This window comes from Melospiza georgiana, chromosome Z (genome assembly GCF_028018845.1).
Source record: "Melospiza georgiana isolate bMelGeo1 chromosome Z, bMelGeo1.pri, whole genome shotgun sequence".
Lineage (NCBI taxonomy): Eukaryota > Metazoa > Chordata > Aves > Passeriformes > Passerellidae > Melospiza > Melospiza georgiana.
The window spans coordinates 73,080,186-73,196,610 of record NC_080465.1 but is presented as its reverse complement, the minus strand read 5'-3'; the positions used below and the strand labels follow the sequence as shown (position 1 = coordinate 73,196,610).

Below are 116,425 nucleotides of genomic sequence, written 5' to 3'. Positions count from 1 at the left end.
GAAGCCGCAGTCTCTTAGTGTCCAGGTTCTTGGCAGACTTCTTCCTGGGGCTTTCACAGCCTGGGCTTGCCACATGCTCTGATGAGGCCCTCCTGCTCCAGGAGGGATCCTCCTGCTTCAGCACATGGGTCATCATCATCAGGTAGCAGTAGCTGCAGACATACCATGGTGTGTTCCTGGAGATGGGACCTCTGACGCACACCTGGACCCCCCACCTTCACCAGTTTGTGCACAGCCTCCGTGGGGATGGGGCAGGGTGCTGTCTGCCTTCAGAATCTCTGCCACATCCAGGAAGAGGAAGTGTACATCATGATGTAGACATCATGAAAATGGTGTGCCATGCCAGATGCCACGTGCTGGAGGGCTGGCAGGTGGCCTGCGACTTCTCCCAGAAGATGAGGAGACCGTGCAGAGGCCAGTCCATGCCAGATCAAGCCCAGGCAGGAAGGTGAGCAAGCAGTCCATATTGAAGCAGCTGTTATTCCAATTTGAGGATGTATGGATGATGGATTGGCTCATCACTGCCTGGATGCCATTGCACGACTTTCAGGGTGAGGTTGCAGTACGTCCCTGTAACTTCCCGGCTAGGTGTCCCTGAACTCCTGCCCTTTCCACCCCACACCCTGGCCCACTGCCTGCCCCACCATCTTCCAGGAGCCTGCCAGGGCACCCCACATCCTCCAGGTGCGCACAGCAGCTGGCTGGAGCACCCCACATATGGCCAAGCTGTGGAGAGGCACCAGGGGCACAGTCACAGGGCCCGACAGCAAAGTGGCAGGGGGACAGCAGGTGTCACAGCAGCAGTGAGCAACAACATCACAGCCCAGACATCATCTAGCAGAGGAGAAACATGGGCAGGTAGTGCTGGAAAGGCCTGTGGCGCCACGGCACTGTCCCTCATCCCATCCCAGCTGTGCACCCTGGGTGGGAGAGAAAGGCATGCCACAGAGGCACAGAGGCCTCGTGATGCAGTGGGCGAGAGCTGGGGGCTGTGGGGCTGCTGGCAGCAGGGTCAGCCCTGGTGGGCATGGTGCTCCCACCACTGCATACAAAACATCCTCTGTGCTCCCAAGCAGGAGCAGAAACCACCTGGCTGCTGGCCAGGAGCTCTGGCCCCAGGCCTCGCAGTGATGGGGCCTGCAAATGTCTCTGCCCCGGATTTCTCTTCCTGGGACCTATCAGGGCGGGCAAAGAGGAGAGGAAGGTGGGATCTCCCTTCCTGAGCCCTGCTGCTTGCACTGGGGAAGCTCCGATGGCTGGTCTGTGGTTGTCCATGCTCCACACTGACCTTGCTGTGCTCCACATCATTCCACTGGTTGTCCTGTCGTGTTCCCAGTCAGCCTGCTGGGATCCCCGTGATCCCACCACACTCCCCAACACCCTGGCTTGCTCCCTGCCATTCTGCCATGCTCCTCACTTGGGTCTACACCCACTCCTTCCAGCCCTGAGGCACTACAGCACCAATCCTTCAGCTCTGGGGTGCTGGGGCAGTGGGGTGGGCTGTTCCCCTGCGTTCAGGAGGTGAAGGGGATGAGGGGTGCTCTGAGATGGGACTGCAGGAGGGGGCTGGCAGCTGAGGAGGGTGGTGTTGGGGGATGTGTGGTGTCCTGGGAGCTGCAGGTCTGTGCGCAGGGAATAGCAGCAGAGGTACGAGTGGGACACAGCGATGTGGGACACTGGGAACCGGGATTTCCCCGGAGTGGTGGGGTGCAGTGAGAGGTGCAGGGGGCACAATGAGCGGTGCAGCGAGGGGTGCATTGAAGGAGGCTGTGGGAGGAACAGTGGGGTGCAGGGGATGACAACGAACAGTGCAGGGGTGCAGTGAGAGGCGCAGGGGGTTGCAGTGAGCGGTGCTGGAGGGTGCAGGGGTGCAGTGAAAGGCCAGGCTGGGGCGCCCCACGGCTCCCTGTGCTCCAGCCTCCGCCTGCACACATCCCGTGGCCCCCGCTTCCCGCGGCCCTGCTCCCCTCCGGCTGGGGCTCGGGGCGGTGCCGGGGCAGCGGGGCAGGGCTGCGCCCCAGTCTCTCCCCAGCGAGCCCCGAGTGCTGGGGCGCAGTGCAGGCTCCAGCAGGCGTATGGGGCTGGTGGGGGGATGCTGGTGTGAGAGGTCTGGGATAGACGAAGCCCTCGCCTTTCCTGGGGGTCTCCATCACAAGCCCTGCCTGGTGAGACCCCCTCTCCAGGCACATGCAATGTGTCTGCACTTGAGGGCTGGAGTGACAGCCAAGAGAGCACAGGGAAAAGGGTGGGCTTCTTCTGGGGCATGCATGATCTTCTCCAGGCTAGAAACACAAGTGAAAGCACCAGTGTGCCTCAACAGGATTTCAGTGTTGCTGTTTAGTGGCCATGGGGCCTGGAAGATACTGCGCTGGGCAGCCTGGGCATACAACTCCTTCTGCCTCTGTCGCACACAGCAGCTTGGACAGGGCAGCTGAAACAAAACAGCCAGGGCAGCTAGAATGGATCCCTGGGGTAGTGGAGACTTGGGGGGAGGATTTTCCCTTGTTTTTAATGGAGGATTTTTCCTTGTTTTTAACCCATTCTGGAGCAAGTCAAAGCTGTACCACCCTCCTGATCCTCTCCCTCCTGCATGGCCTGCCCCATGTCCAGAGTCTATGTTCATGTCTAGAAGAATTGAATTAATAAAGCTGTTACCTGCCAGTGACAGCAAGCTCTTTGCCCCTGTGCCTCGCTCCAGCCAGCACACAGTAACCTGGAGGTGATGAACTGTGCCCTCTTGAGCCCAGCCCCATCTCACAAACCTGGAGCACAGCCAATGTGACCCAAATGGCTGCCCTGAGAGCAGCTTTGGGCTGTGTCTGTAGTTGCCTGCCAATAGCTGAATGCTCAGTCCTGTGTCTTCCCCACTGCATCAGCCACTTCTCTTTTCTTTCCTGTCCCAAAGAGTGCCCCAAGGCCTGGGGTGACCTGATGAGGGGTACGCAGAACTCCTGGCCACAGCTCACCTGCGGCCCAGCTCCAATGGCCACCCTGATAAAGCCCTGGCCACAGCAAAAGCACGAGGTGTTGGCATTAGGAACTGGACAAGGCTCTTGAGCCTTATGAAATCCTGTTGAAAGCAAAGGGAGATGACCCATCTTGTTGTTGATCAGCATTGACTCCGATTTATTGATGAAATCAGTCACCCTTTATAATAGTGTTAATTAACTTCATGCACATTGCAAAATCCGAGCTCACAATAGGTTACAGAGAAAACTCCAAGCCCTCCTTTTGTTTACAATACCCGTGGTTGTTTATTGAAACCAAAATTAGTGTTCTCACTGTGATATGAAAAGTTCTCAAAAACTTCATATCTGTTCTCAAAACCTTCATATCTGTTCCCAGAGCAGCCAAGGACTGTTATGAGAAGACTGTCTGAGAATCCTGCTGTTTATAGAAAAGGTGCCTGAGAACCTAGTTATTTACAAAATCAAGCCTGCAAACTGCTGCTTTACAGCTGCCTTTTACTTTCCCATCAGCTGTATACCTTCATGGCCTCTTTCTTTAAGCCATGCTTGAACCAGGCTCTCCACAGGGTGTGACTCCCCCAGCACCCTGTGCACACACCACCCCTGCATCCTCACCTCAGTCCTCTCTCCCAGGCTGTTGGGTGCCCAAGGATGGGCCTGCATCCATTCAAGGTGGGTGTCCAAAGGGATGGATGTCTCTGGGTTCTCAGGCAACCCAGCTGGCCTTTGGCCCCTTCCCTACAGCACTTTCTTTTAAAAATATGATGTTTTTCAATGGAAATGGAATCACTTTCACCAGCAGCTCTTAGTTCTTCGTGTGTGGAACAGAAGGCAATGACAGAGTGTTTAGGTTCATGGACATGACCTGAAGGTCTCACACACCACAAAACAGCACCCAGAATCTCCCCCACCAAACAGCCATCCAGATGAGATGCAGCACAGCATGGATTAGGCAGAGGTATAATTCCAAAATCCATAACTTAAGTGAAGCAGGAGAGGGTGTCTGAGGACAAGGAGAGGAAGCTGCTTTGATGTGTATCAGGATGTTTATCTTGATATCAAAAGCTCTAGTTCTCTTTTTTAATGAAGTGGCTCCTCCCTTTGAAGTGGATCCTCCTGTGCTGCGCATGGTTGCAGCTCGGGGAGATCCTGCACAGACTTCACCCTCCTCAAATGTTAATTTTTCTCTTGTGATTTGCCTGAAAACTGTGAGACCAAAGTGAAAACTCAGGGCTGAGAGCAGCCGAGCTGCTTTTGGACCTGCAAGACAGAGGAAGGGGTCAGATGGATTTTTGAAGGCAGGTTGAAGGCAGGGTGAGACGGAAGACAGAGTCAGATTTTTGAAGGCAGGTTGAGGGCAGGGTGCAGGGAGATGCTGTGCCTGGGAGCACCTCCCTGCAGCACCTACAGCCCCGGGGTGTACAAACATTTATGAGGTCCCTTGGGAGGAGGTGGGTGTTGCTCCAGGTCCTCCCCCACCATGGGGAGGAAGCCTCCAGCTAAGATTATCCATCTTCCCAACAGGAGACGGCTTCATTAGTTAATTAGAACAACAATCCTCATGGGCTCATCTGGGATTTGTAGTTGTGCTGGCAGGAGATTTGCTGACTGCAGGCAAGCCCTGGGGCAAAGCTGCTCAGGAGGACTTGGCACACGGGGCCCTCAGGGACTTACCTCCCTCCCTCCTGCTGAGCCAGGAGCCTCTGGATTGCACTTATTCCAAGCCCATTTAATTTTAGCCAAAAACATTCCTCTTCAAAATGCAGAGCCTTGTGTTTTAGCTGTGGAGGTGATGAAGCATATTTATGTAAAGTAAGAATAATCTGTAATATTCCTCCGATTGTAGACACCTCTCTCAGCCAACAGGAAGCTTCAATATGATTTCTCTAATGCAAGCTCCATTGAGAGCTCTGTTCACACATAACAACATATTGCCTAGCGCTTGGGGCTCAAGGGAAATTTTAGTGGTAGTGTTTGAGTGGGGGGAAATGATTTTTAAGGGAAAACTTTAATCTGCAAGCCATAAAGGGAACAGTGGCTTTTTGTCTATGGACAGTGTTCTCAGCCTCTGCTAACTTGATTTTATCTTCCTCTGCAGGCTTTCTTCTTAAGATAAATTTATCCAGGATTGCATTTGGTGTAACAGCTTGATTTCTGTTGGTGCAAGGCTGATTTCTCACAAGAGCGACTGCCCTAATTTCCTACCAGTTGACAGCAAGTGCAGCTGCATTTTGTACTCGCAGACTTTGTCCTTGCAGTCCCAGCCCTTCCTTTGCTCACCAGCCAGGATGTGCCAAGGCTGCTCCTTCAGCATCACCCCTCTGTGGGCCATAGATGTCTACTTCAGGGATAGAAACACTTGGCTTCCTTGTCCTAACAGAAAGAGCTGTCAGGACTCACAGATCCTACCCCAAGATTCATCCAAAGGGGTAAATCTAAGCTGCAGCACTCTGATGCACCCCGGACATCCCCAAACTCTCATTGCTATGGCAACAATTTAGCAAATTTAGCACTGCAAAATTATTTGCAATTTTAAACTGTTGCCAAGATCTTCCTCAAAGGCTCTCTGCGGGTTGTTTTGCTCTTGTTTTTCATGTAACCTTCCCTCCCTTTCATGTGCTCTTCATTTTGGCACAACTCCCTTCCTTGAGGGATGACCTTTCCCACCCATTTACTCACTCTGCTCCTTGGCCGTGCTGGCCTTGCAAATCTTGTTAAAGGACGTGTTCATTTACTGAAAGTCTCCAGCATGCGGATCTGAGCGGTTCTCATGCTGTCTGCAGGCAGCCTGCCCCCCTGGCTGCTCTATTAATTTCTCTTAGCAAGCTCCCTGATTTCTATGCAGTTCCCTTGATGAAGTTAAGCACGACTCAAGTGGTTTTTCCGCTCGACAGAGCAGGTCTTCAACAGCCCTCTTCTAAATTGCCAGGGATAAAGTCCTGAGTCCAGCCCCCCCGCAGGTTTCCCCACCAACCTCTCCAAGAAACTCAATTAGCAGCAGCTGAAAATCTTGATGCTTTGCATCACCAGCACATTTTTCCTGATTTCCCATGTCTCAGTGTCCCCCTTTCCTGCCTGCTGCTCCCTTCCAGCCATGTGACCATGGCAGCTGCTGTTTGTCCCTTGACACACTCCCCCTGCAATGCTCTGGTCCCTGTGGGTACAGCCAAGCCTTTGTCCCTCATGCCCATGGCCCCTGCACCCCTACCTGATGCCAAACTGGGTGTGCCCTGCCACTTTTGTGTTTCCCCGCTCCTCCAGGTGTTGTGACATGATGTGCTGCTGGGACAATGCTGACTCTCAGTGCCCTGAGCTCCCCAACACCCCCTTGTCAGCTCTGGGCTGACTTTGCCACGCTCGGCTCTGTCTCGGTTCTGTGGCACAGGTACCCAGGGTGTTTCCCAGGAACAGGGCCCTGGAGAGCTGCCCCACGGCACTGGAGCTGGGCTTTCTCCCAGTGTATCTCCCGCTAGTGAGTGCCTGGCCGCCAGCTGCTCCTCACCCAGCGTGCAGCAGACCGGGGTGAAGCTCTGAGGGGTCCCTGATCCCCTCTCCGGAGGGTGGGGATGGCAGCAGGGAGGATGAGACCTGGAGCTGGGGCACGGGGCAGGAGGAGGGGTGAGCAAGCAGGCTGTGCATGGGCTCCCCCAGAGAAAACAGGGTCCCTTTGCATGCACAGAGCTGCGCCCCCAGGCTGGCCATGGCGCAGACACTGCCTGCAGGGCTCAGGGACAGCCAGGGACCGAGCAGGGCAGGGCCAGTGCCTGTGAGCTGCACGGTGGTGCCAGCCGAGGGTGATGGATGGGGCTGTGTGGGGAGGGCAGTCAAGCCTTGCTACTCTGATGAGAAAATCATCGAGTGGCTGCAGGGTGCTTCAGGCAAACTGCAAAAATAAGAGAGCAGCCAGGGCATTCTCTGAGCCCTTCATCATCCCCGGAGCAGCACAGTGACAGCCGTGTCCGGCCAGGGAGCAAGCTCTGTCTGTATCCACCGCGGGATTTACATCGACTGGGGCGGAAAGGCTTTGCCTCCCTGGGTCTGGCAGCACAGTGAGCAGGAGGGCTGAGCACTCCCAGCGCAGCTCCAGGGGATGATCTGTGCCTCTTGACCCGGGGTTTCATGAGGACACAGGGAGAAAATGCTGAGGCAAGGACAGCAGGGTTACACGTCCCTCCCCACACACCTGCCTGGGGACTCACCAACCCCCAGGTGACCGATCTGGTGACAGCCTCAGCCACCCTTCCACCCACACCTCCCAGCCACGGCGCTTAGCAAGGGCCACAGCACCCCTGTGCACCCAGACAGACCCCAAACCCTTGGACCTCCCACCAGCCCCCTCCCGCTGCTGCCTGGCCAGGCACACGGGGGCAGGGAGAGGAGGAGGAGGAGGAGGAGGGCTGCCGGGTGCTGCCTGCGTGCGCGCAGTCTGCTGCAGGGCTCAATAATTCAGGCCTGACACATTAAAGTTGCATGGCATGCAATTGCCATCTGCAACGACAGACTGCGTCAGGGCTGCTGGGAGATGAGCGCGGACAGGAGGCGCCGGGCGGGCAGCGTGGGAGGGTCCGGCGGCCCCCGAGGAGGGCAAGGTGAGGGCAGCAGGCGGAGCAGCTCTTTAGCGGGGACTGGCGTGGGAGGAGGATGTGGCAGGAAGCACAACGCCACTGTTTGGGATGGACGTTTCCAAGAAACTTGAGTTGGAGCAGGGAGCGCTGGCCCGATGGCACTGACAGCGCAGGCAGGATGGAGCAGGGATGCAGCAATCAGGGGGATACTGCTCCCGGGGCTGCCGCCTTCTGGTGCATCCCATGTGCCCACTGCATCCCACCTGTCAGGACGGAGGCTGTAGAGACTTATGCTGGTCCACACTCGAGTCAAAAACTCTACCCAGCTGTGTCTGTCCCCAGGTCCCTGCCACCACCTGACCTGGAATGGCTCGAATCCCCCCCCATCCCTCTCCAGCACTGAGGAAGCAAAGCTCCTCATCGGCTGTTCCGGGAGTTGGTTGCCATGGGGATGTCAGATGTACCTGGCTGTTATAGGGATACTGTTGCCATGGTTATGTGGTTGCTGTGCCTGGCAGAGGCAGGGATGGAACATCGGGAAAGCTGTTTACACTGGGAGGGTGGGACTCACAGAGACCCCAACGCTCTGAGCAGGAGGGGAAGGTGGGAGAGTCCAGCCTTCACCCCAAGTGCATCCTCAAGGGGCAGGGGCTGGAGGCTTTGGGGAACCGTGACAGGAAAGCTCATTAGACCCAGAGGGATGGACACACCGGTGCTCCTGACCTTGCCACAAAGGGGAGGTGAGTGATGGGACCTGGAGTCCCCCGTGGTGTGTCCCAGGGAGAGGTGCGAGAGGCCCACACACCCCCTGTGCTGGGTGTCCCACAGGAGAGACCTGCTTCTCCATGCTTGGAGCAGGGAGAAAAACCCTTCCTGTCCCACAGTACTGTGTGTTCTGCACTTGCACTGAGCTGCACCCTGAGCTAGGCAGGGGAATGGGGTTCTGCCCACCCTGGGACTGGGAGATGAAGTGAGGATGGGGATTCCCAGCTCTCAGCAGGCAGCCCACGGGCCCCCAGGGACGAGCTGGGCTGGCAGAGAGTGCCTGGATTCCATCCAGTGCTGCTTGGCTGAGCTCCCTCCTGGGCAGTGCGGTCAGATGCGTGGCCTGTCCTTGAGATGAAAAATGCAGTTGCTGGTTTAATTAAAAGGAGTGGGAGTTCTGAGCTGCACCAGCTGCCCAGAAAAGCAGAGTCTAGCAGAGCTGGTGTGTGGCTCCTCCAGGCTCCCCTGGGCAGCTCTCCTGGCTAAAACCCTTGCCCACCTCTTCCAGGACCCCTCAAGGGTCCAGTCCCATATATGCCACCCCCGTGGTGTCTGCTGTGGGGCAGGCAGGGGCTGTGCAGCTTCTTGCACAGGGACAGATCATCCCACCACTGGCTCTGTTCTTGTAGAGTCTTCACAAATTTGACAAGCAGCAGGTTTGCACTTCAGCCCTGCAGCAGTGAGACAGGAGATGAGGGATGGGTAAGGGTGCTCCATGCAGCTCTGACACCTCATGAAACTGGGGTGCACTGGTGTAGGACAAGCTTGTGCCCAGTGTGCGTTCCACTCCACCTCTTGCTGATGTGAAAGCTAAAGCTGAGCTCCTCATCCTCTGGGGGCTGCTACTGCCAGTGGGGTTGCAATTGGACTTAATTAAAAAATTAATCCTTAATCTGTCACCTGGCCAGACAGGACATTCTGTATGGCAGAGAGAGGGCTGGAGGGTGAGCTCAGGGGGAAGGAAAGTGGCAGATGGAGGTTCACCAGTCCTTGTACAAAGACTGGGGTTCCTGCCCAGGCTGCCCAGCTTACTTCCACACCAGGCTGGCTCCCCATGGGCATAGCCCCCACCAAGGCCCAGAGACAGAGGCAGCAAACCCCTGAACTCACCGGCACTGCCATGGTCCTCACCAGCTCACCCCTCCTCCTGCTCTGCCAATCCCATCCCCACAGTCCCCACAAACCCCCAAGCCCACCCTGCTCTGGCCAGCTGGGGCCCAGCTCCCAAGAAGCAGTTTTAATTAGATTGCAATCCTATTACATAGCTGCCTGCCTGCCTGCAGTTGCTAATCCTGTTAAGCATCCAGTAAATCTCCCTGCGCCGGGCTCTGTCCCCAGGGGTACAGGGAGGGGGCTGCTGGCGGGTGGGCTCTGCTCAGCCAGGATGTGGCTGGGAGGATGCAAGCTTTGCCTCAGGATTCCACCGTGAAGACCCCTGCAGGGCTGAGAAATTCTCAGGAGATTGGGGAAGTCCCCAGAGGGCTGAGAAGTGTCAGTGAAACTTTCCCTGTCCTCCCTGGACCCCTCTGAGCTGCTGATGCAGAGTGGAATCCCCCTGTCTTGGGGTGCACACACAGCCCAAGAGTGTGTCACCACACCACGGTCACCACCGGCTGCAGTGGGTGCTGAGTCCGCAGGTCTGCCCGTGAGCCAGACAAGGAGCAGGGGCTGAGAAAGGGCTGTCCCAGCCAGGTCACAGGGTGCAGCCCACGCAGAGCCCTCCCACTGGAGCCCAGAGGCAGCAGAGGCAGCGCTGGGGGCAACAGCAGGGACACAGGGTCACTGGTCCGGGTGACAGTGACATGTGGGGTGCTGAGGCAGGCTGTCCCAGGCATTGGGGTGACACTAACAGGCTGTGGGCTCCTGGGGATGGGCCTTTGAAGGCAGAGGCCTCTCAGAGCTCTGCACTGCCATGGCAGGGAGCAGCAGCACCCAGTGGCACCTACCCCCCCTACAGCTATGGGCTCACCACAGTCCTGCAGGCTTGGAGAGGATCCTGGATGCCCTGGTACAGCACAGCTGCTCCCAGGTCAGGCATTACAGCCATCTGTGAGGGCACAGTGCCCCAACAACGACATCCCAGCCTTGCAACCTGTCATGGTAGGAGCCAAAACACTACAGTCTCTGCTCCCCACCTCCTGCCAGCCACTTTGCTCTGTTGGAGCTGCATCAGCTCTAGAGCAGCCACCACAAAGTGGCAGCTCTGACTGAGAGCCAGAGACTGCTGCCATTCCTCCCCTCCACACCGAACCATATCCCCTCAGTAACTCCATGGCCTGGCAAAGAGAGGAATGTGACCTAGCTCAGCCTTGAGACCCCACAGCTCTGCCCCAGACTGAGCCACAGCAACCCCTGGAGACAAGTTCAATCAGGCTGTAATTGGAAGAACAGGTTGGCACAGGTGGCTGTGTGCCTGTCCAGAGGAGTCCTGGCACCCCAGAGAGGGGGGGCCAGCAAAGAGAGTGGGTGCCGAGCCCCACAGGGCTGCTCTCCAGGACAGAGGAGTCTGAGCTGGTGCCATCAGCTGGTACAAATACTGTTGATGGAGGCCACAGCGGGGTCGACGAGGCCCAGCTCCTCCTGCTCGTTGATGCAGAGCTGGTACCCACAGCCCTTGCGCCGGGGCAGGGGCCCCAGGCGCCGGCTGGGCTTGGCACGGGGCGGCAGCAGGAAGCCGACGCTGCCGGCGATGAGCAGGTGCCAGATGCTGTGGATGTAGAAGTAGTTCTCCTCTGTCTCCACGAAGGCGTAGAGCAGCACAGCCGCCGCCGCGATCAGTGCGCCCGGGCACAGGTAGAAAGCCCAGCGCTTCCAGGTGGGAGGGTAGCAGTGGCGGCGACGGATGGTGCGAGCCGTCTGTGGTGGGGAGAGGACAGGCTGGAACAGGACACACAGCAGGGACAGGCACGGCCTCTGTGCCATGGTGACACACCCCTCAGGAGCCAGGGTTCTTGGGGAAGGGTGACAGCAGCAGAGGGGAGATGCTGAGTGCAGCCAGGATGGGAACGTAAGGGACATCATCTTACCCAGGCGACGGCCATTATCCCCAAAGCGAAAAGGCTGGGCCCCAGAAGGTTCCAGAGCCCGTGACGGTCCATCTGCAGAGCCATGGACAGGAGCATGGCCCCCAGCAGGTACAGCACCTGTGGGGCAGTGGGGCACCCATCAGGATAAATCTCTCCCATCCCTGCCCTGCATGCTCCCTCCCCACACTTGCCTGCTTGACTATGGGCTGGAGCCGGGCCATGGCGATGACAGTGACCCAGACAGACATGAGAGAGCCCAAGAAGTCACAAAACTGCAGCACATCATACTCCATGATGCAGAACACCACAATGCCCGGCTGGTCGCAGGCATGGTAAAACTGGGGTAGCAGGGAAAGGCTGTGAGAGCTGCCCTGCACAGCCCCAGCCCCTCAGCTGCCCCACACACACTCACAGTGGAGAAGAACATGGTGAAGATGTAGACAGCAGCTTCTAGGAGGTAGTGGCTGCGGACAGCAATGGCCACGGGAGGCACAAACATGACATTGCTGAGGCACAGCAGCAGCGTGGAGAGGAGCTGGAAGCCGTAGGAGAAAGCCTCAGCATTGTCCGTGCAGCCCCAGCCGTTCCAGCCTGTGACCAGGGAGAGAGAGCTGCCATCACCACTGCAGCCCTCGCAGGGTCGAGGGGGTGAGCAGGGAACCCCCTTTCCAGCACCCTGCAGACAGCTGGCACGAATGGACTACTGGGACACAGGTGGCATCCCAGGGGAAGGGAAGGGAAGGGAAGGGAAGGGAAGGGAAGGGAAGGGAAGGGAAGGGAAGGGAAGGGAAGGGAAGGGAAGGGAAGGGAAGGGAAGGGAAGGGAAGGGAAGGGAAGGGAAGGGAAGGGAAGGGAAGGGAAGGGAAGGGAAGGGAAGGGAAGGGAAGGGAAGGGAAGGGAAGGGAAGGGAAGGGAAGGGAAGGGAAGGACACAGGGTCTGTGGGTGCCGGGCTCAGCTCTCACCAGCCTTGCACTCGCAGGCAGCGTACAGGTAGTTGTTGGTGCGCAGCAGCTTGCACTGGCCGTAGATGCCACAGTCATTGATGCAGGGTGAGAGGTAGGCACGCAGGTACACCTCAGCTGTCACGTTGGTGCACGGCTCAAACCTGCGGGGTGGGAGAAAGGGGTCAGCCCTCACCCTGTGCCCTTGAAGAGCTCCTGCCTCTACCAGAGCCACCTATCTCACCCAGACTTGGCAGGTGATGGGAGATCGAGGGACTGGGCAAGCTTGAGAATGAGATTCTTTGGTGCTGCGTGGGTAGCTGAGAGCTGGTCCCGAAGGATCCTGAGTGCTTCAATTGTTTGTGCCAGCCTGAGTGAGCAGGAGGAACGTGGCCATGCTTAAAGCCCTTCTGCCTTTAGCAGCACACTCAGCTGGTTCCTATTTCATTTGGCTTTTGCTGTGCAAACACTACGCCCCACCCTGCAATGGCCATGTGTGAGCCCATCAGGGAAGGACTGACTGTGGCTGGCAACTCAGCGTGAACAAGAAACGCAGCAGAGTCAGAGCAGGCACACCAACCCCACTGCCCTGGGCTGCCCCTGCACCAGACTCTGGGCACTGCCAGCGCTCCTCAGCTCCAGCACACCCCGAGCACAGGCAGCCCCACAGGCTGACAGCATGTACCAGCTGCTGGCTGGGCACACATAGGCACCCCAACACGCACAGGTATGCACACAGTGCCAGCTGCACGTGGGTCTGCTGTCCACTGACTGCGTCCTCACACAGTCTAATCTGCACGTGTCTGTGTGCAGAACACAAACAGCCCTGAGTGCTTCAGCAAAGCCCTGACTGCTTGTGCAAACCGGAACATGCACACAGAGCAGGCTGCACATATGCACCCAAACATGCATGCAGCACCATCCGCACTCGTGCATCCTTGCTCGTACAGAAACACACACACACCAGCCTCACTCTTCCACAAGGCTGCAGGCAGACACAGAGACCAGGAACAGAGCCACAGCAGTCCCTGGAGATGCTGAGCAGACCCCCAGCCTGACCAGAGATGGCCCCTCACTGGCAGAGCAGAGCCCTGTCCTCCCAGCGACAGCCCGGTCCCCTCCCAGGCACAGGTACAGATGGGCCGTGCCGCGGACGGGGGCGGAGAGAGAGGCGCTGACAGATGCCCGGCGTTCGCGGGCTGACAGGCGCTTCCGAACCGCGAGACAGAGGGAAGAGCCGCGGGGACCCGCAGATGGCCAGGCAGACGCGAGCCGGAGCCATCCGTGCCCACGCAGCGCTCGCACGGTGACACGCGGTGACACGCGGTGACACACGGCCCGCAAAGCCACGTGCACGCAATGAGCAGAGACAGCAGCGCAGGGCACGGGCGCACCCACAGACCCACGGCACGCACGGGTCACAGTGAGGACACCCCCCTCGGGCACAGGGAGGGGATGTGCTGCTCTGGGGCTCTTACCCGTGCTCCGTGGCACAGAGCGAGCGCAGGCTCAGGTACCAGCTGCCGGTCTGTGGGTAGGGGATCCGCAGGCGGCTGAGGCTGGCTGTGGCATTAACGGAGAGCAGGAAGCCTGCCAGAGACTCTGTGGGCCAGAAGAGCTCGGGGTGAGCAGAGCAAGGTGCAGCCCCCTGCCCTGGACAGAGCTGGAGCAGGGACAGGGTACCCTGTGCCAGGCTCCAGGGCCACATGCCCCCATGGCCTCTGCAGCCTCCCCACAGCCAGCCTCGTGCCAGACACAGAGGTTGTGACCCCATGGACATGGCAGGATGGACATGCAGAGCCCAGCCTACCTGTCTCACAGGTGACCGAGGTGTTGTCACCAGATGTCAGTGGGACTCCATGGTTCAGACACCCAAACACTGTCACATTCTCACCACACAAGGAGCTCTGACGGCAGAGGAGATGGCCTTAAACCAGTGCCAGTGCTGTCCCCTGCTCTGACAGCACTTGGATCACAGCACACCAACTAGCAGCGCCCTAACCCACTGCCCTTCACCCAAGAACACCCCAAACGTGGGCCTTGGAGCACCCTAATCCATTCTCCATCCCCCAAAAACTTCACAACCACTGCCTGTGACCCCAAATATTGTTCTCTGCCCTGCTGCAGCCTTGACATCATCCATCTCCCATCCTTCCCCCCATCCCAAGCCACCCTGACCCCCCAGGGTGTATGTGGCCACCTCACCACGTTGAGCCGCAGCTCCAGGTTGAGCACCCCACCACTGTCCAGCACTGGCAGGAGGTTGATGACGAAGACAGCGGGGCGGTCGGGCGGCACTGACACGTTGGGCCCGAAGAAGATGTAGAAGTGGACAGAGAAGGTGTCCAGCTCGTTGCGCAGCGTGGGCCGGACGGGCCAGCACCGCTCCTCGGTGTGCAAGGTGACAGGGATGGGGAGCGGGTGCTTGGTGTCGTTGGGGCTGGTGGGTGGAGGGCTGTCCCCCAGCGCCAGCCCGCCCGCCGAGCCGAAGGAGTGGGGCATGTTCATGGAGGCGCTGGAGGGCAGGAAGGGCGGCCGGGCCAGGCTGGGACGGGAACAGTCTGGAGGGACAGAGCCATCAGCCTGGGCACCACACAGCCCCAGCCCACTCTCAGTTCCCACCTTTCCTTCTTGGCCACCATTCATCTCCATGTGCAATCCAGCCCCAACACCTCACAGCATTCCCATCCCAGCAGAGCTGGGTATTACCCTGTGCCCAGCTGCAACAGATCCTGAGGGCATCCTTCAGCCCCCACACCAAAGCAGAGTCAAGACCATGCCTCCACCCACACCTCCACATGCACCCTCACCTGTGAGCTGCACGGTGACCTGGAAGGAGACGGTGCCCGGCACCCCAGGGTGTTTCTCCACCAGCACGTAGTACCAGTGCTGCCAGAAGGGCAGGTCCTGTGCCAGCTGGCAGGGAGTGTGTTCCCGGCAGTCCAGGGTTGTGGAGTTGTGCAGGGGAGGAGCCTTGGCCCGCACACGCAGAGAGAGTGGGCAGCCCTCGGCCCCACGGCACCGCAGCACCTCCACGAGCACTCGCGATGTGTAGCTGGGCACAAAGACCCTGCGGGACAGCAGTGCCAGGCTGTGCCCATCACTACGGACTAACAGGGCTGGGGAGGGAAGCCAGAGGGATGGCACACCCCCATCTCCCCACCCTGAGAATGCCCCCTCCATAGGTGACCTTCTCACACTCACTTGTAGAGGCAGGAGCGGTTGTGGGGGGCCATGCTCTGCTCGGTGACATGACCGGGGTACAGCACCGCGATGTTCACCAGGCGCTGCACGATGAGCTGTGGCTGGAAGAGATACTGGCACTCCTCGTAGAGCCCCTGCAGCAGAGCAGAGTCAGCACAGGGCAGGGGGCACAGGGCACTGCCCCCACTTGGGACACCTGCCCTGGGCACTGCCAGCGCAGAGCAGTCAGACCCCAGCCCTGCCCCACCATGACCCTTCCAGGCCCTTCACCTTAACGGAGATCTTGCCCTCATCCTTGGGCAGGTGGGCAGCCAGGAACCAGTCCCCAGGCAGTGGGCTGGTGACATTGAAGACGCCTGTGGTGCGGTTGGGCAGGGTCCAGGTGAGGGTCAGTGCAAAGGAGCCAGGGACAGCCGTGTCCCTGGGGAAGTGCGTGTGCAGCGGGTTAATGACGGAGGGAGCCCCTGAGCGGAAATACCTGCAGGAGAGACGGCAGTCAGCAGGGTGTAGGCTGGCCAGTGTGTCCTACATGTGGGTGTCTTCCTGTGTGCTTAAAGACATCTGGGAAGCTGGGACCTTTCTGGAGACTGAGCCTTCCTGAGTGGGTGTTCAAGCAAAACAGTTCATCTGTGACAGGCACAGAAGAGTGGAGCCTGCATTGGTCCTGGGAAGATGAATCATGGGGAGAGAGCGTACACGTTGTCTGGGTTTTGGCTGGGATAGGGTTCATTTTCTTCTGAGTGGCTGGTACAGTGCTGTGTTTTGGATTTAGTATGAGAACAATGTTGATAACACACTGACGTTTCAGTTGTTGCTCAGCAGCTCTTACCCTAAAGCCCTTTTCAGTGTCTCATGCTCTGCCAGAGAGCGGGTGCACAAGACGTTAGAAGGGAGCATGGCCTGGAGAGCTGACCCAAACTGACCAAAGTAATGTTCCATACCATACAGAACATATTCTGGTCCATATAGAGCTCCTGCCCAGTGTATAAACTTGGGAGAGTTGGCATGGAGCCACCAACCACTGCTGGGGGGCAGGTTGGGCATCAGTCAGCATGTGGTGAGCAATTGTGTGATGAATCACTCATCTTTCTTGGGTTTTATTTCTCTCTCTCCTTTTTGTTACTGTTGTTATTATTATTATTTTTGTAGCTGTTTTATAATTAGTGATATTGGCATATTTATTTTGATTAGTTAACTGTTTTTATCTCAACCCACGAGTTTTACTTTTTTTCCATGATGTTCTCCTCCCCACTGGGGGAGCAGGGGGGGTTGAGCAAGCAGCTTCATGGTACTCAGCTGGCAACCTGCTCTAGTGGAACACGTCCCATGGTAGCACGTTGGAACGAGATGATCTTTAATGTCCTTTCTAACCCAAAGGATTCTATGGTTCTATGATTCTTTGACTCTATAGGTACACGTGCTTATGTAAGCAAAGAAGCAGGCAAGAGCAGGCAAGCTGAGGGGGCTGAGGGGCAAATCCAGGCAGGAGCAGCAGAGGCAGGCAGGAAGGATACAGGCAGGCTAGGCTGCTTACTCACACGGTGATGCTGCGGTCTGGGCATTGATCCCCAAAGGTGCCACCTTGCTCCTTGAAGGTGATGAGGTTCCAGACGGCGATGACTGTGTCCTCGGGAATGTGGAAGTGGAAGAGCTCGATGCTGGCAAAGGAGCGGAAGGGGCTGAGCTTGCGTGGTGTGCGGGTGAAGTAGTCGGTCACAAAGAGCCCGTCTGCAAAGGACACCCAAGCGGCTCTCAGTGGGGCAAAGGGTTGGGGAGGGGGTTGTGGAGCGCCCCCCCAGAGCAGGCCCACCACCCAGGCTCTGATTGTGTCACAAGCATCCAGCAGCCTGGAGGCAGGAGGGGCTGGGACAGTGCCATTTCAGTGAATGCCCAGGGCTGATGTCAGCTGTCCCCAGCTGTGTCACTCAGCCCTGGCACAGTCTGCATCATTCCTGCTTCAGCACAGCCCCAAGTCCAGTTCACTGAACTGCAGGCACTGATATGCAGTAGCCTGAGGAGCCCACGGTCCTGGCAGCTCATGCTCTGCTCCCTGCATTTTACCTGTAATAGCAAAGGGACATTCTTCATGGCTTCAGCTATGCCCTAGCAGGTCAGCTCCCACAGGAACACACCTTCCCCCTCATCTGCCTGCTGGGGAGGCTCAGCACCAAGCCCATTATAAAGTGCAGAGTTTCATCCTCGAGGCACAAGAAGGAGCAGGCAGAGCACTTCCTGCGCTGCCTCCCAGCTCTCCCATGGTTTGTGGAGGAGGAACGGTGCACATATGTGTGCACATATGCACACGTGGGTGCTGTCTGCGTGCACGGCAGAGTGGAGGCGTGCAAGCCCACGCCCAAGAGGGTGTGTGCCTCTGCACAGCCCCATGTCTGAAAGACGCTTCCTGCAAGCCCACGGCACAGGTGGGGGCCCCCTGACAATCTGCCTGACAGGTCGATTTTGAAGGATTTCCAGAAGCCCCAGCAGCAGTGAGACAGCCACTTCTTTGTCACAAGGGAGAGCAGGACTCGAGACAGGAGCCATAACTTCACCTACCATTACCACGCTACACCAGTGCCAGTCTGGGAGACCCATCCATTTTTCTCTAGAGACACAGCAAGAATGAGATACCCCTCTTCACAAGCTACTGGAAAGGGGGAGGCCAGTAGAGGGTGGGCTGGGAACAGGTCTGTGCCCAGGAGGACTTGTCCAGCATGAAGTGGGATAGCTGAGAAGAGGGTCTGCTTTGCACTACATGTTCTTGGCTGGGAGTGTGCGCATGTGCTTGTATGCACGTGTGTTTGTGCTGCGTGTGTGCAGCCCCAGCAGGCTGTACACTGACATGCATCTGCTCCCTTGTCTGGAACAAAGGCAGCTCCCCCTCCCCTTCACTCCCAGCCGGCACAAGCCAGGCATGAAACACCTGTCTCCTCAATGCAAGAGCATCCGATCCCAATTTCTCCACCAGGAACCACCTGGTCACTCCACAGCCCCACGTGGGGACAGTGACCTGGCAGGGGACCCCAGGGAGGGTCTTGAACACAACTCCAGAAGGGTAACTGGGGGAAGGACCCGGAGCTACCCAGTGCCAGCACAGCCCCCCTACACTCTCTCACCCAGGGCAAGGTGTGGGATGTGGTTGCACAGAAAGGGTCAGTCTGAGGTGGCATGGCAATGCAGCCAGAGCAGGGGAAAGGTGCTGGAGGATGGATCGGGACTACTATCCATGGAAGAGCAGTGGATGGAAGGAGAAAAGCCAAAGCCCCTCTGCTTCCGGCCGCCAGCGGCCAGAGCCGCAGGACCCCAGCCCCGCTGCTACAGCCTCGGGTCGCGGCCGGCGGTCAGCACCGCGGACAGCTCCGCGCCGGCGGTCAGCACCGCGCGCAGCTCCCGCTGCCGCCCCGCCGCGGCACCGGGCACCGGCAGCCCGGCCAGCTCCCCTCCCTCCCGGGGGATGCCCCCTCGAAGCCCCCAAGTATCCTTCCGCATCTCGGTCACTAAGCCAGCTCCCTGCCCCACAGTCTGCTCCTGGTCTCATACTGTCGCTGATGTATCCCCCGCACATCCTGACGCCCCGCTGGACACACACCCCCGCTTCTGCAGGCTGTCCATCTCCGCTGCCCCCTGCGCGCACACAGCCTCCTGCCCTGCATCTGCAACCCCCCGGGCCCACTCACTGCCCACGCACACGCCTCCGTCCCAGGGCGTTCCACTGCCTGTGCACTGCCTGCGTCCTCCTCGCACGCACAACTCTGCACCCCACTGCTCATCTCCAAGGCAAGTCTCCATGCCCCACTGCATGGGTACACTGTGCCCCACTGCAGGCACATCCACGCATCCCGTTCCACAGACATCCAGTACCCTGTGCACAGGCATCCCTGTGTCCCATTATGCAAACAGCTCCCTGCACACGCATCTCTGCCCATCGCACCCACCTCATGACCCAGTGTGGGTGTACCCTGTGTCCCATGACACCCCACACCAGCTGGGGACACCTCTGTACTCTGCAGCATATCTGCCCCAAACCCCACTGCACGCTGCCCCATCCCTTGTGCCACACTCACCACATGGCGCCCCGCACCCCACACCTGCAGCCCTTCTGCCCACCCCATCTCACCCACTCCCTGCCCCACCGCACGCACACCCCGCATCCCATTGTTCGTGTACTTCACACCCATCCCAAGCTCATCCCTCTGCCCCGTGACTCACACCTCCAGCCCTCCTGCCCACCGCGCACACCCCCGTGCTCCATTCCCACCTGGCCCCCGCCCCACATCCCATTGCCCGTCTGCATGCACACCCCACATCCCACTGCCCGTCTGCATGCATACCCCACATCCCACTGCCCGTCTGCATGCATACCCCACATCCCATTGCCCGTCTGCCTCACGCCCACTACCCGCTCATCCCGCTGCCCCACGGCGCGCTGTCCTGTGCTCCGCCGCACGGACCCTGCGCCCCGTGCCTGCATCCCCCTGCCCACCGCGCACATCCCGGCGCTCCAATCCCACCCCCGCACTGCGCGCACACCCCACATCCCACGGCTCCCGTACCTCACACCCATTCCAAGTTCATGCCCTGCGTCCCGCCGCACGCACCCCGCGCCCCACAGCTCCTGCCCAGCGCACACAGCCCCGCGTTCCGCCCGCAGCCGCCCCCCGCCCCACTGCGCGCACCCCACGCCCCACGGCTCCCGCGCCTCGCACCCATCCCGAGCTCATCCCTCGCGTCCCGCCGCACGGAGGGAGCCCCGCTCTCCGCTCCGCCGCCTCTCCCACCCGCCGCACACGCGTCCCCCGCGGTACCGCCGAGCCCCCGCCGCGCCGGCACCCTCGGCTTGCGCTCCCGCGCCCCGTCCCGTGCCCGCCCCGCCGCCCCACACCCGCGCCCCCCGCCCCGGTCTCCCGGCGGCGCTCACCGGCGGCGGGCGGCGGCAGGAGCAGGAGCGGCAGGAGCAGCAGCGGCAGCGGGAGGCGCTGCCCGCCGCCCCCGCCGCCCCGCCGGGCCATCGCCGCCGCCGCCGCCGCGGCTGCCGTGGGGCGCGCGCCTCCGGCCGCCCCGCCGCGCACCGGCGGCCCTGACGTCACCCGCCCCGCCCACCGGGACCGCCTTCCGCGCAGCCATTGGCCATCTGGCACGTCAATCATCGGTGGCCGCGCCACGCCCCGCCCGCCCCGAGAGACAATTCTCCCCTCCCCGTTCCCCCCGGGATGGACCCGGCGCTGACCGGGGCACGGGGGGACAGCGACACGGGCGGGAATGGAGATGGGAAGCTGCAGGAAAGGGACACCGGGCTGGAACCCTAGATATGGGCTGGGAACTGGGGCCCAGGGCTGGGGACAGGGACACGGCGCTGGGGACGCGGGCATGGGGCTGGAACAGAGCCGGGAACGGGGGCACAGGGAACGGAGACACCGTCTGGGGCAAGGACACGGTCTGAGGCCGGGAACAAGGCGCTGAGGGCAGGAATGTGGTGCTGGAACTGGGATACAGGCTGGTAATGGGGTCACAGGGCTGGGGGCAGGAACATGTCCCTGGAATTGAGATATGGGCCAGGAATGGAGTCACAGGGCTTGGGACAGGGACATGGTGCTGGGGACAAGGATATAGTCTGGGAACAGAGATATGGCACTAAGGGACAGGAACATGGGGCTGCAGACACGGACATAGGTTGGGGGAGAGGGACTTGGGGCTGGGACAGAAACAATGGCAGGGGACAGTGATGCGGGTCTAGGGGATAGGAACACGGGCCTGGGCACAGAAATATATAATGGAGAGGGACATGAAGCTGTTGGCATGCCATGGAATTAGGGAAAGGGATGGGAGGCAATGAGGGCTACCCATAGAGCTGGAGGTAATGGGGCTACCTACCCCACAGGGCTGTGTAAGCGGGTCAGGTGGTTTTCTACCAGTGGCTACCACCTTCTTAATGCAAATTGTAATTGTAATCGCCTGCAGGGATGAGGGCATCTTGACTGGAAGCGATCTCATCACACTTTCCCAAACTCCCCTGACATCATCCCCAGACTCCCCTGCCATCACCATCCTCCTGGGGCACAGTGGAGGCTGCAGGGAATGCTACTGCTCATGGGAATGCTCCTCTCTCATCCTGTGCTCCCCACGGGGCACCCTGGGAGCTGCAGCAGGAGCAGCCACCCCAACCTGACTGCCCAGCAAACCTCCCCAGAGCACAGCCCCCCTCCAGGCATGGCTGGGGGTTCCATCACCAGGGCAGATCACAGCTCTGGGGCCAGTGGCCTCTGGCACAGGGATGTACAAGGACCATTGAGAGAGCTGGTCATGCTCTCCTTGGGAAATGGACAAGGGAGCTTGTCCCCCTTCCAGATACTCTCCAAAGCTCCAGGGTCCCATCAGAGCCCCGTGGGACTAACCTGAACTCTGTGTGGGTTCCCATGGGGGCCCAGGGCCAGGTGGGTCCCTCATGGGAAGGCAGCAATGACCCTGTGGGAAGGAAGGAGCATAGAGCCAGGGTGAGAGTGGGTTCACTGAGGCCAGGCAGGGTTGAGGAAAGGCAGGCTGGGACTGGGGACTGGCACACCCTCAACCTTCCAGGAGCTGCAGTTCAACTCCACAAGCCCCAGATATTTGAGACTGTCCCATGGCCCCACACACCCCACTGGAGTGTGGGGTGCCCCATGGCCACACAAGTGAGGCCACGGAAAACCAGGTGTGCCCTTGGCAGGACGCACAGGGGTTTTCACTGCTTTCAAGGGGAGCAGAGGGAAGGAAACAACGCCCGTCCTCCTGCCCGTGCCCCGCCGGGGCGCTGTCCTCATAATTCTCCAGTGCCGGCCCTGGTCCGGCCCTATCCCGCTGTTCCCTGTGCCCAGTCCTCTCCCAGTTTCACCACCTCTCCTGCCGGTCCCGGCCCGTTCCCATCCCGGTCCCACCACTTCCCCCGCCTGCTCCCGTTCCCATCCCAGTTCCACCGCTTCCCTTGCCCTTCCCGTTCCTATTCCCCTTCCCGTTGCCGTTCCCGTCCTGGTCCCACCCCTTCCCTCACCCGTTCCCGTTCCCGTCCCGTTCCCATCCCGTTCCAGTTCCCATCCCGTTCCCGTTCCCGTTCCCGTTCCCGTTCCCGTTCCCGTTCCCGTTCCCGTTCCCGTTCCCCTCCCCCTGCCGGCCGTGCGCTTTTACCCTCCGGCCGACAGGGGGCGGTAGCGCCCCGCGTGGCCGTGCCGCCGGCGGCGCTCTGCCCCGCGCTGTTCCCGGGCGCTGATTGGTGGCGGCGGCAGCAGCGCGACGGTGACGCCATTGTCGGTGGCCGCTCCGTCCCCGTGGGTAGCGGGAGCGCCGGCCCGGCCGCGTGCTGCCCCGTGCCCGGTGCCGCGCCCATGGAGTTCCCGGCCGCGCTCTTCCCCTCATACTTCACCGCCGGCCCGCCGCGGGAAGAGGGCGGCCCCGCGCTGGTCGCCGGCTGGGGAGAGCACGGGCAGGTGCTGGAGGCTGGCCCCGGCCGCCGCCAGGTGAGACCCTGCTGCGGGACTGGCCGAGGGAACGGGCAGGACGCTCAGGGCCGCTCTGACTCTCCCCCTTCGCTCCCCACAGGCGCAGCCGGCGTTCGTGCCCCGCCGCGGCGTGACGGGCGAAAGGTGGGAAGCCGCCGAGGCTGCGGCCGTGCCGGTGCTGCTGCCCAGCGCGGGTGAGAGCCGCGGGAACGGGAGGAGCTCGGGGGCTGGGGGAAGCGCGCCTTCCGTCTCTATCGCTGCCGCTGCCCCGCGGTGCTGAGCGGCGTCCCTGTGCTCGTGTGATGCGGAGCGGCTCTGCCTTCTCCCCACAGGCTGCTGGATCCCCTCGCCTGCGCCTGAGGACATCCTGTACCGCAGCAGCCTGTGCAGGAAGCTCCAGGCAGGCAAGTCTGGAGCTACTCTGGACTTCGCCAAGCAGGTGGGATTTGAGGTGTTGCATCCTGGCATGGACCTGGAGGGCAGCGTGGGACCTTTGCATGCACTGACCCTTTCCCTTCCCTCCCACACAGCTGGGTCATTTCTTTGTGGATCACCCAGAAGATGCTTTTGGTTCCCTGGGGCGTCTGCTGCACAAGAACTTCTACCTGGGGAATGCCAAGCTGAAGGTCATTGTCTGTTCAGGGATTAACAGTACTGTTCCCCACCCTTCCCCTTGCCAGGGGACTGCAACTCTCAAACTCTGCCCTACTCCTGTAGAGACCAGCCCGGAACAGCACCATCCGCATGACGGCCCTGGTGGAGGACATCGACCGCCTGGAGGCCCGACGGTGAGTGTCCCTCTGTCCCCTGCCCTGCAGAGGTCTGGGGGGCTCCTGCTCTGTCCCCCAATCTGATGCCGTCCATGCCCTGCAGCGGCTGCCCCCGGCAGCACTTGGCCTCCCGCCTGCGCTGGTTCTCCCACCTCTGTCGTGACTGGCTATTCGAGGTGCCGCTGGGGCTGCTGGCAGACTGCCTGCACGAGGAGCTGGCGCAGCAGTGGTCCAGCCTGCTCTTTGATGACAGCCTCACTGGGGGGGCACTGGCCTGGTTGCCCTCTGAAGATGGGAAGACACCCGTGGGCCGCCTGGTGCACCCCGGAGGGCAGGCCATGAATCACCTCTGTATCCTTCCCCATGGGGTGTTCTTGGGGCGGGAAGTTGGGGTTGTGTTGCACTGCCCTTATTCAGCACCTCAGATTTCCAGGATGTGGTGCTGGAGGAGCTGCCCCACGCCCGGGGCTCTCCAGCGCAGTTTGAACTCAGCGGGCGCATCCGGCAAGTGGCTGCAGCCCATGTGGATGGGCAAGGTGAGCCATGCCCAGGATCCACATCTTGAGGCAGACAGGATGGCGGGAGGGGGGGCAGCAGGGGCCCCCTGGGATGCTGCTGGTCACATGCCACCTCCTTCCCTATGACAGATTTTGTTGGGGTTCGCTCAGACTATCACTGTGGTGTTTGGAGGGTGCCAGGCAAGACAGGAGCAGCTCCCGCCCCGCTGCAGGTGATCCGCACTGATGTGCCTGCCTCCTGCCTCACTGTCAGGTAGGTGCTGGAGGAAGGGTTTGTGCGAGGAGGGAGCTCTGCTGGCGCAGCCCTGCTCTGTGTGGCGGGTTCTGTCGCCCCAGGGTGATGCTGTGCTCCCTGTCCTGCAGCCCTCACCTTCCCGGGGAGCTGTCTGTCTGCACCCAGAGCGGGACCGTCTACCTCTGGAGCGTTGAGACTGGGTGAGAGAGGGCACTCAGGGCTGTCTAGGGACTCCTTCAGACAGTGGAGTCCCAGGGAGTGGGAGGCCAAGTGACTGGGGCAGCCCTCCCCCATGCCAATACTACTGTGTCCCCCCAGGCTGCAGCAGCTGCGCCATGACCCCCAGACCATGTTTTTTCGGGACCATTCACCCTGGCGCTGGAGTGACTTCACTGCCCATCCACGGGTGCTCAGCTGTGCTGACCGCACGGGCCTGCAGTGCCTGGATGCCCGGGTGAGCTTGGGAGGGTGGGCATGGGGCTTGGGGCAAGCAGGTAAGAGGGTTCCACAGCCCAAAGTGCTGACTGTGCCCTGTTCCACTGCTGCAGGCCCCCTCGAGATGCCACTTTGACTTGTTCAAGGTGGGCGAGGAAGCTGGCTGCCAGCAGGGTGAGCGTGTGGTGCTGCCCATGTACCTGGGCAGGGCTCACCCCTCACAGTACCTTGTCACCACCCAGGTGAGTCCCACCACAGCTGGGAGCTGGGGAAGACATGCCTCACAGCTGTGTCTCCCAGTGCCTACGGGGCATGAGGATCTTCCATCCGAGGGGAGCTGCTGTGGTGTGTTGAGGTGTGTCCTGTCTGAGCCAAGACTTCTGTCCTAGTTCTCCATGTATGTGCTGGACGAGCGGTTGCCACTGGTGCCTGTTCTGAAGTGGGCACACATGATGAAGGCCCCTCCACTCTTTGCTCACCTGATGCCAGGGAAACCTGGGAGGAGCCACAAGGTGCTGCTTGGTGCATCCTGCACACAGGAGCTGCTGCTTCTGCAATACTGGGGTAAGAGATCAAGCTCCAGGGGTGCTGCAGAGCCAGGGCTCCTCTGTGCCCACATCCCAGCCTCTTTGCTGCTGCTCTGGCATCTGTGCTCACCAGACAGTTTTTGGGGTGTTTCCACAGGGGGCAGCCAGTCAGCCTGTCAGCTGTCGGGGACTCCACAGAAGCTGCACAGCATCGCAGAGTGCCTGCAGCACCTGCCCACTCAGCTCCCACACCGCCACCACCTGCTCCGGCAGCGCCTCTCAGCCCCTGCAGCAGGTGGGTGTCCCACAGTGCCCCAGCCTGCAGGTCTTCATGGAGGAGAAGGTGGAATGGAGTGGAAGTGTAGCCTTTGTCATGGCCTGGCTGGAGGGTGGGTGAAAAAGCAAGAGCAAAGCCCTGAACAATGCTGTGGAAGCAACTAATGAAATAGAAAAGGATGTACATGGCAGGAGCCAGCAGTGAGGGTGACCACTGAGGGGTGGAGGCAGTCCCCAGTGCTGGCCAGGCCCCTGAAATATTCCTAGGACTGGAACCCTGGTGACAGTGCCTTTCCTGTTCCTGCAGGGCTGGTTGCTACGCTGCAGGAGGATGGACCGCGCAAGTCCATGTTGATTTTCCAGCTCTCTGAGGCTGGGGATGTCTTCTGCCAGAGGCTGATCCACAAGGCATCACAGCCCCCTGCACCCCCATCGAGGGTTGAGGCCACAACAGCCCCTGGCTCTTCCCCCCTCTTCGAGGCTCCAGCCAGCAGCCCACATGGCTTGGGCAGTGAGGGAGAAGAGGAGGAAGAGCAAACATTCTACTTGCCCAACCTGGAGGTGATTATCCACGAGGAGGAGGAGGACGTGGGCACACCAGCACCCCTGGAGGAAGCTGAACTACTGCAGGAGCCCTGTGCCAGCCTCCAGCCCTCACCAGCAGTGCCCAGCCCAGCTGCAGCCCTGCGGTATCGCCGCTGGCTGAGGGCCCTTTCCAGGGCCTGGAGGGAGCCTCCCCGGCACACCTGGCCCCCCAGCCTCAGCCAGAGGCGCCTCTTCACCTCCAGAGATCTGGAGGGGCCAGCAGGTCCCAGCAGCCTGCAGAAGCAGATGCGCCAGTGGCTGCGCCAAACCATGCAGGAAGGGGGCCGCATCCAGCGCTGGGAGCCTTTGGCCCTCCGGCCCCCTCCCCTGCCACAGACCCTGGAGCTGGCAGGGGGTCCAGACCCCCTGAGTAACCGCCTGACAGCAGCTTGGGCTGGGGACTGGGACCAGTGGTGGGAGGAGAGGACGAGCTTCAGTGTGGTGCAGAGACAGCGGGCGCTGCGGGAGCGGCGGCGGCGGCAGAAGCGAGCTCAGGGCCACCGCAGCCTTTCGGCCAGCTTCACCTCCTCCCTCACCTACCAGTCTGAGCTGTCCGAGCTGAGTGATGTGGGCCCCTCGCTGCTCTCCCCCGGCCGCCCCCCCAGTCTCTCTCAGGAGGGCTCACCACCAGCAGGCAGCCCCCCAGTTCGCAGCCACCCACCCTCACCAGCGCCCGATGAAGCCCTGCTGTCTTCACAGAGCCTGCGCTGCCGCGGCATCCCCAAGGAGCGGCGGAAAACGTTGCGGGACTACTTGTCCGTGTGGGCCGAGGGGCCCCCCGAGCCCCTAGAGCTCCCTGGCAGCCAGGCCAGCCAGCTGTGCTTCCCTTCTTCACAGAGCCAGCTGTCCTCCGCCTCACAGCCCCGCCGCAAGCGCCCACGAATGGGCTTCTGAGTGCAAATAAACCTGCTTGGCACAGCCTTCCTCCCGGGGTCCTCCATTGTTTGATCAAGGCACACACCCTTAGGGGCTGGGGAGGTCGGGGCGGGACGCCCGGGGTTGCGACTCCCCTCGGGGCGGGAGTGACCATCTTCCGCGGTCGGAGGGTCCCCGCCGGCGTGTTCCAACGCGAAGGTTGCCCGCATGCCCGGCGCGGTGGCGCTTTAAGGGGGCGGGTGCAGTGCCGGGGGGCGGGAGCGGCGGCCATGGCGGCGGTGCTGGCGCGGGGGCTGGTGCGGGGCGCACTGCGCCCGGCGCAGGTGGGCGCGGGGGGACGCGGGGATGGGGGAATCCCGGGGTAAGGGGGGCACACCGGGGTCTGCGGGGTAACAGGGGCACGGGAGCGGGTCCGCACCATGCTCACCATTGCTTACACCTTCGGGCAAAGTCCGCGGCGGGCATGAGCGCCGGTCCGTGCACGCCTAGGCCGCGGCCCGGGGCCTCGGAGCACCCGTGGGTGTCCACCCCCAGCCCAGCCTGGGCCACCTTGGGCACAGCCGCACCCCCAGGGCACAGATCTCTGTCAGGCCCGTAGACAGCCCCCTGTTAGCCTAGTGAGCACAGCCCACTGTCCAGGCTGTGGACAGTCCCCTGTCACCCCGTCAGCACAGCCCGCGACCAACCCCCTGGGCATCTGCCCCTCTTACCCCTATCACTGTTACCCCCGTGTGCACCTCCCTGTTGCCCCATGTGATAACCCCCTGCCAGAGCCAAGCATCACTCCCGTGTGCACCCCACCATCACCCCTGTATGCAGCCCCCCAGGACCCCTGTATGAATCCCACCACTTTCCACATGCATCCCCTATCACATCCACCATCACCTCATGCATTAGTCCGATCACCCCCACATGCTTCCCTTGCCATTATTCCAGCGTGCACTGCACATCAGCCTCCTGTGCATCCCCCCACATGTCCCCTGCCACCCCCACTTGCATCCCACCATTACCCCCATGTGCTCCCCTCTGTCACCCACCCCCAGGGCTGTGTCCTTGTCCTTGTCCTTGTCCCTGCGGGCACAGGCTGTAAGCTAGGTATGCCCCGCAGCCCCAGCGGTGCTTGTCGGCGCCCAGCAGGCGGGACGGGGAGGTGGGCAAGGCACAGCAGGCAGCAGCGGCTGGCGAGGAGGCAGGAGGGCAGCCCACCATCTTCAGCAAGATCATCGACCGCACCATCCCTGCCACCATTCTCTATGAGGATGACAAGGTAGCTGGGACAGCAGGAGCTGTGTCCCCACCGGGGCAGGGGGGCAGAACCCACAGGTGTGGGGCTTACCCTGCTCCCCCTGGTAGTGCCTCGTCTTCCGTGATGTGGCCCCACAAGCCCCCGTGCACTTCCTGGTGATCCCCAAGCGTCCCATCCCCCGGATCAGCCGCGTGGGTCCCCAGGACACTGAGGTGAGTGTGGAGAGGGCCCTGGGACATTGGTGGTGGGGGTCATACAGTGCTGACCCTGCCACTCTCCCCCCCTTCAGCTGCTGGGGCACCTGATGGTGGTGGCGGCGCGCACGGCACAGGCAGAGGGGCTGGCTGATGGCTACCGCCTTGGTGAGTTAATATCCCCTACTGTGCTGTGGGGCAAGACCCTCACTGGTGCTCCTGGGGGGCTGGGGACAAAGGAGGTGGCCTGACCCTTGTACCTCTCCTGACAGTAATCAACGATGGGAAACATGGTGCACAGTCTGTCTACCACCTGCACCTCCATGTGTTGGGGGGGCGGCAGATGGGCTGGCCCCCTGGCTAATGCCCACTACCCACTTGCTCTCCAATAAAACATTTCCTTGATGGTAACTTCAGTGGCTCTGCGTTGGGGTGGCTTTATTGGGGGTGGAGGTGGCTGGCCTGAGCAGGGCAGGGCTGGCCTCCATTGTTACAGCAGTAGAGCTGGTACTCTGCTTTTTGCAGAGGGTCTGGGCTCCCCACGTACCAGCCCCACAGTTGAAGCAGAAGGGTTTTGTGAGGCTGCTCACAGGCAAAAGACTCATTTTGGTGCTGGGCTGGGAGAGCAGGCTGGGTGCCACAAGGTTGTCCCCAAGGTGGAGAACATCCTAGGGGTGTCAGTAGTGCGCCACGTCCAGGGCTGCCCAGCCAGCCCCACTGCCACCAGGCAGCCCCAGCATCCCTGAATGCCCCTGCTCTGCCGCAGGCTGCCCCCCTGCCAGCCCCCCCCGTGTTGCCCCCAGAGCCCTGCACTGAACACTGATGTTTCCCTGCTTTTCAAAACCAGTTAATTGCACCAGATTGATCTGAATGCCCTCTGGAGCAGGCTTGTTGACCGTATGTTTGTTTCTTGTCCACCCCAGACGGGCCTCTCTGGGAGCTCCCAGGAGGATCATAACCCTGAGCAGAGCACAGGGCAGGACACGCTGTGTGGTGGGTGGACCAGCTGCCCCCTCTGTGTACACATTCCCGTGTACTCCCCCACTGTACTGCTTGTGTGTGCACTGCCATGCAAACCCCAAAGGCGCTGCTCACCCCAGACCCCCCAGCTGCCCACCTCCGAGGGAAACTCACTGCACTGCTCACCCCAGACGCCCCCCAAGCGCACACCGAGGAAAACACAATGTACCCTTCGCTGCAGACCCCACAACCGTGAATCACCGATGGAGACTGCACACTCCAGAGCCCCCTGCACACAAAGCCCCGCCGCTCCGAGCACGCACGGCGTTGTTTACAGGCCTTGACCGGGGCTGGGCCCGCACGTGTCGGCGCCGGCCCCGTGAGGGGAGCACACGCGGGGCTCGGCGCATGCGGCCGCCGCTCCCTGCCGCGTGCCTCCCGCGCCCGCTGCTCCGTGGCCGCCTGCCGGGGCTATATTTAGTGGCAGGGCCCGGTGCTGGCGCAGTGCACGGCCCACCTGGCACCGCCGTCGGGACCGCCTGGGCCCCCGCCAGCCGGCGCGCAGGGGACCGCAGCCCGCCGGGGAGAATGGCGGCTCTGTTCTTCCCCCGGCTCGGTGGCGCTGGCGGCGGGGCGCCCCCGGGAGCTGTGTGGGGCTGTGGCAGAGCCCAGTCACTTCGCACACATACACACCCAGTATAGTATAGGGAATGTTTTCGGGGTGTAAATGAGCCTTAAAATTGTTGATACTGCTGCTTCCTGCCTCTAAGGCTCAGCGCGGGCTGGGGCCGCTCTTGAACTGAGGGCAGCCCCGAGTTCAGCCTTTGGGATATGTACCCCAGAGAGGGTTGGGTGTCCCTGGCGAGATGGGGACACTAAAGAGGGGCCAGGGATCCCCAGGACATCATCCCCCAGGGCTCACCCAGAGCAGTCCCACAGGGAGCGCTGTACTGGGCACAGGGCACGGGCTGGCACGCGAGGTCAGGGCCAGTCGCCTGCCATCGTGTTTCTTCCTGTGCCAGGTTTATTTTGTCAGTCCCCGAGCAGCGGCAGGGCAGGACAGTGGGCACAGCCCCATGGGGCCGAGGCGGGGGGGGAACGGGGCCCAACGGCTGTTTTGGTTCCTCAGCCGGAGAGGATCACAAATGACGCAAGTTCCCAAAAGAGCCGGGCGGGGGGGCTGCGAGGGATGTGTCAGCCGGCGGCGAGAGGCAGCCAGATGTGCTACAGCAGCTCCAGGGCTGCTGCCCCGAGCTGATGCTACCAGAGCACAGCCCCACAGCGATGCCCCATAGACCACGCCAGGGTGGTTTGCCCCCCAGTGGGTACGCATACCTGGGGTGGCATCGCCAGGCTCCCTGTCCCACGGTGTACTTTGGTGCTGTTGGTGTCCCTTCAGTATCCCTCAGGCACCCGTGCTGCCTAGCCACGGGTGAGCCCAGGGGTGTTTGGTGAGGAATCTGAGGATGCTCCTAGGAAGACCACGAAGGGATGCAAGCTGGGACAGGATCCCCAAGCTGCCACCCCTTCAGCGTGAGCTGGCATAGGGGTGCACCTCAGGGACCACCACAGGGCCCGCGGGGTCACAACCAGCAGCATGGAACCCAGAACCCTCACAGTGAGCTGCCAGCCCTGGGGGCAGCCTGGCACCAACCTCTCACCAGGGGAAGCAGGGCTTATGTGGCCCCAGCATGAGGAAGCCATGAGATGAGCTTGGGACATGTCTCCCATTTCTCCCTCCTCCCTGCAGCTGTGCAGCAGATGGGCTTGGAGGAGCCCCTGCTTGGCACGGGGCCGAGGGCCCTCAGGGAGGAGCGGTCCTCAGCGGGGGCCCCCCCCGGCCCGCCGAGGCCAGAAGGACCGAGCACATCCCCAGCCAGGAAAAACAGAGGCCCCAGCGCGGAGCGCACGGTGCCCCGTCGGCACACACCGCAAAGCGCTGGAATAACAGCCCTCGCTCCCGAGCTCGCCACCCGCTATCAAAGGGCCCTTCTTCTGCTCGGCCTCTGCGGGGATGGGGCCGGGGGCCCATCGAGGGCTGGTGGTGAGAGGAGGCTGCTGCTCCAAGCTGCCGGGCACGGGCTGCACCCAGCCAGGCGCCGGGCACATCCCGCCCCATCATCCTAGGGCAGCTGGGAGTCCCTGGGGCAAGTGGGCATATTCCACTGCCAGGCCTAAGCAGTGTGGCGGTCACTTGGGTCAAGCCGTGGGGAGCAGTGTGTCCTCAACAGCCCTGGGCACATCCCTCCTGCTGCTTCAGTGGGGCTGTGCTGGCTCTGCCCACGTACTGAGCACTCCCGGGAGACCCCGCGACTAGCTTTGCCCCAGGTGCACCAGCACAAGATGGTACAAGGACCCCAGAAGTGGGGACAGCCTTGATCCTGTAGCGCAGCATGGACACCTCTGTGTCCCTGCAGCCCTGCGCCCCCATCCCTGATACTCCCATCCCTCCGCACTTCCGTGCCCTGTACCCCCGTCCCTCCGTGTCTCTGCTCCCCTGCCCCACACAGCCCCGTCCCCCACGTCCCTGCACCCCGTGCCCCACACGGCCCCGTCCCCCGTACACCACACAGCTCCCTGGCCCACACAGCCCCGTCCCCCCTCACCGCCCGCTCATGCTGACCACGCCCCGCCCCGCCCACTCCTCCGAGACCACGCCCATGATCCGTTTAACTAATCCTCTTGTCCCACCCAGTTTGAGACATGGCCACGCCCCCTCCCTGTTTTCTCCGCCAATGGGAGGCGCTCATGCGCGCGGCTCCACCCCCTCCGGGCGCGGGGCCGCCGTGCACCGTCTCCACGGCGAGAGGCGCGTCCCGCCGCGCGCACGCGCAATGGAGGGGAGAGGCGGCTGCAGGCGGCGAGAGCCCCTGGGGTAACCCCGGGGGAGAGCCGGGGCAGGGCCTGTGGAGCGCTGGGGGCCAGGGCGGAGTGACATGATGGTGGCCCCGGTCTGTGGAGAGGTCGCCAGCAGGAGGGGTCTGAGCCCAGGCAGGAGGGTGGGAAGCGTGTTGCTGATGGAGGTCAAGGGGACAGAAGGGAGTTATGGAGGGGAGACCCCTCGAAATGACATGCTCAGCAGCAGGCTCTGCTTCTGTCGCCCAAAAGGAGAGGAATCCATTGTTCCAGTGTGGGGGTGACACTGCAGAGGACCCCGGGTCAGGACGCGGCCTGTGCTGGTAGGGGCTGGGGACGCGGTTGGCAATGGCGGATGGGCCGCGCTGCCTTTCTTCAGGGTCTGTTCCCATCTGCAGGGGCGCTCTGAGCAGCCATGTGGGTCCCAGAGGCCATGAGGAGAGGCCGCCGCTCAGGGTCCAGGGTGAGGAGCCCCTGCCTGAGGAGAGGCTCCCGTACAGCGGGGAGACGCTTGCAACCACCACCAAGAGGCTCCGGGAGATGTCAGAGATAGCCGAGCCGCCCTGGGAGATGTCAGAGATAGCCGAGCCGCCCCAGGAGATAGCGGACACAGATGAGCTGCCCACTGTGCCAGTCGTGCCCAGCAAGGTGCCATCCCGAGAGATTAGGAGGAATCCCTCTGAGATCAAGCTGCCTCCCTGGCTTGGAAAGTGGGGGACTGGCTCCGAGGAGAAGTCCCCCGCCACACTGCCAGCGCTGCCGCCCACCCCATCCACGCCAGCAGAGAAGCCCAGCCAGGCGGTGCCCCAGCGGAGCCGTGTGACCCATGACTGGCAGAAGGAGGTAACTCCATAAGGGAAAATGCCCCATCGTATCCCACATGCTGATCTTGTGAAGCTTCCTGCTCCTGCACAGACACATCTCTTTAAATAGCCACCCGGACGACCTTGAGTCCAGCAGGATAGAAAAGGGATGAAACTCAATAGCACATAAGGCACAGGCAGCACGTGGGGAGTAACAGTAAGGCAGGAGGGGAGCTGGGATCTCACTGCTGGGAAGCAGGAGCTGTGTGTCATGGCTCATCACAGTGATGTGGGGATGCCTGCTTGGGCAAGACAAGCTGGGGGACACCTGATAGACCAAACTGTGCCACAGCCTGGGGACTCCGTGGGTTGTTCAAGTGCCATAAGAGCGCTTGCCCAGGGGCAGTCTGGGCACCCAGGTGCTTGGGACTGCCATACAAAGCTGGCTGTCCTCCACCAGGCAGCACAGGTCAGCCCTGCCCAAGCTGTGTCCCTGCTCCAGCTTTCCCAGGCTTCTAGCCAGAAAGATGATAACACCTCTTTACAGCTTATGCTTCTAGGGCTATCAAAAGCATAAAAGCCAGGAGTGGGCATGGGGAAATGCAGCATGGGCTCCTGCCTCCTTCCACAGCCCCCACTGACCATCCCTAGGTAGTCGTGGATCCCCTGGACTCTCGGCCAAGGAAGGATTTGGGCAGTGAGGACTTACAGCGTGGCTACGATGGACTGCCAATCCACCAATTTCTCTCCTCAGTCACTGACAGCTCCCCCCCGAAGGACTGCCCACCCCTCAGGGCCGTGCTGCTGGGGCAAGGTGAGGCTGGCCCCCACAAGCCATGTGCACCCTGAAAAGGCGGCAGGGGAATCTTAGCTGGGAGGCTGATGGCACCTTCCCCTCTGCAGGGCAGCGGAAGGCCACACTGGCATCCATGCTCTACGAGAAATACAGGCAAGCCTGCACTCCCACATGAGACCCACCCTTGGGGCTGTGCTCCAGAGGAGGGGACCTGGGGAGGTGGGGATCCCAGAGCTGAGAGGTGTGGGGTCTGCTCTGACTGCAGCAAGGAGACGGAGGAGGAGATCCGACCCTGCCCGAAGCGCATGGAATCTATCTCCACCACGCACGACGACTACCGTGCCATGGGCTTCCAGTCCACGCCCCAGCCCATCACCCAGGTACAGGCAGTAGATATCCCCCCCAGCAGCTTGCAGCAGCCTCCAGGGAGGCGGCAAGGCTCTTGTCCTGCTGAGCATGCCATCCCCTCTGGCTCACATTTTGCTTCCACTGCAGCGTCACGATTACTTAACAGAGCAGCCAAGCAGCTTCTGGATGGAGCAAGCCCGTGGACGGCCGGTAAGGCCCCCACCACCCTGTTCTGCCAGTACCCTGGGACTCTCAGCTGCTGACAGAGATCTCTCCAATTCTCTCCTCTCCAGGGTGTCACTGCCCTCTTCGGCACAAACATTCCCTTCAAGAGGAATGCAGACTTCTCCACTCCCATTACCATGTACTTAGGGCATCCCGAGCCCTTCAACCTCTATGACCCCTATGACCCCCCGAGCAGACAGCTCCAGCCCCACAAGTAATAAAAGACAAGGGGACACAGGTAGTCCCAGCACCCTTGCCTACTCCAAGGCTGTTTCAAGTTGGATGTTTGGAGGGGGAGCACTCTGTCCCTGGGATTCTCAAATCCCCTGAGAGCATGAAGCAAAATGGAAAACCTTTCAGCCCTGTTGCAAGTCACTGTTGACCAAAAACACCCTGTGGTCCCAAGATTTCCTCCTTAGGCATGAAGGCAGAGCCCCTGGCACAGCCCCATCCCCTGGGACACGTCCCCTCCCGGCGCAGGCAGGCAGTGGGTGACAGGCAGCCGTTGTTCCAGTCCCCAGGCACAGGTGTGTTCCAGTAAGAGGCGGCAGCGGGACGGCCAGAGCATGAGCTCAGAGGAACGCACTGCAGCCCTCACGCCAAAGCAAACCCACGGCAGCCCTGCCTTCCCAGCACCGCCCAAGCCCTCAACAGCCGCTCTGCGACCGCCCAGCACTGGCTCCCCATGCCCACACTCCTGCCCTGCACCGCAGACAGACCCCCAGGATACAATCTCTTGAGATGTTTCAGGCAGCTGTTGCCAGCCCAGGCTGAGTTCCATATTGGCATTCCCCCGGCCTCCCTCCCCACTCGGCCTGCTGGGGCAGAGCGAAGTAGAGGCCACAGGACAGATTGATCTGGGGAAGTTTGTATTTCAACAAAATAGTTGCAGCAAGTCCTATATTTACACCTGGAGGAGGGATGGGTATTTACATGACCTGGTGGGGTTATATACAGGGGAAAGGGAGACTGGGGAGGGGGGGAGCTGCGGCATTGAAGCCTGACCTGGCCAAGGAGTCAGTCTTGGCAGGAATCCCCATTTCCCCCCACCCCAGGGAGGGGTTGACATGGGCACAACTTCTGCTGGGGGCAAGGTACTGAAAAGAGACGGCAAAGTGCCCTGCGGGGCAGCCAGGCCCCGGAGAAGCTCAGAGCCAGCTGAGCCACAGGGGAGAGGGCAGGGGTGGCAGACCTCAGAGTGGGAGGGAATACAAGGTCTCTTGGGCTGGATGGGGGCTGGTTACCTCACTCCAGCAGAGGCAGTGGGGAAGGTGGGCTTTGCTGGTGCTGATGGAGGGGAGCAGACGGTGCTGTGGCCGCTGCCCCACCTTGCCCTGGCCCTGCTGGAGCAGGGGGGCTGCAGAGTCAGGTGGATGCAGTGTCAGGTGGATGGGGGGGTGCCGGTGCATCCTGGGGCACCGGAAAGCACTGGTGGCCCCATTGAGCTGGGGGCTCTGCCACAGCCACTGGGCTCAAATGACTTAAGGGTCTTTCCTCTCACCCAGCAGCCAGTATGTCCGCATCTTTCCCTTGCCCTGGAGGCAGAGGTGAGCAAGTTAGACCCTGCCTGCCCCTGGAGCTGCTCCTTGGGTGTCATCCCCAGCACTGAGAGCAACAAGGGATCCCAGCCCCAACCCACCTCCCCATCACATTTCCCTATGGTTGGAAGGGCTGGCACCCCAACGGCATCGCTGAGCCCTCACCTTCATTTCTACATCGCCACGTAGCTCCAGCTCAAAGCAGCCGAACTCATCCAGGACTTCTTTGGTGGCAGATGAGACATGGATCTTCAGGGCTGAGTAGCACAGAGGAGCAAGAGAGACATGGCTGGGTGCCACGGGAACAGGACACACACACCCCGTGGCTCTGGATTCAGCTGCCCTAGCTTACCCTGGCCGTTGGATTCCATGCGGGATGCGGTGTTCACCGTGTCCCCGAAGAGGCAGTACCGCGGCATCTTGAGGCCCACCACCCCAGCACAGACGGGACCTGCAGGCACAGAGGCACTCGGGGATGTTGCAGGGCGGGCAGGCGGGTGGGCAGGCACCCCCCCAGCTGGCCGGCACGGGGGCTCACCGGTGTGTATGCCGATGCGCAGGTGGAGCTGGTCGTTGGGACGGTGACGGATCTTGAAGGTTTTGACAGCCTCGAGCAGGGCCAGGGCCATACGGACAATCTCACGGGCATGCAGCTTCCCATTGCGCACCGGCAGCCCCGAGACCACCATGTAGGCATCCCCAATGGTCTCCACCTGTGGGGGCAGGGGGGGCAGGTACAACCTGGGCTCCTTGCTGTCTGCCTCACTCTGGGCGGCTGTGCTTGCTCACCACACCACTCACCTTGTAGACGTCAAAGTTGTCGATAATGGCATCAAAGCAAGTGTAGAGATCGTTCAGCAGCATCACGACCTGTATGGAACAAGGGTGTGTGTGCATTTGGGAGAGGACATGTCCCCCCAGCCCCAGGGATGGCACTGCCAGGGTGTGAGACTTCCACCAGCCCCATAGAGGTGCTGCCCCCCAAGTCCTGCTCTCACCTGCATGGGAGTGCTCTCTGCCGAGAGGGCGGTGAAGCCCACGATGTCACTGAAGTAGATGGTGACACTGTCGAAAGCCTCAGCCCGCACTGTCTCTCCACGCTTCAGCTGCTCTGCCACAGAACTGGCAAGGATAGTGGTGAGCTCCACCCCAAACCCACTGTTCCCCCTGTAACCCTTGTCCCACACCATCATGGAGAGCTGGCAAGGGACTCCATACTTGCACAGCAGCAGGGGCATGCTGAACCCACACCAACCCTCAGATCCACACACCCCCTTGTGTCCCCCTCTCACTGGGGCAGAATCTGGTAGAGGAGGTTCTCTGCCTTGCGCTTCTCCTCCAGGTAGGCCTGTGTCCTCTCTTCCACCAGCTTCTCCAGGTTGTTGGCATACTGTTCCATACGCGACAGCAAGTTGTCCAGGATGCTGGTGCTTCCCTCCCTGGTGAGGTGCAGTCACTTGGCACTGCAGGAAGATGTACCCCCCCAACCACCACCCCCATGGCTGTGCCCACTTCCACGGAGGGCCACGGCCCCCACGTGCCAACCACCCACTTGTTGAATCTACGGATGAAGATCTTGATCTGACTGAAGTCAGGGCGCTCGGCCGGCTCCTGCGCCCAGCAGCGTTCCATCAGCACTGCCAGCTCCTCGCTGTGCACCCCGATGTCGATGGAGGGCCGGAAGAAGGGCTTCTGGCTGTTGCGCACCTTCTGCACAATCTCTGCCGGGGCATGGCCAACAGTGAGCACCAGGCTTCCATGGTGGGGCAGGAGCTCCACACACGTGCTCTCGATCCTCACCTTTAGGGCTCAGGTCCATGCCCTCGATGTAGAAGGGGCCGTTGCGCAAAGCAACCTCCTGCACAATGATGCCGAAGCTGTAGACATCAGCTTTCTGCATGCCTGGGGTGGGCAGGTGTCCCTTTTGCAGCAGCTCTGGGGCTGTCCACAGCTTCTCTAGTGGGACAAAGCAATGGAGCAGTGAGACAGGGCCACCCCATCCTCCTGGTCCTCCCAGGCAGGCACTCACTGGCATAGAGTGCATGTGTGTCCTCATTGTCGCTGGGCGAGCGGAAGCTGGCCAGGCCGTAGTCGGTGATCTTCAGCACGAAGCGGCTGTCCACCACGCAGTTGGATGACTTGAGGCTGCCGTGATGGCCAATGATGCTGTTGTGCAGGAAGGCCATTCCCTGGGACAGATGGACACAGTGAAGCTCATATCCCTCAGGCACCTCTCCCCATTCCCTCACACGCCTCAGCTGGATACCTTGACAATGTCATTGATGAGGGAATAGCGGAACATCCAGTCCAGGTTGATGCTCTCGTTCTCCAGGACATCCTGCAGTAGCACATTGAGTGGACCCCACCAGGCACCCAGGTCATGGTGATGGCAGCCTCACCAAGTGCCCAGCTCGGGGGTCTGCAGCACCCACCCCCTCCCCTCCACTGGCCTCTGACACCTGCTTGGACAGCTCAGCTGTGAGCATTATTGAGAGGGCTCAGGTGGCCACCAGCATCCACAGCCCCGTCCACAACACGCAGCCTAGCTGGGTCACTAGAAATGAAATGTCTCAGTGTCACCTGCAGTGTCCCCAAGCCCCACTACCTGCAAGCTGCCCCGTGGGCAGTACTCAGTGATGATGCAGATGTTGGGGGGGTCGATGCATGCCCCGATGAAGCGGGTCAGGTGGTTGAACTGGATGTCTCGCATCTGCAGGTGAAAGTGGACCCAAGATAGTCCTGAGCTGTTGTTCCTGCTGCCTTCCCACATGCCCAGGACCAATCCCTGCACTCCCAAGCAGGTTGCCTGCCCTAGCCCAGACCCCAAACCTACATGCTTTAGCTCGAAGAGCACCTGCCGCGTCAGCTCGATGCGCTTCTTGTTGATGTGCTTAATGGCCACAACATTGCCCTGGGGTGTTTGGGAAGGGGAAAAGGTCAATGTCCACTGGATGAATTTGCAAAGGGGAGGAAAGCACCAGCGCCCTGCAGGATGGGGGTGTAGCCAGGTGGGAGCACAGCAGAGCTGGGGCATTTCAGGGGGAGGGCTCAGCTCCCTGCCTGCTGCACTGACCTTGAAGTGGCCGGTGTTGGCGAAGATCTGGTACTTGCCATGGGTGGTCATCAGGGAGCCATAGCTGGAGCCACGCTGTGGGAAGGAGGGGATTAGGGAGAGGAACCCTGGGAGGGAGGGATGACCTGCAGCAATGGAGCAGAGCAAGGACATCCAAGGTGTGCAGGGGACGGTGCAGGATGGGCTCTAAGGGTAAGGACAAGCTCTGCATGCTCTGTAGGAAAGGAGAAGGCTCCAGGATGAGGCACTGCACAGAATGTAGTACATGGACAAGGTATGTCTGTAGGGGATGGAGGGCAACACAGGGACTTGATGAAGTTTGGTGCTACGCAGAGGACTCAGGGCTGTGTAGAGGATGGATCTACTGTGGCTCTGCAGGAAATGGAAAGTCATGGCAGGGATGGATGGAATAAGTCTCTATAGGGAATGGAGAGCTATATAAGGATGACAAGGCAGCACAGGGGCAGGGTGGTGCCTCAGGGATGGCTCCTCTCACCAGGGACAAGGTGAGCCGGCTGCCTGCTGCCTTGTGGTACCGCTCAGGACTTCCAAATTGCAGCTCATCCCAGCGGATCCTCCAGAGCATGCTGGCAAGCTCCTTCTCCAGCATCAGCTTCCTGGGGGGACACATAGGGGTCAGGCCTCCATCCCCTCTGCCCTGCCTGCCCACCCACCCGCCCATCAGACAGAGGTTCCCCCAGTGCTGACCTGAAGATGAGGAAGCTGGAGATGCCAAACATGACAAAGGTGAGGCCAGTGCCCAAAGCCACGATGGCCAGCATAGAGAGGGGGGCTGCAGGCAGGAGAGGATATGTCAGGGTGGCCCAGCTGACAGCCAGACTGACATGCACGCATATGGAAGCTTGCTGGGGTCCAAGGGATGAGGGGACCCAGGACACCCACTTTTATCACAGGAGGGGTCATCCACATCAAAGACACAGGGAGGGTTGTCCAAGGGGGGAGCCCCCTTCACCCAGGGGATGGGTCGTCCCAGCCAGTGGATTTGCTTCTCCACACCCGAGTAGTGTCCCACCACCTAAGGCAGGCAGAGAGAGATGAGGCCATCCCACACCCCACCATCCCATCCCCCAACCCCAGCCAGGGGGAACCTCTCCCCACCTCATACTGCCCGGTCTTGGGGTCACTCATGGCCCATAGGTTGAAGTCAGTGTCTCGGTCATTGTTGCTGTCCATGCTCACAAGCCCTGTGACGCCTGCAGGAAAATTAAGATGCAGGTGGGATGGGGACTGAGTTCCACCACCCCCACGGCACCCCCAGCCCCGCTGTTCCCATCCCAGTGTTACCCTGGAACTTGCGGTCCCGCATCTTCTCGATGATGTGGGTGGCATTTTTCTTGGAGCCGCCCTCACGCAGAGTCTCATTCAGCACCATGGCGTACAGCAGCATGCCATCATAGAAACACCCCGCCACCAGGTTCATCTGCCGGGGGAATCTGAGCACGCCCACAGCCACACACGCAGGAGCATCCCAGAATCTTCACAGCAGCACCATGCACCCACCCACCGCCCCACCACCACTCTGGGGCCAACATGCCCCCTGCAGGGATGGCAGTGCCTGTGGCTGTTCCCTCCAGGGATGATCCCTCTCACACTGTCTGTGGCTGTGTCCCACCCTCTGCATCCTGGTGAAGTGTGAAGGGACCCCACCACCCCAGCACACAGGGGAACTCACTCACCAGGGAGTAGTTGAGCTGCACCCCAAATTTCTGCTTAGCTCGCAGGATGAGCTGGGTTTGGAATTGCTGGTACTCAGGGTTTTGGGGCTCATAGTAGGTGATCACCAGCACCATCTGCAACCAAGCACATCACCCTGGTTCACACTCTGGGGCCAGGCTGGAGAGGTTTCTGTCCCCAGGCAGGTGGGCACAGCTCACCTGGAAAGCCTCACGCAGTCCTGAGTCCTGGCCAGGGCTGTCCTGCCAGGGCTTGAAGGGGTCACGGGCAGAGTCACCCCGCAGGCTCTCCCCGAAGACATCCAGGTAGAAGAAGACGTAGTCGCCATTGGTGAGGTTCTCCTGTTGCGCCAGCTGCATGATCTGCCGCAGCATCTCTGGCGGCCCACAGAGATATACCACTGCCACAGAGAGGCAGGGGCTTCAGCGGGGCAGGGACACCCAGGCACACAGCCAGGGAAGGGGCAGGTGGGGCAGAACAGCCCCGGAGCACTGGGAGGCAGTGATAGAGCAGGCAGATGGGGCAGGGCTTGGCTCACTGCCTCCCTGCGACCCATGGCCAGACCCACAGCCCCTTCTGGCACTGACCCACTCCTGCCCCGTCAATCACCTCACACTGAAGTGGGACAGGAGAACAGGGAAAAACTTGCTGTAAATCATGAGGTGGATGCCCCAGGCACAGACCCCACACACCCTGATCCAGCAAAAGCCAGCCAGAGGATGTCTCCCCCCTGCACCAGTTTCCGTGCTGCTCCATGCCAGCCCTAGCCACGGAATCAGGGGGGCTGGAAGAGGCACTGGAGCCGTGCGCCTGAGGCCCCTGGGGAACCCGGGCTGTGGAATGGGACAAACCCATGTTTGGGTTCGTGGCCGGCTGTCTGTGCGGCAGGAATGCGCAGGTTCCCAGATTCCAGCACCTTCGGCGGCAGCTAATTGGAAACAGAGCATCTCGCCGGTGTGACCCACACGGCAAGGGGGTGCCCGGGCCCCGTCAGGACGTCCCACCTGCCCCCACCCTCTGCTGGGGGCTCGGCCAGCCCCCATGGGATGCCCACCCAAGGGCTGTGTGGGGCCGGCACGCCGCTGGCACAGGGCATCACAGGCTGCGCGGACGGGTGCCTGAAAGCGCCCGAACCCCCCGAGCAGGGGCCCTCCGTGCCCTTGCTGAGGATCCTGACACTGCCTCCTCCCTCCCCCCGGAAAACCAGGGCCCCCGCTCCAGCCAGTCTGGCTGGGAACCCGGGATTGAGCAACGGAGGAGGCGGCGGCAGCGGGTGCTGGAGGAATGTCACGCTTGGGCGCTGGCCCCGACACACAGCTCCTCTGCATGGGGCCCAGCGCCCCGGCTGGACCCGGGGAGAGGCGGCGATGGAAGCGAGGAAGGGCCGCACACCGGGAAGGGGTCCCTGCTGCTGGAAGGCACCCAGCCACGCAGGAACCCAGCCGTGGGGGCAGCAGGGCTGGCAGCATCACCCACGGGGGCAGTGAGGAATCCCCCAGGTGGGAGAAGAGGCCCAGCACAGCCACCTTGGGCACAGGGAATCCACAGCAATGTGGGGAGCTGCTTCTGGGCACGGGGGAGGGAGAAATCGCAGCACTGTGGGCTATGTGTGAGCAACAGCCTGCTTCAGGGTTTGAAATGGTTCCCTCTGAATGCTGCAATACTTCAAATAAACACTCTTGGCTTCTCCACTTTGCTAGTCCTGCATCAAGAAATGTCCCCAGATTTCTCATCCAGGGCGGGCAGCTCAGCACCTCCCCAACATGCAGAGCCTGAGGGTTCCCCTAAGGACATAGATGGGACCCTCCCCACCCCACTGCAGGCACCAAGAAAAGGGAGCCACAGGGGCAAGGGAGCCTCAACAGCTGGTAGCAGATGGTGGGACACCGCAGGCAGCCAGCCCCTGCGGCGGCAGCAAAAGCCTGCCTGGTCAAAGGCCACCAAGCAAGGGGATGGACGGCGCCTAGATGGCTCCCTGGGGACAGGCTGCATGAGCTGTGCAGAAGGAAGGGTCAATGCTTGGGGCTCTCCCTAGGCAGGCAGCTGCCTCCAGCTGGCAGCTTTCTGCACCGCCAGCAGCGCCTTAGGGGGCTCAGGCACCCCCAGGGGCCGGAAAATGGCCAAAGGCAGCCTCAGCATCACCCAGGACAAGGGGAATGAAGTTCTGCAAGGCTGGAGTGCATCCAGACCTGACTGATTTATTTAGGGGGTGTCTCTCGGATAGGCGGCAGAGTGCCAGGTCCCAGGGAAGGGGCAGGACCACGAGCATGCAGATGAGGTGGCAGAACACTGCTTGACCCCTGCATGATGTAAAATAATCCTGAAATGAGGGAAAATCCCAGGTTCAGGCAGAAAATCCCAGTTTTGAGCAGTTCCACCAGCACAGGGCACTGCAGTGCAGAGACCATGGCGCTGGCCCAGGGGGAGTGAGGGGGTGAAGACCAAATGCACTCCCCTCCAGCAGCACCACCCAGCCATCTCCCCAGGCAGGGCACCTGGGCTTTTTGCAGGCAGATGCGCCCGTAATTCTCTCAACCACAGCTCTAATTATATCAGTGCTTTTGCAAGTGGCAGGAGAGACGTGGGGCCCTGCACGTCTCCCAGGCACTGGTGAGAGGGGCAATCCCACCCCCCCTCGTGCCCGTTCATTAGACCTGTGACTGTCAAGACCAGCAGTGTTAGGGGTGCACAGAGGGGCAGGGAAGCAGCTTTCTCTAGGAAACATTCACCAAACTCCTGCCCATGACTTGGGAGAAGGAAGGTGATGCCTAGAGGGATGATACATGATGATATTGCAGGTCATGGACATGGAGGCAGCTGAGGACACTGCTTCTATCTCCCTGCCATTCCATGCAGGAGTGCCAACCCCCGGGACAGCCCAGCAAGTCTCCATTCCCTGCCCCACGCACCTGGGCTAGGATAGGAGCAACAACCATCTCTGCAGCCCAGAGCACCCAACTCTGTGGGGCCAAGTACTCAGCCCCACACCCTGGCACCACCTCTGAGCTGTGGCCAGAGAGGCCCAGACCCTCTCAACTCCCTGCCCATGCCAGGGGAATGGAACTGAATGACCTTTAACGTCCCTTTCAACCAAAGCCTTTCCATGGTCCTGTGATACTATGACTCCAGCTTAGAAAGCCCTCGGGCCTCTGCCCATGCCTGGCCTTCTCCCCCAGCAGCCACAACCCCGTGCCTGCACCCGAGGGACTGATTTCCACCGGAGTGATTTAGAGCACCAAGATGGAAATGTTGATGGGAATCACTGATTTCAGCCCTTCTCCCTGCAGAGTCCTTTGCCCTCATCCCATAACAAGCTCCAAACCCCATGGCTGGTGATGGCACAGGGAAGAGCTCCCATCCCAGTGGGGCAGCCATGGGATGCTCGCTCCATGGACTCAGCCTCACTGGCCTCAATCCTGACTGAAATCCAGTCCAGTACCCCAAAGCACCTCCCCCTGCAGCCTGGTCCTGCCCAGCCTTGGACACAAGTCCTGCTGGCCCATCTGGCTCCACTTATCCGGGCTAGATGTCCTTCCTAATGACACAGCATCTCAGAATCCATTAAGAAGCACTGCGGAGTGGCTGACTCCGGGATTGATACACCCTGCTCATCAATAATGAAAGAGCATCAGGCTGCCCTTGCTCTCCTGCTGCCTCTGTAAGCCCCTCCATTTCCTCCTGCTCCCAATATAGCTGCTCTCCTGGGGCACTCACAAGGCACCAAATTGATTTATCCCTCCATCAGCAGGGTGAGGCAATCACAGCCCCATCCTGGGGGTGCAGCAGGGACAAGGCACAGCCTGGGGTGCCCAGGTGCCACTCCGGGGGCTCTGCCTGAGCACAGCACAGCCACCTCGGTATGCTGGCACCATGGTTCTCTGGGTATATTCTCCAGAGAGCCACATCCCCTCCATCACCTTCAGCCTCCAAGGACGTGCCTGGGTCACCCTGATCCTGCTGACACGGATGGTGGGGTGCTCCCACAGGGTGCTCCTCACAGCACGTGTCCCAAGAGCTAGGGGTGTGCCCCAGCTATTGCTGGCAAAGGTTGGCTGGACTGGGGCCTAGGAGGGAGATACTGTGCCCCCTCCTCCTGCCGAATCCTGGCCCTTCCAATCACACAGGGTTTGGTCTGGGAAGGGCTGAGGTTCTCTCTTGTCCCCTGTGAACTCACCTCCTGTGCAGGTCCTGCTGCTCCTCCAGCCCCACTGTGACAAAATGTGCTCAATCCTCACTGCACCCCACAGAGAGCCTGTTTTGCCCACCCTTCCCTGTGCCCCTCATGGGTCCCACTGCGCCTCCAGCCTCTTGTTGTGCCCCACCGGGGTCCCACTCTTCCTCTGGCCCCTTGCCATGCCCTACCACAGGTGTCACTCTGCCAACTCCCTACTGCACCCCATGTGAGTCCCACCAGATCCGTGTTCCCTTGCCATGCCTCACACAGGCGCCATTTTGCTCTCGACCCCTCTCAAGTCCCACTGTGTCCTCAGACCCTCATGGTGCCCCACAAAGGTGCCACTGCCTCCTTGCACTGCTGCTGCACCCCACACGATCACACTCTGTTCCCATCCCCTTGCTGTGCCCCACACGTGTCTCACTGCCCTCTCAGACACTGCTGTGCCCTGTATGGATCTCCATTGCCCTCCCGTCCCTTATCGTGTCCCGAACAGGTCCCACTGCCACCTCTGGTCCCTTTTTGTGCCGCACATGCATCCCACTGTATTCCCAGCCCTTTGCTGTGTTCTGCAGCGGTCCCGCTGTATCCCCATCCCCTCTCTGTGCCCCAGATGTGTCCTGCTGCTCCCTTAACCCCTTGCTGTACTCTACATGTCATCCACAGTACCCCAGTGCCCTTGCTGCACCCCATCCTTCCCCCTGCTGTGCCCCAGACAGGTCCAATGTCCCTCACCGTGCCGCCCACAGATCCCATCTCACCCTCAGCCCCTCGCTGTGCCCCGCGGAGGATTTTGCCTCCCCCCTCCAAGCCCTACGCAGATCTCCCGACGGGAGCCTCCTCTGCTCTCCTTTCCTCCTCCCACTCCCACTCCGCCGCCCCCGCTCCGCGGGCGCTCAGCCCGTTCCCGCCCGTGGTCACGGTGTCCCCCCCGCACCCCACGCCGCGCCACCCCACGCACCGCGCCCGTTGGCTTTGATGAAGTGGACGGCGGTGTCGGGGCCGCCCTCCTCGGGGGAGTAGATGTGGACGGTGACGGTGAGGTTGTTGCCATCCTGCAGCTCCTGGTAGACACCCTCGACGGTGAAGTAGTAGGGTCGGTCGTCGGTCTTGCGGTCCACGTAGAGGAGCACCGCGCGGGCGCTCCAGTTGAAGTGCGCGTGGAGGTGGGAGACGAAGGCGCCCAGTTTGGGTGCCGAGGGCCCGGTGCGCACCGTCGTGCTGTAGTGCTCCCGTTTGCGGCTGAAACCCGCGGCCACCGCCCCGCCGGTGATGAGGGGCAGCCGCCAGTGAGAGGCGAAGCGCCCCACGGACGCGGCGGGGTACACGCAGCCCGGCCCGAACAGCACGTCGGGGTCGTGGTAGAGCTTCAGGTCCACGGCGTTGAGCGGTGCCACGTACTCGGAGCAGGCGCCCTCCAGCTCCGAGCTCATGAACTCGACGCGCACCGAGAAGGGCCGCGGCAGCAACGGCGGCTCGCCCCGCTCCAGCGCTTCCAGCGCCAGGCTGAGCGCCGGACCCACGCGCGGCCAAGCCCACGCGTAGCTCACGTTGCGCTCCGGCAGCACCACCGCCACTGTCAAGTTGGCGGGCGCCCCGTCGGGGGTCGCCGCCCGCCGCCCCGCGCCCGTCGGTACCGGCAGCAGCGCCAGCAGCAGCGCCAGCAGCGGCAGCGGCAGCGGCGGAGCCATGGGCCGCGCTGGCTCCTCCGCCCCGGCCGCCGCCCGCCGCTCCGGCGCCCCCGCCGCGCCCCCGCCCCGCCGACCGCCACCGACCGCCCTCCCCCGGGGGGGCGGCGCCGCCGGTCCCCGCCCGGCCGGCCGGGCACGGGGATGGGGATGGGCGGCACCGCGCCGGGGCGGGGGGCGGTGTCCCCGGAGAGGGGGGGCAGGGGTGGGGCTAGCGGGGAGCGGGGCGCTGCTCGGGGGGGTGGGGGGATGGCGGGGGTTCGGCGTCTCTGCCTTCCAGGCTGGCGAAGATTCCCTGGGGGGGTCAGAGACCGCGGTGCCCGGGGCCGGCGGCCCCTGGATGGCAGGGACAGAGGGAGGGGGGGCCGTGTTTTAGGGGTCCGGGAGGGGCATCCGCGCTCGGGGTGTCCCCAGTGGGTGGAGGAGCGAGGGAGGTGTGCTTTGGTTCTGGGGAGGTGCAGTGAGGGGCAATCGGAGCAGAGGGCAGGGGACTGGGATGCTCGGCTGCTGGCGGAGGGATTGGGGACGGGCTCGGGGGATTAAGGGAGGGAAGTCCCCAAAGCCGGCGGCTCCCAGTGGCCAGGGATTGAACAGGGGGTACGTGGGATCTAGGGTCTGTGAGGGGAATCAGGGAGGGGGCATTAGGATTTGGAGTGTCCCCACTGGGTGGGGGGCTGAGAAAGAGGTACCTGGCTTCGGGAGCTGCAGTGAGAGAGCATCCAGGTTCTAGGTTACCCCAGTGACTACGGACTGGGGAGGGGATGTCTCAGGCTGGGGATCCCCAGGGTTTGGGAAAGTCAGTGAGGTGCGGGGGATGTGCATGATGGGGGAAAGGGGTACCCTGGGGAGGGATGTGAGGATGTGAAGGGATACATGGCTCTGGGATACAGCCAGCTGGAAGGGGAGGAAATATCCTGAGTGTGAGTGTCCTTACAAAGGAGTTTTGGGAGGTCTTAAGCTGTCGGATAAAGGAGGAATCTGAGGAGGGGCTGCCCGGGATCTGGCTGCCTCCCTTGTGGGGGCTCCTAGTGCTTTGGCAGTGGGTGTCTCCCCTGGGGGAAGGGTAGGAGGTTGGAGATGTCCTCGAGGATTTGGGATGCAGGGAGGCACCTGGGGAGTTGGACCTTGAGAGCTGGGATGCCCTGGGGAGCCAGCCGTCCACGACACCCGGTGTGTTTGTCCAGCAGTGTAGGGTGCCCTGGAACCCGTCCCACAGGGACCTGATGGGGCAGGGGAGCTGAGGGCAGGGGCTGGCAGGGGGCTGGATGACACGGGCATGTCACCACAGCTGTCACTGCAGATTTTGGGGCTTCAGCCCCTCTGCCATGGGACACGGGCCTGTGGGGTGGTGGGTAGGAGGGTGGATGTATACGAGTGGAGCACAGGGGAGCGCTCGGGGTGCAATGAGCATTGCACAAGCCCCCGTGGCGCCCTGGGTCTGGGATAACGCAGGCAGAGCGGGGCTGCCGGTCCTCCCGGGGATCTGGGAAGGACCTAAGGGGATGTCATGGACTGCCATGGGGGACACAGAGGTGCCGAGCGTTTGTTTGCAGGGCGCCTCGGTGGGGCAAGGGGGGCTCGGCGGAGGCAGCATGCCTGCGGTGCATTCCTGGCATTCCCAGCCTGCTGCCTGCTCCCGTCGGGCGGGGGTGGGGGGCGATAGAGACTGGAGGGGGGTGTTGGGGGTGGTGCCAGCCCCCTCCCCACGGCTCAGAGCTGTGTGAGGCGGGATGCTTGTGTGTGGCAGCACGGGGGAGCGCGCTGGGTGCCCGGCGGCCCCGGAGGTCTTGCCGGTGCCACTGGCCCTTCAAGGTCCTGTGTGGTTCAGATGCTGCGGGATGCTGCGCTGAGCGGCGGGCAGGGTGTCGCTGTCCTCTCTGGGATTTTGGGGCAGGCCACCAGAGCAGAGCAGCACCGCGGGCATGGGTGCTTCCACCTCTGGGGTTGCCAGGAATCACGGTCCCTCTCGCTGTCCCTGCCCTTCACACTGCAGGTGTCGCCACCAGCGGAGATGCTCGCGGGGTCACGGAGCTCGGCTCCCCGGCTCGGCACAACCCGAGACCAAGAGATTGCATTGCCGGCTATAAATATCTCGGTCCGGTGTGGTACGGAGCTGGCAGGGGAGCCTGAGCCGAAGGACAGTGAAATCCAACCGACAGCGATTACATCCAGAAATGAGAAGCTGGAAAGATCTGGAAGAGCTTCCCCATGGAGTGTGGGGCTGGACATGGTGCTGGGGGGGCGATGGTCGCACTGGAGAGCACAGTGCCAGCGAAATCGCCCCTGCTCACGGGGCACAGATGGTGGCACCCCTTGTACCCTGCCGTGTCCCCAGAGCAGCGCGGTGCCTCCTGTCCTGGGGCTCCGGTGGCACAGGCCGCGGGCCAAGGGGACACAGAGGGGCTGACAAGAGACTGAGTGGGAAAAGCCTCCGCAGCGAGCGCTCCGGGAGGGGGTGCTGCTCCCGCAGGAGCTGCGGCAGGCGGGATGCCGCAAGCGGAGAGACGACTCTGGTAAAACAAAATAGAGATATGGGGGAGAAAAGCAGAGAGGGTGGAGGGAACCAGGGAGAAGCCGGTGGGAATTCGCTTATGGAGCGATGGGGAGCGTGAGATGCCCCTGATGGGGAATGTGGGGGCGGCGGGACCCCGGGTGTGCACGTGGGAGCCACCAGAGGGGGCCCGGCCACTGCCGGGGGGACAGCACAGGGACACCGTGGGGACAGCGCGGGGACAGCACACACACAACATACACACCCCATACACACCCCATACACACCCCATACACACCCCATACACACCCCATACACACACCCCATACACACCCCATACACACACACCATACACACCCCATACACACACCCCATACACACCCCATACACACCCCATACACACCCCATACACACCCCATACACACACCCCATACACACCCCATACACACCCCATACACACACCATACACACACTGTACACACACCATACACACCCCATACACACCCCATACACACCCCATACACACACCCCGTACACACACCATACACACACCATACACACCCCATACACACCCCATACACACCCCATACACACACCCCGTACACACACCATACACACACCCCATACACACCCCATACACACCCCATACACACACCCCATACACACCCCATACACACCCCATACACACCCCATACACACCCCATACACACCCCATACACACACCGTACACACACTGTACACACACCATACACACCCCATACACACCCCATACACACACCATACACACCCCATACACACCCCATACACACCCCATACACACACCCCGTACACACACCATACACACACCCCATACACACCCCATACACACCCCATACACACACACCATACACACACACCATACACACACACCATATACACCCCATACACACCCCATACACACCCCATACACACACCGTACACACACTGTACACACACCATACACACCCCATACACACCCCATACACACACCATACACACCCCATACACACCCCATACACACACCATACACACCCCATACACACACCATACACACACCCCATACACACCCCATACACACCCCATACACACCCCATACACACCCCATACACACACCATACACACACACCATACACACACACCATATACACCCCATACACACCCCATACACACCCCATACACACACCATACACACACTGTACACACACCATACACACACACCATATACACCCCATACACACACCCCATACACACACCATACACACACCATACACACACACCATACACACACCATACACACCCCATACACACCCCATACACACACCATACACACACACCATACACACACTGTACACACACCGTATACGCCCCATACACACACCATACACACACCCCATACACACACTGTACACACGCCCCATACACACACCATACACACACCCCATACACACACCATACACACACACCATACACACACTGTACACACACCCCATACACACACCATACACACACTATATACACTCCATACATACACCATACACATAGACTTACCATACCTTAGGCTTTTTTCTCGCTCCATTGCATATTCCCTGTCCCATGGTCTCACACTAAGTTTTACTGGCATCCCGCACCTTGGGATGATAATTTTCCCTTGCTCTGGGCTACTCCCAGAACCCTGCTCCTGGTGCCTGCAGTGGTGCATGGCTATCTGTGGTGGTCCATGGTGCCCCACTGAGGTGATGCATCCCCCCTTTTCCAGGCTGCACTGAGATCTGAGAAATGCTCCTTAGGCCTGAGCCTTAAAAAACAGCACCTGGGCTCAGCTCTCCTTCAGTTTATCAGAAATACTCCCTGTTAATAATCCCTGCTTCCAGGAACTGCTGCTTTCTCACAGAGCTCCTGGGTTTTTGATGAACAGCGCTGGCAACTGTTTTTCTTCATCCCTGAAGGGCACAATATCGCTGTTCTCAGATACCCAAAGAAAGTGCAGGCTGAAACTGTGGCAAGGATGAAACTTTGTTACAACTAAAGCCCACTCTCTTGCCAAATGAGACCCCCTGAGCCGCCCTGGACAGCAGCAGGCTGTGGCCAGCACTTCCTCTGAGTGGGGCCTCCCAGAGCCAGCAAACTCAAGCCTGCTGTACTTTGGGATCACCCAACAACGATGGATCCGGGGCTCATACCATCACTCCATGAGGCTCAGCCCTTCCCCAGTTGAGGGGATGCAAAGGCACCCAAAGTGAGCATTTCACTGACCTCTGAGGGGGATTTTTCACAGGTACCTTGCTTGCACTGTCTTTTTGTCCGTGTGCATGCCTCTCCCAGGCTGTAGCAAATCTGGGAGAAATGCTGCTCTCTTAGGCGTTTAAGTACCTCAGATCTAAGTAACTTAGGCCTGTAAGCAAGATTAAGTCAAAAGTTACAAGCTAAGTTAAAGGCTGCTAAAGTGTTCTTTTGCTAAATTGTTAAGTTTAAGTTACATAGGTTAGATGCTGTTAAGTGTTATTTCCCTGTCAAATTGTTAAGTTACAAGTTAAGTGTGAGCGCTGCTAAGCTTTTAGGCCACATTCCTTTTTATCCTTGCCCTCACTGGCCTTTTGTCACACACACAGACACACAGACACACACACACCTAAACACACACACACACAGACACACACAGACACACACAGACACACACAGACACACAGACACAAACACAGACACAGACACAGACACACACACACAGACACACACACACAGAGACACAGACACACACACACACCTAAACACACACACACACACCTAAACACACACACAGACACACACACACACACACACACACAGACACACACAGACACACACAGACAGACACAAACACAGACACAGACACAGACACAGACACACACACACAGACACACAAACACACACAGAGACACACACACAGACACACACACCTAAACACACACAGACACAGACACAGACACAGACACACACACACACACACACACACATACACACACTCCTAGATGGTTCTTGGTTCATGTCTGTTTTGATTGCCTGGATTTTGTTTGTTGTTCCTTTTTTTCTCCTCAACATGCCTTAACTGTCTCGTAAGTGAATCTTGCCAATGAACATTGTTGTGCTGCCACTTAATATTAAATTTGGTTTTTGCTGATACCCTTGTCAGTGATTTTTTAAGTGATCTCAAACACTTGTTAGTGTTAGTGTTTGAGATATGTTGGTCCTAGGACTGCTCCAGATCATGATGGGCACCAAGGGCACAGCTATACTTGTCTGCCCTGGGGGGCTCACACCTCTGAGAGTCCAGTCTTCTTTTCCATGTTCCCCTGGCAAGCACAACCAAGCCCCTGGTCCCCAGAGATGACAATTATTTTTCCACCTCCTGGTGTGCAGCAGCACAAGGCCATGGGCCTTGCCAATCTCCTTCACCTCCATGGTGAAAGTGGAGCCAGAAGCCTGCCAGCCTCAGGAGGTGGCTGTAAAGAGCGTGGCAGGCATCATGAGTGAGTGCCTGCAGCACAGTCCTCACTGCCAGGGCCAGGAGGAGCTGTGCCGACACTGCTGTGCCAGGGCACAAACAGCACTGGGTCACAGTGAGGGCTGGCATGGATGGCAGCAGCCCCTTCCTGCTGGAGGCTGCGTGGAAAGAGGGCAGGGATGGAGAAGGCACCGCTGGTGACTCGCCTTTCTACTCGAGTGCGGGTCAGGCTTCTGCTGGGGTCTCTATTGCCAGTGCTCACATTGCCACCATCCCAAATGGGAGGGTAGCACCTTCAGAAGGTCAGAGAGGCTTTGACCACGTGGGCACAGAGCACCCAACACTGGTGCAGATAGATGGGGTGACCTTTCCACATATGGGCTTCCTGTGCTTCTGCTGTCCAGGGAGTCTGAAGGGCTCCTTGTTCGGATTTGAAGTTAGTGTGCCAGTAATAGAAAAAATAGAGCAAAGGCAAATATTTTAAAGGGAAAATTGTGGATGAATGTGGCAGCTGTGTCACCTCCCTGGTTCAGGACAAGGGTTGTCACTGTGTGTCTGTGGAGAGAGCCCCTGGAAGCCACACCTCTCTGTGCCCCAGACCCATGGTGGGACCCTAGGAGTGTCCTTTCAGGGCACTAGGACAGGAAGTGTCACCCATTAACCCCTTCAGGTGGGTGCTGCCTGTGCAAGCCAGAGACAGTTCCTACAGTGCTTTCCCCTCCAACTTCTCTGGGATCCCCAGACTGAGTATGTGGGGTCTCAGTCCCATGCCTGTGCAATCTCTTCCACCATGAAGCCACCAGCCATTCATGGCTTTTCCTGCAGAGTGTTCCTAGAACAGGCTATCGCCTCAGCATGGCCCTGTTGGTGGCAGTAAAACAGCCAATGCACTGTGCAGGGGAATCTCTCTTTCAGATACCATAGCAAGGCCAGAGATCTGCAGGATGCATCCAGGACACAGAAAGCCTCAGGGTCTCCTGGGGCTCTCCCCGTCCCTGCATCCCAATGAAGCAATGTGCCCAGGACTAGTCCCCTGTGGATCCTCATCATGTTCCAAGCCATTTATATGTTGAGGTCAGCGCTGGTGGCACGACACTGCTACAGCAACTCCTCCAAAATGAGGGGCTTGGACCATTGACCTCCCTGGCAAGTCCTCAGGCCAACAAGTGCCTGGCATTTTTTGGCTGGTGCGGTTTCTGCGTGGCCTAGGAATGATCTCCTAGGGTTATTTCTGACTCACAGGACAGGAAACATTTCGGGGTTTAAGCCAAGCTGAATAATATGCTCATTTCCTTGTGCCGACTACAAAGCACCTGCTCCAGGGGATTTATGGAGTGCCGGCCTCTCGCAGGCACTGTGCGGCTGCCTGCCCGGATGTTTTTATTTTCCTGGTATGGCCAGCAAGTGCCAAGGCCTGTTTTCCTAAACACCCTGTGACCTCCTGGCACGTTTCTTTGAGGGGAGCCCAGGCAGAGCCACGGGCTGCAGCACACCCGTGCTGGGATATCCAGGGTGCTGAAGAGCCAGGGTGGATGCCAGCACCCTGCCAGGGCTGAGGGCAGCAGGAATGCGTGGCCAACCCACTGATGCCAAAACCCGGTGCCCTGAAAGGAGACTCCTAGGGTCCCACCATGGGTCTGGGGCACAGAGAGGTGTGGCTTCTAGAGGCTCTCCCCACGGACACACAGAGACAACACTTGTCCTGAACCAGGGAGGTGACACAGCTGACACATTCATGCAGGGCAGCCACAGCCATGATAAACGACCTGGGAAAGTCCCAATGGAATGGAACACGGGCATGAGCAATGAGCAAGGGAGGATGAGACCATGTGAGAGAGGGCAGGAGGGCACGAGTGAGCCCCAGCGTGGGAGTGCTCAGGACACAGGGCCCACCCTGTGACTGGGGACCTGCAGACACCATCCCACAGCAGGTCCTGTCCCACAGCAGGGAACTCACACACCTCCCCCAGCCAGGGTTGCAGAGCCCTGTGAAGTGCTGTGCCTAGCCTCTAGGGTCACAACACCTCTTCCTGCAAGGAGGGTCAGGGTGTTGAGATCAGGGACATGCATGGAAGACACAAGGCATGCCAGCATGCATTGCAGCCCATGCTTCTCCACCTGCACAGAGCTTCACCTAGCAGGCAGCCAGTCTGCAGAGTAAGGTGACATCAATTTTTTTCTCACATCTCCTCTATTTTGTCCCCTTTTTGGAGCAACAGTCCCATTGCTGGTGGGGCTGTACTCCAGCCTCTGTGAGCTGTCCCATCTGGCTCGCCAGCTGTGGGATGAAGGATGCCATGAGCCAGCTGTCATTCCCTGTCTAGCCCTTTGTCTTCCCTTCCCAGCTCCTGACTGCCTATCTCTTCCTCACCCCTCTGCTCACCCCTCCCCAGGGTCTGGCCATGCCAGCAAGCAGTGAGCATTCATGAATGGTCATCACTCAGAGCTAGCATCTACCTGCACCTGCCCTGGTGCCTTGGGTACTCTGGTGCTTGAAACATCCTCAAGATGCTGGGCAAGGAAAGGTCTCCACATTCCATGAAGAGCTGCTTCAGGGTCCACAGCAGCACCAATGCAGTTTAGTCCAGTGATAAACTGGGGTTGTGGATTTTTTTGTTTGTTTTGGGGTTTCTTGTTTGTTTTTTTTTTTTTTTTTTTGGTTTTTTTTTTTTTTTTTTTGGTTTTTTTTTTTTTTTCAAAGAGAAAATAAAATAGCTTTGGGGACCAGGAGCCAAGATCCCCAGTGCCTAAAACAGCAATCACAGCACTTCCTTGGATTTATGGTGTTTGCTTTTTGCTTTCACAATGCCAGCCGGGATCCTGTTTGCTTCCTGCTCTGCAGCTGCAGCTCCAGCTGAAGGCTCAGGAGATTCAGGTTTTATAACCCTCCTGGACTCTGCTGATGGCAACTGGTCCAGCATCAATTATTACCCCCTGAGCCTCCTGTGGTGCTGGGGTGGGCTGTTGCCACCTCACCCCAGTACCCTTGGCTTGGGTGCTCTTCCTTCCCCATCCATGGGGTCCCATCCCTGGCACTGGGCATTCTGCTGCTCTGCAGAGGCATTGCTAGGAGAGGAGGCCAGCAAAGCTGCGTCCCTGGCAGGGTGCAGCACCCAGCTTTTCTCAGACACAGCTACAGTTGGAGAACCAGGCCAGGCAGGAGAGCTGGGTCCTGCTGGGAGGATGCTGAGACATGGATTTGACCTTCTGCAGGATCCTGGGATACTCAAAGGTGGTGACTGCTCCTCACTGGCACACACGTAGACAGGCAGTGATCCCTTCTGTTGGGCTGTGTCTGGTAAATCAAAGGCACTGAACTTCTAGAGAGGCACTCCTTCCAGCCCCTTTATCCTTTCTGTGGTTCTTCCCCAGGTCCCAGTTGTTCCCTAAGATGTGAGACCAAAAGCAGCTGCTTTCCTTCAGTCTCTGCAGCAAAGCCTCCTCCAGGCTGGCACAGCAGGAGAAGGTGTCAGCTCCTCCTGCCACAGTACCCTCAAGAGCCCAGGCAGAAGCTCTGAAACAACAAGTCCAATTGCAATTATTGCTTTCCAAATTATGAGCTCTCTTCTGTTCAACCTGGACCAAAATGTTCTGGATCACCCATGGGGTTGTGTGTGCTGGGGACAGGTGGGTGCCCAGGAATGCAGAAGTGGGGCAAGGAAAGTGGTCAGGAGGGGGAATAGCAGGATCAACAGGCTATGGGGGACCACCAGCCCCTTTCTTTATGCACAGACACAGTGTGGATGGTGCTCCACTGCCCTGCTCCCTCTGCAGCGTGCCAAGAGATGTCCTGACACTCCTCTATTTCTCTGCATTTTCCCAGCAAAGCACTTTGATGAAAAACCCAATAGCCATGAATGGACTCGTAGCTCTAACTCTCTATTTAATGAACTGTAATGGCCACAGAAATCCTGAGAATGCCTCTCCATGTCCCTGATGGAGCAGGGGCAATGCCCTTCCCCCCAGCCAAGAGATGATGTTGCCCCAGGTTTTGAGCAGTCTTCTGGAAGCCTGTCCAAATCCTGTGGGCCTCTCAGTGAAACCCACCATTTCTTTTTTGTAACATTTGCTGTTCTTGTTGATGAAACAATGATGGATTATTTCATTGCAGTTACTAGCGTGCCAGACTTCTTTTTCCAAACACACAATAGGAATATTAATTAACTGCTCTGACGATGAACACTTTTATCCTCCTTATATAGTAACAACTCTGCACCAAAGGGCAAGTTCCATTTGTCACTGATACACTCCACCATCCTGGCTCACGGCCCAGCGGTCAGCAGGGCATGCCCAGCATTTCTCTGATTTGTTATCAGCCTTTCCTAACAGATCCCACACTCGCTGCCATCCAGCCACCCCACCGAGGGACACAGCATCACCCGTGGCAGTACAACAGGGCTGGGGTAATTCTCTAAGGGGAAGAAGGGATGCAAAGCTTCTCCCTCAGCAGTGAGAGCACAAGCTGCAGGAGATGGATGCAATGGGATGGTAAAGGGGCCCAGAGCACCAAAGGAAAGGGGCTATGCCTTCAAATCCGAAGGTGGTGAATCCAAAGCGGATAAAGTGGATAAAAGGAAGCATTTTTCTTTCTCACTCTGTGCTTAATTAGACTGCCACAGGAAAATGCTCGGGCCAAAATTTAGCAGGATTCAATGAGGGATTGGGCACTTATAGGGATAAGAAAAATATCCAGCTATAATAGTGAATGCCAATACAAATTCTGGAAGGGATATTAAGCCTCACGCGTCAAGGTGTAAATTTATCCCAAACTCTCAGGAACAGGGAGCTTAATGCAGGGGCAGATGACCCACATATGCCACTGCTGCTGATGCTGCCTCACTGCCAGCATGGCCCTGTGCTGGCTGAGCCCCTGGCTGGACCATCCCCAGAGCCCTGTTTCCTGCTGCTGGCAGCACCTCTGACAAGGGCTGCGAATTTCTTTTGGCAAGTTAGCCCTTTGCTGGTAGCTCTCCGGAGCCATGCGGCTCCCAGGGCTCTGACCTCCTCCCTCCTGCACTTCAGCTCACTTTGCCAGCTGATAACAGCCTTATCACTTCTACACAGAGGCAGTCCCTCTGAGTGAGGGTCTGTGAGGTCCGCAGGCACAATCCTGGGTGATGTGGCACCTTCACACAGGTCCTTGCTTCCAGCCAAGTCCCTCACTTACCCCTCAGGTTACCTGCTGCCTAAAAGCACTTTTGCCTCCTAATTTTATCCTTCCTGTTTCCAGCTTATGTGGGGGCCAGTCTGCAGCCCCTGGAAGAGGACGCTCAGCCCCAGTACCTTGTGGGTACTCCAGGTGCACAGGCACAGTCCCCTTTCATGGGCACTGCCCAGATGAGCCCCGGTTCTGCATCTGTGACTGTCTGCTCTGGTCACAGCACCAAATATGTCAGAGCTCAGTAGGTGTTCGGACAACATTCTCAGGTACATGCTGGGATTCTTGGGGTGTCCTGCACAGGGCCAGGAGTTGGACATGGTGATCCTGATGGGCCCCTTCCAACTCAGCATATTCTATGACTCTATGATTCTATGATTTTGTGATCCTGTGATTTTAAACCTGCTGTCCCCATCCCCAGCCTATGCATGGCTATGAACCTGGCACAGCTGCAGCCCAGGCTGGGGTGAAAGTGCCATGATGTGGTACTCAGGAGTGGGGGCAAGCACCTCCATCCCCAAATGAGGATGATGCCATTTGCATCCCACACTGCTAGCAGAATACTTGTGCTGCTCTGGTCACTGTGACATGGGATGCTCCCAAAATCTTGGCTTGCTCTGAAGGAGCAGTGACGGCTCAGCATGACCAGAGGGGAGCCTGGAGCTCTTCTGGTCAGGAGCCAGGGTCTCCCGTGCTTGCTGCTTACGTGCTCACCACACTGCAGAGGGCAACGCTGCTGGGGACCTTTGGATCTCCCCTTGCTGTGGAGCCTTGCACCCACAGGGGCTTCCAACTGGAGAAATTTCTGGAGGGCATGAATCAGCTTTTCACAGCTTGTTAAAAATCTTGATCCTACCTCTTGTTTTCATGCCTTTCAAATCAGGAAATGAGTTTTACAACTTTTCCAGTGGGGCACAGCTGGTGGCCAGGGTCGTAAAGCTGAACTTTATAAATATCTCTCATTGGGATCAGGGGAAGAGCATTAAAAAGGCAGAGAGGGAGAAAGAGAAAGAGAAGGCAAAGGAGCAAAGGCAATAGAGAAGCAAAGCGAACAAGTCCAGCTCAACCATCTATGGCCATGCAAGCACAGAAGATGAGGTGTGCTTGGGGCAGGCTTTGCCTGCTTCTTTCCCTCCTCCAGCTGCCGGGCTCCCAGGCCAAGTGCTACTTCCAGGCTAAAGGTAAGTGGGGAAGTGAGATGGGAAGAGGCTAAGGGGAAGAAGAGGCCTCAGCTTTCCCAGCATAGCAGGGCTCTTCTCTATGCCTGAGAAGTATGGAAGGGACTGTGCTGAGCACAGGAATGGGATCATGGGCCAGTGGTGAGTGGAAGGAGCAGTCTATAAACCACAGAACAGCTCCCCAGGGCTCTGGCTGAGAAACAGCTTTCTGGGCCATGAAGGCTCCTGGCAGGTGCCTGGCAGGGGCTGAGTGTGCAGGACTAGCAGCAAAGGGAGGAGGGCAGATCATTATCCCTCTGTTGTCTCCTCCCAGGGCTGCGGAAATGCCCAGACCCTAAGGGGTATTGGATTTGTCCTCTCCAGGGAAGCAAGAGCCACTTGGTTCTTGCTCTAGACCATGGGGTAGTGGTGAGAGCCACAAGACAGGGCCAGGAGAGGATGGATGGGTACATGACCCATGAGAGATGACAGGGCATTCCATACCTGCAGGATGGTGGATAGATCACCATATATCTTGCATTGCACAAAGTGGGTGAGAGGTTCATGGTACTTCTGGCCCTGTTCAGGGCACAGGGGTGTCCGGGAGGCTTCCACTCACCCTCAGCACAGGCCCATCTGTTCTCATCACCACTATTTCCTTTGCAGCTCCCTGTGAATACGAAGGGAAACAGTTCTCCATTGGGGAATCGTGGCTGAGCACCAACTGCCTGCTCTGCACCTGCCTGCACCCCATCGGCGTGGGCTGCTGTGAGACGTGAGTGAGGGGCCGGGCTGGGGTGGCTGTCACCTCCCACCACAGCACCCTGCCCCTGCAGCAGCGGGTGTTGATATCAGAGCCTTGGGAGGGCTGTGGGCACCAGGTCCTGGCAAACAAGAGGCAGAGGTGGGCAGGACCCCACCAGGGCATTGAGGGTGGTGGGGTGAGTTGGGACAGTTGGAAAGGATGTTTTCGCACAGCAAGATGCCCAGATGGGCCAGGAGCTGTGTCCCAGCCTGCCTAAGCTGGTCTGGAAGACACCCGTGCAGGGGGCTGGCAGCAGGAAGCCACCCAGGGCAGTCAGCAGCCCGCTGCCATTTATCGGGGCTACTGACAGCACCGTGTCCTCTCCCACAGCACCCAGCACCCGATCGACTTCCCTGACTGGTGCGAGGCCCACTACGACTCACAGACCTGCCAGATCTCGGTAGTGCAGAAGGCCAACCCCAGCCTGCCGTGCGTGAAGAGCGTGGAGCACGAGTGGGGCTCGGCCAGCACCCCCGAGCCGCTGGTGAACAAGCTGCTGGGTGCGGGGCTCAGCAGATAGAGCGAGTCCCGGCAGCGCCCCGCGTTCCTCAGCGCCGCCCCCCCTCCCGAGCACACCGCCCGCATGCTCCAGACCTGCCCCACCCACCCTGTAGAGGCATCACCGCCGGCACCTTCGAGGGAAACCACTATCCACACACCATGGTACCAAGCCTTGCTTCTGCCTTCAGCTTCCCGAACCAGGGCGTCCTCCCTGTGAGGTGCTCTGCACACCGTAGAAGTGCAGATTCTACAGGATCTCCTCCAGGTGGGCAGAAAACCTTCAGTGACTAAAAAAAGGCTACAGGACTAAATCAGCCTGCTCCATGGCAGTCCTGCATTCCAATATCCAGCCCCAAGCAAAGCAGCTCCCTACTCCCTCCCAGCCCTGTACTCCTCTGCACAGCAGCCGTGGGCAGCTCCCGGTGGTCACCACGGCACCTCGTGCAGGATCCCCACACCCTGTCCAGCCCCTTCTCTGCTCCTGGAGTGCAAGGGGCACAACCCACCTCTGGAACCACTAATGCCCCTGCTCCAAAAGCTCTTGGGGTTCCTGGCAATGTAGGCCAGCCCTGGGCAACACTGCAACAGAGCCAGCCCAGGGTGGGTGGCAGAACAGGATGTCCCCAGGGGAGAGCCCCATCCCCACTAGCAGGGGAGCAGGGTGGGGAGGGTTCAGGAGAAGCAGAAGCAATCCAAGTGCCAGGGTGGAGGCAGCCACCCTGGCAGCTGCCCCAGCTGGTGCCATGCCTGTGTTGTGCAGAGCCTTGTGTAGATGTTTCTGTTCTTGCAATAAAGGTACTGAACAAAGATGTCTCCAGCCTGTGACTGCTGTAGAAGGTGGGATGTGTTCAGCACCGGGAACAATGTAGGAATAAGGCTCTTGGGAAAGCTGAGTTTTGCAGAGTCAGATGTTTATTACATTTCCATGCAAAGAGGAAAGTTCATTGGAAAGTTCAGTAAAAATGGGGAGCTGGCTGTTAAACAGGGAGATCTCCATGCCAGCTCTTGGATGCACAGCATGTATTCCTTACAGCACCCCAAGGATCCAAAGACCAGCAGGATGCTGGAGAGCACACCAGGACCCCAGGCAGACAACAGCCCAGGGGGTCAGTGCTGCTCAGTTTTGAATCATCACAATTGTACTGACCCAGCACAGGCCTGCATCCTGCTCACCAGCACATGCCAGCAGCACAGGGCTGGCCTGCCACCACCTGCCTCCTCCAGGTGGGGGTGGCTGGAGCACTGGACTCCATGTGTAGGACAACCCTCCAAGAGGCAGGACACATGCCAGGACAAGAGAGCAGCAGGGTCTCACCCAGCCCAGGTGGCCACTGTGCTTCACCTGGATGGCAGACCTCTGCTTGTGGGGTCTCTGTAAGGGCACAGCCTTCACCCAAGGGTGGTGTGAAGCTTCACTGGAAGAGCTCCCCTCTCCCCTCCCTGGGTTGGGCCTTTCCTTCTTGGAAGCCCCATATGAGATCAAGGCACATCAGCGGTTCCTTGGGAAGGCAGATTTCTTTTTGCTGAGTGCTGAGACTTGCACCTTCACCCAGGCAGGAAGGGTCCAGCTCCAGCTGGGGGCTGTAGCACAAGACACTGCATCAAGCAGCATTTTTCCAACCATAGACAGGACAGACATGTCTGGTGCCCACCTGGACATCACAGAAGGATCCAAGGGGACATCCAAGGGGATGCATGCACCACAGCACACTGGTGACAGTCCTGCTTGCCATTCCCACTGGTGGCATGCACTTGCAGCTCTACAAGCCAACAACGTCTCCTAAGTCAGATGGTGATGGAGTTAGTGCTGGAGAACTGAGATACGTAGGAAGCCAGGATGGGGTTGGTGGGAAGAACTTTGATGGGCAAGTCCCAGCTGAAGGTGTCCACTTCCATCTGCTCCACCCCAGTCCAGGTGACAGCCTCTGATTGGCTCCCACGAACCAAGCAAGTCCCTGCTGACTCCCCAGAAGTCACAAACTCAAAGTGCAGCCTCCATTTCAGGGACACTGTAGGCAAGAGGGCAGTCAGCACACAACACCCACAAGTGCCAGGGATCAACTGTCTCAGCACAGTCTGTCCTGGCTCGGGGACAGCAAATGACCCCACTCACACAGGCCAGCTCCCTCCCAAGGGACACAGCTCTGCTGAGCAAGGGCAGGGCTGGGGACATCACAATCCTCCTAGAGACAAGCAGGGGTGTGTCCCTTCCCTGGTGGGTACTCACCAATGTTGGTGGTGAACCCTGGGGTTGAGCTGAGCGGGATGGGCAGGCTGAAGCTGCTCTGTGCTGTGTGCAGGCAGGACTCCTGATGGCGGGCGTGCACGGTGAAGGAGACAGGCTGCCCCCGCCGCCGCTGGAACTCCTCCTGGATGCTCTCCTCTGTCTGCAGGCTCACTGAGAACTGCAGGGCAATTGGCAGGGTGCTTGCTCTCACAACCTCATACACACCTCATGCAAAGCCTTGGGGGTTCCATTTCCCAAATGAGCTCGGGATTGTCTGCCTCAGATTCAAAGCGGACCCCAGCTGGATCCCACTAGATACCCTCACAACCCAGTGCCACCCCAAACCCTACTCCACATGCCTCATCCTAAACCCTTGCCTCTCCCCAGTAACCCCAGACACAGCAATGACCTGCAGACATGGGATATCTCCTTCTGAGAAGTTGAAGGTCCCAATGACATCCTCTCCAATCTTATATACAGTCTTAAAGATGCAGAATGTCCCCACCTTCCCACGAGTGTTGCTGATGTTGTACAGGTCTGTGGAGCAAGAAGAGGGAAAAGAGTTGTGACAGAACAAGGCTCTGCCCCAGTGCTCTGGGTTAATGACATGACCTCATGCCTCCTGTTCAGGTCCCTAGAGCAGTATTCCCTTTGGGAAATTTCTGCATTGAGCAAGGGCAAACCCTACACTGGCTGCCATGTGTCATGGGCAGAGGGTCTCTCAGTCTGAAGTAGGAACAGCCTGAGACTGGCTAGGAGGCTTTGATCCAAGCAGGCCCTGATAGAGCTGCTACACAGCTATAGTTGGAACTTTGTCAGTGAGAAATACTTTGCAGCTAGCCCTGAGATGTTCTTCATGACCAGCTTCTTAAGAAGGACAGCAAATTTGAGCAGGGAATATGACCTACGCAGGCTGCGTCGGGAGGTGGCCACCATGAGCAGTTCTGTTGCTAGGTCTGCCAGGCGAGAGTCTTTCTTCAAGCCCTCCTCCTCCTCCAGGAAGGGGTTTGAGGGTGCAACAGCCTCATCCTGTGGGAACTGGTAATCCTTGAGCCCTGGGAAGGAGGTGAGAGCATCAGCAGGGCAGGTGCAGCCCAGGCTGCCTGCGCAGGGAGGGCAGTGTGTGGCCCTACCGTGCAGCACGAGGACGCGGAAGGGCACGCGCAGGAGCTTGATGGGGGAGTTGACACGCTGGCAGCCGATGGTCAGCTTGTACACGTACTTCACTGACTGCCCCCGGAACGAGGGGGGACCATCCACAGGCAGGGTCTCACAGTACGAATCTGCAATGAGGGCAGAAAATATGCTTTCCAAAGCCAGAAGGAAGATCCTGCAGCTGCTGTGTGCAGGCTCCCTGCACCAAGTGTTATGACAGCAGTGCTGAGCTAGGGACAGAGCCTGGTGCTTTCTGCTGCCTCCTCTTTCCTTCAGCAGCCAAGCACAACCCAGCGCCCCTGCATCAGGAACAGTGCTCCCCACATCACATGCACCATCATCCAGATACTGCTTCCAGCACATACAACCACATACACAAACTTTGTCTCCAAAGAATGTGAAAGACGTAAAATCCAGGAATACAACCACAAGAGCTAAACTTACTCATCACGAGTTCAACCCAAATTTGCCTCTGTGCACTCCAGGTCTCGCACAGCACAGCCTCCTCCGGGCCCTGTCCCATGCAGGTATCAATCAGTACTTCATGCCTCTTTAGCTTTTGCTTTACACAAACCCTCAAACTCTGCAACAATTAAGTTTCCTCCTGTTTTTCTTTGAAGGACTGCAGCTAAATGACCAACAAACAATTCCCGAGACCTTCACATCAACCTGTGGTTTGTGCCCCTTGACAAGCTGATGACTTAGATCCCAAAGTCTCTGACTCTGAGGGCTCTGAGGTACTGGGGCCTGGCTTTCACCACATTCAGCCCTCCTAGAGCTCCTTGGCCACCACACAAACCCCAATGCCTCTGGACACAGTGTGAACACTTCTGAAGCTTTCCCAAACCACATGCTGTATAACAAGAAAGACACAAATGGTGAACTGTGGAAAGTCTCCAGCTCTCTGGCTTGCCCACCGTAATGCAGATACGCCCTGCCAGAGGAAGGGCAGCATCCTGCTCTGAAACCACAGATCCTTCCCCATGTCTGGCACACACTGAATGTTGAGGCTTAGATTAAAAGTGAGGGTTACATTTTAAATATAACTTCTGGATTTCAAATAACAGGACTGGAAGGAAGAAAAAAGCCTGTGCTAGTGTGTAGTGGCGACAGGATGTCACACCTTAAAACACAAGTCTCTCTTTCTGGATGAGGGTGCAGATAAAACAGAGAACTACCCTGACAGGGAGGAAAATCAGGCATTTCTGAGGAAAGAAGTAGACTTCAGTAACCCCCGTACCAGACTCAACAAGAGGGCTCACAAAGACCTTCCTGCTCAGTGAGGACAATCTGAGCAGAGACCACCACAGTCAGAGAAGGATAGACAGTTTGCTACCTGGCTCAGGAATGCCAAGACTCAGGAAGTCCCAGCTTCCGTGCATATCCCAGAAGGAAGCACATTCCTGCACTACAAATGCCTTCCTTACCCACCTGCTGCGCCCTCTGGCTGGCCTTCTGGCCTGTGTCCAGGCTGCTTCCATTTCCTCTCTGTGATCTACCAAATTTTTAAAGGTATTACAAAACCAGAGTGGTGGCAAAACAGCCACAGAAATTATTTGAGGAGTCAAGAAAAAGCTTCATGGTGACAAACTTAAAGAGTTCAGCCTGGGCCACGTGTTAAAGGGCTGGGATATGAGTCAACCTCAACATATAGGCACCATAACAAGAGTAAGGTATTGGGGAATAAGTTGGTCAGCAAATGAAAACAAGTCCTTTTATCAAGAGACAGTCTGACACAACCTCACTGTATGTGCCAGCTCTGGCTGCAGTTTAATAACATGAAGCAGAATCTGAAGGAGAATTAGGTTTTCTTGGGTTTTCTGGTTTGGTTTTTTTCCCCCCTTCCCAAACTGCGTAGCAAAACTCAAAACTTCTGAAAAACAGGAAATGAAGAATTAAGATACACACCCACACAGCCTTAGCTCTCCCTCCATGGAGCTGGCAGGAGACCCCAGGAATGGTCTGCAAGTGTGCCAGCTGCAGTCTCACGTGACAGCAGCAGCACCACAGGCTGATGGGATCAGTGTGAACAGCCTGGCAGGAACGAGACCAGGGCTGTGATACAGCCTGGGACTTCAGTGTTAAAGAAGCAGCGCCACAGGCAGCCACATCAGATGTGATGCATGAAACAGACAGGTGAATCACACAGCAAAGAGGAAAGGCTGGACTGTGCAGCCACGGTACCTCAAAGAATAGGAGAGTTCGTGTCCTTCCAGAGGAGCTGCGTCCAAGCACCAGGCAGATGCAGGCTGCTTGTGCCAGTGCCACCCAGAGGCAGAGAGGACACACACACATCATGTCGTCATCGGAAAGGGTAGAAAATCCCTAGCTTAGCTGGGGGTTGAACAGCTTCTGCCTGTTAAGCCCACAGTCAATCCCTCAATTCATCCCAGCCACCTGGAACTTGGGCTGTCGTCATTGATCTGTTATCCCAGAAACTGCCCAACCTGCCTTAAGTGTGCCAGGAAAAGGGACTTCCCTCTGCTCCCAGGGAATGCATGCTCCGGCCCCTAACCTGCAAGCAGCAAGGAACACAGAAGAATCCAGGTGAGCCTCAGGCCAGCTAAGGTTTCTGCCTGCTCCTCCTTCCTGCTGGCATGACACCTCCTTTCCCCAAAATGCTGCTCTACAATAATAAGTGAACAACTAAACGTCTTCAGACAACAGGCTCTGCAGTTTAGGGGCACAGCCCCACCCCACTAACCACCAAGGCAAGCCAGCCTGGTTTCACCAGGTCCACCTTTCCCTCCAGTCAGGCCCCTCCAAAGCCAGAAAGGCAGGAGACACCAGCTTCAAAACCAGCATGTCCCAACCCCGCGGCTGCTTGGTCTCACTTGCAGCTTCACCTCCAGCTCTGCAGAGCTCAGTGATCCAGCACAGCCCGCCCCGGCACAGGCACTGTCTCTCCTCTCCCTGTGCTCTGCAGTGTGAGAGGTCTCCATCAACAGTTCCCAGCAGATCCCTGGGAAAATAACAAAGCTCTGCACACACAGCCTGAGAGGCGACCATCAGTGCTGCTAATCACAGGCCACTGGAATGCAAAGGAGATGCATGACCTGAACAGGCTGGGTCACACAGCCACCAACCAAGAGAGAACAGCGGATACTCAGCTCTTTCCACAGCTATATACTCAAACATGGAGAGCTCTGAGCAGAGAAGATGAGGAGTGCTCACTATCACAGCAGGAAAACTAGAACATCCAGAAGACTGTTACTTCCAGGACAGCCACAACCTGAACAGGAAGCACAAACCTTTGCAGGACACCAGCCTAAATTCCAAGAATACATCAGTGTGACTGAAGAAATGAAGGCAAGGAAATGCAAGTGTGTATAGCCATTCCTTCTGCTGCAACTAGGTATTTCAAAAGTTTAATGCCTTGCAGCTACGCAGTGGACCTGCAGCAAAGGCCCCAGGCCAGGGGACACACTGCAGTACACAGCCCTAGCATAGGAGAGAACAGACTCTGGATGATGCAGCAGCTCCTCAGCACTCATGCTCCAACCAAAGCATCTCATGTTTTGTGACCACCAGGATCTCACACCTGCAGCACTCAGGTCTGCAAAGCCAGTTTTGAAAGCAGAGCTCCCCAGAGAGGAGGTCTGTGAGCAGAGGAAGAGAAAACAGGACTCACAGGACTTGGACTCCCCAGGATCCAGTCGCAAGTCACAGAAGAGGATCTTTGGTGGGGTGGACAGGATACACTGACCCCGCTCTCCTGGAAGAGAATGAGAAACACATGAATGCTGCACTGCTTCAGGCTGTGTCCAGGTCAGTCAAGCTTTATCCCCATGGGGAGGCACAGGGAGAAGAGAGCCAGAGAGGAAACATCTCTTGCTCTGGTCATATTATGAGATGTTGCCACTGCAGCTGGACAAACAACTGTCACTGTGATTTCAGTATTAACAATGTCCCACAACATCTATCACCAGGAAAGCAACACAACTTTGTACTCTTGCTGCATCAAGACACACACATTATGGTCTGCTTGACTCCTGCTCACTGTGCTCTCACTGTCCCTACCTGGGTGACAGGCAGGAGTGGCACTCACCTCTGTTGGGGACAAAGACGGTCTCATTCTCTGCCTGCACATCGTGCTTGCTGCCATCAGAGGGAGGGAGTGCTACCCGGTTCTCGCTGGCGTGAAACTGGCAGTGGATCTGGGCGCTGGCCCATGCCAGCATCTCGCTGAAAGCAAAGAGCAACACTCATATCTCTGCTTTAAACCTCAATTACAGCAGGCAGGAATTGGGAGAAGAGCAACTCTGTCAGCTCAGCTCCATGCAGGACTGCTTGTCTGGAAGGAAGAAAGTGTTGCTTCACTGTCACTGAAGCTACTCTCACAGTCCCCTTCCAAACAAGCTTTGGGAGTAAGCTCAAGCTGGGATGCTGACTCAAAGCCACTTCCACCCAACTGCTGCTGACAACAGCTTCACCCAAAGTCTGGCTCTGCAGCCCAAGGACTCTTTTTAAGCAGCAATAATTGCAGTCTGAGCCACAACACCATCAGCACAGCAGACATGGCATGATAAAACATATCTGCCCCAAGAAACGTGCTGTACACTCATGGCAGAGGACAACAGGCAGCAGAGGTCAGGAGCCCCTGTCCCCTTCTATGATGACAAGAGAAAAGGTGGCTTGTGCAAAACTTCACAGGGATCTTTCAGCCAACATGCTGAGATCAACTGTTTCAAGATCCAGTCCAAAGCCTTACTCATTTGTTCACCTTTTGCATCACCCACAGATTAGAACTGGCCACTCATGCACTCCGGGAGGACACCTCAAGCTGCTGCACATGGACACTGGCACAGGACTCTCAGCCATGAGGAGTTAAATCCCAAGCCACAAATCCCTCTGTGCTCTCACACAGAGCAGCACTCTGGTGACAACACAATCATTAGGGAAGTGGGTAAATTCCAAAGCAACAAATTCCTGCAACCTGGGCTCAGCTGTCCTTGCCCACAGCACAGAGATGCCCCAAGCCCAACACTCCTCAGGGCAGGTAGGCACAGACATGCTCTCTCTGGTCCCACAGCACCATCACCAACAACATCAGCTGCTGTTTGTGCCAGACCAAAGGAGGATGCTTCTGGGTCTTTCATTAGGACCTACTCACTCCTCCTTATGCAAGGACTTTGCTGACGGCAGTAGGGGAGGCAAAGGTGTCATTTTGACCCCTCTCTGTACAGCCCCAACAATTAATGTAGGGCCACGCATCCAGCACATAAAACAGTCTCGTGTTTTGGACTCTGCTCTGACGTCAGCCACTCCATAGGGCACTTCCCATGGTACTAGTGACACCTTTCAGTTTCCAAATCATTCCTCTATTTTTTTCTTCAATAGTGGCCTCTATAGTTTAGCCAGTGAATAGTTCCTCTGGTGTTTTCTAACATCACAATCTGATTAGTAAGCACCAACAACAGAGCTCTCGGCGGCACAGGGATTTTTTGTGGCACACGAATGTCCCTCCATGTGACACATCACAGCAGTTAGAGGTCTAGGTGAACTAGGGAAAAAGGTGTGCTGTATTTGTGTCAGCTGACTAATGATGTGCTATTTGATCTCTTGGATGTGCTGGCAGCCCTTACCTAAGCACACCTCAGTTACCATACCTAGTTGCTTTGAGACCTACAGCTGTAGTTCTGCATTTTCAAAAGTACCAACATGGCTTTTTCATCACGGCTGCCATATGTTTTTCTCCTGTAAAGTATCTGCTGTGTGGAAGCAGAGAACTGCTCTTGCTTGAGGCAATGTTGGCTAATTTTATATAAGCTTAGAGCTTAGCTTGATTACAATACCTTCAAACACCATATTTTGAGTATTTTTTCTTTCTATGTCAGTATAGCTTTACAACATGCCACTGGATTGTTTTCATTTTTTCTAGCCAGATGTCCCAACAAAATTTGCATGTCCCTTCCTGCCAGCAGAGCTGGCTTGCTCAGCTAATGCTTGTTCAGCAGTGGAGGATCCTGCACTGGTGCTGAGGTCACTTCCTTCCAGTCTCACCTTCCCCAACAACTCCTGCAGCCTACACAGGACATGCTCCATGCAACCTCTGGGTAGAGGAGATTTGTTTCTTAAACTCCACCATCAAATTAATTTCCTGCCTTTCTGTCAATTCTGTCCATGTTCTCAATAGGAGGCCTTGCTGTCCCTCCACCTGTCAGCCCCAAAACCTCCCAGGCTCTGACAGGCCTCTCTGCCTGTTGCTTTGATCTGGCTCCTGCCTTTACACAACCCACAGCTTCATTTTCCAAAACACCAATCTACTTATTGCTGCTGCCACTCGTTTGACATAGCCAGGTCTTGCCCCATTGATCACCTGGGGCTTTTTTTATTATTTTAAAAACTTTTCTTTTTCAAGAGGCAGGCTTCTAGAGACCACAACACATCTGAAGTTTTAAATGAAGCTCTCATGAGTGCTCTGAACCCCCCCGCAAACCATGCCACCTAGTACTCTTGCAGTCCCACATGTTTCAGAAGCAGACAAAACACAGGACATCTTGTCACCACAGAGGACAAAACTCTGGGAGCTGGATGCTTATGCCACAGCTGAATTTGAAACCTGATCTCAGCAGCCAAGAGGAAACAGGAAGTAAAGATGGAAAGTTAAGGAAGGCAACAAACACAGAACCTTTCTGCTGCTGAGACTGCAGGCACTGTGAGTGGGCCCAGCAAAACAATCACATGTGAACATCATACTGGTGATGAAAACATGCTGAACCTGACAGGGCTGGAAACAGGCACTTCCCAGGAAGGACTCAAGATGAGAAAGCACTCTCCACTCCCTAAGGAATCAGACAAGGCTGCACACTCAGCGGACACGAAGGCTTTGGGTGATTACTTGTGACACAGAGTCACTCCTGTGAGCCAATATGGGAAGCTCCCATCTTCTCACATTTCCTCAGCACTGGGAAGGGGAGATGCAGGGCTCAAAGGCCACAGAAAATGTGGCTGCAGAAGGTGCCCCTTTCAGACCCTACCCTTTGTCTGACACCTCTGGAGGCAGGGATCACACTGATCTGTCCAGCACTGCTGGATAAAAGAGAGCTCCTTCCACAAATGCAGGAAATAATGACACTGCCTGGATGTTGCTGTATGGGACTGTCACCCTGGTGTGACCAGATAGCCCACTTTGACAGCCAGTTTGGCTTCATTTTCTGCCAGTCACTGTCACTGAGGGCTCACCTGAGCAACAGAGAATCTCTAACTGCATACCTCCTTCCTTGTCTACTTCTCGGGGGCACAAAACTGGCATAATTACCTCAGCTTCACCCCCAAAACTGAGAGATGATGCAAGGCTTCCTTAAGGGAGTGCCTTGAGTAGGGAAGTCACAAGGGGCTGAGCTGGAACCATTGCCCTACAATGCAGCCATGACCACTACCCCAGAGAGGGGAGAGAGGGGGCCGTTCCTCCGGAGGGACCCAGAGGCTCTGTGCACGGACTGGCACAAGGGGCTCCTGTACCTGCTGGCAGAGGTGGATGAGGCTGACAATGGGTTGGTGAAGGTGATCACACACTCCAGCACCTCCCCTGCCAGGAACACGGGCCCACGGCCCAGCTTGGCCACCACTTCAATCATGGCTTGGACAGTCCTGCTGCACACCTGCCAAAAAAAGCCAAGATTGGGCATGTTATCACAGAATCACAGATTCAAGGAATTACCAAATGGTTTGGGGTGGAAGAGTCCTTAAAGACCATCTTGTTCCAGCTCTCCTGCCATGGGCAGGGACACCTCCCACCACTCCCACCAGAACAGATTGCTCAGGACCCCATCTTGCAATGGGATTTATTTCCAGGGATAAAGCAACCACAGTTGCTCTGGGCAACGTGTGCCAGCGCCTCACCACCGTCATGGAAAAGAATTTCTTCTTAATATTTAATCTAAATATTTAATCTATTTTCAGTTTAAAGCCATTCCCCCTTGTGCCGTCACGGAAACACGGAAAGAGGGCTGGGCCGTGTAACTGAGGGGGAATGGAGACACAGATACACACACACAGGAGGTGTGGGGGGAAACACGCACAGCCCCGTCTTTACAAACACACACATCTTCCTCCCAGGCCCACACAGGCAAGAAGTGCGGTCAGAACACACCGCGCCGGTGAGAAGGACAGCCCTGACACCCCATCCCTGCGGTCCCGAACGTTAACCCGCACACGGACAGCTCTACCCGAGGGATGAGGGACACGGGGCCGCAACCTTTCCGCAGCTCCCGCCTCGGGCCCACTCACCACCCGCACAGGCCGCGCTCGCCGTCCGCCACCACTGCAGGCCCGGCTTCCCCCCGCCGCTCGGCGGTGATCGGCAGCGCTCGGGTAGAGCTCGGCAAAGCTCGGGCCTAGTTCGGCAAAGTTCGGGCCTAGTTCGGCAAGGCTCGGGCAGCGCTCGGGAACGCTCGGGAACACTCGGAAACACTCGGGCAGAACTCGGGCACCCTCGGTCGGCTCACGGGCAGCTCCCGGACAGCGCTCGGCAACTCTCGCCCGCCCCTTAGTAGCGCTCGCTTAGCGCTCGGCTGCTCTCGGAATCTGCTCGGCGGCGCTCGGCCGCGCTCGGCCGGGCAGCCCCAGGGACCGGCGGCGGGGCGGGTCCGTGCTTCCGCCGTGCCCCGGGGGCGCGGGCGGGGCGGGGCGGGGCGGTGAAGAAGAGGGCGCGCACGGGGCGGGGGGCGGCGATGGCGGCGGCGGAGGAGACGGTGGAGTGGCCGCTGATGCGGCGCTACGAGGGGGCAGCGCAGGGCCGCGGCGTGGCGGCGGACGGCTGGCGCGTCTGCCTGGCGCACAGCTTCGAGGAGCTGCGGCAGCCCTATGGCGCCGGGGACGTGCCGCTCCGCGATGTCCTGCGGCACGTCGGCCTCGGCTTGCGGTACGGCGGGGGATGGAGGGGGCCGGGAACGCACCGGGACGAGGGAGGGCGTCCCGCGAGGGGACACGGCGTTGTGCTGGAGCCGCTCGCTGCCGCGGGGGCCTCGCCCCGGGCAGGCTCCGGAGATGTCCCGGTGTACGAGAGGCAGAGTCCGGCGGATCACGGAAGGCCCCGGGCTGGCGGGAGCCGCCCTCCTCCTGCCCGGAGGCGCCGGCACTCTCCAGCCTTCCTGGCGCCGGCACCGGGAGCAATTGGTGCTGAAGGGGCAGCGCCCGGCGCTTGGGCTCCTCAGAACGGGGGGAGCTGGGAGGATTGGGGGCATCGTTTGGGAATGGGGACGCCCATTTCCCACCCCTGGGGCTCATCGCTGCCGCATCCTCCCCGGCACAGTCCCCAGTGCTGGCAGCTGGAGGTTAAACTGGGGCCAGCTGGGAGGGGTTTGGAACGCTGTGTGCCGTGGCAGGTTCGGGAGCGGGGCGCCTCTCCGGGCTTTGCGTCGGGGTGAGCGGGAGGTAACGACGGGCAGCACGCCTGGAAAGCCAGAGTGTCGTTTTAGTCTTTAACGCCGGAGTCCAGGTGCTGGCAGTGTTTGTGCCCCCGCCAGGCTGAACGCGGGGACCTGCCACGGCATCGCTTATTTCCTTGTGCTGGATTTATGACTCCTGCCTCCATTTTCTGCTGGTGTCCTTAGACGCTGCCACTTGCCAAGCTGGTTCCTGCAAAGCTGGATGAAAGGGCAGATTCTGGATTGCTTTGGGGTGCATAGCCTGCTGGTCTGACCTGAGACGCCCCGGTGCGAGCCTGGGCACCCAGGAAGGAGGGCATGGGTCACGCACCGGAGATAAATAAAGGCTGCTGGAAAAGCTGCTGCAGCAGGTTGGGATGAGCTGAGCATGTGGGAAAGCGTGAAGTTCTGGTGGGGTGAGCAGGGAGGAGAGGTGATCCTGGCCTTGTTCTCATTGAAGTCTGGAAGAGCTTTGTATCAGTCCTAGGAAAAAAGCAAGAAGCTTGAAGTCAAACTACTGCCTCTTCTGTTCAAGTTTAGGAGGTAATTTGGTTGTTTTCTCAAAGTACTTTTGCCATGGCAAGAGCTTCCTCGTGAGGAGATTCCATCCACAAGAGCAGAGGAGACAACCTGCGTGGTTTTGATTTAAACCCCAAGGCCAATGTTGTTGGCTGAAAGGGCAGCCCATTCAGGAATGTGAGGATATATGGGAAGCTGCATGCTCCCGGCATCAGTGGGCATCTCAGCATCTGCCTGGCTGGGGCAGCCAGCTCATGGAAACCTGGCTGCTGGTGCTGCAAGAGAAACCTGGAGTTCAGTTCTGTGTCATGGTACAGGGATCTGTGAAGCCCTGCAGATTGGCCTGCCCTTTCCTGAGTGACTCCTGTGCCAGGGATGTTCTCAAAACTTGTCATGGCTTGGTGCATCGAGTGCAAAGTCATCTGGTGCAGGTGCTTGTAGCCACTGGGAGCACCTTGGGGTCACTGCTTGGGCTCAGGAGGTCCAGAGGAGCCACAACATCCTGGGTTGACATTGTTGTGGTGAATTAAACATGATGAAGGGTGCCCTCTTCTGCAGCACCAGTGCTAGGTGCAGGTGACGTGGCTGGGGATGTGGGCAGCCCTGATGCAGGATATTTTTGTTAATCAGGGCTTGTCAGGGTAACTGTGGGCGACATGTGTGTCTGAAAAGAAAGGGCTGTGCAGAGGGCTCAGCTGGGGCTGGCGAGGCAGGAGAAGAGCTGCAGGTAGGTTTCCACAGAGGTGGCTCATGTGTCCTGAGAGGCGTCATGCCATGAATCCCGATCAGCTGGGTAATGTTCAGCTAGGTTTTAACTCCACTGCCACTTTGAAGGAGAAGAAATGCCCTCTAGGCCTGGCAGGGGTTTTGGTGCTACAGAACACAAAGTCTTTCTCGTTATTTTTCTTCAGCCGTGGCAGAGCTGTTAATAGCCAGCAATTGGGCATCGACCACTGGGCTTCTCCTCTTGGCTTGTGTGATTTTGGGAGAAGCTGGCAGGAGAAGAGTTTGCATATTGAGATGATAAAATGACTTTGGCAGTGGCAATAAATCCCAAAGCTTTTCTACTGTGTTCTCTTGTAAAAACTGCATCCTGAAACCCATCTCCTGCCTCCTTTCCAAGAAGTCAGGATGCCCTGCTAGGCTGTGCTGCAGCCACTCTGCCTGGGCACCTTATTTCCTGTTGCCAGAAGCCTGCTGGGGAAGCAGCTGGGTTGGTTCCCTGATGCTGGGTTGAAAAAGAATAATAATCATTTCCTTGAGAGAGAGAGAGCACTGCCAAAACCATACCTTGGCGGGGTAAGGCTGGGACTGTCCTGTCTGGAGAAGAGCAGTTGCAGCAGATACAGCTGGAAGATAGTGGCAGGCCCTGGTTCAGGGCAGTCAAGCAGGACAGGCTGGTTCTCATCATGCCCTGAACCCCTGTAAGCAAAACATCCACAGGCAGTCAAACACAAAGCTGCGTCTGTAGGAGTGGAAAGCAGGCTGCAGCTAGGTCCTGTGCGATTGCAGCCCAGAAAATCTCACCCTGAGAGGGATTTGGGGACCTTAGATACTGGTGAATAAAGGTGAATGCCCAATGAGCAGCCAAAAAGTCAGCTGTGGGTTGTTTCAGTTTGGGAAGGGTAGTAGAGGTGTCATGGGAGAGCCTCTCCCCCTTGCTCCTGGGTGTGCATGTCCCCAGGGAATTATTGCTCATTGCCCATCACTTGTGCTCTGCATCCTGTGCAACCGGGGCAGGACAGGCTGTGTGCTCCTGGCTGGGCTGGTTTTCTGCTCAGCAATATGGAATGGATGTCTGCAGGTAGCTCATGGACACTGCTCATGGTGGGGGCTCCTGTGTGTCCCCTGCCCACCTGGCACCCAGAGCCACGGAGCTGCCAGCTGGGTCTTACCTGACTGCTTGCTGGGCAAGGTTCAGCAGCTTCTGGTCCGGCAGCTGGTTTCCATGTGCTAGTTGTGTCTGTACAGGAGGCTTAACTTGGGGCAGTTTATTAGCCAAAGCCAGTACTTTACAAGCATTGACTCGGAGCCCAGCCCTGCTCCTCTTGCCTGCAGTGGTGCTGGCACACCCAGCTGCAGGTGTGCCCCTGTTTGGGTGTCTTGATTCCCAGACCTTTGGGTGAGAAATTGTCTGATGGGCAGTGCTGGTCTGTGCAGCAGGTGTGTGGATGGAGGCAAGTCCCAGGATCCTGCCAGCTGCAGACAGCAACCATCACCACTTCCAGGGCAGGGCTGCCCTGTGCCCTCTGCCCCCGATGAAGTGGTAATGTGTGGCAATGAGGAAGTGGAGGTAGAAGAGCAAGGCTCATATCCCTGGGGCAATGTGTGTCTCCTCTGGGCTTGCACCTCTGCTTGCAGCCTTCCTTAGCAGGACACTGTATCAGGCATGGGGGTGGTGGTGGCCCTGGTGTGCATTCCCACTTCTCCATGAACATCTGGGAAAGCCTGTGCTACATGAGCTGGGAGTCCTGCTCTTGAGTTGCCCTTGCAGTCATTCCTGAGCTCTGTGAACTCTGCCCGCTTGTGCTTGCTGAGTAATGCATGCTCCAGATGGGTGATAGAGCCTTATCACCCCTTGTGCCATGGGCATGGGGCACAGGTTCCCCTTGTACACCTCTAAAAGGAGGGAAAGCTCAACTTGTGCTCATCCTGCCCAGTGACAATGAAGGGATGGTGTTGCCTGCTCCTCACTTCTTCAATACTTCTCTTTCCCTTGCAGGTACTTCAGGTGGTGGGTCAAGAAGACCCGGATAGAGAAGAAAAAGGCCTTCATTGACCTCTTGTGTGCTGTTCCTCTGCAGCAGATCTATGGTCAGCCTCCATCCACTCTGGGCACTGGGGTGGGCAGGGGTTCACACGCGGCTGTTAGGGTGCTAGATGGAATGAGTGAGTCAAGGAGCTTTTGCGATTTGGGCAATGCTGAGTAGCTCTGCCCTGCAGAGATGCAGGGGGAGAGTTCTTGAGCCAGGTGCCACCTGGGGGAGGAATGGGGTTGCTAACTCTTGGTGTCTTTGCCAGGGTGCCCACTGGGCGGGATCGGGGGAGGAACCATCACCCGTGGCTGGCGGGGAGAGTTCTGCCGCTGGCAGCTGAACCCTGGCCTTTACCACTACGAAACGGTCATTGCCAACCAGGTAGGGTGTGTGAGGGGAGTGGCAGTCACTGCAGCAGCCGGGGTGGTTGGGACTTCTGCCACGGGGCTCCTCTCACCCCTGCATTGCTCCTCTCCTCCACAGTTCACAGTGTGCCTGCGGTGCAAGGGGCAGACCATTTACCAGCAGGTCTTGTCCGTGGAGAGACCCAGCAGCCTGCAGGGCTGGAACTGGGGCTATTGCGGCCACTACGCCTTTTACCATGCCCTGTACCCCCGTGCCTGGCTGGTCTACGAGCTGCCGGGGCAGCAGGTGGTGCTCACCTGCCGGCAGGTCTCGCCTGTCATCCCCCATGACTATAAGGTAAGGCGGGGACGGCATCCCTGAGGGCAGAGCTGCTTGTTAGCTCCTGCTTTCCGAGCATTTCCCCGCTCCTGAGGGCAGAGCTCCTTGCTTGTGGCTTTCCCAGCGTTTCCCTGCTCCTGAGGGCAGAGCTCCTTGCTCGCTGCTTTCCCAGCATTTCCCTGCTCCTGAGGACAGAGCTCCTTGCTCGCTGCTTTCCCAGCATTTCCCTGCTCCTGAGGGCAGAGCTCTTTGCTCGCCACTTTTCCAACACTTATCCACTCCTGAGGGCAGAGCTCCTTGCTCGCCGCTTTCCCAGCATTTCCCCACGGCCTCTCTCAGCAGCTCTGCGGGCGGGGGCAGCCCCGCAGCTGTGCCAGAGCTCGGCACTGCAGCAAGGGATGGCTCAGCGCTGCCCGTGCCGGCTGCCAGCCCCAGGCGAGGGTGGCAGCTGTGCTGGGACACGTCTGACCTTCCTCTTACCCCAGCATTGCAGCAGCACGTGGGCCTGGATCAGCCTGCCCAGCAGGTGAGTGATGAGAGCCCGGCTGAGCCCTAAAGGCCTCTTTCTGTCCCTCTGCTACTGGCGTGCTGCTTGCCAGCCCAGGGCTGCTCCTCTTTGCAATTTTGTCTTGCCTGCCTCCCAAATTCCTCAGCTCCTGCTGCTGCTCCTCAGCTTGGCAAGAGACTCCAAGTCCCAGTCATCATTGCCGGTGCTCTTGCTGCCGCTGCATCTGCGTGGTGTCCCCAGCAGGGGAAACGATGCTGGGGCAGCTGCCTGTGGAGCAGCAGCCCTGGAGGCAGCATTGTGCGTCTCTGCCAGGACTCCAGCTTGCCAGTGGGAGTGTTCATCTGGGAGGTGGAGAACGGCAGGGATGAGGACGTGGAGGTGTCCATCATGTTCAGCCTGCAGAACGGCCCGGGAGCGAAGGAAGCCGCGAGCGGCGGGCACTGGAACGAGCCCTTCACCTTCCACAAGGATGGCCAGCGGGTTGCTGGTGTCCTGCTGCACCACTGCCCACCTGTGAACCCCTTCACCCTGGCCATCTCTGCCCGGGAGAAGGTAAAGGGCTGGCCCTGCTGCTGGGGCTCCTGCCGGGGAGCTTGTGCAGCCCTGCTGCGTGCAGGGGAGTTGCCTGCAGGCAGCTGGCAGAGGATGGCGGTGCAAGGGCTTGGGGTTGGAAGCATTCCTCAGTGCTTGCCTGATGCCAGGAGTGGAGACATGACTTCCCTGAGGGCACCCTCTTTGGGGATGGTGTCAGGAGAGTGGCTGAGGCAATGCGTTGAGAGTTGCTGGGCAGCCCATGAGAAGTGAGTGTCATGTCCTGCTGGTGGAACTGCGGAGGGGAGAGAATCATTTTTCTCCTCCAAAGGAGCAGCCCATGATGATGCTCTTCCCTTGTTCAGGCTGGCACAGGAGTCACCCATGTGACGGCATTCAATCCCACGGGATTGGGTAGAGAGGTGTGGCAGGACCTCCTGCAGGATGGCAGGCTGGATTCACCCCCTGGTGAGTGCATCCCTCCTCCGTGGGACGGGTGCAGGGGGAGCAGGGCAAGTGGGTGGCCGTGCTGCTTGTGGGTACCCAAGCCAGGGCAGAGCTCTTTCCTCCAGCCTGCTTGGCTCTTCAAAATCTCCCCAGGATGCTGTGGCTTGTTCCCAAATTTAGGCTGTATCCAAACTTCCTATTGCTTGTCCTTGCTGTGGTTCTCCAAAAGCTGTTCATTCCACTTTGGGGCTGTTCTTGGGTATTGGTTACACGTGCCAGTATCTCATTATTCTGTGTGTGGTTGCACACTGAATTGAGATTTCTGCTAGGAAGCCAGCGTGCTGCCCAGCCCCCTTCCCTTCATATCCTGTTTCCAGATAAATGAGCTGTGTCCTGTCGGAATTGTTACTGCCAGTGTTTAACAGTGCTTGGGGTTTAATGCTGCAGTCACTGTCTGTCCTCTTCCTACTGTAACAGTTCTCTGAACGTCTCTGTTATTCTTCTGATCATTCTGCATCCATCCTCAGGTCTCTGCTCACTCCCTTGGGAGGAGCCTTGAAGCAGGGTGGCATCTCCAGCCTTTGGTACTCACCTGCTATTGCCATAAAAGGTGACCATTTCCCTAATGTCTGTCAGTTTTTAAACAAGGATGATGCCGACAAACTAGGGATGCTAGATCTTTGCAAGATTTCTTGAGGCTTAAATTATGTAACTGAATCGTTTACTATGTAATTTTTTCCAGAAAAATAAGCTTCCTGCCTAGATGCACTCAGAGCTCTCCAGGCTATTGGGATGTGGTTTTTCTTCATGCATGCCAGACATTATCATAGTCAGGATCTGTGCTTATGTTGCTCTAATGAGTTTACCTTGTACACATGTCAGAACCAGCATATAATTATCCAGCCACCTAAGGGCTTTTCTTAAATACCAGGGTGGCTCAAACGCCCATCGAAAAGCTGGAAACAATGACTGTCCCTAGAAAGTCACAGTGTCTCTGACTGCAGTGCAGATACAGAGTCATGGGATACTCTGTAGCTTCCATTCATGCCTGATGGCTTTTCCTGCCTGTTCTGTTCCTGTTCTTGGATGACTGAATCCTTTTAACCACTCCTCCCATGGAAGGTTTTTTTTCCCTGCGGCAACGTCATCCCTTAAAACACTGGGCTGTACCTTCCAGGTTATACAGGAGCTTTGGTTTGCCCACTCTCATCTCCCTCAAGGTGTGTGTGAACTTCAGTTACCCTCCCTTTGGTCTTCCTTGGTTGCTTAAGAATATCCTAATTTTTCCTGGCAGGTAAAAGCAGGCCGACAGAGAAGGGTGAGGTGACAGCAGCAGCAGTGTGTGCCAGCTGTAGGGTGCCTGCCCATGGGCACAAGACGCTGGAGTTAGCCCTGGCTTGGGACATGCCCTGTGTTCACTTTGGCTCCAAGGAGAAGCTGCACCTCAGGTAGGTGGGTTCTCTCTACTGGTGTTTGGCTCATGCCCCCAGAGCCCTGTTTTCCCTCCTCCCTGACTTGTGTGCTATGAGGGGACCTTTTGCCACCCACTCCTGGTGGCTGTGGCCCCGTCACCTCAGGGAGAGGACCCTGTGTCCAGCCCCGCTCCCAGTGCCCCTGCAGTAGCAGCTGAGTTCTGCTGTTCTCTGCAGTCCAGTGTCCTTCTGTGGTGTCCGTGGGGGTTTCCCAGGTGGAGCCCATGGGGTGCTGACCAAACCCTCCCTTGGCAGGCGGTACACCCGGTTTTTTGGTGGCGACGGTGATGCTGCTCCTGCCCTGTCCCACTACGCCCTGACACACTATGAGGAGTGGGAGAGGAAGATCGAAGCATGGCAGAATCCCATCCTGGAGGACAGGTAGGGCAGGTGGGGGCACCTTCCCTGTGGCCTCCTGGGCTGGGCTGCCACAGGAGCATCACCACCTCGGCCTCCGAGGCTGAGCTTCCCTCTTTCCCACAGCCAGCTGCCTTCCTGGTACAAGTCAGCCCTGTTCAATGAGCTCTACTTCCTGACGGATGGAGGGACCATCTGGATGGAGGTGCCCCCTGATTGCCGTGCCGAGGAGCTGCAGGGGCCGGCGGGGGCGGGGCTGTCCCACCTCCTCCCTGTCCTGCGGGAGTACGGAAGGTTTGCTTATTTGGAAGGTAACTCACAAGGATGTGAGGCATTCTCCAGCCTCAAGCCCTCCCATTACTGTAGCCATGTGTTTTGAACCTCCCATGAGGATGTTTTTCACACTCCAGTGGGTAGGGGGCAGTGCTATTCCCAGGGAAAGCCCTTGCAGCCCTGAAGGAAATGGCATGGAGTGTTCCCCACGTGCCTGGTGCTCTGTGTAGAGAATGAAACCCTCTTGGAATGGGAGCCCCTGCCTGTGCTGGGAAAGATGCCCCTGTCCAGGGGCCTGTGGAGGGAGGAGCTTTGCCCCTTGTCCCCTGCCCATGGCAGTCTCCTTTCCCTCACCACCTGCCCTGTCCTGCCAGGCCAGGAGTACCGGATGTACAACACCTACGATGTCCATTTCTACGCCTCCTTCGCTCTCATCATGCTGTGGCCCAAGCTGCAGATCAGCCTGCAGTATGACATTGGTGAGTGTCCCCAGAGCCCTGCCTTGCTGCCTGCTCAGGCCTTCACCTGGGGAAGAGACAGAGCCTTGGGGACAGCTGCTGCTGCTGCTGCTGCAGAGATGTGTGCCTTGGAGCCAGCATCCCCCTGCAGCCGCCCTGCTGTGCCCAGCACTTGCAGCCCTGGACTGTTGCTGCCCCAGCAGCTCTGTGCCCAGCACTGCGGGTGCCTTCTTGCCATGCTGGGGGTGCCCAGCTGGCTCTGCCTGCCCTGGGGGAGCCCCTGGTCTTCCCAGCTCTGTCCTTGCCCCTTGCAGAGCAGACATGGAGCTGTTTGCAGACTCCAAGTGCTCTGGCTGTTTGGTGGCTGCTTGGTGGTGGCCTGCGTAGAGGTGTGGAGCACAGCCCTTTACTGGGCTCTGGTAGGGCTGAGCCCACTGGGTGCCCTTCCCAGCCTTCCCTTTATGGGGTAGTGACAGTTGCGTGTTCCCTGCTGAGTGGGGGATGGAGAGCAGCCTGTCCCCTCAGCCCTTTGCAGAGGGCTGTCATCTTGGAGCTCCAAAGGGCAGCCTGGCGTGCTGGTGCTGGCAGCTCTGCGTGTGCTTATGCTTGGACCTTTCTGCAGCCATTTCTGCTGCCCTTCTTACTTGTCGTGCTTTGTGTCCTCTGCAGCTGTCACTGTGGTGAACGAGGATGTCCAGCCCCGGCAGTACCTGATGTGTGGTCAGACAGCCCAGGTGAAAATGAAGAATGTGGTACCACATGACATTGGAGACCCAGGTGAGGGGTCTTTTGAGCCTGTGGGGGAGCAGAGGGGGTGCCAAGCTGTCAGAAGTGGGTATGGTGCATGAAATACACTGTTTTTTGTGGTCAAGCATTGGAACTGGCTGCCTGGCAAGTTGTGGTGCCACCATCTGTGGTGTATTTAAAAGTGTAGATGTGGCACTTAGGGATGTGGGTAAGTGGTGGACTTAGCGGTGCTGAGAGGTCTTTTCCAACTTAAATAATTGTGTGATTCTATATTTACTGGGAATGGAAAGCTGGATGGTGTGGGGTGGTGATGAAGACCATGCTGCATGGATCTTTTACAAGGGAGATGGAGGGAAGTAGCAGGAAGGCTGTTCTCGCTAGAGATGGCACAGGGTACAACAAATTATTTCAGTGCTGTTTGACCACAGCACCTTTGGGTCCTTGCACCTGTGTTGGAGGAGGGATGTTTGTTGCTTGCTGTCCTGCTGCATCTGGTCTGTCCTGGCTTAGGTGATGAGCCGTGGCAGCGTGTCAATGCCTACCTGATGCACGACACTGCTGACTGGAAGGACCTCAACCTCAAGTTTGTGCTGCAGGTGTACCGTGACTACTACCTGACCCATGACTCCCTGTACCTGCGGGACATGTGGCCAGTGTGCCAGGTACTGGGATGTCAGACCATGGGCCATCACCATTCCCCACTTCCCACTTCAGGAGCCAAGCCACTTCCTGAGAGGATGGATGCTCCCGAGCAGAGCGTGAGGAGCTTCCAGAATGTGAGGACTGCGTGACCATGTCCTGCCTCTCCCACAGGCTGTGATGGAGTCGGAGCTGAAGTTTGACACTGATAACGACGGGCTCATTGAAAACGGAGGCTTTGCTGACCAGACATACGACGCATGGGTGGTGCACGGAGCCAGGTGAGCAAGAGAGGCGGGTGGGGGTTGGAGAAGGGAGCTGTGGGGAAGGGACATAGCTCAGAGCTGGACTCTTGTATCCCATTTGTCACTGAACCCTTGAGGTGTCCCACATTGCTGATGCTCCTCTTGTTTGCCTCTGGCAGTGCCTACTGCGGCGGACTGTGGCTGGCTGCTGTCTGCATGATGTGCAAGATGGCAGAGGTGCTTAGGGATACTGAGATACAGCAGAAATACCTGGGCATCCTGAACAAGGGCAAGGAGGCGTTTGAGAGACTGCTCTGGAATGGTGGGTGCTCAGCAGCGGGGAACCACACTCAGCTGGCCATCCGTGTGTCCCTTGGAAGGGAGTGACTCCTCCTTGGATCATGGAGCCTTGTGGGGAATGGGGGAAGGAAGGGGCAATACTGTCCCTGCAAGCTGGGAGGAAGGAAGGGAGATGCTGCCCCTCCGAATGGAGGGGAAGGAGCAAGTGTCTAGGAAGGGATAGGTGTGGGAAAGGGAGAAGAGTCTTGTGGGGAAAGCAGCTGTGCTCCTGCCACACAGGGAGGTGTGTAGGGACAGCTCACATGAGCCAGTTTCTTAATCTATTGTTTTTAAACTGTTTTTTGCCTTTTCTAGGAAAATACTACAACTATGATAGCAGTGGAAGTGACACGTCCATCAGCATCATGTCGGACCAGTGTGCTGGGCAGTGGTTTCTCGGAGCTTGTGGTCTCGACCAAGGCGAGTTTGAGGTAAGAGAAGAGGCTGCCTGGTGTGGTTGTAGCAAGATGGGACCTGTGGCATGAGGGAAGCAGCAGCAGGGCTGGCACATGTTGGGGGTTACACTTTAGGGCTAGTGTGGCAGGCACCTGCCTGCTCTCACTCTGCACACCATAGTGGAGGCTGTTGTGTGGGTACAGTGGAATCCATCTCAGACCAGAACTCTCTCACGGAGAGGCCATGCAAGCAGGGATGTGTAACTGCAGCTAGCTTTGGCCCCAGTGGGGTTTGCTGTGGGCAAGGTGCTATTTGTTTAAAAATGGTAGAAAAAAGTGTATGAAACGTTCCATGTTATTTGCTGCCCTAAAAAGTCCAAAATTAATATCAGAGGGAACTATGGCTTATTCCAAGTCCTGAAGGTTGTTGCTCTTCAGTTGCAAGAGGAGAATTGGCTGCAGCCTCCTCATGTCTGCTGGGATGCTCAGAGCAGTCACTGGTGCTGCAGCACCCAAAAGAGAGAGGGGCAGCGCAGAACCATTGGGTTATTTATACCCCGTGGGCTCTTGTCACAGCAAAGCTTTCTGCTGGCCATGAGGCCAAGGCCTCAGCTGAGTGAAGGGAAGAGTGGCTTTGTCTTTGGGAGGGTGACAAACCACTGCACTGTGTGTTGGTAATTCAGAGGGGAGCTTCAGGTGACTTTGGCTGCTCATTCCCCCTCCTGTGTTTAATCCAGTGTGGTGCTGGGGCTGTGCCTGGGGCTCCAGGCAGGGTCTGGCCCAGCCCTCCTGCAGTAAATCCCTCCTGCAGCTCCTTTTGGGGAGGAAACAGTGGATGTGGTGCAGTCCAGAATGTGGCCTGCCTTTCCCCAGCCTCAGCCTTGTGCTGCTGAAGGTGGCACTTGTCCTTTCTCTCTGGTGAGCTCTGAGCTGACTGCAGGTGAGACTGGTGAATTGCTCTCCTCTGTTACCTTGCCATTTCATGGATTTTTTCCATGTGTTTTGCTCCATTGCCTGGCTGGCATCACTCCTGTCTGTGAGCTCATTGACATGGCCTTGGTGGGTGCACAAGTCAGCAGTGAACAAGTCAGAAATGAGATGTAAGAACTGCCTGTGATCCAGTCCTGAAGAGAGAGTGCCCAAAAGGTTCTGCCAGAGAAGGGCACTCCAGCCCTTCACTGATTCCCACAGCATCCCCTTGGCTCATCTCCAGAGCCACACTGGGGAAAAATATCTGCAGGGATGCTTGGTTTGAGCATGGAGAGGAGGGATTTGCTGCTTTTGCTTTGGACTGCCCAGCCTTCCCTGGCAAGGTCCTGCCTGGTGTTATCCCAGCCTCTGCTTCCCCTGGTTCTGGTGTCACCAGACTGGCAGTAAGTGTCTGGCATGTCCCTCGGCTGTGCTGATGAGCCCCATGGCTCTTGTCTCTCTTGCAAGCGACAGCAATAAAGCAGATGTGGTTGGCCAGGCCCCTAGAGCAAACCCACATGCAATGGGGAAGGGGCTTGGCCAGTGATTGCGGGTGAGGAGCTGTTTCTGGAGATCAGCATGTTAGATGAACTGTCAACGTCCTCTTGAACAATGTGGAATGTGGTTCAGCATATCTCTGTAAAGTATTTTGGGGGCTTTTTAAACCTTTTGGGGAAAGAGACGTTTCACTTCCTCCTGTCATTGTTTGAGGTGGGCATTTGTGTCTGTTGACCCAGCGGGCTGTGTTGCCCTTTTCCTCACGGGAATTTCAATCCCGCTCCAGCCCCAGCCTGAGGGGTCCACATGAGCACCAAGCCCGTCTCTGTCCGCCCAGGTTTTCCCCAAGAGCCACATCCTCAGCGCGCTCAAGACCATCTTTGAGAAGAACGTGCTGGGCTTCGCGAGCGGCACCATGGGCGCCGTGAACGGCATGAGGCCCGACGGCGTGCCCGACACCTCCAGCGTGCAGTCCAACGAGGTCTGGGTCGGCGTGGTCTACTCCCTGGCTGCCACCATGATCCAGGAGGTGAGGAGGGAGGATGCTGCTGCTGCTGCTGCTGTGCTCACCAGGATGTGCTCCGTGGGTGTGCTGATGGTGCTGTTCCCTCTCGTGCAGGGCATGGTGGAGGAAGGCTTCCGTACGGCGGAGGGCTGCTACCGGACGGTGTGGGAGCGGCTGGGCATGGCTTTTCAGACGCCGGAGGCCTACCGGGAGAAGAAGGTGTACCGCTCGCTGGCCTACATGCGGCCCCTCAGCATCTGGAGCATGCAGCTGGCCCTGGAGCGCCGCGCTGGCCGGGCACAGCTCGCCCAGGGCCACAGCCACCCTTGAGCCTCGTGGCACTGGGCAGGGCACCAGGGGCTGGGAGGTGCAGATGGCAGGCAGGGACACTCCCCTCCCTCTCTGTGCTAGTACTCACATTGCTGTTTTCCTTCCCTACCTCCACTATGTGCCCTTGACCTCAGAGGGCTTCCAGCTGCTGGTGCTGAGCACAAGGGGGGACCAGAGTTGTGGGGGATGTCTCCTCAGAGCATGGTGGATTAAGGAGTTGCTGCTGGAGCCTGTGCCTCCCCTTCCCCATCACTCAGGGCTCTGAGAGTGTGCAGGCTGCCCAGCCATCCCAAACTGCAGCTGGTACCTTGCCCGGAGGCACAGGAGACCTGTCTCCTGCAGGCATTGGGCTGGGTGAGGTGGGCAGCTGTGCTGCAGGGAAAGAAGAGGGTGTGGGTGAATGTGTGTGTGAGGATATTGGAGTGGTGCACTCAGGCACACGGATGCTGTAGTTGTCCTGGGGTGACACTGCACATTCTGACGGGCTCTGCCCCAGCAGGGCCTGTGGCAGATACAATCCCCAGGGGAGACCCGGCTCCCTGGACAGTGACAATCTGAGCCCAAGAAGCAGGTCCTGGTCTGGTACCATGGCCCCCTCCCTGCTGGCGCCGGGGGCAGGCAGTGGAGCACATGAAAGGGGATAAATCACTTCAGTTCTTAATAAATCTGTCCAGCTGTCTACTCTCGTTCTTCTTCGGTGTCTTCTTTGGCCCAGGACCAAAGTGGAAGAGGGAGCTCTTGCAATTCCCTTTGTCTTCCTGGACTAGGCTGGAGGGCGAGGGGGCAGGGAGGGGACAATCCCAGTGGTGTCTGGCTCTTGTGGAGTTTTGCTGAAGGGAGCGGGGATGTGCCTCCTTACCAACTTCTCCACATGTAACAGCAGCAGTTAAGACCAGCAGCTTCTTGCTTGGCTCCTGGCTCTGCCCTGCCTTGCCAGCAGCGGAGGAGAGAGCATTCCTCCTGAGAAGGCCTCTGTGGGCACCAGCTGAGCCACAGGGCTGCAGGCTCTCGACTACACTGAGTCCCTTTGGTGCAGGGCTGGGCACCTTGCCTCCTTCTCCTCCTTTCTCTGCCACTGCAGCATTTGAAGGCTGTGCATTCCTGGTGTGGGATGGATAGAAAGGAGGGAGCTCCTGTTGTGCCCACAGAAACTTATTGCCCACAGATCTGGACAGAGAGGCACTCTAGCCCTAGGACAGAGAGAGTGACACCCCAGTCCCATTTCTGTATCAGGATGCTGTGCCTGCAGTGGGGGTGAAATAACTTGAACAATTCCCTATTTGCAAATATTTGCAATTCCCTATTTGCAGGGGTGAATGGAGAAAGGGGTGTCATGGTGCTTTTAGTATTGAACAATGCTGAAATGAGTCTGACTCATCAGTCCCTGAAGTTCAACATCCTAAATAGCGATGTGAAGGTCTGATAGAACTGGAAAAGAACCAAGAAAGGAAACCAGCAAGTGCTACTACTGATAATGTATCTAAAGCTGCTGAACTGTCACAGCTGACATCCTGCTGAGAGCCAAGTCACATTCTACTGTAAAAGCTTGCCCCCAATTTCTAAGGTCAAGGTCTTCTAAAACCCTCCTTCCCAGAGTGTGTATGGAGATTCCTCCCTTGCATGGGGATACCCCCTTCTTGAGGCTGAACCAGAGAGATTTGCCCACAATTACTGGTATGAGAAACTTCAGGGTCTACTTTGTAATTGGCCTAGCTAGCTTTAATATACTGAATTCTGCTTCAAAATACTGCATCATACTATAGAAATTGCTATAGCTTCTAATCTGTAGTAATTAATTCTTACAAAGATGTTTTTGTCTAATTATCATAATAAATTATTTGTTTTTATATAAATGTATCTGATTTGCCATCCTTAATGCTGTGGTACTATGTTGTATAAAATTTCTGTTCCACCTGTATAATCCTTTAGACATAATCCATTGACAAAACCTGGGGTTAAGTTGGATCCAGCTCTGCCCAAACTCTTCAGTGGGCAGGATTCTAGAATGCAAGAGAGTGCTTTCTGAACCTTGTGATTCAGCTGAAGGGTTTATTTAATAAACATTGTCTGAAGCTGCCATTCTGCCTGTGGCACTGTCGCAGACACTCACCCCCACAATCCCATGTCCCGCGTCTCCTCCATCTCCCCAGGCAGGGGCAGATGCGTGGGCCAGTTCTGCGCCCACTCCAGGGCCCCTCTGGGTGCCACGAGGGACTGGGAGTGCCAGCCAGGGGACTCCCAGCATGGGCAGGGGGTGCTGTCACTGCTGTACCTGGGAGCTGCCGCTGCACAGTGAAGCCAAAGCTGGGGCAGCTCTTGGCTGCTGGGCTCCTTGCAGGGGTGACAGCAGGATCTGCTTGTTGGTGGCTGCTGCTGCGCTGTGCCAGGAGCCCAAGGAGGTCCCAGCTGTGTTCAGGGCCAAAAGGGTCATGTAAGAGCCCAGCTCATTTCTCCACAGGCCCTGCAGGTGAGCCTGGGGCTTGTGTGGTGGCTCGGTCAGTGCCCAGGCTCAGTCCCACGTTCAGCCTGGCTGAACAGGGCATGTGTGTCCCATGGCACAGCCCCTCGCCCTGGCAGCTGGGACCAGCGCATGGGCAGCCCTCAGGAGAGCAACCATCAGTCTCTGGGCAGGGCAGCAGAGCTGGAGGTACCCGGTGGAAGGGGGAGGTGACCCACAGCAGCCCCAGGGAAGTACAGCCAGAGCTGGCAGCCTCCTTGGTCATGGACACTGCACCGTGGCATGGCCCAGCATGGTAGACGACGGAGCACCCAGAACCTGCAGCCCCTCAGGCAAAACCTTTGTGTGCTGGGGTGGCAGAGCATGGCACAGAGAAAACACACACCACGGGGATGGCACAGCCAGGGCATGCAGCCCCTCACCCCCACCCTGCACCCGGGACAGCACAGTTCAGCACAGCACGGCTCAGCACAGCACGGCTCAGCACGGCCAGACTGCCCCAGGGCTGCTCTCACCTCCCTGGATGCAGCACCACGGGCCATGAGCAGGGCCAGGGCGAGCAGCAGCAGCAGCCCTGGGTGCCCATGGTGCTGGTGGCCCTGTGTGGTGCCCAGACTCTGCTCCTTTTATATCAGAGGGGTCTGAGCCTCCTGCCAAGGGACACCCATGAGATAGGAGAGCCCCGATCCCTCTGGACAGTGATGGAGTCTGGGGGGCACTGAGTGAGCTGGCAGGGAGCACAGCGAGGGCAGCAGGTGAGAAAAGCATTAAAGATACCACAGGCAGAATGTGGGATCTTTGAGGACACCACAGGAAACACATTGGATCTCTGAGACACCACAGAAAGGGTGGAGGAGTTCTGGGGACACCATAAGAAGGGCTTTTATCTCTTTATGGCCATGGCAGGACTTCTTCAGTGCCTAAGTACATCCTTAATCTTCAATAGCTATCGGGGCTGGCAGATATGAAGTAGCCTCTCCCTCTCCTTTCCATTCTTCAGCAGATCATTATGCTGCCTCAGTGCTGCCATTGGTGACAAATGCCCTTTTTTTGCTCCCAGGGGAGAATTTCTGGGCAGAGGAATAATGTTACACGGCAAGAGCAAGGTCCCATATGTGGCCCTCCTGCACCCACTGGTATCTTCCCATGTCAGAGCCTACAGCAAATGAAGAGAGAAAAAAATGCAAAGAAACTCTCCCTTGGGGACCCTTGTGATAGGATGGATTGATGAATCTGACACCATATTCCCCGAAGACTAATTTAATATTTTATTATACTATATTATGTTAAAAAAATACTATACTAAAGTATACTAAAGAATACAGAAAGGATACTTACAGAATGCTAAGGAGATAATACTGAAAACTCGTGATTCTTTCCAGAGCCTTGACGCAGCTTGGCACTTATTGGCCAATTAGTCAAAACAGCTCACAACAGAAACCTAATGAAACAATCACCTGTTGGTAAACAATCTCCAGCTACATTCCAGAGGAACAAAGCACAGGAGTAGCAAATGAGATAATTATTGTTTTCTTTATTCTCTGAAGTTTCTCAGCCTCCCAGGAGAAAAATCCTGGGCAAAGGGATTTTTTACAAAATATGAATGTGACATCTCAACCTTTCTCAGTGTAATTAAAATAAAAAACCTGCATTTGTAATTCTTCTGCCTGGGCCCATGCAGAAGAGAGAATAGACACATCTTGAGAGGTTTATCCGTTGCCAATCAAAACCTCAATCAAGTGCTGACATAGAATGATCAAGGAGATTCTTTACCTGTAGAACATCAACTCCTATTATATCACTAAAACAAGGTTTACAATATAAAAAACCCAAACAACAATGCAAAGAATATTCATTGTTTCAAGTCCAAACAGCTGAATTTCAGGAGAAGGCCCATTGACTGAAGATGTTGCTCTTTTACATCTTTGAAAGTCCCTTTTGGTCCCGATACAGGCTTGCAGAATCCTGAAACAAAGAACTACTAAAGAAAAAATCATGTGGGAGTGACCATCTCTCATTTTAGCTTCACTTTTTGCACCAAAAGTTGCTTCTGCCAAAGCTCTCACTCAGTTAAAACAATTAGCCTGTTGAACAGGGAAACAATTAACATTACCTCCAAGGTGCTAGATAAGCTCACCACTGATGTTGACAGTGTAGGACATGCTGTATTGCAAAATCGAGTAGCTATTGATTTTTTGTTACTAGCACAAGACATGGCTGTGAAGATTTTGAAGGAATGCGCTGTATGAATCTTTCTGATCATTCTGAATCCATTGACAAAAAGCTTTTCCAACAGCAAAATAATATGAAGAAACTCACTGTTGTTAAAAGTTCTTTTGACAAATGGCTTAAAGAATTGGGAGTCACTAGCTGGTTGAGAATCTTATTGATAGAAGGAGTTTGGTTTCTTGCTGTTATTTTTGCTGCGCCTGTTATTCTCTGTTGCATTCTTTCTTGTATGAAAAAGAGTTTAGAATCAATTGTTAAATGAGTCTGGGTTGTCCAAAAAGAAAAAAGGGGATGCGTAGAAGAATTCTTGGCAGAACAAGGGCATGCTGTACTCTTACAAGAACTGGACAACCCTGGCCTGCAGATTACAGAGTTACTTTGAAGACCATGTACTGTCCTCAGAACAAGATAGACTACTGTCCTCGAATAGATACAACAAGGAAGAATACGCATTGTGCAAAAATGAAGCCAGATGCCAAATACGATATGAGAACTGCTTATTTAGCACACCTTAGCTAAAAAAGCTTAGAGCATGACAACCAATAAGTAAATAACATGTATGTGTCAATTGAGCCATTTAACCAATGAACATTAGGCAGTAGTGGCGTAAAACCGTGTATAGACAAGCATAATTATGCCAAAATTGCTTAATAAAGTAGAATGACACGTAGTCATTTTGGTGTGATTGTCGTTACTCAGCTGACTCTCTGTGGGACCCTCTTCATTAGATAGTTACCCAACAATAGTGAAAAAATGTCTGGAATGCCCTGGCCACAGCCCTTAATAGAACCACTTGGGCTGAGGCTGTCTCATGGCTTTCCAGCACTTTGAGCTGGTAGCTCTTTCTACCTTTGTTTTTTTTTTTTTCCCCTCAGAAAGAACAAAAGCAGCAGCAGAGGCTTTTTTGGACCCTGTACCACTGGGCAGAGCGGAGTCCCTGGCCCTGGTCTTGGTGGGTGGACCGAGGAGCCCAGACCTGGCCCATGGAGCGGTGGCCTGGGCCTGGGCCCCGGTGAGCGAGCCAAGCAGCCCAGACCTGGCCTGCGGGGCAGGGTCTTGGCTCTCACACCGCACTCCCACCACGCTGCCAGTGCTTTGGCAACAGGAGTGACCAAAGGCCTCCTGCCCCCAGAACCACCACCGCAGGATGGCAGGTGGGAAGAAGAAGCTTTCCTGGGGATTTCCGTACCACACCCGGGGGTCTTCTTTCCGCGGAACAAGCGAGAGATGCCCAAGTGCCGCTGTGTCCCCCCCCCCCCTAGGATTCAAATGCCAGTGTTCCCACTCTCTGCTCCTTAGCATCACCCCCATACCCCCCGAGCTTGGGACCAGAGGTAATCCCTCCAGAAATCACCTCCCCCACACCCCTGGCACTTGCCGGAGGAGTCAGGCATTCCAAACCCCAGCGAAAACCCACTGACCAAGTGAAAATGCTGTTTCCCAGAAAAGGCCTGTCCACGGGCTGCTCTCTCAACCTTGGAAGGAGTGAAGGAGGCGGCGGAATCAGCGCAGGGTCAGCCCCTGTCAGCGCGGCATGCTGTTGTGAATTCAATTGCTGGCTGCGATGCAGAGAGATCTGGTGCACCGGTCAGCTCAATGCTGGCGGCAGCCTCCCTTTCTGAGGGTGAGGGTAACGAGGCTGGCTCACACGCCCAATGGGAGAAAGGAGAAGGAGAAGGGTCATCTCCTTTTGCACGTGCTCCAGAGAGGCAGAAAAAAACTTCTCAGCCATGGGCAAAACCGTTCCTCCTTGTGCTGCAGGAGGGGTGGTGTGGAGAGTTTTTGTGCAGATGTGGCTTGAGGGAAAAAGGCCATGATCATATACAGCTGGTTAAGTAGTAAAAATGCAGCTGTAAGCAGTAAGTTCTCAGCCTTCTGATTACAAGAAAACATCAACACTGTGTCCTTGAGCAGGTAGTAAGACAACAACAGCAGGATGCAAAAACCAGTATTAGTCTCAACAGAAAACAACAAAGCATCCTGAGAATGTAGCTACAAAAAAGAAGCTGACATTTAATCTGTAGCCAATGATGAGCTTAGCTTTTGCAATATGTATGAGCTTAATTAACGCTATTATAAATAGCACTATTATAAATTGCGCTACTATAAATAACGCTATTATAAAAGCATGTAAGCCGGATCAATAAATTTGAGACTCAATGATCATCAATAGGATGTGCTTGTCTCCTTTCGCTCCGGCAGGGTGGGATCCAGCAGTTTCTGTCCCTGAATGGATTCTTCTCCTGCTGGCTCTGGTGGGAGGCTGCCCCTTGCGCAAGGCAAGGTGCCCCTCCAACGAGGCTTTCCTTCTCAGAGCAGAGAAAAGAGCGGCATATGCTGGAAAAATTTGAGACACTCCCTCACCCCGCTCATAGTTCTCCCTAAAATAGAGATCCAGTGACTGCCAGGCTCTTGGGTCCAGGGAGGACCTCATATTTGTGAAAAGAACACAAGTCTTTGCCCATCTGAAAAACTTATAGAAATGTCTCTTCACCACATTAATTCTGTCCTGCTGAGCCCAAAATCTCCACATTGAAATAATGTCCTCCTCTGATGGAAAAAATTGAACTTCTCCTTCTGAGGGCACCTCTTCCCAACCATCACCCCACATTTTGTGAAGGACAGTGTTGTCAGGAGGGGAAGAGTATTGCTGGGGGCTATGTACAAATCACAAATGGGATGGGACTGCGAGGAATGCATCTTGAGCTGTTTTATTTTCCAGCATCAGTCTCATTACATGTTTATGACAATGGGAAGATGCCATCAGCTCACATCCCAAGTGGCAGACCAAGAACTTAACGTTACAACTTTAAAAGTTTTTTGACCGATCACACAAAGCAAAAGCATACTGACAGTAGTTCTATCCAACCACCATAAGCACACCTACCTTCGGGTAAAACACTGCATGCTTATTTTAAATACAATACCTACTGGTACGCCTTAAAACACAATGCACAGAGCTCCATTATTAAGCTTAGAACTTCCTAATATCTTGCTAGATATATTTTTATGCAACTGAGGGAGTTATTCTAGAAAAGCGTTTATACACAGATCATCGTTCTACTTGTCCTACTTTTCTCCTTCTTACATAATTTTTATGCTGACCTATCTTATGGCTACTGCTTAGCTCTAATCACAGTTCTGCTGTCTCTGAGGCCTGCCTTTTGCAGCTTTCCCAAAACCTTCTGATTTTAAGGATTCCCACAGAAGAGCTAGCAGAACCTTGGAACAGTGTCCAGTGTCAGCAGTCTGCTCAGGATTCACGGGGTCCTGGAGGCTGTCCTGCAGCTCCACAAAGGGTCTCCGGATACTTCCCGAGAGGATTCAGCAGATCCTCGTGTGTTGAGCCTAGGCTGTGAACTGCTTCTGATTTCAGGCTCTTGATTCTTCAGGTCCAGGCTGTAGCCAACATCTGGACTCACTACTTATTGCATTTGTGGCAACCCTCATGGCAGGAAGGAATGGTGAATCTGACTCCAAGTTCTTAGAAGGCTAATTTATGATTTGATGATACTATATTGTATTAAAGAATACTGTACTAAACTATATTAAAGAATAAAGAAAGAATCCTTACAGAATGCTAAAGAGATAATACTTAAACTCGTGACTCTTTCCACAGCCTCGCCACACCTAGGCACTGATTGAAAATTCAGTCAAAACCACTCACACCGGAAACCCAATATAACCATCACCTGTTGGTGAACAATCCCCAACCACATTCCAAAGGAACCAAACAAGGAGTAACAAATGAGATAATGATTGGGTTCCTTTTTCTCTGAGGTTTCTCAGCTTCCCAGGAGAAAAATCCTGGGCAAAAGAATTTTTCAGAAAATATGAAAGTGACACTGGAGGGGTACTGTGGCACCACAATACTAGAGCGTGTCACCTGGGCTGTCCATCTGCATTTATCTTGGAACAAAGACATTCTGGGAATATCAGCTGTCACAGGCTCCTCTGATAGCTGATAAATTTGGGCACACCCAGATTGCACAACATCCTGGCCAGAGCTACCACGCACCCATCTGGCAGCAATAAAAAGGAGAGGGAGCAGGAGCCTCAGCAGAGACCTGCAAGGAGCACATCCCCAGGTCCATCAGCTGCCTGCCTGCTGCAGAGATGGTGCAAGCAACTCCCTTGCTCCTCGTGCTCTTCCTGGCCCTGGGGGCTCACGGCCTCCAGGCTACACAGCAGGTACCATCAGGGGTGGGATGCACAGGGTGGGGTGGGCAGGGGGCTGTGGCTGCAGGCTGTGCTGTGCCACAAGTGCTGAGTTCTTTCCTCTCCAGTGTAAGCTGACTGGGCAATGGAAGAATGACCTGGGCTCCAACATGACCATTGATGAAGTAAAGGAAAATGGTGACTTCACTGGAAAGTACCTCACAGCTGTGTCAGGTTCCCCAGAAGAGATCAAGGAATCACCTCTGGTGGGGTCCCAGCGGCTCCCATATTGGAGCCAGCCCACCTTTGGTTTCACTGTCCACTGGAATTTTACAAGTATGTAGACATTTTTTAGCATCCTTGCTGTGTCCCCAGACCTCTCCTCTGCCCTCCCTGCAGTGTCCTTGCTGATTCCCTGCCTTCCCCTGCACTATGCCCACTGCTCTCCCTCCCTGCAGCTCCCCCATCCCTGTCCCTGGAGCTCCTCGGTTGCTGCCAGCTCCCAGTGCCAGGCTGCAGGAGGGGCAGCAGGGGCTGGAGCCTGCACTGCCTGCCCGTGTCCGTGTGACACCCCAGCCCTGTGAGCCCTCCTGCTGCTTTCCCCATCCCCGCTGTCCCCAGAGGCCGGGGACAGCAGGGGTCTGCAGTCCCCTGTGCTGGGACAGGCACTGACCTGCCACCTCGGCCACGCTCCCCTCCATCTCCTGTCCTGTCCCCACAGATACCACCAGTGTTTTCACGGGCCAGTGCTTTGTGGATGCTAATAGAAAGGAAGTTTTGAAGACCATGTGGCTGCTGAGATTACACTCAAAGAATCTTGAAGACAACTGGAATGCCACCTTGTGAGCTCTCTGTTCCTACCCTGCACACTTCCCCTGTGCACTCCTGAGGGGTTGGGGCTGTCATAAATGAGTGCTTTTGGTCACTTGGGAGTCACTCTCACAGGCATTGGCAAAAGGAGTTTTAATATTTGTTTGCAAGAACAGGACTTAGCAGATCTCCATGGCAAGGTTCACTTGATTGATTTCTGCAAGAGTAAAACATAGTAAGGAAAAAAAGGTTAGAATCAATCTAGAAGGATTTACATGGAAGCTGGAGATAGACAAGGAGAATTGAGAACATCAAAATGAATCACAAAGGTCAGGAAGGTGCCCACTGCTATCTAATCTACTGATGGATCTGAGCTCTCAGTCTCAGACCTGCTCTATGGTTTCTGTCTAGAGGACATGGCAGCACTTAAATATTGAGTAATTTAACTTGTATAAGGTGATTTGGGAGGGTTTACCACAATTACAGCAGAGATTTAATTCTAGATCCAGGCTGGCACTGAGGAGCCTCACTTAGGGATGCTGTGGTAAAGTCATGGGATGATTGACCTTAGTCATCAGTCAGTCTTCATCCTGGATGTAGTGTGAGTTGGTAACTACAGGAATTTTTCATAGTTCCAGTAATGATAACATTGTTCCACTTGGGCTGTGATTCAGGCAAGTAATTCCCCAAGGCTTTTGGAGTATTGTTTTCCTCAATAAGGCAACAGAAGGACTTGGTGTGCAAAGTGTATGTGACAAGCTCAAGGGAAGCTTCACCACCTGAGAGGCATTTCCAAAGTCCAAGGCCTAAGAAGGAATCCTGAATGGCCCAGGGTGGGGATGAAGGGTGGTGCTCCCAGCCTGTGGTGCTCAGCATTTGGCAGAGCTGCTGCCAGTGTGAAAGTGAGGGAGGACAGGGTGCTTGTGCACAGCTTCCCTGGGCGTCCTGACAAGGTGCAAATGTTTTGGGAGGATACAGGGCTGGGTGGGCACTGGGGCACTCTCATATCCCACCCTTACATTTCCTCTGTCTGTGTCCCCTCAGGATTGGCTACAACACATTCCGGCGCAAGGAAGATCTCATGGATTGAGGGCTGGTAGCATTGGAGCTCCCAGAGAAGAGGAAGAGCCAGGTTGTAGCCCATCCTCCTGCATCAGCACATCCTTTAGCACCTCCTTCAGCACCTGCTTCAGCACCGCCTTCAGCATCTTCAGCACCTTTATTCTCCAAATAAATCTTTTCTGCAAACACACACTGTCTCCGCTCTTTCACCGATCAGTGCCCCTCTTCCCTTTCCTCAGTAGTGGTCTCTCTTGCCACTATCCCTGAAGGCCATTGTGTGACCCTCCCTGGCTTGGGCTCCTCTTTGTCAGCCCACCCATCACATGGAGCTCCTTGGGACCCCAGCTGCTGCAGGCCAGCAGGACCCTGCTCAGCCTGGAGTGATGGCCCGTGTCCCATGTCCCACTGGGCGTCTGCAAACAGCTCCATGTCTGCTCTGCAAGGGGCAAGGACAGAGCTGGGAAGACCAGGGGCTCCCCCAGGGCAGGCAGAGCCAGCTGGGCACCCCCAGCATGGCAAGAAGGCACCGCAGTGCTGGGCACAGAGCTGCTGGGGCAGCAACAGTCCAGGGCTGCAAGCAATGGGCACAGCAGAGCGGCTGCAGGGGGATGCTGGCTCCAAGGCACACATCTCTGCAGCAGCAGCAGCAGCAGCTGTCCCCAAGGCTCTGTCTCTTCCCCAGGTGAAGGCCTGAGCAGGCAGCAAGGCAGGGCTCTGGGGACACTCACCAATGTCATACTGCAGGCTGATCTGCAGCTTGGGCCACAGCATGATGAGAGCGAAGGAGGCGTAGAAATGGACATCGTAGGTGTTGTACATCTGGTACTCCTGGCCTGGCAGGACAGGGCAGGGGGTGAGGGAAAGGAGACTGCCATGGGCAGGGGACAAGGGGCAAAGCTCCTCCCTCCACAGGCCCCTGGACAGGGGCATCTTTCCCAGCACAGGCAGGGGCTCCCATTCCAAGAGGGTTTCAATCTCTACACAGAGCACCAGGCATGTGGGGAAGACTCCATGCCCTATCCTTCAGGGCTGCATGAGCTTTTCCTGGTGTAATATATGGTAGAGATAATTCACGCTGTTAATGTAAAAAGTATTGTAAGATCCAGACTATGTCTTTTGGCCGCCCTGGCCGGGAGCAGTGTCTTATTCATATACATCTAGTTCCCAGACTTCATTGAGATAACATTGGGTTCTTTAACGAATTAATGGAAGCTTCCAGGGCGATGATCACCGCCTTCCCCAGGCCACCGGGACCACTCAAAAGTGATTTTTGTCCCGATGATTCCATCTACTACAATGATCAACGGTGTCACCCTGATGCATGTGAATGCTGACTTTCCCAAAGTTCTCTGACAACATCTGGATCTTTGTCTACCTCTGCACATGTAAAGCCTCGGTTATGCATGTGAAGAGACAAAAAGAACATTCAGTCATCTCTGCCTCGGGCAGAATAAACTGTATAAGAACTCGCTTTGCGAAGCACCGTTCATGAACAGGGGGAGACACTGACATTTGGGGGGTCAGATCCGTGTGTTCACCCAGCGCCAATCCCGTGCTCAACGCTGACCTTGGCTGTGGCAGTTTTTGATGACTGAAATTTGGTCTCACGGACAAAGTAATAAATCTTTGCTAAATTTTCTTATAAGTTTGGCTCTCGATTTCATAATTTATCACAATCTGGTGACAACCTGACCTGCGTTGATATTGGGGTTTGGGACCACCTTCCCCCCTGGAAGGCGCCCCGCTGATTTTCGAGGTCCGAACGGGTTTGGAGTCCAAAAAACCAATCAAATTCACAAGAACTGAAATCCAAGCCACAGCCAAGGGGGATAAACGGGCCCAATTCTCAGCAAACTCAGAATGATCCAGAGGTCTCCAAGCTGAGGTTTTCTTTTTCACTCAGAAAAATCAACATGCACGAAGAAATCCACGCGGGAAAAGGAACCAAAAGTATCATGTGGTTGAGTGAAGCGTGACCGAACGCGTGCGTGAGACGTGACTCTGTCACAGGGCGAGTGCAGACCCCATGATCGCAGTTCCACCATCCCGAGAGGGACATGTTCAATCAAGGCAGAAGCGGAAGGTTTTGCCTGACACACGAGACCCGAGGCTCGGGGGGAGTCTAGGGGGAAAATCAGCCACAGTTGGGGTCAGGAGGGGGAAGAGACAAGCCTAGAAAACTCTAGGAGCCCATCTGCATTCTGATACAGAGGAAAGAGGTAAAAATCTCTCTAAAAAGTCAGTAGAACGGTTCTCTGCTTGACTGAGTCAGACTGGTGGCTTTTTGTGAGCCAGAGAGACCGACATTGCACAAAGAAACGGGACCTGTGACAGATGTCCCAATGAAAGGAGAGAAGGTAAGAAAAATTGTAGAAATTCTTGACAAAATGGGGTTGGAAAAGAGCAGACTCTAGAGAAAAACCCAGGAAAAACCTCCCCAGGGAAGGGGAGGGAAAATTTTACCAGAAATCCCAAGAGATAGTTCCCTGGGATGGATGTTAGAAAATTGGGATGAGAGCCTGAGGAGGGTGGGGAAGTCCAAGGAGAAAATGGTCCATTTTTGCATGGAAAAATGGGGAGGGAGATCAAAAATACGTGGTTTGACCCAGTTTTGGCACGTTTGAAGCTTGGACTTGCGAGTCTTTGTACGATCACGTGTTCGATCACCGCCCGCGGGATTCTGAGGAAATTGAGTATGCTGAAATACGGAGACACGCTTGTATGGGTCTATACCCAATATGAGCTCTACGGCGCACGGCAAAAGCGGGAAAGGAATGGGAGCCGTTGGAAAATCTTCGAGCCCCTTAACTTGTGTCCCTGCAGCAGCCCGATCCTGCACAGGCACAAGCAGTGCCCGAGGTGCCTCCCGAGGCAAGGGTTCAGCAGGCTCAGGAGGCGGCATCCGCTTTCCCACATGGCCAAGCGGCGGCTGCCCCAGGTCTCTCCAAAAGCCAAGGAGAGAGGGGTAACCAACCGTGTCTCTAGGGACGTCTCTCCCCTGGCCCATCGGATGAGGCAGTGGACAAGGAGAGACAGTGGGGATGAGGAAGAGAAGTCCGGCATCTTCCCTTATGGGAAGTTCTGACGGCTCTGGGGGTGATTGGGTTCGTACACACCCCAATTGACAAAAATGACATGAGGACCTTCAAAAGGGAGATGAGAAAATTGATGGATGATCCTTTGGGGGTGGCAGAAAGGTTGGATGAGATTTTGGGAACCAGCATATATACCTATGAGGATCTCCAAGCAATTTTAAGATGGCTGTTTAACAACGAGGAAAGAGAGATGATTAGGCAAGCCACGATCAAAGATTGGGAAAAGAGAAACCCTAACGAGGGAGCTTGGGAAGAAAGGTGGCCAAATCAGAAACCATATTGGGAAGCTCAGATGGAGGAGGGAAGGCAGAAAATGATAAATCTGAGCTATATGGTCATTCAGGGTATCTGGGAGGTGGTACCAAAGGGACAAAACATGAGCAAGGTACACTGAGAGTGCCAGGGCAAAGGTGAGACTCCCATGGAATGGCTGGAGAGACTGTGCAAAGGCCTGAGTATGTATTCAGGAACAGACATGACTCTCCAGTGGGGATGGTGTTGTTGAAAATGCAGTTTGTGGTGAAAGCTTGGGAGGATATTCAGAAAAAGCTAGAAAAGTTAGATGGGTGAAAAGAACAGGTGTTGCAGGAACTGCTTCGGGAAGCCCAGAAAGTCTACATGAGATGGGATGAGGAGAAACAGAAGATCCAAGCCAAGGTTTTGCTGGCTGCAGTAAGGGAAGCACAAAAGCAGGAGCAAGGTAAGGATGCGGTGAAAAAGGCGCCGGTGAAGAAACAGGGTTCATCACAGGGGAAGCGTTCGAGCAAGCAAAGACGGGATTTTGAGTGCTATTATTGCAAACAGAAGGGACACATTCGAAGTATTTGTCCCAATAAAGACAACGACCAGGCAATGTTTCAGGAAGATTAGGGATGCCAGGGGCTTTTCAGTTTGGAGTTTGGAACACCGAGGGAACCCTTGATAAAATTCAAAGTGGGACCCCACAGCGAAGAGATGTGGTTTATGGTAGACGCGGGGGCGGAACGGACAACAGTGCAACAAATACCAAAGGGGTGCTCTCTGAGCAACGACTCCATGATGGTAACTGGAGCAAAAGGGGAACCTTTCGAGGTTCCAATCATAAAAGATGTGGAAATAGAAATGGAAAGTAAAAAGCACAAAGGAAATATATTGTTGGTTAGGGATGCTGATTTCAATTTGCTGGGGCAGGAGATGATTGTTGCTCTGGAAATCGGGTTGGCAGTAGAAAAAATCCTGGCTCAAGGTGAGAATTTACAAACTCACCATCTAAGTTGAGGAAAAGGTAGACCCGAGAGTGTGGTATGTTCAGGAGGAGGCCGGGAGTCTGGACAAAGAGCCGATTCAAGTCGAGATTGAGCGACTGGAAGACCCGATACGGGTCAAGCAATACCCCATCTCCATGGAGGGGAGAAGGGGTTTGAAGCCAGTGATTGACAAATTAATAAAGAAAGGTACACTGGAGCCGTGCGTGTCCAGACACAACACCCCATTTCTGGCGGTGAGGAAAACAGATGACTGCTACAGGCTGGTGCAGGACATGAGGGCTGTGAACAGACAACTAAGACTTTGTTCCCCACAGTTTCAAATCCTTACAATTTGCTGAACTATATCTCTACTGAGGACACTTGGTGCAGTGTGATTGACTTAAAGGACGCTTTCTGGACCTGTCGTCTAGCTGAGGACAGCTGCGATTATTTCGTGTTTCAGTGGGAAGACCTGGAGACAAACAGAAAGCAGCAGCTCAGGTGGACTTTGTTGCCTCAGGTCATCGTGGACTCTCCAAATTTATTTGGACTGGCACTTGAACAGGTTTTAAGCCATTTTGTACCAACTGAAGAGACAAAATTGCTGCAATACATAGATGATTTGTTGGTTGCAAGGCCAAAGGAGGAGGCTGTAAGGATGAGCACAAGCGAGCTTTAGAACTTTTTGGGGGAAAAGGGGTTGAAAGTTTCAAAGTTGAAGTTGCAATTCACAGAGTCTGATGTCATGTGTATTTTAGGACATTGGTTAATCAAGGGCAAAAACAAATTGGATCCAGAGAGGGTGGCAGAGATTATTGCCTTGCCACCCCCACAGACGAAAAGGGAGGTCAGGCAGCTTTTGGGGTTGTTGGGACATTGCCAGCAGTGGATTGAAGGGTACAGCAAAAAGGAGAAATTTCTATATGAGAAACTCACCACAGCGCGGATCAAATGGACAAAGACAGATGAGGAAGAATTTAGGGGAGTCAAGGAGGCACTCACAGCAGCACCAGTGCTGAGTGTCCTTGATGTGAGAAAACCCTTTCAGTTGTTTGTGGATGTGAGCAGTCACACGGCACAGGAGGTGTTGACACAGGACTGGGCAGGGGTCAGGAAACCTGTGGGTTACTTATCCCAGCTTTTGGACCCAGTCAGCAGGGGCTGGCCCACCTGCTTGCAGGCAATTGTGGCCGTGGCATTGCTGGTGGAGAAAGCCAAGAAGGTAACCTTCAGCGCACCTCTGGTAGTATTTGCACTCCACAACGTGCGGGGCATACTACAGCAGAAAGCGGACAAATGGCTCATGGATGCAAGGTTGTTAAAGTATGAGGCCATTTTGATTCACTCACAGGATTTGGAACTGAGAACAACGATTGTGCAGAACCCTGTGCAGCTTCTGTTCGGGGGAGCTTCAGAGGAATTGATACACGATTGCATGAAGGTGGTTGAATTGCAAACCAAAACCAGGGAGGATTTAGAGGAGGAGGAACTGGTCGAGGGAGAAAAATGCTTTCTGGACGGATCGAGCGGAGTAGTCGAGGGAAAAAGGAAATCAGGATATGCAGTCATGGATGGGAGAACAGGAAAGGTGATTGAAGCGGGCCCCCTGAGCGCGAGTTGGTCGGCAAACTGCAAACTGTACGCAGTTCTGAGGGCATTGAAAGGGCTGAAAGGGAAAAAGGGAATGATTTTTAGAGATTCAAGGTATGCCTTTGAGGTTGTTCACACGTTTGGGAAGATTTGGGAGGAAAGGGGACTGATCAACACGAGGGGAAAGGGGCTGATGCATGGAGAATTAATTTCGCAAATCATAGAAGCTCTAAGGCGGCGGGAAGAAATTGCAGTGGTCGAAGGGACACCAGGCAGGAATTCAGTTCTGGACCAGGGGGAACAACTTGGCAGACCAGGAGGCCACAACCGTGGCGTTGATGATGGTGAGTACCCCAGAGATCGAAGGGCTGAGGATCCTGACAATTGCCCTCAACCCTCCCTAAAGGAGATCGAATGTTATGAGAAAATCGGGGGAAAACGGAAAGAAGGTAAGTGGAGATTACCTGATGGGAGAGAAATAGTTTCCAGAGGTTTTGCCAGAAGAATTTTGTGAAAATTGCACCAGTGAACACACTGGGGGGCACAAGCCCTGGTGGAACAATTTTTGAAATTTTTTGGGTGCAAGGGAATTTACGAATTGGCCAAACAAGAGGGGCAAGGGTGCCTGATTTGTCAGAAAGTAAACAAATCAAGAGCAAAGCAGGCTGCCCTGGGGAGTCGCCACGTTGCGTACCGACCATTTGAAAGAATTCAAGTTGATTTCATGGAGTTGCCAAAAGTGGGGAGGTTCAAATTTGTACTTGTAATTGTGGACAAATTGTGGACAAATTGACTCATTGGGTGGAGGCCTTTCCCAGCTCACGGGCAACGGCTCAGACAGTGACCAGAAAATTACTAGAAGAAATTGTACCCCGATATGGGGTGGTGAATTGCGTAGACTCAGATCAAGGGACCCATTTCACATCGAAGGTTATTAAGCTGATGGCTGGTGCACTAGGCATTCAGTGGGAATACCACACTCCATGGCATCCCCAGAGTTCAGGACAAGTGGAAAGAATGAATCAGACTTTGAAGGCAGAGTTATCTAAATTAATGTTAGAAACACGGATGTACTGACTGAAATGCCTGCCTTTACCACTGCTTAATATCTGAACCACGCCTCACTCAGAGATGGGGCTCTCGCCATTTGAAATGTTATATGGGATGCCAGATAAGACATGTAATGCTGGTGGAACATCCCAGGTTTGAGGATGGTCAGATTGAACCATATCTGGTTGCAATCAACAGAAATTTACAGGAACTCAGAAAACAGGGGATAATGGCCCAGAGTGCTCCTCTGGGATTCACTATTCAGAAAATCCAACCAGGTGACACAGTGCTTGTGATAGTGTTGAAGGAGATGCCTCTCTCTCCTCACTGGGAAAGTCCTTTTCTTGTGACAACAGCGATGGCCATTCAGACAGTGGAGAAAGGCTGGACACACACAGCTAGGGTGAAGAAAGTTGAACATCAGGAGGAAGTGTCCGAGTGGAGGGTTACTTCTTCCCCAGGCGACTTGAAGCTCAGACTCCAATGTCCTTGTAAATGACCAATGGTGAGCGGATAAGTTGTACACTGTCAGATTGTGTATGTTATCCGTTTGTACACTTTAAGTGTGAGTATTGTCAAGGGGTTTTTGTCCTTCATTGTAGAAGGGGACAGAGACCAAAGGGGCTGTGTACCCAGTGTTTGGAGGAAGAGCTTGAACTGACTGACCATATCCTAACCATAGCCACCAATTTGGGAATCATTGAATTGGACTCACAGGAGTGGATTTGCATTTTTCAAAACGGGGTGCGTGGGAAGCTTAGATCACAAGCAGAAATTCTGGATGTGGAGTGCCGGAAATCCATTAGGGTACCGTGGAGTTCCGATGCAATCAGTGTCACAGTGGGACGCCTTTAAAAGGAGGTTTGCAGCTAGGTCCGAGGGCATGTTCCCTAAAGAATACTCCTCCTGCCGTGAAGATGGTCTTCCTCGCCGCTGGTGGCACCCCAGGGGGTGGAGGCAAAGGCGGAGGAGTATGCTTGGTGGGAATCCTTATGGGCCTGAGCCTAGTCGTGTGCAGGACACAGAGCCAGCACACTGAGTTCCCGATGAGAGGTGGAAACGAGAGGTCCACAGCTGAGTGTGGAAATTGCACTCAGGTGGTCCCAGTTGCAGGGGATGGGGGACACTCAGCATACCAAGCCCCAGAGGAATGTCTCAGGGAACCTGGCAGGTACTCTTGGAAGAATGGCACACGGGTGAAATTGTGTGAATTGGAGACAGGGATTTGGTGTATCAATCCCAAGGCAAGGCTAAGGAATGGACAGTCAAATGAGCACAAGCAACAAATGAGAAAAAAAGTGTGAAAACAATGTTTATCCCCATTTGTAGCCAATGTAACCGGACCATGTGAGTTGGGGGAAAGACAGAATCAATCTTTGTTGCATATCACCAGGTGAATCCATTGTGCTATGACAGTATGAGGCTGGGGATATGCATGATGAATGGTAAAATGTATTGGATGATGAGAAATGCTAAATTTGACAGCAAATTTACTTTGAAGAGAGACCCACTCATACTGGACTTGGCACAGGCAAATGATGACAGGATGTGCCTGCAATATGATCGGGTTGTCTGTTTCACGAGAAATTAAAATTATGAGGATCCTGAGGGAAGAATGAGAGAGGTAACTCAATAACTGAGGCAAAGGGAGTCAGAAATGAGGAAGAAAAGAATTGAACAGGAAAGATTGAAAACACTGGGAGAACAATATGAAATGCTGGAAAAACAATATGCTGGTAGGGAACTACCTTCCCCAGACAGGAACCTGTTCATTGACTTGATGCAGGAGATTGCAACTGAATTGGGACTGTCAAATTGTGGGATTTGTGGGGGTCTGAAATCTGCAGAAAAATGGCCTTGGAAAGGGGAAGGTTTGGCTCCAGAGCAGCTTTTGAAATGGGACAATCTGAGGGTCTCAAAATTGGCACAGAGACCTGAGGGGTGGGTTTTGGACCAGAGGGTGGACCAGAGGGTGATTGGAACTATCTGTATCAGTCCAGAAGGAAGGGAGTACACTGAGACGGTGGGATACACTCCTTGTGTATGTACCCTGATGGTGAACTCAGACACAAAAAGTAAGATCTGGCAGCCAGAACACCCTTCTGGCTACTGGAGCCCGAGGAACGAAACAAATTGTGAATGGAACAAAAGAATGGGACTTGGTGGGTCAAAAATCCAGGAGCCAACCCTTTGCAATCCTTGGAGGGCATGAGGGAATACTGGGGAACCGCAGGGAAAATAAATATCAAATGGAAAGCCCTGGATGGAATTTATTGGATCTACGGAAAGAAGGCAAACAGTGAGTTACCCCCAAGGTGGAAGGGATCATGCACCTTAGGCATGATCCAGCTGATGTTCTTTACTCTCTCGCAAACAAAAAGTAACCTTTTAGGGGCTCCATTATACGAGAAGGGAGAGAAGAATCCTGAAAAAGATAATACCAGTGATAAGTGGTAAACAAACATGGGAGGAGGAAGAGTGGCCAGTGGCGAGAATAATTGATTATTATGGGCCAGCCACGTGGGCCCAGGATGGAAGCTGCAGATATAGGACTCCGATTTATCTACTGAACAGACTGATTTGGCTGCAGGCAGTGGTGGAAATTGTGTCAAATTACACCTCTGAAGCCCTGGATTTACTGAGTCAGCAGCACACCCAGGTACGGGCATTTGTATCAAATAGCTTTAGACTATTTGCTGGCCGAAGAAGGGGGAGTGTGTGGAAAGTTCAATGAATCAGAATGCTGTATTGAGGTTGATGATTATGGGGAAACCATAAGAGGTTTGGTGGCTGAGATCAAAAAGGTGGCCCATGTCCCTGTTCAAAAATGGAACTTTATTTTTCAGTCCTTGTGGTGGGACAAATTGCTTGATGGGGCCTGGTGGAACAAAGTGATGTTTTTTGTGCTCTGTTCAGTAGCTGGAATCCTATTCCTCCCTTAGCTAATTCCATGCTTTATTAGACTGATCCACTCCGTGGTCCAGGGAATGCAGATAGTGATAATTCCTGTGGATCCAGAGGGAGCTTCCAGAGACAACACACCTAAAATCATGGGATTGGGAGAAAGGATGTATGCCAGCAATGCTGCCAAGGTATTGGCAAAGTTTGAAAAACAGGCAAATGTGAATGTGAATAATACAGGATATCAGGGTGTTCTACAAGGAGAATACAGAATAGTGTATAAAAGTACCCTGTTTGTGAAAGACCCTTAATCGTGGTGGGTAGAGGTAGGAAATGAGAACTGTAGCAATTTACAAGCATGAATTAAGATAGTGATATAAATGGGGAGGGATTGTGGTATATGGTAGAGATAATTCATCCTGTTCATGTATGAAATATTGTAAGATCCAAACGATGTCTTTTGACCAACCTGGCCAGGAGCAATGTCTTATTATTATACATCTAGTTCCCAGACTTCGTTGAGATAACATTGGGTTCTTTAATGTAAGAATAGAAGCTTCCAGGGTGATGATCACCACCTTCCCTGGGCTGCTGGGACCACTCAAGAGTGGTTATTGCCTCAACGATGTCATCTACCACGATGATTGACGGCGCCACCCTGATGCATGTGAATGCTGACTTCCCCAAAGTTCTCTGACAACATTTGGACACCTGGACTGGATCTTTGTCTACCTCTGCACATGTAAAGCCTCGGTTATGCATGTGAAGAGACACAAAGAACATTCGGTCATCTCTGCCTTGGGCAGAATAAACTGTATAAGAACTCGCTGCGAAAAGCAGCATTCGTGAACAGGGGGAGACTCTGACATTTGGGGGGTCAGATCCATGTGTTCACCCAGCACCAATCCCGTGCTCAATGCTGACCTTGGCTGTGGCAGTTTTTGACAACTGAAATTTGGTCTCATGGACAAATTAATAAATCTTTGCTAAATTTTCTTATAAGTTTGACTCTCGATTTGATAATGTATAACACTCAGAATAGCACTGCTCCCTACACACTGGAGTGTGAAAAGCATCCCCGTGGCAGGTGCAAAACACATGCCTACAGTAATGGGAGGGCTTGAGGCTGGAGAATGCCTCACATCCTTGTGAGTTACCTTCCAAATACGCAAACCTTCCGTACTCCCTCAGGACAGTTGCCTCAGCCACTCTCCTGACACCATCCCCAAAGAGGGTGCCCTCAGGAAAGTCATGTCCCCTCTCCTGGTGTCAGGCTGTCAGGCAAGCCCTGAGGAACGCTGCCAACCCCAAGGCCTTACACCCTGCTGAAGGTTGCAATGCAAGTTGTTTTCCATTACCATCTGTATGGCAGATTACCTTTGTCAAGTGGGCAGTTTGCTTTATCTCTCTTTTTGAGTGACCACATTCACACCTCCCTCGGGAGGGGACATTGCTGATAACAGACTATTGAATGTCCCTGCATGACGGATAAGAACTTGAGCATCCCATTGTGAGATGCTCCACCCAGAGGGAGGAGCCAAGAACTGCTACGCAGATATAATCTGGAGATTCTGGAATAACTGCATGGTATCTCCACTGGATTTCCCAGAGGAACAGCAGCTGCCTCTTCTTCCACTAGATCGTCAGAGGAAGACTACAGCCTTTTCTACAGGATCCCTGCTCCAGCAGAACCACACCTGACACTCCAGGAGGACTGCAGCCACATTTCCAATTGCACTGCTACCAACACCATGACCAACAGGGTGTCAGATTCTGTCATGACTCTGTCAATGTTGTTTTAGTTTTCTGCATTGTTTATTTTATAAGTATTTTTTCCCTAATAAAGAACTGTTATTTTCTGCTCCCATAATTTTTGTTGCCTGAGAGCCCCTTAATGTAACAATTTGTAGCAATTTGGAGGGGGGGGAGTTCATTTCTCTATTTCAGGGGAGGCTCTTGCCTTCCTTAGGAAGCAGCTGTCTTTCCAAACCAAGACACCCAGTGTGGGGCTGTGCCTGGGGCTCCAGGCAGGGTCTGGCCCAGCCCTCCTGCAGTAAATCCCTCCTGCAGCTCCTTTTGGGGAGGAAACAGTGGATGTGGTGCAGTCAAGAATGTGGCCTGCCTTTCCCCAGCCTCAGCCTTGTGCTGCTGAAGGTGGCACTTGTCCTTTCTCTCTGGTGAGCTCTGAGCTGACTGCAGGTGAGACTGGTGAATTGCTCTCCTCTGTTACCTTGCCATTTCATGGATTTTTTCCATGTGTTTTGCTCCATTGCCTGGCTGGCATCACTCCTGTCTGTGAGCTCATTGACATGGCCTTGGTGGGTGCACAAGTCAGCAGTGAACAAGTCAGAAATGAGACGTAAGAACTGCCTGTGATCCAGTCCTGAAGAGAGAGTGCCCAAAAGGTTCTGCCAGAGAAGGGCACTCCAGCCCTTCACTGATTCCCACAGCATCCCCTGGGCTCATCTCCAGAGCCACACTGGGGAAAAATATCTGCAGGGATGCTTGGTTTGAGCATGGAGAGGAGAGATTTTCTGCTTTTGCTTTGGACTGCCCAGCCTTCCCTGGCAAGGTCCTGCCTGGTGTCATCCCAGCCTCTGCTTCCCCTGGTTCTGGTGTCACCAGACTGGCAGTAAGTGTCAGGCATGTCCCTCGGCTGTGCTGATGAGCCCCATGGCTCTTGTCTCTCTTGATATTTGATGCTGTGGTCACTCCACAACTTCTGCAATGACATTTCCTCTCTTTACTGGCACTACCAAAATTGCTGCAAATGCTGTATTTAGTATTTATTTTCTGCTGTGTGCAGGGGATTTTAATCTCATTGTACTCCTCACTGTGCCACTGCTCCTCTGCTTTTTGCTGAGCTGACAGGTTGTTTTCAAGCTCAGGAGCTGGATGTTTGGTTTTGGTTTCTTTTTCTTTGCAGGTTTGTTTACCTTGTTTCTTTGTTCTGTTTTTCTCTTTTGACAATAGCTTGCTCAGTGTATTCTGGTAAATATTTTTAATTCTTACCCCAGTTTTTGGATGATTTTTTTTCCTTAGGGAGAAGTTTTTACTTTTTCCTGGTAATCTCCTGAAAGAAGTGCATATCCAGCAAGCACAGCTGACCTTTCAGAAGTCTCTAAGTTTCCCTTGAGAGAAAAGGTTTAGGTACCTGCAACCAGACACAGAAAACCACCAGGGGTCATGTGTACCTCAGTCTGATCTCTTCATGCCCAGGCTGCCTCTTCTGTCTCTCCAAGTTGCCCACTCTCAGTCACAACCCTTTGCATCATGATCCAGTTGCAAAACTGAAAGGAGTAGAGTACTTTTGGAACTCACTCAGACTAAGTTGATTTTGTTTTTTCCTTGACATGGAGATGATATTTTTCTTGTAATTCCTTTCCCCAAAATTCCCAGCAGTTACACAAAAAACTGAACATTATGCACGGCATGGACTTTGCAGCTGCAAGATAAATTCTGATACCGCCAGACTGGCTTGACCATCACTTTTGCTTTTGTCAGAAAAACACCTCCTGCCTGGCTAATCCTTTGTCCACCTTTAGCCAGGGTCCCACGTTCTGAAGGCATTGTGATGCTCCCTGTAGCTGGGGCAGAGGCTGAGAGAGCAGTGTAGTGAAGGAGAAAGTGTGGTCCTCAATAGGCCTTACCTTAAGGAGCAAGCACTGGTAACCAAAAACTTGTTGAGGGTGATCTGGTTTGCCAGGTCCCCAAAGCAAAATTTGTAGAGCTGGGAGGGCTTTAACCAGAGACTGTGGGTGAGCAGCTGTTTTTGGAGATGCCCTAGCTGGATGAGCTGTCAGCATCCCCAGCAGGAAGGTGGAATGTAGTTCAATATAGTTCTTCCAAGCAAAATGTTTCAAAAGCTTTGGGGGGAACATTTTTTTCCACGTCCTCCTGTTGTTTTCCTGAGGTGCTATTTAGGGAGAACTGACCCAGCAAGCAGTGTTGCCCTTTTCCTCATGGAAGATTTATTCCTGCTCTAGACCAAGCCTGAGGGGTCCACATGAGCACCAAGCCCAAAGCTCCCATCTCTGTGCACTCGGGGCCCTGAGAGTGTGCAGGCTGCCCAGCCATCCCAAACTGCAGCTGGTACCTTGCCCGGAGGCACAGGAGACCTCTCTCCTGCAGGCATTGGGCTGGGTGAGGTGGGCAGCTGTGCTGCAGGGAAAGAAGAGGGTGTGGGTGAATGTGTGTGTGAGGATATTGGAGTGGTGCACTCAGGCACACGGATGCTGTAGTTGTCCTGGGGTGACACTGCACATTCTGACGGGCTCTGCCCCAGCAGGGCCTGTGGCAGATACAATCCCCAGGGGAGACCCGGCTCCCTGGACAGTGACAATCTGAGCCCAAGAAGCAGGTCCTGGTCTGGTACCATGGCCCCCTCCCTGCTGGCGCCGGGGGCAGGCAGTGGAGCACATGAAAGGGGATAAATCACTTCAGTTCTTAATAAATCTGTCCAGCTGTCTACTCTCGTTCTTCTTCGGTGTCTTCTTTGGCCCAGGATCAAACTGGAAGAGGAAACTCTTGGAATTCCCCTTTATCTTCTTGGACTAAGCTGGAGGGCTAGCGAGGCAGGGAGGGGACAATCCCAGTGGTGTCTGGCTCTTGTGGAGTTTTGCTGAAGGGAGCAGGGATGTGCCTCCTTACCAACTTCTCCGCATGTAATGGCACAAAAGACCCAACCCTTGCTTTCTTTTCTGCTGCCTGCAAGGCAAGGTAAGGCAAGGAGCCAGAAAATACCTCTGTTGGGAGAAGCTAAGCCACTTAACCAAACCCTGTGCCCTTCTGCCCAGGGCTGGGCACCTTGCTTCCTTTTCCTGCTTTCTGTGCCAGCTCAGCCTTTGAAGGTTGCACCAACCTGGTTAGGGAGGCATGGGGATTAGGGACATCTGCTGCCCTTCCTGTTGTGTTCTGAGCCAATGCTGGGAACTGTGAGTTTTGATGGATGCCTTGGTCACTGCTGAGTCACAGCCGCTGCTCCAGCCTCCCAAAGCAGTGGGACATGGGTCCTGCATGTGCAGGGCCAGCATGGCCCCTTTTTGTGGCACCAGGGAGCAGTGGAGTGGGCACCAGCTGGGACCGCACCTCTCCCTCCCCAGGCAGAGCAGGACAGACCTGGGTGCGCTGGGCATTACCCTACAGCAGGGGTAAGTCGCCAACAGTACCCACAGAGACAGCACAGCCAGAGCTGGAAATTCACATGGTCATGGACGCTGCATCATGGAACGGCACTGGAATGGGGTGGGATGGGGTGGAATGGCACTAGGTGACATTGCAGGGCACGACAAGAGCAGCAGCATGGCACAGCACAGCTAGGGCCTGCAGCCACTCACCCTGCACCCAGGACAGCACAGCACAGCTCAGCTCGGCACGGCCAGGTTCTGCCCCAGGGCTGCCCTCACCTCCCTGCATGCAGCATCACAGGGCAAGGGCGAGCAGCAGCGGCAGCCTGGGGTCCCCATGGCAGTGGTGGCTGTGCCTGGTGCCTGGGCTCTGCCTGTGCTGCTGCCCCACGCCCACTCAGCCCCTTTTTATAGCAGAGGGGCCGAGCCTCCTGCCAAGGGGCACCCGTGGGGTAGGACAGCTCTGTCCTCTCTGGGGATGCACAGGGGACCTGCGCAAGGCAGGGACAGGGAGCTCACCTGATCTCAGATAGAGCTGGACAGAAAAGAGCATGAAGGACATCACAGGGAGGGCAGTGGAGCTCTGTGAACACCACAGGTAGGGCAGGGCATCTCTGAGGACATCACAGTGAAGGGCAGGAGGGCCCTGAGGACACCACAGGGAGGGCTATCAGCTCTTTCTGTCCACTTTAGAGCTTAGTGTTCCCTTAGTCCTTAGCAGCCTTTAGGGCTGGGGTGGGAAGCAGCCTATCCTACTTGCTGCGAGCATTCTTCCCCCACTTTTCTGCCCTGGGAGCTGCTGCAGGCAGGGGATCGCTGCGGTGGCCCAGGGCTGTCACTGGGTGACAAATGGCCTTTTCTTCACTCCCCAGGAGAGTGTTCCTGCAAGCACACAGGCAGACAAGTAACAATACCCAGGAAGGACAGGTTGTCCTGGATGCAGCACCCCCAGAGCAGCCGGTGTCATCCTCACATGGGAATTTCCACAGACATTGGAAAGGAATGGAGATGCAGTCCCTTAGGGTCACCGTGGCAAGGTGGGTGGGACAGGGTGCCAGCACATCAGTGAGGAGCACCTGGAGTTCCCACCTCTATTTGTATCCTGTTGGCAGCTTCCAACAATAGCAGTGATGTCCTGATCCAGCTGGCAAGGAGCAAGAGCAGGCACTGAAGACGGCACAACTTCTGGCTGGACTTGTATTGCTTTGACGCATCAATACTGTTCCTTAAACCCAGGCAACGTGCCTTCCAAAGGTTGGGGTTCAGTCTGTATAAAGGGATATTTCTGATTCCTCTTTCACTCTGGGCTGTATCACCTCAATAAATCTTGTATCTGAAATGCTCAGCTTTTGTCAGCTTCTGCATGGATGGAGCTGAGGGCTGAGAGGATAGTCCCTGGTCACAGACATTTTGCCTGTTTTTCAAGGTTGACTCAACCCCAGTTTGAGCAGCAAGTTAAATTGTTCATTAACTGTTTCTTTTTACTATTTGCCAGCACTTATTTTTCACAACACCCTGAACATACATGGTTTTAAGCCACAGCTCTGATGACTTTTAACTTCTTCAGTGTTTCCTGCTTTGGATTTTTTCCTTGCCTGCCGGTTGCCCCCACTTCCTGCAGTGCCAGGGCTCAGGCATGGCATTGCAGAACTTAATCCTTTTGATGATTGCCAGCTCCAAGCCGCTTTACTCTCTGATCTTTGGAGGGTGCAAACCCCATGGAGACACCTCAGCACTCAGCTGAGGTCACTCAAGAAATCTGCCTGCTTGAGCACTGAGCTGACCCTGCGAGATGAGCCACAGGGATTGTTAAGTACAGGAAAAATAAAGATTATGTGAACAAATAAACAATATTGTTTGTGTGACGCTAAAATAAACCTACACCTGTGAAGAAGCTGCGGGCTGCCATCAGCAGCACGGAGGCTTTGTGTTGTCCATCTGCAGGAGCCCCCTGAACCATGGTGATGGGGAGGGGGTGGTGGAAAAGGGATGATGTCTGTCTCTCCTGGCCCCCACAGCCTTCCCAGATTGACCTGACTCGTTATCCAAACAAGAGCAATGCTCTGGGCAGCACCTGCATGCCAAAAAACTGTCAGAGCAAACGGCAGCTATGTGGGAAAACACACCTTGTTATGCAGTTGATTTCTGTGACAGAAAACACTGAGGCAGGAATGTGCAGCAGCCAGCCAGCTCTCTCACCAGGGATTTCTTCCAGGCAGGGTGGTGGGGCCCCTGCAGGGAGAAGAGGGGGCTGTGGAAATGCCAGCAGCACAAATATGATGCTCTACAGCCTGGATAGCAATGAGTTTTACTGTCAGAGAGAAACCAGGGCTCAAATGTGAAATTTAAGAGAAAGCAAAGACTGAGAAAAATAAAAATAAATATTGTTAATTTTTGAGATGTTGCAAAGAGCTACTTTGTCTCCAGTTTACAAAAAGTCTTATTTTCTGATGAATAAGCTTCATCAGCTTTTGCTATGATGACTTGGGGAATGAAAACATGTATTTTAGGAGAATGCCTTGAAAACCATACAGAAATGGATGAGAAACTCTGGGCTGAATCCATTCACTCCAGCCTCCTTGGCCAGCAACAAGTATGACATAAGGGGAGTGATGAGAATTTGTTCTTGCAGTTGTCTAAGAATCCTTGTGTAAATACAACTTTTGTCACTATTAAGATCCAATGTCCCAGATATTCGGTGAATGTTGGCTTCTCATTAAATAAATAATTCCCTTCCAACACAAACCAGTTTGTGAAAACAACAGCTTAATGTGCACATCAGAACTTCCTAGACCCGTTAGTCTGGGGGTGAGGGTGATGGGAAATCCGAGTCCCAAAAGAATCTGTGTTGGGGGGTGAGTTCACGTGGGCATGCCTGGTGAGGAAGAGCAGGGTGAGCTGTGCACTGCAGCCAGTCCTGAGCTCACCAGGCTTAAGGAGCCTCAAACCCTGGGTACAGAGCTGACGTGGTAAATGAGTGACACAATGGACAACAGCTCCAGAGAGGGGTTTTCCCCAGCAGCCATTTCCCAGCAGTCACTGACCAGCAGGAGCCAGGGCCTCCCTGCAAGGTGCCAGGGGAGCAGGAATGGACATTTTCAATACTTCATCGCTCATTTCTGGGAATGTTTGCTGCAATTACCTCCTCTTATGGCTGGGAACCACAGATTAGGAAATACCCAGTTTGCACAATGCCTTGGCCAGAGGTGCCACCCACAGACCTGGAAGAAATAAAAAGGAGAGGGAGCAGGAGCATCAGCAGAGACCTGCAAGGAGCACATCCCCAGGTCCATCAGCTGCCTGCCTGCTGCAGAGATGGTGCAAGCAACTCCCTTGCTCCTCGTGCTCTTCCTGGCCCTGGGGGCTCAGGTCCTTGCTGTGAAAAAGGTACAGTGAGGGTGGAATGCGCAGGGTGGGGTGGGCAGGGGGCTGTGGCTGCAGGCAGTGCTGAATTCCCTTCTCTCCAGTGCTCCCTGACCGGCCGCTGGGTCAATGACCTGGGTTCCAAAATGAACATCTCGCCGGTGAACAAAAACGGTGGCTTCACTGGCTCCTACCACACGGCTGTGACAGCCACCTCCAACGAGATCAAGGAATCCCCACTGCAGGGAGCCATGCAGAGGAGCCCGAACCAGAAGGGCCAGCCCACCTTTGGCTTCACCGTCAACTGGAGCTTTTCAGGTACTTCTTTCCCAGCCTCCTTGTGATATCCTGGACCTCCCCTGCCCTCCCTCTTCTGCTCTTGGAGTTTTTCTGCCCTCCCTGCAGTGTCCTTGCTGATTCCCTGCCTTCCCCTGCACTATGCCCACTGCTCTCCCTCCCTGCAGCTCCCCCATCCCTGTCCCTGGAGCTCCTCGGTTGCTGCCAGCTCCCAGTGCCAGGCTGCAGGAGGGGCAGCAGGGGCTGGAGCCTGCACTGCCTGCCCGTGTCAGTGTGACACCCCAGCCCTGTGAGCCCTCCTGCTGCTTTCCCCATCCCCGCTGTCCCCAGAGGCCGGGGACAGCAGGGGTCTGCAGTCCCCTGTGCTGGGACAGGCACTGACCTGCCACCTCGGCCACGCTCCCCTCCATCTCCTGTCCTGTCCCCACAGACTCCATCACTGTTTTCACGGGCCAGTGCTTTGTGGATGATAATGGAAAGGAGGTTTTGAAGACCATGTGGCTGCTGAGGTCACATGAGGAGAACATCAAAAATGACTGGAAAGCCACCAGGTGAGCCCCCTGTCCCTGCCTTGCACATGTCCCCTGTGCACCCCCAGGCTGGGGCTGTCACAAATGAGTGTTTTAGGTTTCTTGCAGAGCCACTCTCACAGGTGTTGGCAAAAGCAGGTTTACTATCTGTTTTGAAAGCGCAGCTTAACAAATCTCGATGGCAGGGTTCACTTGATTGCTTTGTGCATGGGTAAAACATAGAAAGGAAAAACACCATCCCTGGGGGTCCTGCCAAGGTGCAGATGTGGTGTGGTTATACAGGTCTGGGTGGGTGTTTGGACACCGTCAGGTCCCTCCCTCACATGTCCTCCTCTGTGTCCCCACAGGGTGGGCTTCAACGTCTTCACCCGCCCGCAGCCAGCAGAGTGAGGGGGCGGCAGCAGCGCCAGGGCTGTGCCCCTGCTCCTGCAGCACCACCTGCTTCTCCCAATAACGCTTTGCTGCAAAACACCCACAGTCTCCTGTCATGCTGTTGCAAAATGTGCCATAAATAAAATATTTCTTTAGAAGGTTCGTTCTTTGGTGTTTGAGGTTTTTTTATGCTTTCAAGCGTAATTGACAAGGAAGGACATTTAGCCTGTGAAACAGAACAGCAAACAAGCTCTAAGCTGTGTGCAGGTGTTAGAAAGAGATCTTACTTGGTAGAATTGCCTTGTTAAGGTTTAGGTCTTGATGTACTTTAATGATCTCAGACCTGGGTGCAGGCTGCAAAACTTGGGAT

The 116,425-nt window shown here is 56.1% G+C and overlaps 9 protein-coding genes across 11 annotated transcripts; 6 read left to right on the top strand and 3 right to left on the bottom strand.

Annotated features, from left to right (window-relative positions):
• Positions 1-10,656: 10,656 nt before the first annotated feature.
• Positions 10,657-21,925, bottom strand: TMEM8B (transmembrane protein 8B). 2 transcript variants are annotated; one of them, XM_058044275.1, is made up of 13 exons: positions 21,861-21,925; positions 17,010-17,199; positions 15,742-15,949; positions 15,472-15,605; positions 15,078-15,337; positions 14,473-14,828; positions 14,078-14,174; positions 13,746-13,869; positions 12,289-12,431; positions 11,738-11,916; positions 11,517-11,663; positions 11,326-11,442; positions 10,657-11,155 (listed from the first exon to the last, which is right to left on the bottom strand). In XM_058044275.1, the coding sequence occupies exons 1-13, from the start codon at positions 21,910-21,912 to the stop codon at positions 10,820-10,822; spliced, it is 2,343 nt and encodes a 780-aa protein (XP_057900258.1). In that variant the 5' UTR covers positions 21,913-21,925; the 3' UTR covers positions 10,657-10,819. The 2 variants fall into 2 exon arrangements, with proteins under 2 accessions (XP_057900258.1, XP_057900259.1); XM_058044276.1 differs by lacking the exon at positions 21,861-21,925 and adding an exon at positions 20,175-20,206.
• Positions 21,926-22,124: 199 nt separating this feature from the next.
• TAF1C (TATA-box binding protein associated factor, RNA polymerase I subunit C) lies at positions 22,125-27,207 on the top strand. Its single transcript, XM_058044571.1, has 15 exons — positions 22,125-22,136; positions 22,641-22,955; positions 23,038-23,131; positions 23,270-23,376; positions 23,468-23,563; positions 23,655-23,725; positions 23,811-24,058; positions 24,133-24,243; positions 24,355-24,478; positions 24,589-24,660; positions 24,779-24,914; positions 25,009-25,137; positions 25,285-25,459; positions 25,580-25,717; positions 26,006-27,207. Exons 1-15 carry the CDS (start codon positions 22,125-22,127, stop codon positions 27,175-27,177), a joined length of 3,000 nt encoding a protein of 999 aa, XP_057900554.1. The 3' UTR covers positions 27,178-27,207.
• A 215-nt stretch (positions 27,208-27,422) lies between these two features.
• HINT2 (histidine triad nucleotide binding protein 2) lies at positions 27,423-29,015 on the top strand. Its single transcript, XM_058044043.1, has 5 exons — positions 27,423-27,482; positions 28,268-28,426; positions 28,513-28,617; positions 28,695-28,767; positions 28,872-29,015. Exons 1-5 carry the CDS (start codon positions 27,429-27,431, stop codon positions 28,961-28,963), a joined length of 483 nt encoding a protein of 160 aa, XP_057900026.1. The 5' UTR covers positions 27,423-27,428; the 3' UTR covers positions 28,964-29,015.
• A 6,428-nt stretch (positions 29,016-35,443) lies between these two features.
• On the bottom strand, positions 35,444-46,758 carry NPR2 (natriuretic peptide receptor 2). Its single transcript, XM_058044297.1, has 22 exons — positions 46,029-46,758; positions 41,094-41,293; positions 40,896-41,009; positions 40,504-40,639; positions 40,318-40,412; positions 40,102-40,234; positions 39,907-39,991; positions 39,695-39,815; positions 39,199-39,273; positions 38,959-39,036; positions 38,731-38,835; positions 38,392-38,463; positions 38,155-38,314; positions 37,926-38,081; positions 37,678-37,846; positions 37,418-37,564; positions 37,124-37,247; positions 36,927-36,995; positions 36,664-36,838; positions 36,478-36,576; positions 36,291-36,382; positions 35,444-36,122 (listed from the first exon to the last, which is right to left on the bottom strand). Exons 1-22 carry the CDS (start codon positions 46,756-46,758, stop codon positions 36,069-36,071), a joined length of 3,189 nt encoding a protein of 1,062 aa, XP_057900280.1. The 3' UTR covers positions 35,444-36,068.
• A 12,214-nt stretch (positions 46,759-58,972) lies between these two features.
• On the top strand, positions 58,973-60,382 carry MSMP (microseminoprotein, prostate associated). Its single transcript, XM_058044369.1, has 3 exons — positions 58,973-59,081; positions 59,724-59,832; positions 60,193-60,382. Exons 1-3 carry the CDS (start codon positions 58,973-58,975, stop codon positions 60,380-60,382), a joined length of 408 nt encoding a protein of 135 aa, XP_057900352.1.
• An 875-nt stretch (positions 60,383-61,257) lies between these two features.
• Positions 61,258-72,045, bottom strand: RGP1 (RGP1 homolog, RAB6A GEF complex partner 1). 2 transcript variants are annotated; one of them, XM_058044351.1, is made up of 9 exons: positions 71,978-72,045; positions 71,210-71,349; positions 67,794-67,930; positions 67,377-67,460; positions 63,724-63,873; positions 63,499-63,645; positions 63,000-63,127; positions 62,591-62,768; positions 61,258-62,372 (listed from the first exon to the last, which is right to left on the bottom strand). In XM_058044351.1, exons 2-9 carry the CDS (start codon positions 71,323-71,325, stop codon positions 62,149-62,151), a joined length of 1,164 nt encoding a protein of 387 aa, XP_057900334.1. In that variant the 5' UTR covers positions 71,326-71,349; positions 71,978-72,045; the 3' UTR covers positions 61,258-62,148. The 2 variants fall into 2 exon arrangements, with proteins under 2 accessions (XP_057900334.1, XP_057900333.1); XM_058044350.1 differs by having other exon boundaries at positions 63,499-63,873.
• A 374-nt stretch (positions 72,046-72,419) lies between these two features.
• GBA2 (glucosylceramidase beta 2) lies at positions 72,420-86,467 on the top strand. The gene is made up of 17 exons (XM_058044181.1): positions 72,420-72,611; positions 76,358-76,449; positions 76,657-76,772; positions 76,875-77,093; positions 77,896-78,135; positions 78,480-78,582; positions 79,856-80,009; positions 80,289-80,414; positions 80,517-80,701; positions 81,038-81,142; positions 81,791-81,898; positions 82,379-82,530; positions 82,682-82,788; positions 82,932-83,074; positions 83,407-83,522; positions 85,291-85,482; positions 85,573-86,467. Exons 1-17 carry the CDS (start codon positions 72,421-72,423, stop codon positions 85,786-85,788), a joined length of 2,565 nt encoding a protein of 854 aa, XP_057900164.1. The 5' UTR covers position 72,420; the 3' UTR covers positions 85,789-86,467.
• An 8,091-nt stretch (positions 86,468-94,558) lies between these two features.
• On the top strand, positions 94,559-96,533 carry LOC131096252 (avidin-like). The gene is made up of 4 exons (XM_058044570.1): positions 94,559-94,666; positions 94,762-94,969; positions 95,355-95,475; positions 96,488-96,533. The coding sequence occupies exons 1-4, from the start codon at positions 94,592-94,594 to the stop codon at positions 96,531-96,533; spliced, it is 450 nt and encodes a 149-aa protein (XP_057900553.1). The 5' UTR covers positions 94,559-94,591.
• An 18,183-nt stretch (positions 96,534-114,716) lies between these two features.
• Positions 114,717-116,210, top strand: LOC131095898 (avidin-like). Its single transcript, XM_058044045.1, has 4 exons — positions 114,717-114,880; positions 114,961-115,174; positions 115,584-115,704; positions 116,031-116,210. Exons 1-4 carry the CDS (start codon positions 114,809-114,811, stop codon positions 116,071-116,073), a joined length of 450 nt encoding a protein of 149 aa, XP_057900028.1. The 5' UTR covers positions 114,717-114,808; the 3' UTR covers positions 116,074-116,210.
• Positions 116,211-116,425: the final 215 nt, after the last annotated feature.

Coding starts and splice junctions, on each gene's coding strand:
- RGP1 (XM_058044350.1), bottom strand. CDS start 71,325: ATGATTGAAGTGGTGGCCAAGCTGGGCCGTGGGCCCGTGTTCCTGGCA. Junction 67,931..71,209: donor TCATCCACCTCTGCCAGCAG/GTACAGGAGCCC, acceptor CTTTGCTTTCAG/CGAGATGCTGGCATGGGCCA. Junction 63,128..63,498: donor CACCTCCCGACGCAGCCTGC/GTAGGTCATATT, acceptor CTTGCTCCACAG/ACCTGTACAACATCAGCAAC.
- LOC131096252 (XM_058044570.1), top strand. CDS start 94,592: ATGGTGCAAGCAACTCCCTTGCTCCTCGTGCTCTTCCTGGCCCTGGGG. Junction 94,667..94,761: donor GCCTCCAGGCTACACAGCAG/GTACCATCAGGG, acceptor TTTCCTCTCCAG/TGTAAGCTGACTGGGCAATG. Junction 94,970..95,354: donor TGTCCACTGGAATTTTACAA/GTATGTAGACAT, acceptor CTGTCCCCACAG/ATACCACCAGTGTTTTCACG.
- GBA2 (XM_058044181.1), top strand. CDS start 72,421: ATGGCGGCGGCGGAGGAGACGGTGGAGTGGCCGCTGATGCGGCGCTAC. Junction 77,094..77,895: donor TCATCCCCCATGACTATAAG/GTAAGGCGGGGA, acceptor CGTCTCTGCCAG/GACTCCAGCTTGCCAGTGGG. Junction 83,075..83,406: donor TGAGAGACTGCTCTGGAATG/GTGGGTGCTCAG, acceptor TGCCTTTTCTAG/GAAAATACTACAACTATGAT.
- TAF1C (XM_058044571.1), top strand. Junction 24,661..24,778: donor CTCTGGAGCGTTGAGACTGG/GTGAGAGAGGGC, acceptor GTGTCCCCCCAG/GCTGCAGCAGCTGCGCCATG. Junction 25,718..26,005: donor CCTCTCAGCCCCTGCAGCAG/GTGGGTGTCCCA, acceptor CTGTTCCTGCAG/GGCTGGTTGCTACGCTGCAG.
- LOC131095898 (XM_058044045.1), top strand. CDS start 114,809: ATGGTGCAAGCAACTCCCTTGCTCCTCGTGCTCTTCCTGGCCCTGGGG. Junction 115,175..115,583: donor CGTCAACTGGAGCTTTTCAG/GTACTTCTTTCC, acceptor CTGTCCCCACAG/ACTCCATCACTGTTTTCACG. Junction 115,705..116,030: donor AATGACTGGAAAGCCACCAG/GTGAGCCCCCTG, acceptor GTGTCCCCACAG/GGTGGGCTTCAACGTCTTCA.
- NPR2 (XM_058044297.1), bottom strand. CDS start 46,758: ATGGCTCCGCCGCTGCCGCTGCCGCTGCTGGCGCTGCTGCTGGCGCTG. Junction 37,565..37,677: donor TTCATCCGTAGATTCAACAA/GTGGGTGGTTGG, acceptor GCACCTCACCAG/GGAGGGAAGCACCAGCATCC. Junction 36,577..36,663: donor GCGCATCGGCATACACACCG/GTGAGCCCCCGT, acceptor CTGTGCCTGCAG/GTCCCGTCTGTGCTGGGGTG.
- HINT2 (XM_058044043.1), top strand. CDS start 27,429: ATGGCGGCGGTGCTGGCGCGGGGGCTGGTGCGGGGCGCACTGCGCCCG. Junction 28,427..28,512: donor TTCTCTATGAGGATGACAAG/GTAGCTGGGACA, acceptor TCCCCCTGGTAG/TGCCTCGTCTTCCGTGATGT. Junction 28,618..28,694: donor TGGGTCCCCAGGACACTGAG/GTGAGTGTGGAG, acceptor CCCCCCCTTCAG/CTGCTGGGGCACCTGATGGT.
- TMEM8B (XM_058044275.1), bottom strand. CDS start 21,912: ATGAGGGACCCACCTGGCCCTGGGCCCCCATGGGAACCCACACAGAGT. Junction 15,606..15,741: donor AGGGCAAGATCTCCGTTAAG/GTGAAGGGCCTG, acceptor GCTCTGCTGCAG/GGGCTCTACGAGGAGTGCCA. Junction 12,432..13,745: donor CTCTGTGCCACGGAGCACGG/GTAAGAGCCCCA, acceptor CCCACCCCGCAG/GTTTGAGCCGTGCACCAACG.
- MSMP (XM_058044369.1), top strand. CDS start 58,973: ATGGCCATGCAAGCACAGAAGATGAGGTGTGCTTGGGGCAGGCTTTGC. Junction 59,082..59,723: donor GTGCTACTTCCAGGCTAAAG/GTAAGTGGGGAA, acceptor TTTCCTTTGCAG/CTCCCTGTGAATACGAAGGG. Junction 59,833..60,192: donor GGCGTGGGCTGCTGTGAGAC/GTGAGTGAGGGG, acceptor CCTCTCCCACAG/CACCCAGCACCCGATCGACT.